The 144,179-nt window shown below is 43.2% G+C and overlaps 1 protein-coding gene across 1 annotated transcript; it reads left to right on the top strand.

The window, feature by feature from the left end:
• Nucleotides 1-57,481: 57,481 nt before the first annotated feature.
• KIT (KIT proto-oncogene, receptor tyrosine kinase) lies at nucleotides 57,482-119,001 on the top strand. The gene is made up of 21 exons (XM_075859770.1): nucleotides 57,482-57,668; nucleotides 88,779-89,063; nucleotides 89,713-89,994; nucleotides 96,124-96,257; nucleotides 99,923-100,082; nucleotides 101,026-101,221; nucleotides 101,519-101,634; nucleotides 101,734-101,848; nucleotides 105,641-105,828; nucleotides 105,961-106,067; nucleotides 106,162-106,288; nucleotides 107,420-107,524; nucleotides 107,611-107,721; nucleotides 111,029-111,179; nucleotides 112,447-112,526; nucleotides 112,824-112,951; nucleotides 113,681-113,803; nucleotides 115,832-115,943; nucleotides 116,470-116,569; nucleotides 116,655-116,760; nucleotides 117,283-119,001. Exons 1-21 carry the CDS (start codon nucleotides 57,587-57,589, stop codon nucleotides 117,403-117,405), a joined length of 2,931 nt encoding a protein of 976 aa, XP_075715885.1. The 5' UTR covers nucleotides 57,482-57,586; the 3' UTR covers nucleotides 117,406-119,001.
• The last annotated feature ends 25,178 nt before the right edge of the window (nucleotides 119,002-144,179 follow it).

Raw genomic sequence — 144,179 nt, forward strand, 5'->3', positions numbered from 1 at the left:
TGGCCTCCTAGTGTTCTCCTGTTCCAGTTCCTGTTCCTTGCATTCCATACTATCTTGGTCGAGCACTGTGCTGTGCCAAAGTCGTGTCGTGCTTTATCCCACGTCTGACCTGCTTCACCTCGCCTGACCTCTACCTGCTGCCTAGTCCCAGCCGAGCCTGCCCTGCTGCTGCCACAGGTACCTATACGAACTATAGACATTGACCTGCGCCCTGTTGGCCAGCTGCCTTACCGCCAAGGCGGTACGGCCCAGTGGGTCCACAGACCCTTCGTGACACTCATTCACATGCTTATAAATATCTTGCACATTCAATCACTTACACGCTCCTGTCACCTTGACCTCAAAACCATCTCCAGAATCCACCCTTTTCTTAGTGTGATTCACTCTCATCTTGACTACTGTAACTCATTACTAATCGGTCTTCCACTCATTAAACTCTCCCCTCCTCCAATCTATCCTGAATGCAGCAGACAGGTTCATCTTTATGACCAACCGCTACACCAATGTCTCTACCCTGTGCCAGTCACTGCACTGGTTGCCCATTCTCTTCAGAATTAAATTCAAATTTATTAATCTCATCCAAAAAGCTCTCCACAGTGCTGCACCTCTTTACATCTCCTCCCTCATCTCTGTCTACCAGCCTACCCATGCTCTACGTTGTGCCAAGGATTTTAGATTAACATCCACCATAATCCGAACCTACCACTACCGTCTCCAAGATTTTTATCGTGCTGCACCAGTAATGCGCTACCCCAGACAATCAGATTGATTCGCAACATCCACAGTTTTAAACGTGCCCTGAAAACACATCTTTTTAGACAGGCCTATAAAATGCCCTGATCTGACTCCTTTCCTTGGCCCCCTTTACATTAGTACTCAGAACCTGACCTCCTCATTCAGCAGTGTCTTGCCACACTCCCTGCACCCTAATGCATTTATATCTGTCATTCACAGATATTGGCTGGTGACGGCTCATGCAGCTTTATGTGCATTATCCCATATGTATGAGAGATGGCACAACTATTGTACTGAATAAGCACTTTTTTACATTTTGTGTCTTCCTTATTTCTTCATAGATTGTAAGCTCTTGTGAGCAGGGTCCTCACTCCACTTGTGCGAAATATTAATTAGTTTTGTCAGTATGTAATGTCTGATATTGTCTGTACATATTTCCGCTGAATTGTAAAGTGCTACGGAATATGTTGGCGCTATATAAATAAAGATTATTATTATTACATGTCAGTCTGCAGTTTACTAAAACATTGTCAGGAAAATCTCCACTTCCATTTGCAGTTTCCACTACATATTTTTTTTTTACATTCTTTTATTTTTACTTTCATCAGAATTTTTATACATCGAAAGAGAAAATATACGCATCCATCATACATATATAGCAATAGAAAGCAAGAAGAGAACAAAATAAAAATAAAATAAAGGTATTATGCATATAACGTTCCAAAACACAATGCACAGCAGTCTTCTGGTCCAGCAGAAGAGAAGATAATATTATAGGCATGATACATGGATATCAGGAATACATGTCAATACAAAATAAGCATTACTGACAGCACATTCAGTACAATGGGCACCATGGCGATCGGCATCAGAACCATTAGACATCAGAATGAACTTATAATTACACCCTGCATCAGAGAGAGGATAAAATATGTAAGCAGATCAATAGAACCCAAAGAACATCTAACGGATCAGACCAATCAAATCATCCTCCCTCTAGCCCAGCCACCTCCCCCTCAATACAGTGCATGTGCTCCCCCTGCTTTCAGCTAGTGGACTTCTCACTCAAGCTGCCGGGAAACCTATCCTACCCACCCCGTGGGACCTATTCATACAGCAAATAATCTTCTGACTCACAGAACTCCCTCTATGCCTGCCAGACCAACCCTGCAGTCCCTGAATTTGTGTGTTGGGCCTGTGTTGCTTCCTCCATTCTCTGCAGATGCAGTATCTCCTGGAACCAGTCAGTAATCGTTGGCACGCTACTGGTCTTCCATAAACGTGGGATAACAGTGCGCGCTGCGATCAGCAGGAAACTAATCAGGGTTTTTCGTGTATCTTTTGACCGCTCCGGGGAGCATGGAGAATAGCAACACCTCCGGGATATTGGGAAGCACCTGACCTGTGATCTTGTGTATAAGGTCCACTACTGTAGACCAGAATGCGTTGATTAACGGGCATCCCCACCAGATGTGTAGCATAGTTCCACCCGCTCTGCTACACTGCCAACATTCATCAGGTACCGCCGGATAAAAGGAGTGAAGCAATGCTGGAACCCTATACCACCTAGAAAATATCTTGTAATTAGTTTCCTGGGCTTTACAAGAGATAGAGAATCTATGGCACAAGGCAAATGATTTTGACCAGTCAGCCGGCGACGGGGGCGAAGTAAGCATCCTCTCCCGCCCCTCACAAAGGATGGAGGAACGTCATTACTTAAAGGAACAGTGTCATCACAAATAAATTTTTTATATGTTAAAGATGTTAGTGCTTTAATAAAAACGTTTATATTCATTTGTGTGTTTGTGTTTTACTGTTTCTTATTTTTACACTTTTTCTTCCCTATGGGGGCTGCCATTTTTTGTTCCATTTCTCTGTGTGTCGATTAACGACACACACAGACATGGAGTACGGCAGCCACAGTCCCATAGGGACTGTGAACGGCTCCCGTCCCATTCACGTCCGTGTACGGCGTCTGTGTGGGAACTGCGCATGCGCCGCTCCCACACAGTCCTATTCGAAATTGGCGCCGTCCGGCGCCATTTTCCTGAGGACCGGAAGTCGCGGCCGGACAGTAATATTACTACTTCCGGTCGCGGCTTCCGGACTTGTGCACATGGAACAGCGGCAGCAAAGGGAGCGGACGGGCCGGAGGGAGCCGCGGCGGCAGGAGCAGGTAAGAGATTTCAATGTATGTTAGTGTTTGTGTGTGTTTACTACTGTATGTAAACCTACTACACTGTGGGTTACCTCAAAAAATGGCGACACACAGTGTAGGAGGTTAAACCTTTCAAACCCCTCGTTTATCCCGGCACTAGCCAGGATAAAGGAGGGGGGGATGCTGAGAGCTCACTAGAGCGAGAGCTTTTAACCCAATGTTGCAATGCTGCAATTTTGGGAACTAGCTCCATCTAGTGACCAAAAATGGGTAGTATTATAAATTAGAAAAAAATTATAATATTTCCTGACTCGCGAAAAAAATAAAAAAAATTTGAACAATGTTTAATCACCCACACACTAAATGTTTAAATTTTAAAAAAAAAACATGTTTTTCGGGCAACACCATGCCTTTAAGTCCTGTAAAAAATTGTAAATGATGGAGATAGTTTTAATTGAGGGGGATGAAGCAACACATAACTGCTCCAGCGGTGTCAGGTCTCTATGCAAACACAGCCTCGTCTTATTATCAGTGTAGAAGTGCTGCATCTTCAAAAAATCCCACCGCCCAAACAGTGATCTCTCCAGTTCCGGGACCAGTGCCTCAAAAGACCTAAGACCCTGACTCACTAGCACATGGCGAAAAGTCAGAGGCGAAGGTCTGGATGCATTGGCTAAGAAATTGGGATGCATCCCAGGGGGAAAATCAACATTATGTGATATCGCCACCAGCCGGCCATCAGGAGGTATCACTATCGCTAAAGCCCGGAAATGTTTATACATGAGTACCACTTGTTCCGCCACCAGAGGGAGCAGAGCATTGCCTCTCACTGTATAGTACCTCAACCAAAGCCACGGGAGTGCAGTAAGGGGAAACCGGCGACAAAAAGTACCCCAACCTCACCCAAGAGCTTAGAGTTCGCATGGTGGAACCAGTCCAATACTCGAACACTCACAGCCGCAAAGTAATAGGCCAGACAGTCAGGCAATCCCAATCCCCCACACCGCTTTCCCTTGAAAAGAGTAGCTTTCGCAATCCTAGGTGGTCTACCTCGCCAAATAAACCTGTTCAGTGCTTTATTTAACTGAAGGAAAAAACCCCTAGGAAGTACACACAGAACCGTCTGAAAGAGATACATCAATCGAGGCAGGACATTCATTTTTACAGCACCTATTCTTCCCAGCCAAGAAAAATCCTTGGCTTCCCACTTGGCCAAATCAGCTCTAAGAGTTTGGAGTATAGGCAGGAAATTGAGAGAGTAGGAATCCGCAAGAGCAACAGGTATCTGCTTCCCTAGATACTTCAGAGAACCCGTCTTCCATGAGAAAGAATAATTACTACGCACCTGATGAGCTTCAGAAGCCGGCAATGAAATGTTCATGGCTTCGCTCTTAGAGATATAATTCTTATAATTACTAAAATAACTATATGTACGTATGGATTTCATCAGAGGCGGTAATGATAGGTGTTGGGTGTGTAATATAGAATAGTATAATGACAGGGATAGGGAAACAGACAAGTGAGCCCTAATCTACCCGCCACTCAGAACACAGAACAAAGGGAAGCGGGGCAGTTGCCCACAGCAACACCGTGAGCAACAAGAGTAGTAAACGAGCCGAGTCAAACCAGGAGAGTACGAGGTGTCAAACGCAGAGCAGGAGAGTAGTGAACAAGCCGAGTCAAACCAGGAGTGTACGAGGTACCAAACGCAGAGCAGAAGAGTAGTCAGTAAGCCAGGGTCAATACGAAGCAGGGACAAGTAGTTCAAGAAGCTGCAGCAGGGCCAGGAAGCAAACAGAGAAGAATCACAAGCAAAGGAGGAACAGGAAAGGCAGGTATAAATAGACAGAGGGCGGGAGCTAGCTCCGTCTGGCCAGGCTGTGATAGGCTCTCCCACTCCTAAGCCTGCCATCCTGAGTGGTGGAAGATGGAGTCAGTCTCACAGACATAGAAGCAGGTGCAGACTGATTACCTATGGGCGTGGATACAGAAGCTGTGCCTGGCAGATCCTTAACAGTACCCCCCCTATTATGAGGGGCCACCGGACTCTTTCTAGATGGACCTGGTTTATTGGGGAAACAAAGGTGGAACCTCCTGACCAATACCCCAGCGTGAACATCCCCGGCGGGTACCCAAGTCCTCTCCTCAGGCCTGTATCCTCTCCAATGGACCAGGTACTGGAGGGAGCCTTGGACCATCTTGCTGTCCACAATCTTGGCCACCTCGAATTCTACCCCCTCAGGGGTGAGAACGGGGACAGGAGGTTTCCTCGAGGGAGCCAAGGACGGGGAGCAGCATTTAAGGAGGGAGGCATGAAACACGTCGTGTACTCGAAAAGATGGGGGCAACTCCAGTCGGAAGGAGACAGGATTGAGGACTTCAATGACCTTGTACGGCCCTATAAACCAGTGAGCAAACTTCTTGGACGGGACTTTAAGGCGCAAGTTCTTAGACGATAGCAACACCAGATCCCCGACCATAAACAAGGGGTTAGCAAAACGTCTTCTATCTGCCTGAGTTTTTTGTATGCTCTGGGACGACTCTAGGTTCTTCTGAACCTGGGCCCAAACTGTGCACAGTTCCCGATGAACGACCTCTACCGCGGGATTGTTGGAACTACAAGGCAGGGCCGCCATCAGGGGGGTACTGGGGGTACTGCAGTGAGGGGCCCCGGCATAAATAAAAAAAAAAGGGGCCCGCACTCTGCCGCTGGAATTAATATACTCACGGCAGTGTGGCTCTTACGATTTCATTTCGGTGAAAGGAACAGGTCCAATCACGAAGCAGGGGCCCGTTCATTACATCAGAATAAAACCGTAAGGGCCCGCTGGAGAGTGAGATGTGCCCGCCCCTCCTCCTCCACAACAGCGTGACAGCGTGTGGGGAGGAGACAAGGGGTGGAGACATCACAGCAGTTATGAGCTCAGCCTCGGAGGATACGTCCAGCAGCAGCAGTCGTCGTCTTCTTCTTCAGACACAGTGAGTACTGAGTTATGTCTGTGTCCGGCTGCTGCTGCCCAGAGTCTCCTGAAAAAATCTCCTCCTGCCCCCATAGAAAGTAAATATCTTACCCACCTCTGTATTATGTTAACACCGCAGCATAGGATTGTATCAGCTCTACGGCTCTTATCTCCCGTCCTGTGTAACATGTGACAATAAACCAGTCTTCTTCCTCTTTTTACACAGGACAGGAGAAAAGAGCCGTTGTAGAGCTGAGTGATACAATCCTATGCTGCAGTGTAAACTAATACAGACGTGGGGAAGATTTTTGCTTTCTATGGGGAGGAGGTAGAGTTAGATGATAATGGGGGCAGGGAGATGATAATGGGGGCAGGGAGATGATAATGGGGCAGGGAGATGATAATGGGGGCAGGGACATGATAATGGGGCAGGGAGGTGATAATGGGGGCAGGGAGATTATAATGGGGGCAGGGAGATGATAATGGGGCAGGGAGATGATAATGGGGGCAGGGAGATGATAATGGGCAGGGAGATGATAATGGGGGTAGGGAGATGGCATTGGGTAGGGAGGGAAATGATGCTAGAGTGGGAAGGAGATAATAATGGAGGGAGGATGGCACTTGAGTAGGGATGCACGATGCATCAAAACTTCGATACGGTTTCGATACCGTGCACCCCCAAACGGTTCGATACCGTTATTTCATGTATTTCGATACTAAGCTGTGCGGCCTCACAGCTCAATATTGTAATACATGAATGTCCTGACATGTGCGCGCCGCCAGGATTATGTGATGCGGCCAGCGCTGCACTAATGAGCGGCGGCACTGAAAACAGAACATGGCGGGCGCACTACAAAACACCCCCACATGTTCTGTCTTCAGTGCCTGAACCGCCGCTCATTAGTGCAGCGCCGCCCGCATCACCTCGTGCTGACCGCGTGCGGGGCGGGGCAATGGTTGTATTACACAGCCGCAGTCCCACTCTATAAAGGCAGAGATCAAAGAAACCTCTCATCTCCGCCGCTATTCCCCTGAATGCTGCGATCAAAGCTGACTGCAGCATTCAGGGGAAAATGAGAAGGTGGGATGCCCCTTGGATCACTTCACAGGAATCCCTGTGACGCGATTGAGGGACATACCATATATGGGCAGACAGCCCAAGGTCCAATGAAGGATCCCAGGGCTGTCCTACCATATTTCCTGTTAGGGCATACTCAGGTCTGTCCTAACAACTGCCTGTGTACTATCCGTATATAGATATATACCAGTACATTAAAGTTTAAAAAATAAAGTAAAAACATAAAGTAATGTTAAATAAAAAAAATATACACATACACCTTTTTTACAAAACACATTAAAATAAGTCTCAATACATAAAATATACACACATTCAGTATTGGCGCGGCCGTAATAACCGGCACAACATTTTTTTTGCGTCATTTATGATGTGTACGCTGTAAAAAATAAAATAAAAACTTCTTTCACTTAATAATGTGGGGCACGAGGTGTGATGAATTTAACCTCCATGTGCCTCACATTAATAGTAATTTACCCCATCATGTACCTTACACATTAACCCATTATAATTGAGGAACATGATGGGGTTAATTACTATTAATGTGAGGCACATGGAGGTTAAATTTACCATCACACCTCGCGCCTCACATAAGAAATGGAAGAACTGTTTTGTTTTTTTATTACTGTTGGCAAAGTATCGCTTTGTTATCGAAATCGCAATACTACACAAAGCATCGGTACCGAAGTCCAAATTCTGGTATCGTTACATCCCTCCACTGGAGGAGGCATTATACAATGGGGGGGGGGGTAATAATTGGGTGAAAGTGATGATATCTGAAGGGAGGGGAGAAATTATACATGGGGAGGGGTAGAGGAAGGAGAGCGTATACCTGGGCAGGGGGAGAAAGCTTATACCGGAGGCATAGTTAGCAACAGTCCTGAATTTGCAGGGACTGTCCTGAATCTACAGAGGCAGTCCCGGCAAATTACTGTCCCAGACGTGTCTCAGCCATTGCCATATTCAATTGTATCTGTGTCCACAGCATGCATATACAATTGAATACTATGGCAGAGCAGGAAAGTATCAGCTTCCTGCTCTGCCATTCACCCATCCAGGAGCAGAATCCCCGGCCAGAGAGTTGCCGACACTCTGGCCGGGGATTCCTCTCCTAGAGGTAGCCCCTGAGGTCACTGTCCATATATGGACAGTGAGGTCAGGGTCTCCTCCTGGACTGGAATCCCCTGTAGAGAATGCCACACACTCCCCTGTAGTTAGCGCCGAACATACCCCCTGTAGATAGCGCCACACACACACTCCCCTGTAGCTAGTGCCACACACTGCCCCCTGTAGATAGCACCACACAATCCCATGTAGATAGCGCCACACAATCCCCTGTAGATAGCGCCACACACACCCCTGCAGACAGCGCCACACACAGCCCCCTTTAGATAGCGCTACACACAGCCCACTGTAGATAGCGCCACACACAGCCCCCTGTAGATAGCGCCACACACACCCGCCTGTACATAGCGCCACACACACCCCAGTACATAGCGCCACACACAACCCTGTAGATAGTGCCACACACCCCCCTGTAGATAGTGCCACACACCCCTGTAGATAGTGCCAAACACCTCCCCTGTAGATAGCGCCACACACAAACCCTGTAAATAGCGCTCCACACCCCCTGTAGATAGCGCCACACACACCCCCCTGTAGATAGTGCCACACACCCCCCCCTGTAGATAATGCCCCACACCCCCCTGTAGATAGTGCCACACACACCCCCCAGTAGATAGTGCCACACACACCCCCCTGTAGATAGTGCCACACACCCCCCCCCTGTAGATAGTGCCACACACTGCCCCCTGTAGATAGCTCCAGACACAGCCCCCTGTAGATAAAAGTCAAAATACTAAACTCTGGCCACAGGTATGGGTCTGGTGGAAAGGTGTCTGAATTACCTAACAGGTCTGGTCTAGGATCTGAATTTTTTTCTGGTTTGGTGTCTGTGTGGTTTTTACACAGATAACGTGTGTGCAGCGTGTGAAGAGAATGCAAAAGCATCATCCAGACATGCCCATGGCGGTGGGAGATCTTAGGGACTACATTTTGGTGAGTGACTCTCCTGTGTATAGGGCATCAGTGCAATGATTTTTGTTTATATTGCCCTCCTACACCCTGACAGATTCTATATACACACACACACACACACACACACACACACACACACACACTCTTGTCTCTTCCCTGTCACTCCACAGAGCCCCTGTGAGGTTGCGTCTCCCCCCTGGCTACCATGCTACCTTCAGTTCTCCCAGCCCTGGCACTTAGTCTCTCCCCTTTGCCCTCCGACACCCACCTTCTGTCTCTGCCCTGCTTCTCCAAAGAGTTTTCTTTTTAATGTGCCCTACCTCCCGCCCCTTTACATTTCACCCCCCCCCCCTAATAACGAGGGGGGCAGGGGCCCAGACTCATTGGCAGTATGGGGCCCAGAAAATCCTGATGGCAGCCCTGCTACCAGGTGAAACGGAGGAGAACCGTGGATTAAACCCAAAATTACAGAAAAAGGGGGAAACCCCTGACGAGTTACTGACCCAGTTATTAAGGGAAAATTCGGCGAGGGGAATGAATGAGACCCAATCATATTGACAGTCAGAGATAAAACACCTTAAATATTGTTCTAGAGACTGATTAGTCCTCTCGGTTTGGCCATTAGTTTCAGGATGGAAGGCAGAGGAGAAGGACAGATCAATCTCCAACTTTTTACAGAAGGCTCTCCAAAACAAAGAAACAAATTGTACCCCTCTGTCAGAAACAATATTGACAGGGACCCCATGGAGACGCAGGATGTGTTTGACAAACACGGTAGCTAACGTCTTAGCATTGGGTAGCTTTTTGAGGGGCACAAAGTGGCACATCTTACTGAAGCGGTCTACTACAACCCACACCACCGACTTGCCTTGAGATGGAGGCAAATCGGTGATAAAATCCATGGAGATATGGGTCTAAGGTCTCTGGGGAATGGGCAAAGAACGTAGTAAACCCGCTGGTCGGGACCTGGGAGTCTTGGACCTAGCACAAACCTCACAAGCGGCGACGTAGGCCTTAACATCTTTAGGCAACCCAGGCCACCAATAGTTTCTGCCAATGAGGTGCTTGGTACCCAGGATGCCTGGATGACCAGATAGTGCGGAGTCATGATTTTCCCTAAGTTCCCTTAGCCGGAATTGCAGGGGAACAAACAGCTTGTTCTCAGGAGGGTTCCCGGGGGCTGAACCTTGATCAGCCGCAATTTCGGAGACTAAATCAGAATCAATAGAGGAAATGATTATACCTGGAGGCAAAATACAAGCAGGATCTTCCTCCGAAGGAGGGCTGGCCATGAAGCTACGCGACAGTGCATCAGCCTTAATATTTTTAGACTCAGCCCTATAGGTAACCAAAAAATTTAATCTGGTAAAAAATAACGGCCATCGAGCTTGTCTCGGGTTTAGCCTCCGGGCAGATTCTAGGAAAACCAGATTGTTGTGGTCGGTAAGGACCGTTACCTGGTGCCTAGCCCCCTCCAGGAAGTGGCGCCACTCTTCAAATGCCCATTTAATAGCTAAGAGTTTGCGGTTGCCAATATCATAGTTACTCTCAGTAGACGAAAACTTCCTGGAGAAGTAGGCACAGGGACGGAGATGGGTGAGGGACCGGGTACCCTGGGACAAGACAGCCCCCACTCCCACCTCGGACGCGTCAACCTCCACGATAAATGGCTCCATTTGGTTGGGCTGAAACAACACCGGGGCCGAGATAAAGCACTTCTTAAGGACCTCAAAAGCCTGGACAGCCTCAGGAGGCAAGCGGAGGAGATCAGCACCCTTGCGAGTGAGGTCCGTAAGAGGCTTAGCGATGACCGAGAAGTTAGCAATAAATCTCCTGTAATAATTAGCGAACCCCAAGAAGCACTGTAACACCTTCAGGGAGGCAGGTTGGACCCATTCCGCCACAGCCTGGACCTTGGCGGGGTCCATGCGGAATTCATGAGGAGTGAGGATTTGACCCAAAAATGGTATCTCCTGCACCCCAAAGACACATTTTTCGGTCTTCGCAAACAGTTTGTTTTCCCGAAGGACCTGGAGCACCTTCCTGACATGCTCGATGTGGGAGGACCAGTCCTTGGAAAACACAAGTATATTATCAAGGTACGCTACAAGAAATACCCCCAGGTAATCTCTTAAAATCTCATTTATGAAATTCTGGAAGACCGCGGGAGCATTACACATCCCAAAGGGCATGACGAGGTATTCGAAATGACCTTCGGGCGTGTTAAACGCAGTCTTCCACTCATCCCCCTCTTTGATGCGGATAAGGTTATACGCCCCCCGTAGATCAAACTTAGAGAACCATTGGGCCCCCTGAACCTGATTAAAGAGATCAGGAATCAAAGGAAGGGGATACTGGTTCCTTACAGTGACCTTATTCAAGTTACGGTAGTCAATGCATGGCCTAAGACCACCATCCTTCTTCCCTACGAAGAAGAACCCAGCACCTACCGGAGAAGTAGAGGGGCGAATGTAACCCTTGGTCAGGCATTCCTGGATATACTCTCTCATGGCTTCACGTTCGGGTCAAGAGAGATTAAATATCCTACCCTTAAGGAGCTTAGCTCCTGGTACCAAATCGATAGCGCAATCGTATTCTCTATGAGGAGGTAACACTTCGGAGGCCTCCTTAGAGAAAACATCAGCGAAGTCCTGAACAAACTCAGGTAGCGTGTTCACCTCCTCAGGGGGAGAAATAGAATTAACAGAAAAACATGACGTCAAGCATTCATTACCCCATTTGGTAAGATCCCCAGTATTCCAGTCAAATGTGGGATTATGCAACTGCAACCAGGGAAGGCCTAAAACCAAATCGGACAATAATCCCTGCATCAACAGTACAGAGCACTGCTCCAAATGCATGGAGCCAACAAGGAGTTCAAAAACAGGGGTATGCTGTGTAAAATAACCATTAGCAAGAGGAGTGGAGTCGATACCCACTACCGGGACAGGTTTAGGCAAATCAATCAAAGGCATAGCTAGAGACATAGCAAATTCCACAGACATGATATTAGCAGACGACCCTGAATCCACGAAGGCACTGCCGGTAGCAGACCTACCACCAAAAGAGACCTGAAAGGGAAGCAAGATTTTATTACGTTTCATATTTACGGGAAATACCTGTGCGCCCAAGTGACCTCCCCGATGATCACTTAGGAGCGGAAGTTTTCCGGCTGCTTATTCTTACGCCTAGGACAGGTGTTCACTTGATGCTTGTCATCCCCACAATAGAAGCAGAGACCATTCTTCCTGCGGAACTCTCTACGTTGTTGGGGGGACACGGAGGCCCCGAGTTGCATAGGTACCTCCGAGTCTTCCGTGGAAGAACGAAGCAACGGAACCTCGGGAGGCATCGTGGGGGAGTCAGAGGAGAAAACACATAAACGTTCACGTTGTCGTTCCCTGAGATGTCGGTCAAGTCGTACCGCTAAAGCCATAACCTGGTCTAGGGAGTCAGAAGAGGGATAGCTAACTAGTAGGTCTTTCAGGGCGTTGGACAGACCCAACCTAAACTGGCACCTTAAGGCAGGGTCATTCCACCGCGAAGCTACGCACCACTTCCTAAAGTCAGAGCAATACTCCTCAACAGGTCTCTTACCCTGACGTAAGGTCACCAGCTGACTCTCGGCAAAGGCAGTCCTGTCAGTCTCGTCATAAATGAGTCCGAGAGCAGAAAAGAAAAATCAACGGAGGAAAGTTCAGGGGCGTCAGGAGCCAAGGAGGAGGCCCATTCTTGGGGCCCTTCCTGGAGCCGGGACATAATTATACCCACCCGGCTCACTTCTGTGGGGCAATTTGTGAACATAGAAGAGCGTAGGATGTTCTCCTTTACAGAGCTATGTTCTAAGTTTCCGGATCACCCGATTGAGCTCTTTAGCTATATGCAAGTCAAAAGCTACTTAACAAAGATACTACCACCGCTACCTGACCAAGAATGGAACCCATGCCTGCGACATCATTTTTCAAAACAAAACTACCTCAGGGGTCAAATCACTCGTAATTATCAATTTATCCACGTTCCCTTAGATTATTCTCAAACTCAAACCCCCCTAACCAAATGGCAAACAGATGACCACACGCTCACCTACACAACCATTTTAGCGGCTCTGACACAGGCACATAAATTTCTCCCTTCGGCGCGTTTCCTGGAGATGAGATTGAAAGTCTCCCATAGGTCATACCTAACACCGCATATAGGGCACAAAATAGGCGTCTATCCCACATCGCAGTGCTTCAAATGCCACACACTGGAGGCTAACCTCTATCACTGCCTATGGTCCTGCCCAAATATCCAAACTTTCTGGTCCAGAATACAATCATTCACCTCTGAACACCTCACAAACTTTGTTCCTAACACAGCGTTATGGGCAATCTTTGGGTACCTGGACCCTGATACACACCACTGTTCCCCCGGGGCGCATAGACTATTGCACTACGTGGCGGCAGCGGGGGTAAAGGCTATCCTACAAACCTGGCTTCATGATCAGGCCCCGCCGCTCAAAATGTTTCTTGACAAACTCTCCTATCTGATGAAGATGGATTGGATGGAGGCATCTCTCCACAAAGAGCAAAAGGTCAAGCAATTTTTCAATACTTGGGAATCCTTTATCTCACTCCTCCCGCGGAACGTGTAAATGAAAATAAAACACTGCTTTCACTCCACTATATGGTTTAACGAACAGCTACTTATGGGGGACGCACCTATAATGTAACGTGTGTTCACTGCGAGATGATGAGTTGTCGGGGATTCGGATTCTTATGATGCCTGCGGGGGTCACGCCTCTGATCTGCTTATTGGCGATCTCGCTTCTCGGAGAAAGCTTTTGGATAACATATCGGTGAGACTGGCACAGGGTATTTGGCTGGTTCCATGCCCATGCTATCGTCACACTGGGGTTGAAAACCCGACGAGAAGGGGAGACCCTGCATTTGCTTGATATGTAGATCCCCTCACCTGACTTATTGGAATTATGGATATAATGAGCTTAATAGTAACGGTTATGACTGTTATGTTTTTGTTCCCCCCCCCCCCTATTTTTGTTTACTTCTCTTTAATTTTATTTAATATATATATATTTTTTATTTTTTTATTTTGCTCCTTTTTTATTTATTGTTTTATCCCATTATTTGATATTTCTCAATGTCTTGTATATTTCTCAGCCCCCATCCTCCCCTTTCTACTTTTTGTACCCCTTATTGGAAAATGTTAATAAAAACTATTTTGAAAAAAAATTTATACCCACCCGCTGGCTCTCAGAACCTGAGGAGTGGGGCTTTAAACGAAAATAGAGCCTACAACTCTCCCGAAAGGAGAGAAAAGTCTTCCGGTCCCCTGAGAACCGGTCAGGCAACTTGAGGTGGGGTTCAAGAGGTGAGGTGAGGGGCACTACCATGGTAGCATCAGGCTGGTTGACCCTCTGAGCCAGGGCCTGGACCTGTAGGGAGAGACCCTGCATTTGCTGAACCAGGTTCTCAAGGGGGTCCATAGTGGTGTGAGGGACCAGGGTAGAGTAGGTATATGGGCTTGTGATTATGTAATGACAGGGATAGGGAAACAGACAAGTGAGCCCTAATCTACCCGCCACTCAGTCCCTGCCTACTTGCAACGACCCGCCCTAGGCGACGGGGTACAACTAGGCGATGGTCCCTACACTCAGTAAGTGCATGACAGACAACCAGACAAGGAAACACAGAACAAAGGGAAGCGGGGCAGTGAGCAACAAGAGTAGTAAACGAGCCGAGTCAAACCAGGAGAGTACGAGGTGCCAAACGCAGAGCAGGAGAGTAGTGAACAAGCTGAGTCAAACCAGGAGTGTACGAGGTACCAAACGCAGAGCAGAAGAGTAGTCAGTAAGCCAGGGTCAATACGAAGCAGGGACAAGTAGTTCAAGAAGCTGCAGCAGGGCCAGGAAACAAACAGAGAAGAATCACAAGCAAAGGAGGAAGAGGAAAGGCAGGTATAAATAGACAGAGGGCGGGAGCTAGCTCCGTCTGGCCAGGCTGTGATAGGCTCTCCCACTCCTAAGCCTGCCATCCTGAGTGGTGGAAGATGGAGTTAGTCTCACAGACATAGAAGCAGGTGCAGACTGATTACCTATGGGCGTGGATACAGAAGCTGTGCCTGGCAGATCCTTAACAATAGTAAGTCAATCAGCAAACGCAGATACCTTAAAGTGCATATCTCCTACCTGAACACCCCTTATGTCAGTATTGTTCCTCACCGCTACCAAGAGATGTTCCATAACCACCGCGAATAACAGGGGTGAAAGTGGGCAGCCCTGTCTAGTACCATTCCCAATCCTAAATGGAGCAGATAGAGAACCATTAATCCTAATTCTCGCCTGGGGATTATTATAGAGGGACAATATACGCGTCAGCATTAACTGACCCACTCCCATCTGACTTAAAGCCGCCTCCAGGAACCCCCAATCCACCCGATCAAAGGCCTTCTCCGCATCCAGCGACAAGAGCATACATGGAATGCTACTTTCCTTCACGTGATGAATCAGGGAGAAGGTCTTAAGCGTATTATCTCTGGCTTCGCGCCTTGGGACAAAACCCACTTGATCTGGGTGAATCAGCGATCCCAGGAACCCGGCCAGTCTATTTGCTATCAGCTTTGCATACATCTTAGCGTCCGTATTGATGAGGGAGATCGGCCTATAGCTCAGACAGTGTTGCGGATCCCTACCCTCTTTTGGAATGACCATGATATGTTCCTGCAAAAATGAATCAGGGAATTTAGTCTGGTCCGATATGGAATTAAACGACTCGTGCAACGACGGTACAAATTCCTCCGCCAATGACTTGTAGAAACCCGCCGTGTACCCATCTGGCCCCGGACTCTTCCCGGCTGGTAAAGCTTTAATAACCTGCATTATCTCTTCTTTAGTGAACGGCAAATCTAGACTCAGAGCCTCATCTCGGGACAACCGTGGCAACGCTGTTTCCCTAATATACTCTGATAGAGAGGGCAGAGGGTCGGGAGGAATATTACCCGAAGTTTGAGGGGGCAGATTATAAAGCGATGAGTAGTACGCACTAAAGGACGATGCTATATCCTCCGTCTTGTACACCAACTCCCCTGTTCTTATAGAGGGTATAAAAGAGGATGCCCCACGCTCACGCGTCGCTCTCGTCAATGCCCTCCCCGCCTTATTACCCCACTCATAATTATAGCGGGAGCAAACCTGGAGCCGAGCGCTATGAATGTCATGGCATGTCCTAGAAAGTTCCCGAAGTGTACGTTCTTGCAACGTCTGTTTATGCTGGGATTCTAGAGACTGCAACTGGACTAGAAGCGCGTTAAGCTTCGCACCCCGCTCCCCCTTAAGGCAAGAACCATGCTTGATAAGGACCCCCCTAAGCACACATTTGAGGGCTTCCCATTTCACCACCGGAGCAGTTGCATCCCGAGCATGATCCTCATGGAAATTCTCCACTGTCTATTTCAGCTCTAGCATACACAAGGAATCCTTCAGCAAAGACTCGTTGAGTCGCCAGGTAAATTCTCTGCGCCGCTGCGGTGAAAAGCGCAGTGCACAAGACACCGGTGCGTGGTCAGAGAGAAACACATTGCCTATGGAAGTATCCACCACAAAAGATAGTAAGCTATGGTGAACCAGGATATAGTCTATCCTGCTGTAGGACTTATGGGCAAAGGAATAAAAGGTGAAATCTCTATCATCCAGATGAGCTAAACGCTACGCATCACAAAGTTGCATATCTCTGAGCCTCTTCCTCAATTTATTCAACTTATTATTTGCCAGGAAAGTCCGCCCGGAGGACGTATCAATCAAAGGGTTAATGGCCAAATTAAAATCCCCACATAGTATAGGCGTGCCCGACAAGAAAGAGCCCAGATTATCTAACATTTTAAGGAAAAAAGGGACTTGGTTACTGTTAGGAGCATAAATATTGGCTACCGTGATGATGCGATCACCCAATTAACATTTCGGAAAAATAAACCGTGCCTCAGAGTCCAGATAGGAATCTACCAGTAAGTATCATCTTACTGCAATGATACCCTACCAGGTAATATTTATTTTTAATTATTGGAACATGATCCATCTGAAAATGGTTTTTTTGTACACAAAGTACCTGGGTCCTCCGTTTGTACGAGGAATACAAGATCTGCGACCTCTTCTCCAGAACATTAAATCCCTTCACTTTTATGGATGAGATGGTAAAATCAGCCATTATCCATGAACGCAAGGAGATTTATGATGCCACTAATCTCAAAATAAATTAGATTCACAGCCGACGCCGCCGTGCCCATCAACATTTCAATGACATAAATTGTACCCCAAACACTCCATGTGTACATTACATTTCTATAGAACAGCATAAATAGAATGAAAGAAAACAAGACAAAAAAGAAAAAGAAAACGAATGACAAGTAAAGCATCCTGTCAAGACAAATCTACTATGTCGTGCCGCTAAAAAGAACCGACCAAGTCTCAGCGATATTCCTATGTGGGGGACATGGAAGACTACCTTCAAACAATAAAACTCTACCTATAACAGGAAGTACGTGCCTACACTTCTCAGCCTATGTTATCACCTCCTTCTGGAAAAAAGGATATACAAACTTCTTTTAGGAACAGACCTACAGTATGCTGACTTCAACAAGTTACGGGGGAACAAAGGTGCCTAGCAAAAGCCCACGACAGGTCCTTACTGTCTACCATACAAAAAAAACCAGCATTGCACATAACAGTATCCATACACAATCCCAACATGGATCGACACGTTATTGTATTACAAACTCACGGGACTGGAAATCTAGAGAGTCCCCTTCTGGATGAATACCTGCATTAACATTACGGGGTTAATAGGAAAGCATACATAATCAACGCTCCCGATGCCCTGATGGGGAGGCTATTTGTCTCCACCGCGGTCTCTGGGCACCCCAAGGGGTGTAGCACTTGGCCCTGGCAAACTGTCCCCTTGGAAAGTCTCCCAGTCCGGCAAGGAAATGACAGGCAAACCTAAGGCCCTCAGAAATCCTGGGAGATCAGCGTGTGTAGACAGTGAGACAGTCCTGTCCTCCGCTCGCACATGTAGGGCAAAGGGAAATCCCCATCTATACGGTATCCCCCGTTGTTGTAAAACAGACAACAGAGGACGCATCAACTCACGCTGCCGCAGCGTACGTCTCGCTAAATCTGGAAACAGAAGTAACTTTGCCCCATCAAAGTCGATCTCGTTTTTCAGTCTCGCCTTCTGCATAATCTTCTCCTTTAAGCCATAATAATGGATACGACAGATGACATCGCGTGGTCTTGCCGAGTCAGCGCTCTTCGGCCGTAAAGCCCTGTGTGCTCTATCGATCCCAATATCAGTATCCACCGGGCGATTAAGCAAGGTGTTAAAGATACCTGTCAACGTTGGAATTAAATCAGCGGTTCTTGTCGCTTCAGGCAAACCTCTCAGGCATATGTTGTTCCGCCTGTTCCTGTTTTCCAGGTCACCCAGCTGCCCTTGAAGTTGGCGCTGCTGTGAGACAGAAACACTCTGCGCATCCTTAAGCTGTTGGATAGATGCAGACATAGAGTCCTTCAATGATTCCAGGTCTCCCACTTTAGATTGCAGGGTAGACACTTCTGATTGCACCACGTGTAGATCGCGGCGCCAAGCCACTTTCAGGTCGGCCGCCAACACATCCATGTCCCTTTTGGAAGGGAGAAGAGCCAGCAAGGCCTGCAGCTCCAGATGACCGCGGAGCGTCTGGTCCGCAAGTTCCGGCGGCGGCAAGTCCCCCATCAGGCTCCCTCTGCCAGGGGATAATGGGGAGGGCATCCCTCCTATAACCCCTCTAGATTTTTGCGGCCGACATGTCTCCGGAGGCATCCCCTCATCTTCTGAGGAGGACTCATCACCCTCCACATCACATGACTCCCCATGAGTCTGAGCGGCATCTGCCTGAACAGCATCCCCGACACTGTGACCGGATCATCTGCTCCCAGGCCCTCATCAGGATCCAGCCCAGGGGTATGGTCTGCCGCTTTGCGTCTCACCTCCATGGCTTCCTCCTCCACTCCCTCCGCAACACTCTGGTCCCGGCCGCCGCCATCTTGGGCCTGCCACGAGGTCCCGGCAGAAGAAGGTAAGTGTCCTCCCTGCCTCTCACGTCCACTGGTACTCGCCTGACCAGGAAGGTGTCGTGCTGCTGGCTCTCCGGTCCCCGGAGACATCAGCCTCTCCACTCGCCTGTCGAGCTGTTCAGGGCTGCGCCCTGCACACAGTGCAGGCGCTTCTATCAATGGCGTCGTCGTGGCCCCCTCCGACCCCGAATCGCCGGCACCAAGCGGTTGAAAAAAGTTGGATATCGGGGTATCCGAACCCCCTTGTGACTGGGTACCCCTCAGGGTCTTTTTAGAGTGGGTTTTCCCCATAATTCGCCGGTCTGTCCCTGTAGAGCTTAGGCCTATGGAGAGCACTCCTTAGTCACGTCTGCTCTCCAGCTCGTCCAGCCACGCCCCCTCAGTTTCCACTACATTTTGAGAATTTTCTTATCATAGCTATAAATATTTTCAAAAGCATTGAAAATGCAGGTCACTGCACAAATCCTTTGATGTCTGTACATGAATTAGATACACAAACAGTAGTAAGTTAGAACATTTGCGAGATTCCAAGTTTGACTACATGCTCTGTTCACAGTCAATCACATGTGCTGTGAGGTCTTAAAGGGGTTATCCACTACCGGACAACTGATGACCTATCCACCGGATAGGTCATCAGTATATCTGTGGGGGTCCGAAACCTGAACCCCACACCGTTAAGCGGCTCTGGCTGCCTCCGTGCCCTAACGTCTATGCCGGAAGCAGTTGTCTCCGGTCATGGAATAGCGGCCGAGATGCAGTACTGCAGCTCTGCTCCTATTCAAGTGACTAGGACCAGAGCTGAATTTCAGCAGGATGGCCGATATGCAATGTACGGAACCAACTGCTTCCGGCTCCGTGTACATTGTATAATGTGCCATAACATCCGCTCGGGTATCGGACCAGCACCGATGATATACTGATGACCTATCAGTTGTTTGGTAGTGGAAAACGCCTTTAAGGGTGGCTGTAAGGAGGTGGGGCAATCTGGGCAGCTTCCCAGGGCACTCATCTCCAAGGGGGCCCCCCAAAGACGGAACCCCACAGGAACAACCCATATTTAACATTGAATCCTTCACTGCCCTAGAATACCAGAAAACATAAATGTAACCCTTCACTTCATAAGGCCACCAGGGAATTTACAATTAACCATTTCACTACCCTAGAGCGAGGGCCCCATCTTTTATAAATCCATCTATGAGATGGCTCAATTGTTGACAATTTCTACCTCGCAGACTAATTTCTTGAAAAACGCCCTTATGGGAAATCATGAACAATTGGCAACAGTGTTTGTGATAAAGCAAGTTTATTTGTTGGCACCCATGTAATACAAACCACTGAAACATATACTTTTTTTTTTTCGTTACTCATAATTCATATTGCTAATAAGGCCTGATTTACACGAGCGTGTGCGTTTTGCGCGCGCAAAAAACGCTGCGTTTTGCCCGCGTTTGTACTGCGTATGCACTGCGTATACGCAGCGTTGGTGCGTTTTAAACGCGCGCACGACTAGCGTTTGCATCGCGCGTAAAAAACGCAGAGGGGATTAGTGGGACGCCCGCCTACAAATAGGCCAGCTGGCCCAACCCCTGCTTGCTGGTAGAAGTCTGTTTCGAACCTTATTTCCGCCTCTGCAGAAACCACAGTGTGTGTTTTTCCCTTCACGTTGGAATCGCCTTGACACTCAACTATTATGGCTTCGCCAGCGCAGGCGCGTGTGCTTCTTGTCTGGATGATCTCACGTCGGTTTAGCGAGCGGCGACACATGCTGCAGCACCAGACGCCTGGAAGAAGTCGCATTTGGGTTCATCCACTTGTGGCCCAACGTACAATAAAAGGCCATTTCCATACCCTGTATGAGGACTTACGCCGGCATCCAGACAAATTTCGAGCCTTCTGCCGCATGTCTGTGGCCACATTTGACCTTCTGCTTGAGCAAACTCGCTCTGGTCTCACCTACCAGAATAGCAACATGAGACGCTACATTTCGGCCGAGGAACGGCTGCTTGTGACCTTGAGGTATGTGTGAAGCTGTTAGAACTTAGTCCATGCCGCTGTCTGCTTCACTAGCCCCCCACTAACATGTGTTCTGCCTTTCTTTTTCTTTCTCGTTCTTTTCTAGATTTCTGGCCACAGGCAATAGTTATGATTCGTTGCATTTTGAATTTCTTTTGGGAGTCACCACCATTTCCTTAATTGTCATATCCACCTGTGTCGTGTTGTGGCAGAGGTTAAAGAGCACGGTCATGCCTCAGCCCACGACAGAACAGTGGCTAAGTATTTCAGAGGGATTTCTTAGAGCTACTGAATTTCCAAATTGCATTGGTGCCCTTGACGGCAAACACATTTGTGTGAGAAAGCCCCCACGCAGTGGCTCGCAATACTATAACTACAAGCAGTATTTTTCTATGGTATTGTTAGCCTTGGCGGACACTAATTATTGTTTCACTATTGTTGACATTGGCTCGTATGGAAGCTCGGAAGATGCACGCATATTCCGTACATCAAGAATGGGGAAGCGACTCGTGAATAGGCGACTGGCGGTGCCGGAACCCACCATCCTCCCGGGCTCCAGCGGGCCCCCAATCCCGTATGTAATCGTGGCGGATGAGGGGTTTGCACTCACAAGGCAAGTAATGCGTCCCTTTGCAAGAAGGGGCTTGGATGACCGTCGGCGCATGTTCAATCTCCGCCTGGGCCGAGCTCGGCGATGTGTGGAATGTGCCTTTGGCATTATGTCAAACAGGTGGCGTGTCTTTCTGTCAGCAATGCAATTGTCCATGCAGAATGTCACACGTGTTATACAAGCGGGTGTAGTTCTGCATAACTTCTGCCGCATTAATGATGCTAACTTTGATGCAGAATATATCCTAACACATGCAGGCACCACTGACAATGTCCCGGTGATTCCTCTCGGCCGATCTTTCTCCTCCGGCCTTCGAGTGCGTGATACTTTGGCGGCATATTTTTAGTGCCCATCTGGACCAGCACCGTGGGGGGCTGATGACCTTTGAAGGGGTGTATGTTGTTTGGCGGCTTCACTACCCACGTCACATGTGACCATTTTTTAATTTTGTGTTTTTTTGGGGTTGGTGTTGGGTTAGGGACTCGCAAAACATGAGGACCCTTGACGCGGGTTGCGAGCTTACATCTCTCGGGGTTTGAGCAGGACTTTAGACAGTTGCCGACTTACTTTCCCCAGATATCCTGTTGTGCCGACTACAGTTAGGAAAGTCTAATTGCAAGTGTACTTAGTTTGCTTCGGGGCCCATGGCAGGACCTAAACTTTGCCATCGCTTGCAAGCCATGTCAAACCCCGAGAGATTAACTAAAACCTCATATCACATGGGCATGCATTGGCCCAAAAGGCCAGAAGTGTGTGAGAGTGTAGGCAAAGGAAATGTGTTGCAAACCTTGTGTTGTGTGGTATAAATGAATAACAACACGAATTCAAACCATTAACCATGAAACATTTTATTTATGTCTTAGGACCAAACACAAACTTTTAGTAGCAAAGCATAGACACCAACATGGTGTAAAGTAATCCAAATCAAAAACATGATCCCACAACAAACGTGGCCAGGCCTGCACCACACACAACTGTGGCGTCCAAATCTATTGGCACCAACACACTCAGGGGTGTTGGTATTGTTGTCCTGGGGAGGCATACGCCTGCATTTCAGCACCACTATGCTGGACCTGGAGCTGGGTAGGTTGTTCCTCGCCAGCATAGTGGTGCTGATGTTGTGGGTGGAATGTTGGCCCTGCGAAGTGGGGAGCCATAGGGCGCATGTACGGATGCGGCCGGCCCATCTGGCGGACAGGGTGGAATTGGGCAGGCACCTGGGGCGTGGATGGCGGCATGTATGCACTGCGCCATTGCTCTATCGCCGTGAAACAGATGTTTGGATTGTGGGGCGGTCTGCAAGCGTCGATCAATGTGACTATCGACGCCTGCAGACGGCCCATACGGTCCATGGGCACCAGGCGTAGGAGGGGGACTATGCTGCGGCCGAAGGCATCATTCCCGTCCTCTTCTGCGGCTCGCCTAAGATAGTCGAGGACCCGAGTATCGACCTGGGCAGCTGTGGAGGGCTGTGGTGCACGAACACGGCGACTGCGGGCACGCACGGGGCGCTCCAGTGCTGGAGAGGCGACGGGCCCTGCAGACTGGCCAGGTGCGGGCTCCTGGGGTGTCGGCTCGGGGCTGGGCGGCAGGACATTGGGAGCAGGAGGTTCTCGCAGAGACTCCCCCACGTCAGTCTCCTCTGCGGTGTCCTCCAAATTGTCGGTGGTTCTACAAGGAGAAAAAAACGCAAGAATACAATATAGAACATTGCCTACACCAACACATTGGCAAACAGGACATTGCCAAACACACATTAGACACATGCAAAGGCATAAACTCTTACGTGCGCATATCCATGATGTCCTTCAAGAACATGAGCTGCTTGGTGTAAATGTATGGGCGTTTGCGAGATGCCCCATCTCCGCTGCGACCCTTGTCACCCATCTCTCGCCTAAATTGATCACGGCAGCTCCGCCACCGTGTCTTGATATCTTGGACTGTTGGATGTAACTAAAACATAACACGCCATCAGAACTATCACCTCTCACTTCTAAATGAAGGGCCCTGCAGTGCCAATGACGTGGGACACGGGGATGCACCTGCTCCACCTAAGTTTCTCGTGCTAATGAGCGGACTACACATACAGGGCCCCAGATCTTCTATAGGGATGACAGGCATTGACAGAAAATGCGTGGTACTCACCCAACCGAGTGCGGTCCCGGGTTCGGCCAGTCTCCCAACTCTTGCTCAAACAGGTTCTGGGCGACCAACTCCCATGCGTCCTCCTTTACCGTCCTGTTGTGGTACTCCTCTGATCGGGTGTCCCATATTGCAGGATGGTCCTGGACAAACAGGATGAGGCGCTCGACATCCATCCCGCGCGGCATGGCAGTAGAATAGATGACATGCTGAAAGCAACCTTGAGAGAGTCTCCAGGCACTGGCTAGGCTTGCCCCCTCGCACTGGAAACGCAGGCACTTCCTGGTTTGGGTTTGCTTTGTCTAGCTTTATAGACTCTTTTGCATGGACATAACAGCTCTTGCGTGATTTTCGCGCATGCAACGCAGGAGCGTCCGTGTGTCATGCGTTGTTTTCACGCACCCATTGACTTCAATGGGTGCGTGTTGCGTGAAAAACGCACGATTATAGAACATGTCGTGAGTTTTACGCAACGCACTCACGCTGCGCAAAATTCACGCATCGTCTAAACTGCCCCATAGAGTAATATAGGTGCGTACGACACACGTGAAAAGCACGCGCGTCGCATGCGCGTATATTACGCTCGTGTAAATGAGGCCTAACATTGAGTTTTTTTGCTGTAGTGATGTGCGTAATCTCTTCTGGAAATGATAGTGTTAAAAGTTCAGAATGCTGCAGACTTGATAGCAGTTGTTCAGGGTGGAGCGTTTATTAGAATATCATTAAAATTCATTTCCAGGTTACGAATTTACCAGGAACAATAAAGTGTAATTTACTTGAGGAGTGACGTGTTGGTTCATAGTTGTGTCCTGAAATAACTACTACTATATGAAGAGTCGAATAGGCTGCCATAGACATACAGTTAGTTTTCACAATATAATTTAGGACTCATGAACATGACCGTATTACGGATCTGCATTGTAACTATATACAGTGAAGGAAATAAGTATTTGATCCCTTGCTGATTTTGTAAGTTTGCCCACTGTCAAAGACATGAACAGTCTAGAATTTTCTGTATTTTTTTTAATATAATCTATCTCTCACTGGTAAAATTAACCTAGCCTAAAAATTCTAGACTGTTCATGTCTTTGACAGTGGGCAAACTTACAAAATCAGCAAGGGATCAAATACTTATCTCCTTCACTGTATATATATATATATATATATATATATATATATATATATATATATATATATATATATATATACACACACATATATATTTACAGTATATATACACTCCTCAACATTGAAATTGCAACACCAAGATGGAATTGTGGAAATCACAGGATCAATAGACATGTTAATGATATGCAAATGATAAAAAGTAGAAACAAAATATTCCACAAATCCTGATTTATTCTGTATCGAGTAAGAGCACCATGTGCAGAAATACACGCACTTACACACCTTGACATGCTATTAATGAGGTTATTAACAGGTTCCCGACCGCTGGCTGTATATATACGGCCAGCGGTCAGGGTCTCTGAAGTCCGCCGTATAGACTAATTACGGCGGCACTTCAGAGACTGTGCACGCGCAATCGCGAGCACACAGCTCTGTGCCCTGGCTGTTGCTAACAGCCATGGGCACTGGGCAGAATGTCAGGGGCCAATCTTTTGGCCCCCGAACATGTGATCGCTGTGACAACCAATCACAGCGATCACATTTGTTTTATTTTTACTTTTCTGGCAGTAAATCTCCTGCCTCTTTTCTTCTCCTCAAACATTGTTTCAGTTTGAGGAGAAGAGACTCGAGAGAATTGCTGCCAGAAGAATACAGTGGAAAAAAAAATACAGTTACACTATAAAACATTCTCTGTATAGATAGATTTCTATCTATCTATACAATCTATCTATCCATCTATCTTTTTTTCTATCTATCTACCTTTCTTTCTTTTATTCTATTAGAATAGGCAGGTAGGGAGTATATAATTATATATATATATCCACATATATATAATATATATAGCAATAGCGGTTTATTTTTTTGTTAGCGGTAGTGTAGATATATATACCAGTTAGTTTGTGTGTTTTATAAAAAAAAAAAAAAAAAAAAAAAATAATTGGTTTAGTTAGTGTTAGTGTTAGTTACGTTATGGCGAGGAAGTTGTTTAGCGCCGAGGAGGCATACACCATGCTGTGGTCTGAGTCGGAGACCGCATCAGAGATGGCGTCAGAGATGGAACCTGTTTTGGGCAGTAACGATGACAGCGTCACTTCAGGTTCATCTTCAGGGGACGTTGTCCCTGATGCAGTTGAAACTGCAGAACATGAAAGCGCAGGGCCAAGTAGCGCTGTAGCACGGGACAGCCTGGTCCCTCCAGTCCAGGCTCTTGTATGGGCACCTGTCCCATCTTTTGGGCCTAGAATCCACGGATTTACTGCCACTCCTGGCATAACCGTGGACAATACAAATTTTGTCCAAATGGATTACTTCCATTTATTTATAACGGACGACATCCTAAATCAGATTGTCCACGAAACAAATTTATATGCCACTCAATATATAAGGCAGAAACCTTCATCCACCCATGCCAGAGATTGGACGCCCACCAATTTGCAGGAATGAAAAATTTTTTTGAGGCTCACCCTAAATACGGGTATTGTCAAAAAGCCCTCCATTAGGTCTTACTGGTCAACAAGACCCGCCCAAGCCACCCCAGTATATTCTGCAGTAATGCCCAGGTCTCGTTATGTGACAATAATGAGGTTCCTCCACTTCAACGACAACGCACAGGCCCCCCCAAGTACCGATGCAAACCGGGATCGGTTGTTCAAAATAAGACCGCTAATAAATTCCCTGAATAATTTATTTCTGCAACTCTACACCCCTGAGCAGAATGTAAGTGTGGACGAATCCCTCCTCAATTTCCATGGCAGACTTAGCTTTCGCCAATATCTACATTCCAAAAGGGCAAGATATGGTGTTAAGCTTTACAAATTGTGTGTCAGGATATACCACCGCCTTCAGGATTTATGAAGGGTGGGACCGCTCAATAAATGTTCCTGGATGCCCCCCTGATCTTTCCACCAGCAATAAGATGGTGTGGGAGATAATGCAGCCTCTGCTTCACAAGGGGTACCACCTGTACTGCGACAATTTTTATTCCAGTGTGCCCCTGTTTAGGCATTTGCATGCTGCAAGGACTGGGGCATGTGGTACCATGCGCAAAAACCGAATTGGTTTTCCACAGCAATTAGTGGCGGTCAAGTTCAGGGATCGCAAAGACGTGTATGTGCTAAGCACGATTCATACCGCAGGAACAGTGGCAGTGAGGGAAAGAGGGGCAACTTCGGACAAGCACAAACCAGTGAGCGTGTCCGAATATAACAAATACATGGGGGGGGTGGATTTAAGCGACCAGGTTTTACAGCCCTATTTAGTAAAGCGAAAAACAAAAACCTGGTACAAAAAAGTGGTCATTTATTTGTTACAGGTGGCAATCCACAATTCATTTGTGCTCTACAAAAAAAACAGAGGCAGAGACACATACCTGGATTTCCAGGAGAAAATTATTGAAGGCCTCATTTTTGATGTTCAGGACACCCGAGAATGCCCCCAGTCTGAGGATGTCACGCGACTGACTGAAAGACACTTCATCAGTCAGATTCCCCCAACACCAACCAGAAGCAACCCCCAGAAAAAGTGCCGCGTCTGCAGAAAAGACGGGCACCGCAAAGATTCCCGATATTTCTGTCCCTCATGTCCCTCGCAACCAGGCCTGTGCATTGAGCCATGTTTTAAAAAAATACCACACTGTTCTGAATTATTAGATTTTAGTTAATTCGTTGAAAATATATTTGCCCTACATTACTTTTTTATTTTTCCCCTGATTTTACTCCAAGGGTGAGGGAGGGAATGGGTGGGGGGTGGATGTCATGTTTGCATGTTTTCTAAAGTTCATCTGCTGGATAGCTCCATTTGCATAAACCTGCAATTTCTTATTTTAGAAAACCCAAAAAAATAAATTCCCATTATACCCCTAGATGAATATTTTGGGATTTCTGCTTCAAGAGCAGATATTTTGGAAGTGTTATAGAAACTGTTGAGTTTTGTAAAACCAGCTTTGAAAAAAAGTGATTTGTGAAATAAGCTTCTTCTATCGTCCGCCCTCCTACATCTCTATGTGATAATAAGGCCCACATATTTGGTATCGCCGTGCACCGGAGAAGTGGCAGAATGTGAAAGGAGATGAATTTTGTCCGTGGTCCATACTGTGTGTGAAAAATGCTGGTATAAACTGACGCATTTGCTAAAAAATTGCTAATTTTATTTTGATCCATCTTATTCAAGAAACTTTCAGAAGAAAACTGGACTGTTTAAAATATGATAAACCCCTTGAAAAAAACCTTGTGGGGTCTACTTGTGTGAATGAAGTCATTCATGGGGTGTTTCTAATGTTTCAGCAGCATTAGGCCCCCAGAAAACAGTATGCGGCTCTAAAATCAAGTGCAGAATTCCTGGACCGAAAAGGCCAAAAAGCCTCCTTTTATGCCAAGCCCTGGCACATGCCCGCACAGTCAATAAAGCACACATATTTGGTATCCCCATGCACAGGAGAAGTGGCAGAAGGTGAAAGGAGATGAATTTTGTCCGTGGTTCATTCTGTGTGTGAAAAATACTAGCCTAAACTGACGCATTTGTTAAAAAAAAGCTAATTTTATTTTGTTCCATCTTATTCAAGAAACTTTCAGAAGAAAACTGGACTGTCTAAAAATATGATAAACCCCTTGAAGGAAACCTTGTGGGGTCTACTTGTGTGAATGAAGTCATTTATGGGGTGATTCTAATGTTTCAGCAGCATTAGGCCCCCCAGAAAACAGTATGCTGCTATAAAATCAAATGCAGAATTCCTGGACCAAAAAGCCTCCTTTTATGCCAAGCCCTGGCATATGCCCGCACAGTGAATAAGGCACACATATTTGGTATCCCCATGCACGGGAGAAGTGGAACAATTTGAAAGCAGATGAATTTTGTCCGTGGTCTATACCGTGTGTGAAAAAAGCTAGTATAAACCGACGCATTTGCTAAAAAAAAGCTAATTTTATTTTGTTCCATCTTATTCAAGAAACTTTCAGAAGAAAACTGGACTTGCTAAAAATATGATAAACCCCTTGAAGGAAACCTTGTGGTGTCTACTTGTGTGAATGAAGTAATTTATGGGGTGTTTCTAATGTTTCAGCAGCATTAGGCCCCCCAGAAAACAGTATGCGGCTATAAAATCAAATGCAAAATTCCTGGACCGAAAAGGCCAAAAAGCCTCCTTTTATGCCAAGCCCTGGCACATGCCCGCACAGTGAATAAGGCACACATATTTGGTATCCCCATTCACGGGAGAAGTGGAAGAATGTGAAAGGAGATGAATTTTGTCCGTGGTCTATACAGTGTGTGAAAAATGCTAGCTTAAACTGACGCATTTGCTAAAAAAGCGCTGATTTTATTTTGTTCCATCTTATTCAAGAAACTTTCAGAAGAAAACTGGACTGTCTAAAAATATGATAAACCCCTTGAAGAAAACCTTGTGGGGTCTACTTGTGTGAATGAAGTCATTTATGGGGTGTTTCTAATGTTTCAGCAGCATTACACCCCCCAGAAAACAGTATGCGGCTATAAAATCAAATGCAAAATTCCTGGACCGAAAAGGCCAAAAAGCATCCTTTTATGCCAAGCCCTGGCACATGCCCGCACAGTGAATAAGGCACACATATTTGGTATCCCCATGCACGGGAGAAGTGGAAGAATGTGAAAGGAGATTAATTTTGTCCGTGGTCCATACTGTGTGTGAAAAATGCTAGCATAAACTGACGCAATTGCTAAATTCTTGCATTTTTTTCAAATTTTACCCACTTTAGAGAAAAAAATAAAAATGATATATACTGACAAATGCTACTAAAACAAAGCCCTATCTGTCCTTTAAAAAGAGTGTAAAATTCAAAGATGAACTTTATTCACATGCAGAGTTATAGTCATCTAAAGAAGCGCATAGCAAAATTGTAAACTTTGCTCTGGTCATTTAGCTGTAAAACAGCCTAGTCCTTAACCGGTTAAAGATTGTCTGAGGAATGTTATGCCATGTTGAATGCACTTTTGCAAGCAAATCATGATTGGCTGCCGGTAGCTCCCTTTGCACTTAACGTCCCAGATGTGCTCGATGAGAGACAAGTCTGGAGATGCTGCAGGCCATATGGTAGCACGTTTAGGCCACACAGGCTGCTCACATTCGCAGGAGCAACATGCGGCCTGACGTTGTCCTGTTGAAAAACGGCTTCTGGGGCACTTTGGGGAAATGGCTGTACGACTAGTTCCAATGTTTGCTGCCATAGGCTTGGGAAGTGATGTCTAATTTCACTTGCAGTACAGAATAGATCACTACACGCCATTCTTCTAATCAGACAATCCGTCCGTTCAGAGGTTTGCCTCCGCGCACCTCTTCCTGTCATTCCCGTTCGTTGTTGTTCTCCCAACCTCCGGGACATACAACATTGAACAATGCCCGAAGTCTCAGCCTAGGTGCGTAGCGATCTGCTGGAGTGATATACCAAGGTCTCTTATTTCAAGGATTCTGTCCCTCTCAGTTTGCGACAAGTGGCGATAACTGGCACATTGACGAACAGGAGGCATCACACAATCATCCCACTCCACTGGATCCGATTTTTGAAGTTTCATGTGGATAAAAAAACTTTGCTTTCTATCTGGCTTTTATGCCTCACAAATGTCACAGATTGGAGCTAGTTACTTCAAAATGTGATCATTTTCAGATCTTAGTGACACCTGCTACTTCCCCGATTGTAATAATCTTACAGCTTGCCCTTCTTGGTGTTGCAATTTTAGTGTTGAAGATTGTATATATACATTATAAAACTCATAGTACTGTACATCTGTTTACCTCTGATCTTCTATGTGGCATGCTTTATTGCTTGTTATAGTGCTTCTTGGAGAGAATACAGTTGTTCACTGTGGCACCATACGGCGGCAAGGATCCTGTAATGTGGAACATGAAGAGCCTATGTGCATTCATTTGGTGTCTACATATGGCATCATATTCAATACAATGCTTCTAAGGAGAAATACCTCTGCATTGATCATTTTGTGTATTTACATAGAGCAGTTACCATTACGATTGCTCAAAAGTGTGCAAATAATGCGGTGTAAACATGCCTTTTTAAAACTGACTATGAAGGTAGGTAATCTCGTATAAGTTGAGCAGTCATTGCAGGTATGCTTAAAGAGGCTCTGTCACCACATTATAAGTGGAGATCGGCGCTATAATGTAGGTGACAGCAGTGCTTTTTATTTAAAAAAAACTATCTATTTTCACCACTCTATTAGCGATTTTAGCTTTATGCTAATGAGTTTCTCAATAGAGAACTGGGCATGTTTTACTATTGACCAATCAGCGTCATACACTACTCTCCATTCATTTCCTCAGCACAGAGGGATCCTTTTAGATCAGTATGTGCTGTCTTATACTTACACATTAACAATACTGAAGTGTTTAGACAGTGAATAGACATTCCACGGGATGTCTATTCACAATCCCTGCACTTCGTTAATGTTTCTGTGGTAGTTACAGCAGAGCAAGCGTAATCTCGCGAGATTACGCTGTAAATGACAGGTTACAATGAGATTACACTTGCTCTGCTGTAACTACCACAGAAACATTAACGAAGTGCAGGTATTGTGAATAGACATCCCGTGGAATGTCTATTCACTGTCTAAACACTTCAGTATCGTTAATGTGTTAGTATAAGACAGCACATACTGATCTAAAAGGATCCCTATGCGCTGACTAAATGAATGGAGAGAAGTGTATGACGCTGATTGGTCACCGTCATACACTCCTCTGTACAACGCCCACTTGGTCAATATTAAAACACGCCCAGTTGTCCATTGAGAAACTCATTAGCATAAAGCTAAAATCGCTAATAAAGTGGTGAAATTAGATTGTTTTTTTTAAATAAAAAGCACTGCTGTCACCTACATTATAGCGCCGATCTCCTTATGTAGGAGATAGGGTACTTATAATGTGGTGACAGAGCCTCTTTAAACCCTTCCCGACATTTGTCGTATGGATACGTCATGAAAACCTAGTGCTTCCCGCATTTTGCCGTATTCATACGACAAATGGTGGACACCGGCTCAAAAGCTGAGTCTGTACCACCATGCCCGGGTGTCGGCTGCATGTTATAGCTGACACCCTGGGGTATCTTAGCGGTTGGCAGCAGATAGTCAGCTCTGCCCTGCAATCGCAAGACTGCCTACTGCTACTATGGCAACAGGAGGCCTAACAATGGCATCCTGTTTTGACATTACAGAAGCCGAATATGCCCCGCCGGGAGGTGAATAACTGACAGATCTAGGGGTATGTTCACACTGCTTATTTTCGGCCGTTTAAGCAGAACGACTTCAAACATCTGCCCATTGATTTCAATGGGAAAAATTGCGTTCTGTTCCGACAGGGCGTTTTTTTACGTGGCCGTTTTGAAAAATATAAAAAATGGTCGCGAAAAAGAAGTGCATGTCACTTCTTGAGCCGTTTTAGAGCCGTTTTTCATTGACTCTATAGGCAAAAAGCTCCAAAAACGGCAGTAAGAAACGCAGCGAAAAACGCGAGTTTGCATAAAAAACGACTGAAAAATACGAGCTGTTTTCCCTTGAAAACAGCTCCGTATTTTCAGGAGTTTTTGATTTTGTGTGTGCAAATACCCTAATACATAGCACTACATAGGTAGTGCACTGTATTAGAAAAATAATCTGACAGTTGGACCTTCAAGTCCCCTAGTGGGACTAAAGAAAAGTGAAAAAGAAAGTGTAAACAAAGTAAAAATAAAAGTTGTTAAAAGTAAAATAAAAGTTTCAAGTAATAAAATAAAACACAATTGCCCTTTTTCCCTTATTAAGTCCTTTATTATTGAAAAAAGAAATAAACCATTCATATTTCGGATCGTCGTATCCGTAACCATCTGAACTATAAAAATAATGTTATTTATTCCACGCGGTGAACGGCGTAAAAAAACAACGTAAAAAATAATGGCAGAATTTTTTGGTCACTTTGCCCTACAGAAATTGGAATAAAAAGTGATCAAAAAGTTGCATGTATCCAAAAATGGTACCAATACTAACTACAGCTTGTCCCGCAAAAAAACAGCCCTCATACAGCTCCGTCGACTAAAAAATTTAAAAGTTATGGTTCTCAGAACATGGCGACAGAAAAAATTCATTCTTTTTACAAAAGTAATTTTATTGTGCAAAAAGTTGGAAAACATAAAAAAGTGCTATAAATTAGGTATCGCCGGAATTGTTTCTGACCCGCAGAATAAAGTTAATATGTAATTTATGACGCGTGATGAACGCTGTATAAAAAAAACTAAAAAACGATGCCAGAATTGCAGTTTTTTGGTCACCTTGCCTCCCAAAAAACTAGGATAAAAAGTGATCAAAATGTCGCATGTACCCCAAAATGATACCAATAATAACTATAGCTCATCCCACAAAAAACAGCCCTCATACCACTACGTCTATGAAAAAATAAATGAGTTAAGGCTCCAATAAGTCAGGAAATAAGAAATATGCAGTTGTCCCGGCCCGAGGGGAACATTTCTTGTTTCAATTTATCAAGGCCCTAAAATTAGGGAACCCGGAAGGGTAGGGCCCAAACACATCTGCTGGAAGCAAGGGCGCCCATATTATACCAAGCACTTTCCCAGCAAAATTCCCCAAACTGCAAATGTGCAGAGTGTGGACGAAAAGAGGTTAAGAAAGGACACCATTTATCAATGCGACACTGGCCTGTGAAGAAAGGATTGCTTCACAGCATAACACACATCTATGGATTATTTTATTGTTTTTTTTTACCCCCCTGATGTACTCTGCCCAGCTTACATGTACCCCCACATTATAAACTAAAATACCAGTAAAACTCAAAACAAAACTACTACCAAGCAAAATCCACGCTCCAGAAGCCAAAAGGCGCTACCTCTCTTCTGAACCCTACAGCGTGCCCAAACAGCTGTTTACTTCCACATATATGGCATCGCCATACCTGGGAGAACCCTTTTAACAATTTTTTGGGTGTGTGTCTACAGTGGCACATGCTGGACATGGCATATTTGCCACTGAAATGTCACTTCTAGGGAAAAATTTACATTTTTACTTTGCACCATCCACAGCGCAATAATTTATGGAAAAGACATGTGGGGTGAAAATGCTCATTACACACCTTAATAAATGCTTTGAGGGGTGTAGTTTCTAAAATGGGGTCACTTTTCAAGGGTTTCTTTTATTATTTGAAATCAGAGCCTCTGCAATTGGGAACCAATAAACCAATACTTTGTAAGTCGCCAAATTAAGGCCTCAACTTCGCATGGTACCCTTTCAATCCTGAGCCTGATCGAATGTCCAGGCAAAAGATTAGGGCCACATGTAAGGTGTTTCTAAAACCGGGAAACACAGCATAATAATTAGAGAGCTGTGTGTCCAAACATCAGTTTATGACCACAAATGGGGTATTGCCGTACTCTAAAGAAGTTGCTTTACAATGTTTCCTTTATTTGTTGAAAAATTAACAATTTTAAACGAATCTACGTCTTATTGAAGAAAAACTATTTTTTTTTTTCTTTTCACTGCCCAACTCTGGCGCTCCTTCCGTTCTAAACTCTGCTGTGTGTCCAAACAGCTGTTCATGACCACATATGGGGTATTGTTTTACTTGGGAGAAATTGCTTTACAAATTTTGTTGTGCTTTTTCTTCTTAAGTCCTTGTGGAAATGATAAAAAATTTGCTAAACCTACATTTTCTTTGAAAAAATGTCGATTTTCATTTTCACGGCCTACTTACAATAATTTCTGCAAAAAATCTGTGGGGTCAAAATGCTCATAATACACCTAAATAATTTCCTCAAGGGATGTAGTTTCCAAAATGTGGTCACTTGTGGAGGTTTTCCACTGTTTTGTCGCCTCAGGGGCTTTGCAATTGCGACATGGCCTCCGCAAACCATTTCTGGTAAATTTGAGCTCCAAAAGCCAAATGGCGCTATTTCCCTTCTAAGCCCTGCCATGGGTCCAAGCAGCCGTTTATGACCACATATGGGGTATTGTTTTACTTGGGAGAAATTGCTTTACAAATGTTGCGGTGCTTTTTCTCCTTTAGTCCTTGTGAAAATCAGAAATATTAGCTAAACCTACATTTTCTTTGACAAAAATGTAGATTTTCATTTTCACGGCATACTTCCAATAATTTCTGCAAAATACCTGTGGGGTCAAAATGCTCACTATACCCCTAGATAATTTTCACAAGGGGTGTAGTTTCCAAAATGGGGTCACTTGTTGGGGGTTTTCACTGTTTTGGCACCGCAAGAGCTCTTCAAACCTGACATGGTGCCTAAAATATATCCTAATAAAAAGGAGGCCCCAAAATCCACTAGGTGCTCCTTTGCTTCTGAGGCCTGTGCTGCAGGCCATAAGCGGTCTAGGACCACATGTGGGGTATTTCTAAAGACTGCAGGATCTGGGCAATAAATATTGAGTTGCGTTTCTCTGGTAAAACCTTCTGTGTTACAAAAAAAGTTGATTAAAAATACATTTCTGCAAAAAAAAAATGACATTTGTACATTTCACCTCTACTTTGCTCTAATTCCTGTGAAACATCTAAAGGGTTAAGACACTTTCTTAATGCTTGTTTAAATACTTTGGGGGTGATGTTTTTAAAATGTGGTGACTTATTGGGGGTTTCTAATATATAAGGCCCTCAAAGCCACTTCACAACTGAACTGGCCCCTGCAAAAATAGCCTTTTGAAATTTTCTTGAAAATGTGAGAAATTGTTGCTAAAGTTCTAAGCCTTGTAACGATCTAGAATAATAAAAGAATGTTTAAAAAAACTATGCTAATCTAAAGTAGATATATGGGGATGTTAATTAGCAACAATTTTGTGTGGTATAACTGCCTGGCTTACAAGCAGATACATCGAAACTTAGAAAAATTATAATTTTTGCAATTTTTCTCTAAATTTTGGTGTTTTTCACAAATAAATACTGAATGTATCGAGGTAAATTTTGCCTTTAACATAAAGTCCAATGTGTCACGAGAAAACAATCTCAGAATCGCTTGGATAGGTAAAAGAATTCCGAAGTTATTGCAACATAAAGTGAATCATGTAAGATTTAAAAAATGAGGCTCTGTCAGGAAGGTCAAAAGTGGCCAAAGCGGGAAGGGTTAAACGTCAAACCTTTGAAATGTTTAGTGAAAAGCCTGATTAGGAACAAACAAATCCCTTGGGAAAAAAATGTCTGATCTGTTGGACAATCTCCTTCCATTTTCTATATAGTGCATAAAGAAACTATGTGTAATACTGACCCTGATGTAATGTAACCCTATATTATCTGACATGATAATGGTTACAGGCCAACTGCAGGGAGTATATATGGGAACAAAATGGCGCAGAGCTATGATCTGTGACTACAACTTAGCTACAGTGCCTACAGAGAGTGTGAAGAAGTCTGAAACCCACCCCCTGTCCTGTCAGGCAGCTGGTACCCCCCACTGCAGATCTGGCTCTTCTGTTTTGTCGCTGCTCTCAGGAAGTCAGAGAATGGAGAGTTGATTTCCATTACAGACTACTAAACCACCAGGAAAGAATAGGTAATTGTCTCACATATATTGACGCAAATGAGCATTAGTAAGGCCCCCTTCACACCACGTTTATTCACTACGTTTAGCGGGCACGTCGGGATAGCTGCCAGCATACAACATGCTAAACGTGTACATAGGGCACCAGGAGCCTTGGGCTGATTAGTCGGTATACCTTTTTTTTATGCATGGCATAATATAGTAGATTAAACTATTTCTTCCCTTGGGATCCTGCAAAAAAGTAAACCATGAGATATACTTCTTTTTAATATGGTAGCATATAGGTAATGTATGGCATAGATCACAGGCATATGTTAAATATATACATCATGTGCTTTTAATAGCTATTCATGACGTATACGTTAAACGGATTTCTAATAGTGGCATTCCTCACCCGTATACTATAATGATATCTGTTTAAAGGAAACGTCAAGAACTCTTATGACCCCAGTTCATGAGGTATCTGTCTGTTTAACGGATGCCACTATAGTTCACTGTTAGGGCATCCATTACAGCCTACGTTTAACGTATGCATTGGAATCTTTACCCGGTGCATATGTCAAACGTAGTGCAATAACGTGCTGTTTGAACAGGGACGGCCTTGGGATAGCTGGAGCCCTGCGCCAAAAAAAATGTTGGCGCCCCACCCTCCATAAAACAAAAATGCCCCATAAAATAGTATAATGCCCACGCACAGTATATTGCCCCACAACGTATAATGCCCCTTTAATGCCCACAACACAGCATAATGTCCCCCAAGTGTCCCCACAAAGTATAAATAATTCCCTGGAGGCCTGGGGAGTGAGTGTTGGTTGGTTTTCACTCACCACTGGCTGCTTCTTCTCTGCTTCAGCACCGGAGCAGAGAAGAACGGCCTGTGGTGGAAGGCAGCTCCAGAGTCGCCGGGCCGGTTTTAGACAAAGTGGGGCTGTGGGCAAAGATAAAAGTGGGGCCCCAAATGCTGAATTATTGTATCAATAATATAATTAATTCAGGAGTTGATGTGCAAAGAACTGCATTACTGATTTTTACCGCGTCTAGGAGTGTTGCAAGCCTCAAAGCATATGTCCCCCCCTCTCACACAAAAAAATATATATACTGTTACTAAATAATACCACCACAGCATAACCACATAGTGACTGAATAATACCCCCATACGGTTACTGAATAATACCCCCATACTATTACTGAATAATACCGCCACACCATAACCACATAGTGACTGAATAAAACCACCAAACTGTTACTGAATAATACCGCCACACCATCACCACAAAGTGACTGAATAATACACCCATACTGTTACTGAATAATACCGCCACACCATCACCACAAAGTGACTGAATAATACACCTATACTGTTACTGAATAATACCGCCACACCATGACCACATAGACTGAATAATACCACCATACTGTTACTGAATAAAAAACACTAAACAAAAACCAATATTACCATCATGTAGTGACCATATATGCCAGTTATACACAGGATCTCTGCAGACGATATAAGTGATTGCAACACTATAACGGTTCTCACCGGTTTGTTTGTGGATCCTCTGTGTCGTCTGGGAGATGGTGCTTGGAACCCAGGGCAACGCTTGGTACAGCGGGTTTAGAGGCGGCCAGATGGTGAAGCCTGAAGTCAGGACAGGCAGCAGACGTCGTAACGGGTATGGATAGCAATAGGTCAAGGCAGGCAGCAGGCAAGGATAGTCAAGTTCAGGCAGAGGTCATAACGGGAAATCCAGACAAAGGCAGAAGGGACGGAAACAGAGAATAAGGGTACAGGGAAGTTCACGGGAACCCTGGTTGAACAAGCAAGGATTAGAGGAAGGAGGATCCTTAAATAGGAAGTCTTTGAATTAAGGCGCGCGCTGGCCCTTTAAGAAAGGACGAGTCAGTGTGCGCGCCCTCTAGTGACTGCAGCCGCACATCGAGGATGACGGCCGCGGAGGGAGGTAAGGGATGCACTTACCTGACGCCACCCAGGGCCAGCAGAGAATCCGGATCTGGTAAGTGGAGCTCGGGATGAGCATGAGGGAATGAAGGGCGCAGGAACAGGTGCAGAGGCCGTGGGGAAGGCGGGGAACGGCGCGGCAGCCGTTGCACTACCCCCCCTTTACGCCCCCTATTTTTTGGCTTGCTTGGGAATCTTCATTCAAAGTCCTTGATGAGACCTGGGGCGTTGACATTCTCCACAGGCTCCCATGATCTCTCCTCAGGACCATAATCTTTCCAGTCAACTAGGTACCATAATCTCCCCCGTGTTCTTTTGACATCTAGGATCTCTTTAATCTCAAACTCGGCATCAGCCGCAGGAGCAGGATGGACAGGAATTTTTGGGGAAAATCGGTTGAGTATAGTGGGTTTCGCAGAGAAATGTGGAAGGAATTAGAGATTTTCAGAGACTGAGGAAGGCGAAGTCTGAAAGTTACTGGATTGATTTGTTTTGTTATCTCATAAGGACCCAGAAACCAAGGAGCTAGCTTGTAACAAGGGGTCTTCAGATGTATGTACCCGGTGGACAGCAAGACTTTATCCCCAGGAAAGAGCTGCGGTGGTATCCTGCGTTTTTTTATCCGAGTCTTTCTTAAACCTGGCTACGGCTTTGTGGATTGAGTCCTTGGCCTTCTGCCATATCCGTACAAAGTCACGGTGGACCATGTTAGCAGCTGGAACCTCAGAAGGCACAGAGACTGGTAGGGGAATTCCTGGGTGCTGGCCATACACCAAGAAGAAAGGAGAAGAGCGGGTGGATTCCCCCGTATGGTTGTTGTAGGCAAATTCGGCCCATGGAAGTAGACTTGCCCAGTCATCTTGTCGTGGAGACATGAAATTCCTGAAGAAACTTTCAAGTATTTGGTTTATCCGCTCTACTTGACCATTGTATTGAGGATGGTAAGCGGAAGAGAAGTCTAGTTTGACCTCCAGCAGTTTGCACAAGGCTCTCCAGAACTTGGATATGAACTGTACTTCTCTGTCAGAAACAATATGCTTAGGAAGACCATGAAGGCAAAAGATGTGCTTGATAAACAGCGTTGCCAGTAGGGAAGATGATGGAAGGCCTGAGAGGGGTACAAAATGCGCCATCTTGGAAAAGCGATCCACTACTACCCAGATCACGGTACACCAAGCAGAACTAGGCAGATCAGTGATGAAGTCCATGGCAATGTGCGACCAGGGTAAGTCAGGCACGGGTAGAGGATGCAAAAGGCCGGCAGGTCTTAAATGGGAGACTTTATTCTGGGAGCAGGTGGAACAGGCTGAAACAAAGTCTTTAGTGTCTTGGGACATGGAAGGCCACCAGTACTGACGGCCAATCAAATTAAGAGTCTTTTTGATACCAGGGTGCCCAGAAACCCTGGAGGCATGACCCCAGCGAAGAACACAATCCCTTTGTTTAGGGGGTACGTAGGTCTTTCCTCTGGGAATGTGTACCACTTCAGCAGGAGCAACGATCATAATACGTTTTGGATCTATAATAAACTGAGGACTGGGCTTTTGGTCTGTGGGGTCAAAACAGCGGGATAAGGCGTCAGACTTGGTATTCTTTCCAGCGGGTCTGTAGTGAAGCTGAAAATCAAATCTGGAGAAGAATAATGCCCACCGTGCTTGGCGAGAATTTAGGCGTTGAGCAGTATGCAAGTATAGGAGGTTCTTATGACCTGTGTAGATGATGATAGGATGCCGTGCACCCTCAAGCAAATGTCTCCATTCCTCCAGGGCCAATTTAATAGCCAAAAGGTCTTTATCTCCAATACCATAATTTTTCTCTGCGAATGTGAATGATTTGGAGAAAAAACCACAGGCCACCAGTCTCCCTCTACAAGTCTTTTGTGAAAGAATAGCTCCGACTCCCACAGATGAAGCATTGACCTCCAGAACAAAGGGTTTAGTGGAATCCGGTCTATGAAGGACTGAAGCAGAAGAGAAGGCAATTTTAAAAGCTTGGAATGCGGCTTCAGCCTTCGTGGTCCAGTCTTTGGCATTAACCCCCTTTTTGGTCAGTGCAGATTAAGGAGCTGTCATAGAGGAGAAATGAGGAATAAACTGGTGGTAATAATTAGCGAATCCCAGCAGGCGTTGGACAGCTTTGAGTCCTTGCGGACGAGGCCAGTTGAGAATTGAGGATAGCTTGGCTGGAAGTCCCTGTTCGGAAATTACATACCCCAGGAAAGGCAGGCTGGTTTTCTCGAAGAGGCATTTCTCTAGTTTGGAAAACAGTGTCCTCTCGCAGACGCTGTAACACTTGGCGCACATGTACATAATGAGTTTGAATATTGGGAGAAAATATTAAAATGTCATCTAGGTATACCACCACACAGCTGTACAACAGATCCCGAAAAATGTCGTTAACAAAAGCCTGGAAAACCTCAGGAGCATTACAAAGTCCAAAGGGCATAATGAGGTATTCAAAATACTCATCACGAGTGTTGAATGGGGTTTTCCATTCGTCTCCCTCACTGATACGGATGAGGTTATAAGCTCCACGAAGGTCTAGTTTGGTGAAAATTCTCGCCTCCTGTAGGCGGTCAAAGAGTTCAGGGATCAATGGTAATGGGTACTTGTTCTTTAGCGTGATATTATTCAACCCACAGTAATCAATACAAGGACGCAGGGAGCCGTCCTTTTTCCCCACAAAGAAAAACCCTGCGCCAGCAGGAGAAGAGGACTTACGGATGAATCCTCTCTCCAGATTCTCTAGGATATACCGAGACATGGCCTCCGTCTCGGGCAAAGACAGCGGGTAGACTCTACCTCTGGGAGGCATAGCGTTGGGTACCAGGTCCATGGCACAGTCGTATGTCCTGTGAGGAGGCAGCGATTCAGCTTGCTGTTTACAGAAAACATCAGAGAAGCTTTTGTATGGAGTAGGACTGAGTTAGGTTCTGTAGGCTGAGGCATAGGTGGGTGAATTACTTGTAGACACTGTTGGTGAAAGAAGTCACTCCAGCGGGTAATTTGACCTCCAGTCCAGTCAATAACAGGAGAGTGCTTCTGCAACCACGGTAGACCCAGTAGCAAAGGGTTCAGAGAGTTCTTTAAAACATAGGAGATCCGTTCCTGGTGCAGCACCCCTGTTAACAAGAGAATGAACTCGGTGACAAGATAGATAGTCTCCTGTAGAAGCCTCCCAAACACAGAAGCAATGGACAAAGGTTTGGTTAATTTTTTCACTGGGATTTGGTAGCGATTTACCAAGGACTGGCACAGAAAGTTCCCAGCGGATCCGGATTCAAGAAAGGCTTGGATACAGAAAGTGGTTCCTGCAAAGGACAGTTTTGCTGGTATGGTCATCTTTTGAGAGAAAGTTATTCCACCTAGGGTAGCCTCTCCTACTTGCCCTAGGCGTTGGAGTTTTCCGGCCTCACTGGATAGTCTCTGAGGAAGTGCGTTTTTCCACCACAATATAAACAAAAGTTCAACTTGGGTGTATTCTGGCGCTCCTCAGGTGTGAGTCTTTTTCTCTCCACCTGCATGGGTTCATCCGACCAAGAGGAAGATGAGGCAAGAAGAGGCCTTTGGAAGGTTGGTGCCAACCGTGATGTCCGATTGCCCCGAGCAGATTCTTGTTGTCTCTCACGGAAATGTATATCAATCCGATTAGCAAGAGTAATCAAGTCATCCAAGGATGGTGGAAGGTCTCGGCCAGCAAGTTCATCCCTGATTCGGCCCGCCAGACCCTCCCAGAAGGTAGATACCAAAGCCTCATTATTCCACTGGAGTTCAGTAGCCAGGGTGCGGAATTGAATGGCGTATTGGCCTACAGTGAAGGTTCCTTGCCGGAGCTTGTGAAGAGAGGAAGCTGCTGAAGAGGCTTGACCCGGTTCTTCAAATACCCTTTTAAAAGTGGAAAGAAAGTTCTGAATATTATACATGATGGGGTCGTTTCTCTCCCACAAGGGCGATGCCCAAGCCAGCCCTTCGCCAGACAGCAGGGACAGGATGTAGGCCACCTTAGCCCGGTCAGAGGAAAAATGATGCGCCATGACTTCGAAATGGATGGTGCATTGATTAACAAATCCCCTGCAGGTCTTGGGGTCTCCCTTGTAGCGGGCAGGTGTAGGTAAATGTAGTCCTGTATTGTAGACAGGAGCTTGCAGTGGTGGTGGTGGTATCGGAGGCGCTGGAGGCGCTAGTTCATTCAAACGAGTAGACACATTTTGCAGCAGCTGAAAAAGCTGATCTTGGCAGACTCGTTGTCTAGAAATCCATATCAGCCTTGTCAGGCAGGGCTGTGTCAAGGGAATCCATGGCTTGTTCAAGCTATAACGGTTCTCACCGGTTTGTTTGTGGATCCTCTGTGTCATCTGGGAGATGGTGCTTGGAACCCAGGGCAACGCTTGGCACAGCGGGTTTGGAGGCGGTCAGATGGTGAAGCCAGAAGTCAGAACAGGCAGCAGACGTCGTAACGGGTATTGATAGCAATAGGTCAAGGCAGGCGGCAGGCGGTGCAACGGGTATGGATAGCAATAGGTCAAGGCAGGTGGCAGGCAAGGATAGTCAAGTTCAGGCAGAGGTCACAACGGGAAATCCAGACAAAGGCAGATGGGACGGAACAAGCGAGGAAATCAGTCCTACAAACTGTGCTGTTCCCTTTTAAAAGGATGTGAAATTGGTTCCTTGGTGCCTTATGGCAAGGAAGCAAACAATATAATAACTTGAAAGTTCTTTAATAATATGGATGGATACTAGCGACGCGTTTCGGAGCTGGACCGGCTCCTTCCTCAGGCAGTAGCACAGAGATGAAGGAACCAATTTCACATCCTTTTAAAAGGGAACAGCGCCGTTTGTAGGGCTGATTTTTGGGACTTCCCACCACACTGCTACCATCTCTTGTAGATAGTGCCAGACAGTCCTTCCCCTGTATATCACCACACAGCCCCCCCTTGTAGATACTGCCACACAGCAATCCCCCGTTTTAGATACACAGCCCCCCTTGTAGATAGTACCACACAGCAATTCCCCCACCCACGTTTTAGATACACAGCCCCCCTTGTAGATAGTGCCACACAGCAATCCCCCATTTTAGGAACACAGCCCCCCCCCAACACAAAACATTTACTTACCATGCCCCGTTCCAGAGCAGCATCCCCTTCCTCTTGATGGCGTGATGCGCCCTGTGCGATCGCACAGGTCACCCCCCCCCCCCCCCAAAGGCTAGCCCTGGCTGTGAAGGGGCCTAAGAAGGAGCCTGAAGAATTGCTTTAAAGGGTTTTTTTTGGGACTTCTATTATCTATTTTAAGAATAGGTCATCAATATCGGATCACTGTGGTACGACTTCCGGCAACCCCACTGATTGACTGCTTAAAGGTCTGTGGTTATCAATATCAAAATCCAGGAAAACCCCTCTAAAGCAATTCTCCAGGCTTAAATGTATAATTTATATTTCTGATTTCAATTTCTACTAAATAATGATTTGTAGGAGAGTATGGAGACAGATGAGGAAAGATAAATTTGAATAAGAAAGAAGATGACAATTTAAATTCTGACGAAAACGAAAAATTAATAATTTGCCATTGTCAGTTGTTTTATGCCCTCTGCATAAATTATCTTGTGTGACATAAAGTTTAAGTCAATAAAAGTAATAGAGTTATAATGAACTCACCATTTTATAAAAGGGAAAAATTTAATTCAATATGTATTTCTCGGATGGTATTTTAATGCCCCTGAAGCAATGTAAAGGTTACCTTCTCCAATTTGCCATATGACCTACCCACTAAAAGAAATGTGTTGTTTAATTACTTATGGCTTTACTTCATTGGTGGCTGTAAATATATATTATTCTTTTCGTTTGTATTTGTACACACCAATCATAAAATACAAGAATATAGAATTTTCCTGCTTTAGGAAATATAAAGCAATTACAAACATGTTATGTTTGTAAATCTTTATGTTAAAGGAACATTTCACCTAAAAACTTATAGGGATTTTCCCATCAGGAAAATCGCTTTCCTATTGCTCTTGAAGGGCATTATAGAACATTATAGAATTAGGTCCTCTGCTCAAGATTCCCCTTTATTAATGCTCATGCACAAGACTGTATTATGAGTTTCAAGTTGTAGAGCCGTAATATGACACCTATGTAAATCTATAGGCCCGTACTACACCTCCACATGTCTCCACCAACTTCCATCAGATGCTCTATTAGGGAGATATTCTACCCTAGAGGTATTGCCTTTAGTATAGAATAAGTTAATAATATGGTGCTGTACAGAGGCACCATATGGTGGCAAATAGAGATGATATGACTCCATGATAAAGGACAGTAGGGATTCTGTGTGTTTTTATACAGTCTCCACCATGCGCTTGAGGCCTAAGCTAGAGTAGAGAGCAGCTTCAAAGAGTGCCCCACACTTTAGAGCATTTGGCACAACCAGAGCCACTTTAAGCATAGAGCAAATAATGCACCTGCATCAGGCCCCCTGGCAGCGGTGCCATTTTAAACTGTGTTTACATATTCTGGACACGAACACAGTTGAAAAGTATGGTGGAGCTGGGAGTCTCCTGTACTCCAAGAACAAAAGTGATGCAGGAGAAATCCCAGCTGGCCCGGCCACCTGGCAATCCTCGAGAGGAGAGGGCAGCCAGAGAGGAAAGTGGTTGGTGAGCAAAAACTTCGGCCCTCCAAGAGCAGTTGGAGGAAAGCAAAGAGAAACGAGGGGTAGAGCTAGAGGAAGGTATGGAGATGAATTGCCTGGCGCAGCGAGAGGACGGAGTGAGAAGTGGGTAGAACGGGAACAGGACTGGACAAGAAGGGGCAAGGTGAGTGGGGCAGACAATCAGACTGTGTGGTGGGGCCAGTGTAGTGAGGCTGCTGGGAATAGAATAGACTGGGGTGCAGTGTAGTAGAGAGGCATCAACCCCCCATCGGAAACAACAAGTACCATAATGGTTACTATTTATGTGTGGAGCCTAAAGGAAGCAATATTACTGTGTGGAGCACCATTTAGACGCTATTATTATGTGGAGCACTACTTTTGTCTGGGGGAACAATTTGGGGTAATTTATAGCCTTATTATTTTTGGGGACACTATCTATCTGCCAGTATCATTTTCGGGTCATAATCTGTGTGGCACTATTATTTATTTTAATAGTACAGCAGGTACTTTAATAGTTCAGCAACAGGCATAGTATTGTGTGTAACAGTGGGATGGGAAGTTTGTTTAGAGGGTAGGAAATAGGTGGGGAGGCTGCTGGAAAAGCGAGGAGTCAGAGATATTTGTGCAGCAAACAATAGAGAGACGAGTCATGGCTGGAGGAGGTCTTCATGGCAGTCTGGGCCGGATGGAGAAGAAAATGGAAAGTGAACAACTCCAATCAGAGGAGACTTCACCTGTGAGTCAAAACTTTCCTATTAATAGTGTGTCTAAAAAAATTATCCCTAAATAGATATAAGTATTTTTAGGACATTAAAAGGGAGTCTGTCACCAGAATGACCGAGTTAAACTAGAACCAGGGTATTGTAGAGGAGACTGACCTGTTTCTAGCGTTTATTTTCATTTTCTGCTTACTGCCTCCTTTGTAGAGAAATACGTTTTATTACGTTTATGCTAATGAGTATTTAGGTGCTATGAGGGCGTTACCATTGCACCTAAATGCTCTTACGTTGCTCCCCAGTTCAACCACCCCTCCCTCCATTCTTACATTGATTGACATGGGCCATGCAGCGTAATCGGCGCGTTTATGCCTGGCCCCATACTATCTGTAACACGCGCACGTCCTTGCAATTCACTCGGCGCATGCGCAGTACGATCTTTCTGCTCTATATTTATAGAGCTGTCTTTTCATGGTGGCACAAGCTGGGCACTACATATTTGCCAATGAAATGGCACAACAGGGGACAAATGTAAATTTTTACATTATCCACAGCGCAATCATTTATGGAAAAGAACTGTGGGGTCAAAATGCTCACTACACCCCTTAATAAGTGCCTTGATGGGTGTAGTTTCCAAAATGGGGTCACTTCTCAAGGGGTTTATTTTATGATTTCACATCAGAGCCTCTGCAATTGTGAACCAACACTTTGTAAATCGCCAAATTAGGCCTCAATTTCGCATGGTACTCTTTCAATCTTGAGCCCTGTCGAATGTCCAGGCAAAAGATTAGGCCCACGTGTAGGGTGTTTCTAAAACCGGAAAACAGAGCATAATAATTATAGCGCTGTATTTTCATGGTGGCACAAGCCGGGCACCACATATTGGCATATCTATGGAAAAATTGCCATTTTTACTCCGCAACATCGAGTGCACACTAATTTCTTGAAAACACATTCGGGGTTAACATGTTAACCTTCAAAGCCCTGCCATGCGCCCAAACGGCAGTTTATGACCACATATGAGGCATTTACGTATGCTTTACAGATATTTGGGGGCTTTATCTTCTTTATTCCTTGTGGAAATTGTTTTTTGTTTTGTTTTTTAGCTTAAACAACATCTTGTTGGGAAAAATTCACATTTTTATAAATTCTAATAATTTCTAATAAAATCTAATAAGTTCTAATAAAATCTATGACACACCTGTGGGGTCAAAATGCTCACTACACCCCTAGATTAATTCCTTGTGGGGTGGTTTCCAAAATTGGTTCTTTTTTGGGGTGTTTGTTTTGGCATCACAAGACTTCTTCAGACCTGACATAATGCCTAAAATATAATCTAATAAAAAGAAGGCCCCAAAATAGACTAGGTGCTCCTTTGCTTCTGAGGCCTATGTTTCAGTCCATTACCACACTAGGGCCACATGTGGAATATTTCGAAAAACTTCAGAATCTGGGCAATAAATATTGAGTTGCGTTTCTCTGGTAAAACCTTTTTTGTTACAGAAAAAAATGTATTAAATATGAATTTCTGCAAAAAAAATTAATTTGTAAATTTCACCTTGCTTTAATTCTTGTGAAACTCCTAAAGGGTTAAGAAACTTTCTAAATGCTGTTTTGAATACTTTGTGGGGTGCAGTTCTTAAAATGGGGTGATTTATGGAGACTTTCTAATATATAAGGCTCTCAAAGCCACTTCACAACTGAACTGGTCCGCGTAAAAATAGCTTTTTGAAATTTTCTTGAAAATGTGAGCAAATGCCCTAGAAAAAGGATGTTCAAAAAACGATGCCAATGTAAAGTAGACATATGGGGGGTGTTAATTAGCAACTATTTTGTGTGGTATAACTGCTTGTCTTACAAGAAGCTATATTTAAATTGATAAAAATGCACATTTTTTTAATTTTTCACTACATTTTGGTGTTTTTCACAATTAAATACTGAATATATCAATCAAAATTTACCAGTAACATAAAGTCCAATGTGTCACGAGAACACTATCTCAAAATCGCTTGGATAGGTGAAAGTATTCTGAAGTTATTACCACATAAAGTGAAACATGTCAGATTTGAAAAATGAGGCTCTGTCAGGAAGATCAAACATGGCTGCTGCAGGAAGGGGTTAATAATGAATGTGCATGACACTGGATATATCAGGCCCTGTACAAATGCCTCTGTGCTTGATCTCCCCAAGCAAAACGGCTGTACTAGAATGGGGAGGGTTGAGGGGAGCACATATATCTCTGGCAAAGTTTAAGGGTATGTGCACACACAAAATAAAAAAACTTCTCAAAATACGGAGCTGCTTTCAAGGGAAAACAGCTCCTGATTTTCAGATGTTTTTTTAAGCCACTCACGTTTTTCACAGCCGTTTTTGGTGCTGTTTTTCTATAGTCTATGAAAAAGGCTCCAAAAATGGCTGAAGAAGTGACATGCACTTCTTTTTCACGGCCGTTTTTTTACGTGGTCGTTTTTCAAAAAAACATCCCGTCAATAGGCAGATGTTTGTAGGCGTTCTGCTTCTGATTTTTCAGCCATTTTTCTGGACGTTTATGGCCCGAAAGACAGCTGAAAACACAGCGTGTGAACATACCGAGGGTATGTTCACAAGCAGTGGTTTCAGACTTAAATCGTCTGTTTTACGCCTCGAATTACGCCTGAAAAAACGCCCCTAATTACGATGTTCTGTTCCCATGTGCCTTTATTTTACGTGTCGCTGTCAAAATACGGCGCGTAAAATGACGGCTCATCAAAAGAAGTGCAGGACACTTCTTGGGACGTTTTTGGAGGCGTTCTTCATTGACTCCATTGAAAAACAGCTCCAAAAACGGCCGTGAAAAACGCAAGTTGTTAAAAAAAACGTCTGAAAATCAGGAGCTGTTTTCGCCTGAAAACAGCTTTGTATTTTCAGACGTTTCTGGTCACTGCGTGTGAACGTGCCCTTATACTTCGGTTTTGTCCATTTTTTCTATTCTATTCAGCTTCCATGAACATGCACCCATGAACTAATGTCAGTCAGACACCATAGTTCTTCCATCCTTCCCTCAGACAGTCTTGAGGAGGGGGGTTACTACATTGTTGACACAATAAACTTCACAAGACAAGGGGGTTGTGCAGTGCAACGAGCCAGCATGTGTTTGTATTGGGAGGAGGGAGGACACACAATGGGAAGATCCCTCCACAAAGGTGCGTCTGCACTCCTCGGTCCGAAGTTTCTTCAGACAAGCAGCACAGAGCAGCCCGCAGAGCGCCCCCTGCTGGACCTGCTGCTGCCTCTCTTCATCACTCCGCGCCAACTCCAGGGCCAGCGCCGCCCCCCTCAGGGTCCTAACATGAGGTCAGAGATAGGATCAGAGACAGCAGTACAAAGCCTCTGTACACACAGACAGCAGAGGAGGGAGATCAGGCAGATGAGAGGGAAAACTTCACATCGCATTATTAGCCAGCGCTGTATATACCAGGAGTAGGTTTACAGCAAGATCTCTATAGAGATGAGACAATAATCCATAATAAATTAGAAATAAAAGAACTATCGGACATGTTTATACAATAACCAGGCTAGTGATGTGGAATTGCTGGATTATTCTATCACAATGGATACCAGATATAAGCAGACATAGACTAGACGTAGTCCGCAAATAGTTATTTCATTGTTTTTCTTTATAAAACCTACTGGACAAAATATTTTGCTACTATAATTAGGAAAAATCTGTTTTTTTTTTCTGTTTTAACCCTTTCCCGCCGCAGCCCTTTTTCAGATTTTCATTTTAATTTTTTCCTCCCCACCTTCCAAAATCCATAACTTTTTTATTTTTATAGTCCTATGAGGGCTTGATTTTTGCGGGACGAGTTGTAGTTTTTCGTAGCACCATTTATTGTGCCGTATAATGTACTAGGAAATGGGAAAAAAATGATTTGTAGGGTAAAAAATGAAAAAAAAAAACATTCCTCCATTATTTTTTGCGCGCAGTTTTTACGGAATTCACTGTGCAATTAAAACAACATGTTAACTTTATTCTGCGGGTCAATACGATTACGGCGATACCAAATATATATCGTTTTTTCTATATTTTACTACTTCTACAAGGAAAAATCTAAGTGTAAAAAATATAACAAAATAAAATTTATTTTGTGTCGCCAAATTCTGAGAGCCATAACTTTTTTATTTTTTCCGTCGATTAAGTGTTATGAGGGCTTATTTTTTGCGGGATAAGCTGTAGTTTTTAATAATACCATTTTGGGGTACGTGTGACGTTTTGATCACTTTTTAATTCATTTTTTGTAGGAGATGAGGTGACCAAAAAATAGAGATTCTGGTGTTTACAATTTGTTTATTTTTTTACGGCGTTCACCGTGCGGGTTAAATAATGATATATTGTCATAGTTCAGACTTTTACGGACGCGGCGATACCAATTATGTTTATTTATCTATTTTTTTTACTATGCTCTAGTGGGAAAATGGGCGTTTTTTGAACTTACATACAAGAAAACCTTTATTTAACTATTTTTATTAGTCCCCCTAGGGGACTTCAACCAGCGATCGTTAGATCACTTGCACGATATACTGCAATACTAATGTATTGCAGTATATCGTGACTCTGACAGGCATCTATTAAGCCCTTCATTAGGCCCCCAGGCAGCCATAGCAACCATCGCCCCCCCCCCCCAGGAGGTGCGATGAGCTGTTAGAAGGGGTCGCCCCCCTCTTTCTAAAGATTTAAATGCTGCGGTCGCTATTGACCACAGCATTTAACGAGTTAAACGAGCGGGATCGCAGCTTGTTACTATGAAGTGTCGGCTGTAACAAACAGCCGACACCCGCATCGTATGGAGCGCGTTCCATACTTCCTCTACCCAACTTTGGTGTATGGATATGTCAAATGTCGGGAAGGGGTTAAAGAAACAGTAATAAAGATAGGAACACACACAGAGTAAACACTGGATTTTCCGCAACAGATTAATTGCGGAAAATCCACAGTGTATTACAGTAGCAGCAGTGTGGGTGAGGTTTCAACAAATGTCGTCCACACATAAATTGACCTGCGGTGCGGTTTCCTCAACCGCAGCATGTCAATTAATGCTGCGGAATCGCAGCACTTCTGTTGCGGGTTTCCCTCATTGAATTCAATGGGGTGCTTAAACTGCAAATTCCGCCGCAAAAATCGCAAGTAAGAAAAAACAATTATACTTACCCAAAATTATACTTATCCAATGCGGCCTCCTAGGATGACGTTTCATCCCATGTGACCGCTGCAGCCAATCACAGGCAGCAGCGGTCACATGGCCTGCAACGTCATCTCAGAAGGCCGGAACACGTGCAGGGAAGAGGGAGTAAGTATGGGGGTAAGTATGAATGTTTTTTTTCAATTTTCCGGCGCTGCTTTACACAGTGGAAATTCCACCGGAAAAAAGCACCATAATGTGCGATTTTTCAGACGGCATGCCTTGCGGTGTTCAGGGCGGATAGGCTGCGCAGCTTGATGCGATGCAGCGTGTCCGACCTGAACACGCTGTGTGTGCTCGTTCCCTAAAAGTGCACAATAAGGAAATATAGTTTGTTGACACAATGTTGCCATTAGATACACCAATGATGTCATCAACTGTCCAAAATGCTGGTGCAGTGGATGTAAGTGATGTCAGAGGTGGTCAGACGTACGGGTTAGGGTATGTTCACACGGCGGGGGTCCGTAACGGCTGAAATTACGGGGATGTTTCAGCCTGAAAACATCCCCGTAATTTCAGCCGTACCGGCATGTGCAGGCGCTTGAACGCCGCGTCAATTACGGCCGTAATTAGCGCTGCTATTCATTGGAGTCAATGAATAGCGGCTCCAATTACGGCCAAAGAAGTGACAGGTCACTTCTTCTACGCGGGCGTCTATTTACGCGCCGTCATTTGACAGCGGCGCGTAAATATACGCCTCGTGTGAACAGACAAACGTCTGCCCATTGCTTTCAATGGGCAGATGTTTGTCAGCGCTATTGAGGCGCTATTTTCGGGCGTAATTCGGGGCAAAAACGCCCGATTTACGTCCGTAAATAGGCCGTGTGAACATACCCTTATTGTCCTGACTGCCTGTTAGCTATGAGATTGGCCAAATTATCAGCATTGTCGATTGACACTTTATATCACATTCACAATTTGTGTGTTTGTTGTAGTTTTTCTAGTGCATTTTTTCAGCTCAAAAAAATCGCTATGTTCAAATTTTACATCAATGAGAGTTTTAAAAATATAATTCATTTTTTGCATTTCAAAACTGAGCACTTTTTAGTGACTGTTGCATTTTCTCCCCATTAACAGCAGGTCTTATTTTTTATTTTTATCATAAAATTATATGCAAAACTGCCGCAAAAAAGGAAAAGCAGGCAGTAATAACGTGACTTGGAAAAAAAAATGCAATCGGGCAGAACAACATATTTCTGGGAAAAAAAAGTTTTTCAGAAAGAAATGCACATAAATACCACACATTCTTTACATCTGCTGCTTGTTAAAGGGGGGTCCTGTCTCCAGGGGTTTGTACCCTCAGTCCCAGCCATTACGTACCGCAGAGGTAGGAATCTACGTGACTACCTGGTGCATTGTCATCATACTGGACCTTCTACTATCTCCAAAAATTGGCTGAGGACGTCTGTCATAGGCTCTCATTCATGTGGCCGCTGTTCCTTTTGCCATTTAATGCCCACCACTAAACAATTTACCAACCCAGTTGATAATAGAACATACCAGGTCAGACAATTCATGAACTGTCAGAGTAAAGGGGTGGTCTATATCGCTAGGTGTCCCTGTCCCAAACTGTACGTGGGGAAGACCGTACAGGAGCTGAGGAGGAGAATATCCAAACATCTTAGCACTATTAACAACAGAGAAGATACACCCTTATCTAGGCATATACGTTGTTCTCATGATGGTGATACTTGCTCGCTACAATTTTGGGGTGTCACGCAGGTCAAACTCGGTCCAAGAGCAGGGAATCTGGACCGAAAATTATTACAGGAAGAGGCACGCTGGATCCATCGTCTGGGCTCCCTTAGCCCAGGTGGTCTGAATGAGGGCTTTACGTATGCTGCGTTCCTGTGAACATATGCGCTTATCAAGTTATTAACTTAAAAATAGCCATTAGAATGGCACTTGCTATTGAATTGACCGTTCTATATTAATTATGGGTCATGTGATCATACACTGACCCTTATTGAACCTAACTTTATCCTTATGTCTTCGAAATTATCTCTACTAATCAATCTATTCACCATAGTTTGTAGGCAATACTTGCTTTTACATCCTTTTAGAACTATACTCAGGAAATGACACAGTGACGTTATGTCATCTTATTGGACTCTACCTTATAGACTAAATACAGTCGTTTCATTTGCTCCCATAGTTATCCTTATCCATAACCACATCACTATCATATGCAGCCGCTTTAACGTATGGGGATTTTTTCTATTACCATTTTTGCTGCTACTGCGCATGCGCGACGAGGGCATGTATTTATGGTCAGCAGTATCTTATCTGCTTTCACCCTAATGCGCCTGCGTGCCTTATCTTATCCCCATTGGCTGTCCCAACTAGTCGGCAACTGGTAGCGCGGGACGCCCATCACTTACTAGAGGGCTCGTCTCATACCCTCTCTCTGATTGGCCACTACCAAGCAGGGGAACACGTGGAATGACGTCAATACACATATAAGCATGGACATCTCGAAGTCAATGGGTCCGTCAAAAAAACGGACAGCACACGGAATGGTTCCGTGTGCCGTCAGTTTTTGACAGATCCGTTGCCCTAGCAACGGCAGGTCGTGCCAAAGTTCACAGACTGGGACATGTGACAAGTGCAATACCTTCTGTTTTCTTAACGGAAACACGGAAGCGAAACAGAAGCACAACGTCCGTTTAAAATGGAAACGGAACGGACACTGAGTACACACGGAAACCACACGGATACCAAAACGGACACACGGATCCGTCAAAAATGGCAGAGAAAACGGTGATGGAAGTGTGCATGAGGCCTAAATCTTAGGATGTTTATTATTCCAAATATAATGAAAAGTTAACGACCGTTAGCGCGTGAAGAAGGTATTAGTAACGGAGATTGGTAACATTTGGAATAAATAGTTACGTTTGGGTAGTACTAAACCTTTTACTAGATTCTTTCGGCCCATCCAAGATATAAATGGAGCAATCCAAGACTCCATAGTGGATTTTGCTGTTTGTATAAGTGGGGTAAAATTAAGAGAAAAATGGTCTGACCATTGTTTGCATAGTTTTATTCCCAGGTATGTGATGTATTTTGAGCGCCATTTGATATGGTATTGTGCCTCTAGTTATACAGTCAGGAATATTTATCGCCAAGGCTTCTGATTTTTCTGTATTTATCTTGAAGTTCGATAAAGTTCCACATTTTTCAAAGATATCTATCACCGCTGGCATTTCTGTCAAAGGGTTTGACCTAATGATGAGAAGGTCCTCGGCAAACGCCGTTGTTTTGTGTTGTGTATTCTGTACTTTTATGCCTTGGATATCAGGGTGGTGTCTTATGCTCTGTGTTAGTGTCTCCATTACTAACACGAAGAGAAGCGGTGATAGAGGGCAACCTTGTCTAGTCCCGTTCAGTATGTGAAAAGAAGAAAACAACGTGCCGTTAATCCAAAGCTGTGCTGTCGGATGGTTGTACATCTGTAGTATAGCAAGGATATACGCTATGGGGAGGTTGAAGCAGGCTAGTGTCTCCTCCATAAATATCCAGTCTACCATGTCGAAAGCCTTCTCCACGTCCATACCCAATAGGACCAGAGGCAAACATTTCATTTTAGCAAGTTGCATTAAATGTAAAAGACGTAGAGAATTGTCTTTCCCTTCTCTTCCCTGTACAAATCCCACCTGCTTAGGTGTAATCAGTTTCGGTAGAAGAGGACTAAGGCGTTGTGCCAAAAGTTTTGCAAAAATTTTAACGTCGGTACTGAGTAGAGACGTAGGTCTATAATTACTGCAGACCTCTGTATCTTTGCCCTCCTTGTGAATGAGAGTTATGTGGGCTTCCAGTGACTGCGTAGGTAGCGTGGATCCCTTAAGAATTCTCTATGCATTCCTATAGTATGCTCAATTTGGCTCTTATAGGAATGCATAAAGAAGCTGATTACAGAATTATGAGAGTATCAACGCGGTCATGTGGGACAACTTAAAAACAGGAACAGAGCGGATAACTTACAAATTAGGCGCTCGGGAGGAAAACTAACTACACTACTGTTTACCTCATCTACATTACTATCAAAGTTTTTATTGTGGTTTTGTTATTTCAAAGTTGTGGCGAATCGAATGGGCCACTGTCATGACAAATTGGGACATTAAATAAAGGTATCCATAAGGGTGGATTCACATGCGGCAAATTTGTTGCCGAAATTTCTGTGACTGTAAATTAGTTTTATTCATCTGAATGGAACTTGCAGAAATCCATGCACCTGCTGCAGAAACAACGCCATTCAGATTCATGGAACTGATTTTTATTAGCAGAAAATGTATGCAGTAAAATGTGCCGCGTGTGAATCCACCCGAGGATGCCCATGAAGGGCTCGTTGTTCCGTGCTTGAGGAGCCCAATTGTTGAACAGCCCAATTGTTCTAGTGGTTTATATCAGCTTTATTGTGCTACCTCCTGTAAATACTGTATGTTCAACATGCGGTTGTGATGTTGAGGGTCAATGTGGAAACCCAACCAAAAAAAAGCAGTATGTCCTTAAGTCTATGTTAACATGTTGTGATAATGTGGTGCGCGGCCAAAAACTACACAGCAAAACTGCATGTGTTTTAATATAAATTGCTTTGGTTTTTGTCGTGTGGTTTTTGCAGGTGAATCACATTTTTTAACATGTTTCACCTGTAAAACCTGTGAGGCCAATTACCCCTTTACAAAACCGCATTGCGATTTTTTGTTTTCACTTATTTTTTAACACGGTTTAGATGCGGTGCTTAACCGCACCACAACTGCAACGTCAGATCGTAGCCGTCCATACTACAGTATCATACTAAGCTCATTAGTTCTATTTCTATATACTGGTAGCCTGTAATAAGTATACAGCTCTCCACACTACAGTATTATACACAGCTCATCCATCCTATATATACTGGTGGCCTGTAATAAATATACCGCACTCCACGCTACAGTATCATACACAGATCATCAGTTCTATATACTGGTAGCCTATAATAAGTATACAGCTCTCCACACTACGGTATCATATAGAGCTCATCAGAACTATCTCTATATACTAGCAGCCAGTAATAAGTATACAGCTCTCCACACTTCAGTATTATACACAGCTCATCAGTCCTATATATACTGGTAGCCTGTAAGAAGTATACAGCACTCCACACTACAGTATCAAACACAGATCATCAGTACTATATCTATATAATGGTAGCCTGTAATAAGTATATAGCACTCTACACTACAATATCATACACAGATCATCACGCCTATATACACTGGTAGTCTGTAATAAGTATACAACACTCCACACTACAGTAGTATACACAGATCATCAGTACTATCTCTAAATACTGGTAGCCTGTAATAAATATACAGCACTCTACACTACAATATCATACACAGATCATCAGTACTATATATACGGGTAACCTGTAATAAGTATAAAGCACTCTGCACTACAGTATCATACACAGCTCATCAGTCCTATATATACTGCTAGCCTGTAATAAGTATACAGCACTCTACACTACAATATCATACACAGATCATCAGCCCTATATATACTGGTAACCTGTAATAAGTATACAGCACTCTACACTACAGTATCATACACAGCTCATCAGTCTTATATATACTGGTAGCCCGTAATAAGTATACAGCACTCTACACTACAGTATCATACACAGCTCATCAGTCCTATATATACTGCTAGCCTGTAATAAGTATACAGCACTCTACACTACAATATCATACACAGATCATCAGCACTATATATACTGGTAACCTGTAATAAGTATACAACACTCTACACTACAATATCATACACAGATAATCAGCCCTATATATACTGGTAGCCTGTAATAAGTAAACAGCACTCCACAATACAGTATCATACACAGATCATCAGTCCTATATACAACACTCCACACTACAGTATCATACACAGATCATCAGTCCTATATACAGCACTTCATACTATCGTATCATACACAGATCATTAGTCCTATATACAGCACTCCACACTACAGTATCATACACAGATCATCAGTCCTATATACATCACTCCACACTACAGTATCATACACAGCTCATCAGTCCTATATACAGCGCTCCACACTACAGTATCATACACAGCTCATCAGTCCTATATACAGGACTCCACACCACAGTATCATACACAGATCATCAGTCCTATATACAGCACTCCACACTACAGTATCATACACAGATCATCAGTCCTATATACAGCACTCCACACTACAGTATCATACACAGATCATCAGTCCTATATACAGCACTCCACACTACAGTATCATACACAGCTCATCAGTCCTATATACAGCACTCCACACTACAGTATCATACACAGCTCATCAGTCCTATACACAGCGCGCCACACTACAGTATCATACACAGCTCATCAGTGTTGTGCTCTCAGCGGAGCAGCATGGTCAGTGGGCGGGGCGTGGGAGGAGTCAGGGCGTGGCTGGGAGATCCGCACTAACTACCTTGCTTGTGCTCCTGGTGAGGAGGTCACTTGTTACAACTGCTGCTTGAGGATAATCCTAGAAGACGACAGAGGGGTAGTGAGTGCTGGAGATATGAGGCAGCCTCCCTCCTGGGCACTCATCATGGGCTGGGATGTCATCTGCTTGCTGCTGCTGCTGGGCACCTATCACACAGGTCAGCCCGGGATCCGCTTCATATTGAGCATTTTGCTACTGTTTGGATGTCCTATTTGTTGCAGCATCCCGGAGCGCATGTTCTGTGGTGTCCCGTGTAAGGGACTTCACAACTGTTACTGATGCTGTGTAGGGATTGTCATGTTTTCATTCTTTGGTCTTGCAACTCTTTGCAAACTTTTTAACCCTTGGAACAGAGAGAAAGCCAGAAAAAGTCTGTTACCTTTTGAGTTGTTTGCTGGACAGAGCCGCGCAGAGGAAGTGGCTCATCTCCTGGCAGGCAGAGGGTTAAACTCCTGTATTGATCACCTTATCTGGGCTGTTTGTGCCGCTTGTAATTATTAACCTTCTTCTGCTACTAGACTGACTGGTGCGTCTTGTAGGGTTATAGTGGTGTGTGTGTGGCACTACTAGTTCCAGAATGGCCTTCATTGATAAATCTGGCATTTGTTGTTCCACAGCGGCTGATCTAGATCTGAAGTTGAAACCCTTGTTGAATTTTATACAAATATTTTTAGTGGCATCGTGAATTTGAGTGTCTTTTTTAATATGGCAATTACTACTGATGTGGGTGACTTATTGCGGGACCATAGATATAATGATTTTACATGAATGATGATCGGTTTTCCTTTAAAACGAAAAACAATCAATTTCGTCCAATAGGAATCCGCTTCATCAGTCGGGACACTTTTTTCGATCATGCTTTGTTATTTTGCCTCAGTCTTTCGTGGTAAACAATATCCACGCATTTTGCATTCTTGAGTTTCCGTCCACCTTTTCTAGTATTTTTGACGGCAAGAATAGCGCAGTTTGCAGCGCTATTCTTGCCCTGAAAAATACTGGACTCTAATAAACGGATCCACCGTATCTGTCTTGGCTCCGTTTTATAAAGAGATGCCATGATGTTAGTGTGAACAGAGCCGTCCCTTACTACTGTGGGCGAAAAGTGCTTTTAGAAAATGCAAACGCATAATATTTCCCAAAAAATGCATTTTTATCCGTGAGGAAAACCATTCAATTCATGGTGCAAAACATCTTTCAGCATATGCCCCTTTCCTGCTGAGTTGTGCAAAAAAAAATCTGAACTTATTTTGGAAAAGCTTTTAAGTCTATAGGGTCAAAGGTGTTGCAGATAATGACCTCTGTCACTTTAACCCCTAAATCAAAATGCGCAAAACGATCAGCTAAAATGTACACAAAAATGACGGCCGCCTTTTCTGCTGACCGTAGTTGTTACAATCAAACTGTGAACTACAAAATTAGACCCCGTTATTGACCATGCCTACTCATGCCATCTCTAACGTGAAGATCGTAGTCAAATCTTTGAATTCTAGGTATACAGTTATGGTTGTGTGTAAACCTTATGGTACCAGGGGACAGATTGCTTTTTGAGTACACATTGTAAGTGCCATCGTTAACCATATCCTGGTAAAGACTTATAAACCTTGCCAGTCGTTTGCATCTAACGACCTTCCGTGGTGTGGCAGCAAAATCATGTATTTCACTACCGCAGGATTAGGACGTCGAAATGCACGTCGCCCATTCTAAACTCAATAAATTAGCAATATTCTGGCATTTATTATTTATTGATCAGCTCAGAGGAGTTCATGTCACTTGACATAGTGACACCAGGTCATCCATAGAGCGCAGCTGCGGCTTGATCGTTCAGGTAACTCAGGTATAAGTTTGCCCTGCACGTGAAGAATCGGAGAATACATTATTATGCAAGTCCTGGAATGCATTCACAACTGGTCCATTGGTCGTTTTGTGTCTGTTTTTGTATTCCTAATGGTTGCCTTGGAAGTGAATGAAACCTTAGACATGTACACGGTGTTAGAAAATGACTACCTTTCTCATGTTGTTACGGTGACCAGACTGGAGATAAGAGACAACACAAAGTGCCCCTTCCCTGATCAGTAGATGATCTTATACAATAGACCTTCTTTGAGTGTGTACTGCTCCTTTAATAAGATGGTGACATAGCGATACAACCTTTGCATAGGCTACTGTAATGACAACATTAATGGTAAATTTTTTTTGATCATTCATTATTAGCGATCACTCGAGATTTCCTAAATTAGTGGCCTGTAAAGAATACATGGAGCTAATTTAGGAAGCAGCAAGTAACAGTAGCACCGGGATTACGCTATTTACCCCATGTTGTGAGTTTATTGGCTTTCTGCTTTTCTTTGGAACAACGGTTTCTGTAAGGTTTGCATTTTCAACTTGATGTAGGAACATACTGGGATGTATCTATTAATAATGTACATAGTAGGGGTTTGCAGTCTCATCCAGGCATACGTTGCAAATACCAAATTACATTTGTATGTCGTAGTAGGATGTACATAATAGAAAATAGAGAGATTTGAGTTTACAAAGTTACGTATCCTCCATAGAGATCCAAAGGATTTAGCTTTTTTTTTACTGAATGGTTTGTGGGGAGGCCAGCTGTAGTACCCACCAAAATCGCCTACCGGCAATTAGCTATGATGATAATTCAAGGTGTAAGTCCCCTTTAAAGAATTATGCTCAACTTAAAAAAAAAAAAAGAAAAAAGTAATATATCACTAGGATATGCCATCGCCTGTATGATTAGGGGGGAACTGACCTCTGGGACCTCCACCGATCCTGAAAATGAAGGGTTCACAGTGCTGACTTAGAGCTACATCCCCTTCACTGTATTTCCATACACCGTGGCGACCAGGGAACTGCAGAAAGTGAATGGGGCCGTGCCGCAGTTTGTTGTATAGCCGGGAGCACTGATGTGCAGGGAAGACTTTGAAGTGGACCCTTCCTTCTCTGATCATTGGAGGTCCCAGAAGTCGGACCCCTAACGATCATAAATTGATGGCATATCCTAGCAATACACCGTCACTTTATAAAATGGGATTAACGCTTTAAAGTATTCAATACTTTAGTAGGACGCTATACGCTATGACTATACTGTAATACCAGTCATAATGGTTCGAGAATTCACTAAACATTTGTTCTTTTATTGACTGGTATGTTCAGATGTGGCTGGACCAGGGGTGGACAATGTACTGCAAACTTTGAGAGTCAGGTTTTTGTTTTTTTACTGCCATTCAGACCTCTCAAAGCCATCAAAAGAAAATAACTCCCAATGTTTTGTGCCGGCAGCAAATATCTCGGCGTATTGGCTACCTGGCTCCTGGAATTTGTGCAGCCTTGGTTTAATGACTAGTTAAAAACTACACATGAGTTCCAGTCTGACTGTATTTCTACGTTCTCCCCGTGCTTGCGTAGGTTTCCTCCCACACTCCAAATACATACTGATAGGGAATTTAGCCTGTGAGCCACCCAGGGGGCCGTGAGTGATGACAACTTCTCTACAGCGCTGCAGAATATGTTGGTGCTATATAAGCAACATGAATAAACTTTTGTAATGTCCTAAGTGTTTTCTGAAATATGGACATCGAGGGGTTAAATTGCCCCGTTTGTGTGACCTGTAAATTCCGTAACAATGCAGAGATGGTCCCCACCGTACACGTGAGTAGGTTTAATTAAAGTCCTTATTTTAACAGTACCCATTTTTATTATAGGGCCCAGGTTAATAAAGGCATAAAATGTAGGTTAAAACCTTCACAGGGGGTCAGCTCATGGAAACTTCAAAGGGGAAAGCATGTTTGTATGTTACAACCGTCTAAAAAGCAAATATGGATAGGAATTTACAAGCAACCGGTGATCATTGTCAGTCTAGACCTAAAATCTGCGTACCTTGTAGTCATCCAGGTAGTGTGACACATGAAAATTAATATTATTTACACCCCAATGAGATTTCTTGTGTGGGTAAGAAGTTAGCAGATGTAAACAGGAACCACATGACCTGTAATGACTCAACTACGATAAATTGATGCAGTGACCTGTAACCTACAGGTCTCTATTTGTTGTGTAACTACAACTTCCAGCATGCCTGTCTTCACTGCAGCTGGAGGGCCACATATTGCAGATCACTGGTCCAGTAGTTGGATACGGCTCTTCATACACATTGCATATCAGATTGTGGTTCTCTAATTCAACGGTAGCCACACGACCGGGTCTGAGTGTCGGCCGATAAAATCTGCCATTTTTCCCGCCCGTTTTACATCCGTTCCGATTCCTTTCCGGGGCCGTGTTGCTGATTTTGACCCGTTTTTTTTCTTTCCCTGTCCGTTTTAAAATCTGATTAATTTAATTTGTAAATTTTTGCTGCACACAGCCCCCCTGTAGGTGGTGGCACACAGCACCCCCCCCTACTTGTCTGTAGATAACGCCACTGTTCCAGGAGAAGTCCCTGACTTCAATGTCCCGGAGACACCGGCCACAGGGTCGGGGGTCCGCTTCAGAAGTGCCTGACGTCACTGTGTCCATATATGGACCGTGATGCCAGAGACTTCTCCTGGAGCGGAATCCCCGGCCACATCGCCGGGGATTCTGCTTCAGAAGTCCCCGACTTCACTGTGTCCATATATGGACACAGTGAAGTCAGGGACTTCTGCTGGAGCGGAATCCCTGGCCACAGCGTTCCCGAAGCTGTGGCCGGGGATTGGGGATTCCACTCGTACAGGGAGCAAAAAAAAATACCCTCCTCCTCCTCACATGCACTTTGCACAGTGGGGAGGAGAAGGAGAGAGCGTGAGCGATGGAAGACACGGCCGTCACTTGGAGCACATTCAAGTGATGGCCGTGTATTACCCGGCCCCATAGACTTCTATGAGGGCCGGGAGTACGGCCGAAAATGGGGCATGTCAATGACGGCCATGAAAATGGGGCAGGTTTTGCCGGGCCGTCAAAAAATCGATTGTGTGAATAGCCCCAATGGGTTCTATTGTTCCTACTGCAGCCGTGTGACGGACGTTTTTTGAACGGCCGTCACATGGCCGGGAAACCCTGTCGTGTGAATGAGGGCTTAGAGGGCAGAAGTGAAGATTATTGCTCCGCATCCAAACCATTTTACTAAAGAAAAAGAAAAAAGTTTCTTTTGTAAAAAAGACCTTATATGACATGTCTTTATTTTCAGTCCTTAACATCTTGTGTAATGACTTCTACAGAGTATCACAATTGCAAAAAAGTAAACAGAGTAGTGTGTGCACAATTTGTTTGTTTAGGAGTAGAAAATATTTTAGTTGAAATATTTGCTCTTGTGGAAAACTTCAGAATTTAGCAAATCTTTCTTCACAATATCCTGGGAGTCGGGTTAAATATTATCTGTTAACAAGGAGTTTTGTAAACCAGGCAACTCTTTTATCTGCCCTTAGGTTGCAGTCACATGCTGCAGATTTTGTTCACACGTAGTTTCCCATGGAAAATACGTAGCAAAATACAGTAGCAGCAAAGTGCGTGAGATCTAACAAATCTCACCCACACGCTGCGTAGAAATTCAGAGCAGAAATTGTCCTGCGGTTTTTCAGAGGAGATCTCACCATCTCCTAACCTTTAGAAAACCGCATTCTCTGCAGTAAAAGATGCAGGAAATGGTGCGGTTTTTCCCCAGCAGAATGTCTGCTACTTTCAACGGAATTGCTGCAGAAATTCCGTTACGTGTAGACAAGCCCTTAAAATCTGTTCCATTCATCTGAATGGTACCTGCAGTATTCCATGCACCTGCTGCAGAAACAATCCTGTGACTGCACCCTAAGGCCAGGAACACACACACACACACACACACACACACACACACACACACACACACACACACACACACACACTGCGCATTCAGAGTACAGCAAGGTGTACTGTCCTCTGCTTCATGCGCAATGCACATTAGACTTTTTCTGGACTCCACTTAGTAAAGTAAATGACAACTTACTAAGTATTCCTGAAACATCAGTTCTTGCCGTGAACAGGTTTTGAACACTAAACCCCAGCTGCATAACGGCATGCTGGTTGTTTACTGACTCCTACTGGCAGGTTCCCTTTAAGTATAGCCGGCATAACAGCTTTGGTACAATTTAGCCTCCCCACCATATTCTCGGCCTCAGAGCCCAGTGTATGACCATATTGAACTGACCATTTTTTTTTTTTTTTTAGACTCTAAGTACAATAAGTTTAGATGCAGCAGAATTCTAGCAGAAATTTCCGTGACTGAAAATGAGTTCCATACGTCTGAATGGGATTGTTTCTGCAGCTGCTGCATGGATTTTTGTCAATCCCATTCGGATAAAAATCTGCAGTGTGTGAATATAACCTTATAGCTGCCTTCAACATCCCTTGTTTGCAAGACCGTCTCAAAAATAAACCTATGCCGTTTAATCATTCAATCTGCTTACTAGAATATAATTTTCTGTTCTTCCTATTATTCTAGCATTTTTCACTCTTCTACATCTCCACTATTTGTTTTATTGTAAGCGTTCTCTTATGGATTTCACTGCCTATGGGTCAGGTGTGCCAGGGACTCGTTATGAGTGGCATTGTCCTCCTGGCTTTTACCTTACATGCCCACCTGCAGCAGGAAATGGTTATTTACGTATCCCTATAGTTTCTGTATAGTCCTTGATTTCATGTCTTCTGCTGAAGACAACAGGTATATATTTCTGGCAGTGTTTTGACAGCGTGTGAGACAAGAGGCTTGATTTCCAACTTACTCGTAATCACATGCAGTGTAAATGGCTGCTTTTACTTTGCCGGTATTTCTGGAATCACGACCCTCTTTAAGTGTAGGAATGATTACCTTTTGGTCATAAATGTGATGCAATTTTGTTTTTATGCCACCAGCTACACGCTGCCACTTGGATGCCATTATGGGTAGTAATTGAGCACTGGTTTAATGATATAATTTGACTTTAGGGGAGCTGGCCTCGGCCTGAAACCACTAAGCATCTTTATTTGCGATGAAGAGACAGTTAAGTGGACAGTAAATGTTAATTGGTCCTTGAAATCCTCTCGTTATCAGTAATGTCTACACTGACCGTATCTATTTACATGTCAGTGCTCCCGAATTGTGAACTGAGAAATGCCGGCATTTAGGCCCAAGAAGGCAGTTTTGCTTCATAAAGAGATGAAAACCCAATTTAATATTTCAGGGCGTCCGGGAATATGTTGCATTCTACAAATATGTTGTGTTCTACAAACTAAACTAAATAACATTTTAGTAGACTATGGCCCTGTTCACATCTGTCTGGTCATTCCGTTGCTTTTGGTATGGCATTGTTCTACTCCTCTGACGGAGCAGAGCAACCGTTCAGTTGCAGCACGGACACCACTTGCGGCTGATGGAACCCATTGACTTTAATGGGCTTTGTCGGGATGTCCATGGTGCAACGGAACCGTTGCTTCTGGTATGCCCTTGTTCTGCAGCATGCTGCGCTATTTCCGGTAAACTATGCTGGATCTGCGACGGAGGCCCCTAACGCAGATGTGAACAAGGCCTAACTTGAAATATATATATTTTTTTTTTTTTCCCAGCTGTCGCAGAAAGGAAATTTATAGCTCTCGCTCTACTATAGAAGTTGGCCGTCAGGCTTAGACTTGAATCTTGGCAAAACTAAAATTTGCTAGAAGGGTTGGCATGCATTAGAGTGTTTATAGGCTAGACTGCACTAAACATTTCCAAAAACTTTGTGGCCTCCAGTCAACCTCCTAGCTCTGCTTGCTTCACTTGTGAGTTGAAACCATATAGTAATCTGTTCCGGAATCTGTTATGGTTATGGTCATTTTATAATAGGCAATATCCATTTCAGTGACCATTTTTGAACATCTTAAAATATTGAGAGTAATTCATGACACCTCTAAAATATGAAGATTCAAATGTGGTCTGGTAGATAGAGGCACACTATAGGGTACAAGGTGCAACCGCATGATAGATTTCAGTCCTCTAACATCTTAGGGTATGTGCACACACACTAATTACGTCCGTAATTGACGGACGTATTTCGGCTGCAAGTAGTGGACCGAACTCAGTGCAGGGAGCCGGGCTCCTAGCATCATAGTTATGTACGATGCTAGGAGTCCCTGCCTCTCCGTGGAACTACTGTCCCGTACTGAAAACACGATTACAGTACGGGACAGTTGTCCTGCAGAGAGGCAGGGACTCCTAGCATCGTACATAAGTATGATGCTAGGAGCCCGGCTCCCTGCACTGTGTTCGGTCCGGGACTTGCGGCCGAAATACGTCCGTCAATTACGGACGTAATTAGTGTGTGTGCACATACCCTAAGAATGATAAAAGTTGCAATGCTAAAACCACTGCAATGGATTTCTAATCCTTTTTATTTTATAATAAAAGATGGTAAAACTTTCAAAGAAAGCTTCTTGTAAAAGGTAGTGTGAGAGACAATGGTTACTTTTACTGTAAGCATTAGAGATGTCTACAGAAACCCAATCAAGCCCACAAACCACCGCTGGCACGTTTCATGTCATTATCTTTACACCTTGCATTTTTCCATTTGCCCACATGGCACATTTCAGGAATTTGAGTAATTTCCCCCAACTTTATTTTATAGAAAAGACAACAGGAACCAATGTACGAATAACATCCTTGATGAGCGGCCCTCCCCTCACTCCTAAAGTACAACTTCTCCACATTAGCCGGGAAATGTCTTTCAGTTTGTTTAATCATAAGGAACTTTGCCATATACGATCCTTATTTACAATTGTTTTCGGAAAAATAAGTTATTTCAATTGTTGCCCTTTCTTTGGAAATATTTAGCCTAATGATATCCGTAAGTGGTCATGTCTTTACATTAAGATAAAGAAACATTTATTTATGGAACTTTGTGTGCCGCTCACTAATAACATTTCCTGTGTAACTCAGAATTAGTGGTGTCTATATAAATTAGCTGATTTTCAGAAATAATACTCCTAGCTCCAGTGGCCATCATCCCCTGTACAATTGAGCAGGCCGTGCCAAAAACCCATCTGCAGTGACCCATCGTGGGTGACTACACTAGTCTCCAAAAGATCATGAAGAGCTAACGTAGTCACCGGCTGTCTGCAGTGTTGTTGCTAGGCAACTGACCAGATAACTGTGCCTAATTGAATTGCTCATTAGGGAATCAATGACTCCCTGATGAATAATTAAAATTGAAGACTTTGTGGAGTTTCCTCATAATAAAACATCCCAAAATATATATCTGGTTTTTTTTTACACAGAATATATACCCAATATTTGTTTTTGTCATTTCCTTGCTTATTGTAAGTATTATTGTGCATCTTTGTCTGTTGTGAATTGTCTGAAATAAACCAATTACAAAAAAATAAGTGCGGAATAGGTGTGGCATAGCGTTAACCGTCAGGGTTTGTCGGTGTGAAAGAGCTGTAAAACATAATACATTTTTGAGGTGTGGTAAAACCTAACAAAGCTCATTCTGCCTTTATGGATCAGCCACCTTGGAAATGTGCGTTAACCTTAAAATGAAAAACCTGAAGCCTGGTTTGTGTGCTACTTATAGTAAAGCCAGTATATAAATTGACATTTGGCTAAGAATAGATGAAATATGTCTCGTCCCAGCTTTCAGTCCCATGCAGTTTTTTTTGTTTTTTTTTTACCTCCATCCCATGACACATACTTATCGAGCTGGTAGATTATCACGCACAGTGGTTGACAGAACAGAGCTTGTTTTACATGGTCATGATACAAGGAGTTTTCTGCACGTCATATAAATTGATTGAAATGGGATTCTTCATGAAGGCTTATGAAAGAGGCACTCACAGAAGAACAAAAGACATGTTCACTGGGCCCGATTACCATTAACATTTGATTATATGCGGGAAGAAAACTTGTGATTCTGTGTCAGTTTTAAGTAAACAGTTATGCTATTATTTGATATGTAATGCTATGTAAAAATATATAGAACTTATTCAAGTGATCCTTTATGACCTATAGAATTCCATGAAGTATATTTAAAGGGGAGGTACACCTTTGCACCCATTTTTATTATTGCTCCGATGCATCACAATTAAAAAAAAAAAAGGAAGCAACTTTGCCAATAGACTTGATTAAAAATATCCTGTTTTGTGTATACAGCTCCTATATAGTCAGGAATATCGATCTTCAAAACGACTCTGTTGCCTGATCCAGCAGTTCTACTCCCTTCCATGTGTCCTATTTTACAATGTGAATGGTTACATTTGTAAAGTGTAATTCCTACCTGCGTTCGAAGTTCTCCAAATAAACATGACAAAGTCCTAGAAACCTACTGTTTGCTCATTAACAATGCGTCGTTTTCACATGATTGCTTACAAACGTGTTGCTTATGTATACTAACTCAATAGTACAGGGTCACAAGATTATGACTAGATTAGTATATAAGCATTTTATTAAAATAAGAAATGTATTCCTTATTAAATAAAGCTAAAGGGGCACAGGGTAATGATCGGGCGAACGAGCCATTAATACCAATTCTTGTTCATCGGCTGATCAAATATTTTATGCTGCCATAAAAATTATCGTTTGTCGCCGCTCATCTCCCCGATGTACTGCCGACAGTATGTAAACTATATGGGGACGAACGATCATATTAACAATTGTTCGTCCCCGTACAGCCACGGTCATTTCTCCATGTTTATGAAGCAAACGAGCACCGATCGACGTGTCCTTATCGTCTGGGCCCTAATCCATATAATCATCCGTAATAAAAAAAAAAACCCTGAGGTAGGGCTGGGCAATTATGGCCTAAATCAAAATCACGATTAATTGAACATGTAACCTCGATTTACGATTATTTAGACCACACCCCTTTTTACATACCACGCCCATAATTTTATGCTACGCAATTCCACTGAGTTTTCTGTATACTACTGTATATAATATACTCCCTAAGCCTGCTGTATACCACTAGTATACAGAAGGTTTAAAGCCAGGGGGTGTACATACAGCATATAGATTAGTGTACAGCAGGCAGGCTCAGGGGGTATATATTATATACAGTAGTATACCACTCCACTAACACCTTGGCTGAGGCATCTCAAAGTCAGGCGCTTCCAGGCTAGTATGTTTCTATTCTTCGAGGACCTTCTAACCAGCTTCTTTTCAGCATCAAGAAAAGTATAGTAACATTGAAGAGTAGCAGAATTTAGAAGAGAGGAATCACAGGCCTGTTTCACATACAGCGCCTGTCGCAGGAGGTGGTCAGGCTGTGCGCGGTGCGCAATGTCAGCTGCGCCTCTGCTGCTGACGCCGCTCATCTCCCCTCCCCAGAGGGTCCCCATGCTTTCTGCTTTGTTTTGTAAACAAAGCAAAAAGCATGGGGACCGTCCATGGGGGGGGGGGGGGGGGCGTGAGCGGCGACCGCTGACCAAGAAAAGGGTCAGTGGACTGGCTTTAAATAGTGCAGCGGTGGCACTTTGCCGTGCGCTGCTCCTGTGGGGGGTGGGGGATCACTCTTGGCTCAGGCAGGGCCCACCAGGTGATTTGGTGGGTCTGCTTGAGCCTGTATATGTGCCTCCTCAGCCAGCCTGCAGCTTCTGTAACTGACTAACCTAAAATGATCATCCCTGCATGCCTTCGGCGTTCTGGAGGATTTGCGCAGATGTTGTGACATTAAGCCTGCTCTGCCATTGACTATCCCAAACGTCCGTAACTGTATGCTATCCAATCAGAATCGCTGATGTGTTAATCACATATCAGCGATTCTGATTGGATAGCATACAGTTACAGATATATTCACATAAGAAAAAACAAGGAGCCCTATACTATTGCTGGTATTAAATAAGTAGAAAAGTCTAAATTTTATTAGTTCACAACAAATATTAAAACTGTACTCCGAGAATTCAAATCAGTGCAACTGTACATGGGCTACGTATAGAATCCTCCACATCAAATGGCAAAAACATCTCACATGTAAAACGTTAAATAACCATATCCAGAGAGAATATCAAACATAATGTGTATAGATGACCTATTCTGGGACAGTAAATCACAAATCTATTGTTTGCCAGTAATTATATTTACCAAAGAAATGCCGTGATAAATATATCCACATGTGATGGTAAGGGTATGTTCACACGCACTGTTTTCAGATGTAATTCGGGCATTTTATGCCTCACATTACACCTAAAAAAACGGCTCCATTACGCCTACAAACATCTGCCCATTGCTAGCAATGCGAATTACGATGTTCTGTTCCCACGAGCCTTTATTTTACGCGTCGCTGTCAAAATACGGCACGTAAAATGACGGCTCGTCTAAAAAAGTGTAGGACACTTCTTGGGACGTTTTTGGAGGCGTTTTTCATTGACTCCATTGAAAAACTGCTCCAAAAACGCGAGTTGCTACAAAAACGTCTGAAAATCAGGAGCTGTTTTCGCCTGAAAACCGCTCCGTATTTTCAGACGTTTTTGGTCACTGCGTGTGAACATTCCCTGGCAAGTAAATTCTAAATGAATCCACAAGAGTAGGTATAAATCCTGTGTGTTTGTTAGCAGGTGATATAGTGAAGGAACACCACGTGGACTGGTGATGTGGACTATCATATAAAGGGAAAAAACTTCTACCATCAATCAGGAAAGATATCGTCCCAGAGGTCTTACCCATAGTGCTGGTATATCTGGTATGCCCTGATGCGCGTTTTTTGTGGTTGGCTTTGGCAATCTTTATTAAATATGACAATCAGGGTATGTTCACACGGCTTATTTATGGACGTAATTCGGACATTTTCCGCCTCAATTTACGTCCGAAAATGTGGCTCGATAGCGTCGGCAAACATCTGCCCATTCATTTGAATGGGTCTTACGATGTTCTGTTCCGACAGTCAGTTTTTTTTTTACGCCCCGCTGTCAAAAGGCTGGCCGTAAATAGACGCCTGCGTCAAAGAAGTGCCTGTCACTTCTTCAGACGTAAATTGAGCCGTTTTCCATTGACTCCATGGAAAACCAGCTCCATTTACGTCTGTAATTGACGCAGCGAAAAAGCGCCTCAACATGCCATTACGGCTGAAATTACGGAGCTGTTTTCTCCTGAAAACAGCCCCGTAATTTCAGCCATAACGGACGCTGCCGTGTGAACATACCCTCAGAGTGGATTTCTGGGTCTATAATGCCCTGTTATCGGCCATTTCAGTCGGGGGAGAAGCTGACTAAAATATCTTTAAATTAAGTTACTAACCGGAAGTCCTGAAAAATATCTGTCCCACACTCGCTGTAATTCTCACATATCTCCAGTTCTGAGCCTCTAGAAATCTTTATATACAGATGTGTGAACGACCGTGACCACTTTTTATTGATGCTGCACCTTTTACAACTATTCTACTTTTAGATTAAGTGTTTCTTTTAAGGAAGTCCATTTAAAACAGTCATTTCTGCGGAGCAACTTTCGCTCGCGTGTAAGAAAATGTGGTGATTCTTAACCTGACCATATCCAGGATGGTCTGCTGGCCTGCCCACCAGCCGTTGCATGTTTGTATATTTAATATGTGAACTTGTCACGTAGCTTTATCTTTTCATCATCCGTTGTCACAGTATACATTTCACTTTTCTCTTGATGTTCCTGGGAATTTCAGCCTTCAGCAATAGCGGAGGTGGTTAGTATGACACTCTTGTGAAATGGGGATACGTTCCATCACATTTCTGTTCATTACAATTCTAGCGGGACGTTGCACATTCAGACGGGAATACAAATGGACTGCACTCCAGTTTACATTGAAAGGGTCATCCAACATTAATATAAGGGTCCTTGTAGATTTGGATGTGACATCTCGTCTTCTAAAGTATAGACTTCATTCAGAATAAATTGAAATGTATATACTCAAGACCTGCATTGTTCTTAGACATAGTGGTAATGGTGAAATCAATTATAAGGTACTTGTCCACAGATCCCTTTCTATTTTTTCTTTTGGTTTGTGTACAGGGCAATCGAATACACACAATTTTTTTTTGTTGAAACCCAAACTAGTATGGCATGATTCGGCTGCTCCGCCAAGTCCATGAAGTGCTGCTTGATCCAAGGCTTCAGCTTCGACATGTTTGCATTGTAAGCAGTTATCCGGTTTGGAGAACAGTATGTTCTGTACATATTGCTTCCTCCTGGGTGTATAGAGTAAAATATCTGACCCCCGCCAAATTTGGGAACAAGCTGGTGTCACTAAAGTGGCTGCTTGTAGTCGTTCTCCCAAAAAATTGGTTGTTGGGAACTATGGGCGTAATAGTAATGCCCAGGAGCGTAAATCTCGTCCGTGTGCTGTGCGTTTAAACCACGCACCGCATATTTCAATGGGGCTGTTCACACATGCGTGAGTCTTCATGCAGTGTGTCCCCTTGCGTGACACACACTGCATATACTATATTGGTGCATTTTCACGCATCTAGCCACCCATTGAAGTCGATAGTTGCGTGAAAACCACGCACAGCACTCGGATGCACATCCGTGGGCTGTCTGTCTTGCGCATCAATTACATAGAAAAAATAAATACTTGCGAAGGCGTGAAAAACATGCTACTTGCAAAGCACACGGATGCAAAACGCCGCGCACACGGACAGATTTTACGTGCGTTTTTACGTGCGTAAATCTGTCACGCTCGTGTTAATGTAGCCTTAGTATATGTTCACACAGCCTATTTTCAGCCGTTTTTCTGGCCGTAAACGCCCTTAAAAACCGGCTGAAAATGTGGGGGCTGAACGCCTCCAAATATCTGCCCATTGATTTCAATGGGAAAAACCTGTGTTTTGTTCCCACAGGGCGTTTTTTTACGCGGTTGTTTGAAAAAACGGCCCGTGAAAAAACGCCTCGTAAAAAGAAGTGCTGGTCACTTCTTGAGCCGTTTTTGAAGCTGTTTTTCATTGATTCAATAGAAAAACTGCTCCAAAAACGGCCGCAAAAAAACGCAAGTTTTTTAAAAAGCCGCTGACAATCGGGCTGTTTTTGCTTGAAAACTGCTCCGTATTTCCAGCTGTTTTTTTGTTAAGCGTGTGAACATAGCCTTAGGGTTGATTCACACACAGCGTTTTTAAGAAAAAACACCTTTTTTTTTCGTTTTCCAAAATCGCAACAAGCCTGGCTTTAGTGTTTTTGTTTTTTTTTTTGCATTATTTATAGGTGTTTTGTCTCAGGCCTCCATAGGTTTGTTTTTTTTCCTGTTTAAAATAATGCAAGTGTCGATGTGTGTTGTGTGTGTTTTTTTGTTTTTTTTGGTGGCTTTTTATTAAAATAAAACGAATGTGTTGTAAAGAGAAATTTTTGCATCACATGATCTTCGAATCACATCATTTACAATGTGAAAAAAATGCAGGTATAAAACACACTGCGGGAATATTTTAAAAAATATATATAAAAAAGTTTAATTCTAGTAATTTAAAAAGGCACCTCGTTGCACTAAAATTTGCAACTATTCTCGACACTTTATGAAAGTAGTGGGAAGAGGCGCTGAGTTTAGCCAAAGGGGTTTGACCTTAACAGGCTTGGCATAATTTGTCAGAAACTGGCGTAAATTATAGCGCAAATCTACACCTGTTCATAGCAGTTGTAGACTTGCATTTCTGAGACACGGACAGCCAAAGATGCACCAAATTTATTAAGAAATGTGCACCTCTTAATAAATTTGGTGCATTTCCCGCTGCTGTATATCAGAAGTCTTAACATATACCCCCCACCATTTTGAAAAAAGCTCCAATGAAATCGCCATAAAAAACACATACCATTTTACTAAAAGGCTTGGCCAAAAGAAGGCCACGCAAAAAGTGTGGGTGTGTGAAGGAGGCCTTAGAGCTCTACTACAGCATTTTATTGGACTAGTCAGACCTTTAGTACAGGTCTAAGGTCAAAAGTCAGTCATTTTTGGACTACTCCTATAACTTGAGTATAAATGTGAAGTTACATAAATCTCCCAAAAGGGACTTAATTTTAAAGAGGCTCTGTCACCAGATTTTGCAACCCCTATCTCCTATTGCAGCAGATCGGCGCTGCAATGTAGATTACAGTAACGTTTTTATTTTTTTAAAAACAAGCATTTTTGGCCAAGTTATGACCATTTTTGTATTTATGCAAATGAGGCTTGCAAAAGTCCAACTGGGCGTGTTTACAGTAAAAGTACAACTGGGCGTGTATTATGTGCGTACATCGGGGCGTTTTTACTTCTTTTACTAGCTGGGCGTTCTGACGAATCCGCATCATCCACTTCTGTTCGTTAACACCCAGCTTCTGGCAGTGCAGACACAGAGCGTGTTCTCGAGAGATCACGCTGTGACGTCACTCACTTCCTGCCCCAGGTCCTGCATCGTGTCGGCCACATCGGCACCAGAGGCTACAGTTGATTCTGCAGCAGCATCCGCGTTTGCAGGTAAGTAGCTACATCGACTTACCTGCAAACGCTGATGCTGCTGCAGAATCAACTGTAGCCTCTGGTGCCGATGTGTCCTCGCTCGTCTGACACGATGCAGGACCTGGGGCAGGAAGTGAGTGACGAGACAGCGTGATCTCTCGAGAACACGCTGTGTCTGCACTGCCAGAAGCTGGGCGTTGTGAAGAGAAGTGGATGATACTTCTCGTCAGAACGCCCAGCTAGTAAAAGTAGTAAACACGCCCCGATGTACGCACATAATACACGCCCAGTTGGACTTTTGCACGCCTCATTTACATAAATACAAAAATGGTCATAACTTGGCCAAAAATGCTTGTTTTTTAAAAATAAAAACGTTACTGTAATCTACATTGCAGCGCCGATCTGCTGCAATAGCAGATAGGGGTTGCAAAATCTGGTGACAGAGCCTCTTTAACTGCATTAGAGAATCTGGGAGAACATAGGACATAATCTGACCTCCCACCTTGAATTACAAAAAATAAAAATAGCAGCACTAGAAGTAGTTTCTCACATGTGTGGGCAGTTTCGTTCTATTTGAGAACTCCTTTTCGATGTGAAATTGAAGGGCTTTTCGCTTGGGATAGAATTACATAATATTAAATAGCAAGAGGTAGACTGTGCAGGGCTGGAAGTTTATTGCTGGATTAAAGCACCTGTCGAGTGTGTGACTTTTTCAATTGTGGCAAATTTTACAGTTCGTAAAGGTCTTTTATTTCTTCTGCATTCTTGTTTGTGTGTGTTTTTTTTTAAATTATTAGTCATGGTCCATTAGGATATATTTTTGAAAGATTATTATTTATTGGAAATGTATTATTTTGGAAATGGCAATGTTCACTACAATGTAAACAATAAAGACATAGATTTATACTCCTGAATCTACTGCTCTTTGAGGAAATACAACTTCCAGCTTGCCGTAACATCCATAGTCTCCGAGGGTATCATGGGAGGTGTGATTTTCCAAATAGAGATGTTAATTATTTTTGTACAGTTCAGAAGCATGTGGGACAGATTAACTAATGCTGTCTAAGGCCTTGTTCACATCTGCATTGTGCCAGTCCATCGTTCTGCTCTGTCAGAGGAGCAGAACGAGGTAATAACGGAACCAACGGTTGCTGATGGAACCCACTTTAATATGTTTCGTCGGCTTTCTGCTGCTCTATTGTCTCCGGTAAACCCTGCTGGATCTGCGACGGAGGCCCCTAATAGAGCTTCCGATTCAGATGTGAACATGGCATAATAGTTACACAGCATAAACTTAGACCAGGCAGTCAAAAGATTTGCAAAATGTATCAAAGTGGTGCATTCTGTATGGTACATTTGAATAAGTCTCGATAGACATGTTAGACACTTTTTCCCTTTTTTTTTTTTTATACAACCACCTGTTTTTCTTAGTTTACGTCCGTATTTTGTGGCAGTTTTTGGGTGCATGTTAAGCCACACCCATTCTGCTAAGCCACACCCTATCTACCCTTCTAAGCCACATTCCCTTCACAAGCGTGGCACAAAAAGTGCTAATGAATGTGGCGCACAATGTGTGCACCAGAATTCTCACTCTGAATAGTAAATCTAACCCAATGTATCAGTTGTCTGGAGTGTTCTTTTATGTTTTTAGATGAATGGTTGCTTGTGTTTACATACTGCTTGGGACATGCCTGCCACATGGAAGTATTCGTTACATGTTGTATGTTCATTTATTTAACTACTTTGCTTTGACGGTTATAATTGAGCCGCGCCTGAGATCATTATAAATGTCCTGGAACTGAACGTATATTACCTTAAAATGGCAAATGTGTGTCCTGTTTAGTAATAAACCTACTCGCTGGCTGCCACCTCCTCATACTATTGTTTATCTGTTTGAGCAGTGGGCAATGGGCCAGACCAACAGATTGGGTTTTTTCAGGTCTTTCCAGGTTTTCTAAGTGCATTGTGAATGCAGTGTAGAAATCCTGAATGAGTATAATCATTGTAAAGTTAACAAGTGACCGGCAGAGATGTTTTTTTGTATTGTGTACAACTTACATCTACATTAAGTAAAAAATAAACAAGAAAAATAACGCCCAGCTTCTGGCAGTGCAGACACACAGCGTGTTCTCGAGAGATCACGCTGTGACGTCACTCACTTCCTGCCCCAGGTCCTGCATCGTGTCGGCCACATCGGCACCAGAGGCTACAGTTCTGCAGCAGCATCATCGTTTGCAGGTAAGTAGCTACATCGACTTACCTGCAAACGCCGATGCTGCTGCAGAATCAACTGGTGCCGATGTGTCCTCGCTCGTCCGACACGATGCAGGACCTGGGGAAGTGACGTCACAGTGTGATCTCTCGAGAACACGCTCTGTGTCTGCACTGCCAGAAGCTGGGCGTTCTGAAGAGAAGTGGATGATACTTCTCGTCAGAACGCCCAGCTAGTAAAAGTAGTAAAAACGCCCCGATGTACGCACATAATACACACCCACTTGGACTTTTGCAAGCCTCATTTACATAAATACAAAAATGGTCATAACTTGGCCAAAAATGCTCGTTTTTTAAAAAGAAAAACGTTACTCTTATCTACATTGCAGCGCCTATCTGCTGCAATAGCAGATAGGGGTTGCAAAATCTGGTGACAGAGCCTCTTTAAGTCAAAATTTAAAACCAGAAATGAAAAAAAGCCCGGGGGAGAGCGACTCGTTTCGAACTTTTCAGTTCTTAATCAGATAAAGAACTGAAAACTTCGAAACGCGTATGCGTTCTCTCCAGGGATTTTTTTCATGTTTTAATTTTGACTTAAACAGTTTTTTGTGTTTTTTTTTTTTTTTTCACATAATGTCGTGTGCTGGACCTCCTAACTTTTTTTTTTTTTTTTCCTTACATCTACGTTGTCTCCTGCACGGTTATACATTGCATGAGTTATTCTTTATTCCTCTCTACAGATTTAGAGTTCTGAAACCTGTTAAGGAATGTGACAGCAGAATATTTAGGCTCGATTCACATCTGCATCGCAGACTTTGTTGTATTTGACACACAGAATAGCGCAGCATGCATCGCTATTCTTCCCACTAAAGCAACGGACATCACGATGGAACCTATTATAAATCAAAAGGATTCATCGAGCCCCCTGACCCCTGTCTTTGCTTTAATTCGCTGGTCCCCAACCACTGAGTTACAAGGTGGCCAGGGGTACGAAAACAGCCGAGCTTGCTGAGCTACACTGTTTCCGGGACGTGCATAAAAGTGAACGGGTGTTACAGAAACAGCCTAGCACAGCAAGCTAAGCTCTTTCTGGAACACTGGAGCTCCAGAATCAGTGTAGCTTGTGCTATGCTGTTTCCATTGACTTCTATGGGAGTTAAAGAAACCGTGCAGCTCAGCTGTTTCCGTACTTCTGGCCACCTCAGGGACCAGCAACAGTGGGAGAATGAATAAAGGGGGTCAGGGGGCCCTGTTTTAGAGATAGGTGGGACTAGCATCAATCCGACATAGCATACTCTGTGAATATACCATAAATGTCTGAGATGGGATTACCACTATAAAGGTAATCTCCTTGCTACACAAGGTATTTTAATAATCCTCCTGTGCAACTCCGAAAAAGCAGGCAACTCCCAATTTTTTTCTTGTTCCTGCACATTTTCCCCTTATTTAGTATGGTTGTTTTTTTTTCTCCTAAAGCGCCTGTTGCTTCAATGGGAGGGATCTAACTCAGCCCTGTGTAACGTAGATCTTTGATGTATTGTTCTAGCAGATAGGACTTCCTGTAATCCCTTTAAAGGGGTTGTCAGAGTATTAAATGTTATTTCAATATAATTCAGTATTAAAAAATAAAAGGTAAATTACTAGACAAATTATGTTACAACAACTCTCCAGTTGCGAGATTTTCCCTTTTACTTTGTTATAATGGTACCCCCTGGTGTTCTATCAGTATAGTAATGTGCACGTCCTTCTACTGAGCTGAATGAGGGAATACGCACACGCTCAGTTCCACACTCCAACTGCCACCTGCCAATAGAAAATGCCTTCTCTGCTTGTCAGTAGAGAAGTTTTTTTTTTTTCAGAAACACAACTTGTATTGTGAATCGAGACTCACACCGTAAGTGCTTATTCAGACTAGGGATGCACGATGCATCAAAACGTCGATACTTTGCATCCCCAAACGGTTCTATACCGTTTCATGTATTTCGATCCGAAGCTGTGCCGCCGCACAGCTCAGTATAGTAATGAATGAATGAGAGCGCAGCTGCAGCTGTGTGATAGTCATTGCCCTGCTCCTGAGTCCTGACAAGTGCGCGCCGTCAGGATGAGGCAATGCTGCCGCCGCTGCACTACTGATTGTCGGCACTGAAGACAGAACATGGTGGCCGCACTGCAAAACACCCCCATGTTCTGTCTTCAGTGCCTGTGCCGCCGCTCAGTAGTTTAGCGCCAGCCGCATCACCTCATGTTGACCGCGCACTTCCTGTCGGGAGCGGGGCAATGTCTGTATTACACAGCCGCAGCCCTGGTCTATAACGGCGGAGATCAGAGGAATCTCTCATCGCCGCCGCTATTCCCCTGAATGCTGCGATCACAGCGGACTGCAGCATTCAGGGGAAAGTGAGAAGGGGGGATGCCGTTGGATCGCGTCACAGGGAATTCCACACCATATATGGGCAGACAGCCCAGGGTCTATTGAAGGACCCCAGGGCTGTCTTACCATATTTCCTTTTGTTTGGGCATATTTAGGTACGTCCTAACAACTGCCTGTGTACTATCCATACACAGGCTAATGTACTGTAATATAGATATAGGCCAGTATATTAAAGTTAAAACATAAAGTAATATTAAATTTAAAAAAAATACACATGCCTTTTTTTTACAATCAACCTTAAAATAATTCTCAATACATAAAACATACACATATTCTGTATTGGCGCGGCCGTAATAACCTGCACAACAATTTGTTTGCGTCATTTATGATGTGTACGCTGTAAAAAAACGGAAAAAAAAACGTTTCACTTATTAATGTAAGGCACGAGTTGTGATGCATTTAACCTCCACGTGCCTCACATTAATAGTAATTAACCCCATCATGTACCTCACACATTAACCCATTATGACTGAGAAACATGACTGGGTTAATTACAATTAGGCCTGATTCAGACGAACGTGGCGTTTTTGCGCACGCAAAACACGCGGCGTTTTGCCTGCGCAAAAGCCACTTACCTGCTCCGTGAGGCAGCATCATATGATGCGCGGCTGCGTGCTTTTCGCGCAGCCGCCATCATTATGACACGCCATTCGGATGTTTGTGAACAGAAAAGCACGTGGTGCTTTTCTGTTTACATTCATCCTTTTGACAGCTGTTGCGCGAAAAAGGCAGTTCGCACGGAAGTGCTTCCGTGCGACCTGCAGGGTTTTCACGCACCCATTGACTTCAATAGGTGCATGATGCGCGAAATACGCCGAGATATTGAACGTGTCGCGCTTTTTACGCAGCGGACAAACGCTGCGCAAAGAGCACGGACTGTCTGTACTGCCCCATAGACATCTATTGGTCCATGCGTGCCACGTGAAAACCACGCGGCCTGCACGGACGCAATTCACGTTCGTGAGAATCCGCCCTTAATGTGAGGCAAATGGAGGTTAAATTCATCATCCCACCACGCGCCTCACATCAGAAAATGGAAGAACTTCTTTTTTTTTATTTTTATTACTGTTGACAAAGTATCGAATTGGTATCGCAATACTAAACGAAGTATCGGTATCGAAGTCCAAATTCTGGCATCGCGACATCCCTAATTCAGACCAACGTATAATGCGTCCGTGCAACGCGCGTGATTTTCACGCGCCTCGCACGGACCTATGTTAGTCAATGGGACCGTTCAGACTGATCGTGATTTTCACGCAGCGTATGTCCACTGCGTAAAACTCACGACATGTCCTATATTTGCCCGTTTTTCGCGCATCACGCACCCATTGAAGTCAATGGGTGCGTGAAAACCATGCTCGGCACAGGGTGTGCGCTACAGTAGTCAAAACTATGAATGAAAACCGAAAACCACCACGTGCTTTTCTGTTTACAAACAGAGTGTCATACTGATTGTGGCTGCGCGAAAATCATGCAGCCGCGCATCATATGCTGCTGACACACAGAGCTGTTATGGACCTTTTGCGCGTGCAAAACACAGCGTTTTTTGCGCGCGCAAACGCACACTCGTGTGAATCCGGCCTAGGAAACACAGGACAGCCAGCAACTTGCCAAGATGAAGAGAGAGCCTGCATACACCACTGCTTATATACAGCATTGAGCTCTCCCCTCTCCTGCTCAGTTCCTCACGGTTTGTAAGCTGCAGGCTCTCCCTCTTCTTGAGTTATATAGGGCTGGGCTCTCCTTCTAAAACTGACATGTAATAGGGACATTTGTAATTCCTAGAGAGGAGACAGAGGCAGTGAGCTGCTGCAGAATGGACATGCAGCCTGAAGAAAATCTATCAGATCAATTGGAGCAATGAATGGGGAGATCTCTGGATCCATGTAAGAAACAGGTCTGGTTCTAGCTTTGTTAGAAAGGGATTGGCAGGCACTATATCATATCTGTTTTTGTTTTTTCCATAATTCTGGGACAATCCCTTTAAAAGAGTTTTCGAACGTCAAAAATGTGTAAAAGCTAATGGCAGCTTCTTGGCACCTATTCCACTTTTAAATCCTCCATTGCCAATGGTTTTGTTGTACTCGGTCAATCTCCTGAATTGCAAGCAGATTTAAACAAACTAAATGTTCGGGCATCCACTTGGCAGATGAAGTTTAATGTAGATAAATGTAAAGTTATGCACCAGGGTACCAACAACCTGCATGCATCATATGTCCTAGGGGGAGCTACACTGGCGGATTCACTTGTTGAGAAGGATCTGCGTGTACTTGTAAATCATAAACGAAATAACAGCATGCAATGTCAATCGGCTGCTTCAAAGGCCAGCAGGATATTGTCGTGTATTAAAAGAGGCATGGACTCGCGGGACAGGGATGTAATATTACCACTTTACAAAGCATTAGTGAGGCCTCATCTAGAATATGCAGTTCAGTTCTTGGCTCCAGTTCATAGAAAGGATGCCCTGGAGTTGGAAAAAATACAAAGAAGAGCAACGAAGCTAATTAGGGGCATGGAGAATCTAAGTTATGAGGAAAGATTAAAAGAACTAAACCTATTTAGCCTTGAAAAAAGACGACTAAGGGGGGACATGATTAACTTATATAAATATATTAATGGCACATACAAAAAATATGGTGAAATCCTGTTCCATGTAAAACCCCCTCAAAAAACAAGGGGGCACTCCCTCCGTCTGGAAAAAGAAAGGTTCAACCTGCAGAGGCGACAAGTCTTCTTTACTGTGAGAACTGTGAATCTATGGAATAGTCTACCGCAGGAGCTGGTCGCAGCAGGGACAGTAGATGGCTTTAAAAAAAGGCTTAGATAATTTCCTAGAACAAAAAAATATTAGCTTCTATGTGTAGAAATTTTTTCCTTCCCTTTTCCCTTCCCTTGGTTGAACTTGATGGACATGTGTCTTTTTTCAGCCGTACAAACGATGTAACTTGCTGCAGCGTTCACATGCCATGCATACAGACATTGTTGCTGCGGCCAGTATATCCATATATATCTTATATCCAGGTGTTCTGATTTTGATAATCCATAAAGCTTAGTTTTTCGGTGCTTTTAGTATAAGTATTTACAATGCAACATAATATGGGGTGTTACTCTGTAGGGCTAATAAATCACTGAGAGCTGGCTCGTGGGAACAGCGTTTTATTGATAAGAGATGATTATTCAACCATCGAGGTGATCCAGACAGAGCAACTGTTTAGGGCAGTAAAAAATAAGAACTAATCTTTATTGCTACTGTATTTCAACATATGTTACTGCTGTTTTTTATTTCATATTATTTAGGTGGTATTTTGCTGAATTTCATGGAAGCTAAAAGAGGAAGTCCTTTTTAAATTGGTTAATTTTTAAGCGCAGGGAATATAATAAAAAAAAATGTATTCATGCACACTGTGAAAATAAGTGGTTTTTTTTGCCCAAATACATAAGTAATATCTTATGCAGAACAAATGTCATAGCATGCTAACACCGCTAAACTTGATTTTCCAAGGCCAATGATCTTCTTCTTTTTTTTTTTTTCTTCTTTTTTTGGACCAATGTCCCAGAAAAGATGTAAAGTAATAAATCAATATTATATGTAAACTAGTCGGATTGCTTCAGCAACATTGGTAGCGGAGCAACTGGACAATTGAGAGGTCAGTTAGACCTGGAGGAGACCCTCCCCCCCCCCCCCCCCACCAGTGTTATTTCCTAGAAAATCGGAAAACTGAAGAGTTCCTTATTAAGACAAAGCAATTTTTCGAGCATCGCAGGAATAAGATTTGTATGCACCAATATAATTGCAACTTGCCAAGTAATTGTCCATATTCTGAGATCTGTGAAACTTAGTTTGTGAGATTCTCATAACTTTAGTGTAGACAAGTGCCTGTTTGTTTCAACATCACAGGAATGGTCTTGAGATCTGAAGGCCAAGTATACGTAAAGAAGCACATTCTGCCATTACCGATGTGTGAACTGATATCAGTGAAACTTTTTTCTTTTTGAGTTTGAAGTATTATTTGTGAAAAGTGTCAATCTTGCTACTTCAGCTGACACTGAGAAGTCCTCATAGAAAACAGATGATGTGATGACTGTCTTAGGTGTTGAAATGATCTGATGACGCTTTACCTTGGTTGAAGTCATCATTTAAAGCTTAATACATATTGAGTTGAAGACTTTTTTTTAAATTTTAGCTTGTTAAAATGTATATTTGAAAACATTTTTAGCGGAAATGAAGGCATCAGTATATTATTTAATTAGAAGGTCAATAAATGAGAAATTCAGCACATTTTTATTTAAGAAGTTTTTCCCGCGCATCCATTATAAAATAAAACTTTTTATTGGCAACTCAACAAAAGTGAACAGAGTGCAGGTAGGTTGCGTTATACTTAAAGAGGCTCTGTCACCAGATTCTCAAATCCCTATCTCCTATTGCATGTGATCGGCGCTGCAAAACAGGAACGTTTTTATTTTTTTTTAAACGTTCATTTTTGGCCAAGTTATGAGCTATTTTATATATATATATATATATATATATATATATATATATATATATATGCAAATGAGGTTTGAAATGGACAGCTGGGTGTTTTTGTTTTTTTTTCGTTATGTCCAACTGGGCGTGTATTGTGTTTTTAACTGGGCGTGTTTACGTGTATGACGCTGACCAATCAGTGACCAGTCAGCATCATACACTCATCTCCATTGATTTACACAGCAGCGATGTGCAGCCACATACACAGAGATTAACGTTAATCAAGTGTCCTGATAATGAATACACATGAAATCCAGCCTGGACGTCATGTGTATTCAGAATCCTGACACTTCTGACTCTTTTCTGTGAGATTTCCAGCAAGTGAAACAAAATCTCGTTTACCTCCGTAATCTCGCGAGATTACCCGTGGCTTGCTGGAATCTCACAGAAAAGATTCCATCAACATCAGTGCAGAAAAAATGGTGAAAAGATTCCACCAAAAATCAGTAGAAATCGATTTGACTCCCTTTGACTTCATTATTCGCCCCCAAAGTCAACACAAGGAACTCTTGCTCTGTGGTTCCCCAGATGATGGAGTGGATCCACTGCTTCCATCATGAGTTTGTTCCCAGGGGACCAGCAGTCCAAGCATGGCTTGTCCAAACCTATATACAGAAATCCCAGGTAGAGATCGCACCCAGCTATTCTGGACATACTGATCTTTTTATCCAATCAAGTTGCCAGTTAACTTCTTGTATCTAGTGGATCCTGAACTCTGCTCCACCTGGGACTCTTACATGCCTTGCTTGAAGAACTTACCCTCAGAACCCACTACTAAATGTAACCCTTTCTTCTAAGTGGAGAAGAACCATTCCAGGGCCTTTAGGAATACTAGTATTTTAAAGCTGAGATTTTGTGCATAATCTCTAAAATTCTTTATCCTATCTAATGTGACAAACGTATGTATCATTTTATGTAATTCCTAGATGGAGATGTAAACCATCTGAAAGAACATTTTAAAAGGGCAATGTTGATACATTGTATTTTTTTTTTTGTCTTAACTGTGGGTTTGTTCATAGAACCAACCACTCCACTTCAGCACTGGAGCTTGGCATGTGCCCTACAGGAAAATAGTCATCCAGATGCTAGACGCCAGTTTCCTGGTTGTTGAAGTTCGAGCACTATAAATCTCTCTCCAGCCGCAGTTTTTGTGGTGTTCATTACAAATATTCACCAGATCTGTGTATGGATGTGAACATACGAGAGATGAGTAAACCTATAGCAATGGACTGTAAAAATGTTATATTAGTCAAAGTTGAATATTTCCTTTCTTTTGAACGTACATGCCATTAAAGAGTAAGGCTAAGTTCACACTACCGTTACTATCCGTTTACCTCTCTTCCGTCAGAGGAAGAGAGGATTGATGAATTAAACAGAAAGCAACGGCTCCGTTAGAATTACCTTTGATTTCAATGGTAATTCTTTTGTTTCAGTTGCTTTTAGTTCATCTCCGTTCACTGGGTTTCCGTTTTTTTTTTTGAACGGAAACAAAAGTGCCGTCTGCAGAAGTTTTGTTTTAGACAAACGGAAAGCAACTGAAAAAATTTCCATTAAAATCAATGGTAATTCTAACGGAACCGCTGCTTTCCGTTTAATGTATCGAGTTGTATCCAAACTCCTAAATTGCAAATCTGACTAGGTGTGCTGCACGAAGTCGACTGCGCTATTGGTTCCATTAAGAACAACGGAACCCTGTCACAACGGTGACAAACGGAAACCATTAGCTAGGTTTCCGTCACCATTGAGTTCAATGGTGACGGAAGCTAAGGTTTCCGTTTGCGTTGAGGGATTAGCACGACGGAAACCTCCAACGGAACCCCTGAGCGGAAAGGAACGGTGATGTGAACAGGTGGCATGCAGTTAAATCTGTTCATACTATCTTCTGGTCTAGCTTTGATGACCAAATGCTGGTCAAATTAATTCATCAGTATTATCATCTGTGTAAAATGGTAGCCAATCAGAAACATTGTGAAAACTGAATATTTTTCATTATAATAACCATGCTGGCTATTCTGACTATTTTTCAGTTCTTGCGCAATTCCTCTAAGTGGCCACTTCATAGTGTTGTTGCGTAAATTCTTTACCTAGGCCTTATATTAGCATGCATTTCGAAAACCATGTCAATGTGGGGGTTAATTTTAGCAAATAAAACCTTATTGGACAGAATTCTCTACTATAAAGAATATTATGGAAGAATGTGGCTGGTAAAGTTATTCCCATTCTAGCAAAATATCCCTGTTTGTAAATGACTGGCTAAGATTATCATTTTAGAGATAATTTTGACAAAATATGAAGGTGTAAACTGAGCCTTATTAATTCAGTGTGGTTTTATAATCTGGTGACAGAGCCTCTTTAAGTGCCCTGTCTCCGACATAATCTGATCAGTACTGCAATATAGATGACAGCAGTGGTTTTTATTTTGAAAAACGATAATTTTTGACCAAGTTATGAATTTATTTTAGATTTATGCTAATTAGTTTCTTAATAGACAACTGGGCGTGTTTATACTTTTGACCAACTGGGCGTTGTACAGATGAGTGTATGACCCTGACTAATCAGTGACCAATCAGCGTCATACACTTCTCATTGTTCCAGTATGATTGTGCAGTGAAAGAAGCTGGGCTGGAACAATGAGAAGTGTATGATGCTGATTGGTCACTGATTGGTCAGCCTCATACACTCCTCTGTACAACACCCAGTTGGTAAAAAGTAAAAACACTCCCAGTTGTCCATTAAGAAACTAATGAGCATAAATCTAAAATTGTTTAACTTGGTCAAAAATTATCGTGTTTCAAAATAAAAACCACTGCTGTTACATTACATTACAGCGCCGATCAGATTATGTAGGAGATAGGGTACTTATAATCTGGTGACAGAGCCCCTTTAAAGAGAGACTGTCACCACATTATAAGTGCCCTGTCTCCTACATAAGGAGATGGGCGCTGTAATGTAGGTGACAGTAATGCTTTTTATTTAAAAAAAACGATCTTTTTTCACGTTAGGAGCGATTTTGGTTTCTGCTAATGAGCTTTCTTAATGCCCAAGTGGGCGTACTTTTACTTTCGACCAAGTGGGCGTTGTACATAGGAGTGCATGACGCTGACTAATCGGCATCATGCACTCCTCTCCATTCATTTTCACTGCACTAGCGATATAGATATATCGCTATGTGCAGCCTCATACACAAGCCCTAACATTACTAGTGTCCTGATAATGAATACACATGACCATCCAGCCTGGACGTCATGTGTACTCAGAATCCTGACACTTCTGAATATTTTTTTGTGAGATTCCGGCAAGTGAAACCAAACCTCGTTTAGCTCCGAGATCTCGCGAGATTTCGTATCCGTTGCTGGAATCTCACAGAAAAGATTCAGAAGTGTCAGGATTCTGAGTACACATGACGTCCAGGCTGGATGATCATGTGTATTCATTATCAGGACACTAGTAATGTTAGGGCTTGTGTATGAGGCTGCACATAGTGATATAACTATATCGCTAGTGCAGTGTAAATGAATGGAGAGGAGTGCATGATGCTGATTGGTCACTGATTGGTCAGCGTCATGCACTCCTCTGTACAACACCCACTTGGTCGAAAGTAAAAGTACGCCCACTTGGGCATTAAGAAAGCTCATTAGCATAAACCAAAATCGCTCCTAACGTTGTGAAAAAAGATCGTTTTTTTTAAATAAAAAGCATTACTGTCACCTACATTACAGCGCCCATCTCCTTATGTAGGAGACAGGGCACTTATAATGTGGTGACAGTCTCTCTTTAAAGTCCTCTACTTTTAGGGTATTTGCAGACAGTTTTTTGGCAAGCTGAAAAATCTGTGTCAAAATTCCTTCAGGATTTTTGCGTCAGATTTTGAAAGTTTCTTTTTGACGCTTCTTGTGCCATGTTTTTTGAGGCTTTTTTGTTTTAGGCGTTTTTATGTAGTAAACAAATGCAAAAAACAGTGGGGAGAAACGAGCATCGCATTGTTTGTTTTTTTTTCTTCTCAATTTCAATTGAGTTTTAGAAACAAAGGATGCTTCAAGATAGGGCATGTTGTTTTTGTTTTTTTCTCTTTCCCGAAAACAGTCAAACCCCCACCCCCAATAAAAATCCTCTTTCCCATTAAAATCAATAGAGAGCGAGATTTGGGTGTTTTTGGAGCTGTATCTGCGACGGTTTCCACATCAAAATCCGGTGCTAAAAAATGCTGCATGGACTTGGCCTTAAAGAGGATCTGTCACTAGTTTATTAATATCCTATCTCCTAACTGATCTAGTAGGCGCTATGATGCTGATAACTACACATTTTTTAAAAAATCATTTATTATTCGCAAAGTTCTGTGCATTTTTCTAAATATTCTAATTTGGTCATACTTGCCAAATAGGAGGTTACTCTTTCTTTTCACTCTGGGCGGTGTAATGTTTTCTGTGTGATTTCTGTCCAATCAGCATCATACAGTTCTCCTCTTCCCAGCCCAGCAACACAGCGTGATCATATGGTATACAGCTTCCATTCCCAACTGTGTATTGTGTATTCAACTAGTGATGCCTCCGGTTGTTTCACAGCTTCAACTGCGATCCTGGTGCCATATGAAAGATTAGAATCTCTTCTTTCATATGCCACTGGAACTACAGCCCAAGATATATTTTAAGTGATCCCCCCCCCCCTCCAGCCTCAGTCTCTCACACTGTGTGAAGCAGCTTCATGCTGATAGGACAGCGTCACAGGCTGCTCCACCTCAGGAGAATCGCTGGTGTTGACACCCACTTGTCAAGTATGACCTCATTTGCATATTTAGAAAAAAACTCATAACTTTTAAAATAATAAACTTTTTGGGACAGAATTCTCACTAGCATTATTAGTGTGACAGCGCCTATTAGATTAGCTAGGAGATTGGACATTACTAAACTAGTGACAGATCCTCCTTGAGGCCCTTTTACACAGGCCAATGATTGGGCAACGAGCATTCATATGAACGCTCGTTCCCGATCATTGCCCTGCATAAACAGAGCAACGATCACCCATCGACTGATCGTATCGTTTATGCAGTAGTAAATATTATCGTTATCGGCAGCACATGTCCCTGTGCTGCCGACATGCTGCAAATGTATGGGGAAGAGCGATCGTAGTTCCCCATACAGCGCTACTTGTGAAAGGAACAAACAAGCACCGATCAATGAGCTGTCTCGTTGATTGTCGCTCGTTGATGCGGCCAAAATTGGCCGGTGTAAAAGGACCCTTAAAGTGTTGAAGAAATAGCACCGGGCCGTTGTTCAGGCAAATTGTAGGGTGAGAAGATCACTTCTAGTTTTCATGAAGAATACTACCCATACCCTTTAAAGCAAGTAAAACCAAACCATAAAAGTGGAACGCTAAATAAGTAGTTGTGCCTCATTATAGTCCCGACATTTTACTAGTCACCAGTTAGTTTATTTATGTATGGGACTCCTTATCTATGACCACAATATGAGGTTATGCATTTTTAAGGACATAGTACAAATAGTTGTTATGGAAAAACAGTGTTTGCAATTATTCCATTTATCACTTTTTGAAACATTTGCTTGGTGCTGGTTATTTGGGATGAATGAAGAGCACATTGTTATTGTTAATGCCCTTTTAGCAGTTTTCTAGAGTATGTTAATTCTTCTCTAATATCTGCCTGTTCTATAAATTATTCATCATGCCATTTATAAAATCCAGATTTCTGTCCTTCGCAACATTTGGTGATCAGAATATTTATTTATTTTTTATTTTTTGCAGCCGATTCATCTCCCACGATTTCTCTTTCTGAAAGGCGGCAACTTGTAACTGCCGGAGAAAAATTCACGGTGTCTTGCACGGATTCAGCCCCAGTAGAATGGTTTCATCAAAAGTTGGGACATAATAAGAAGCCGAGGATTGTTGGTCGTTCACAACTGCTTTCCATCAATGGTGGGGTCAACCTTTCCATCTCCAGCGCACAACGCAAACATACCGGGAAATATATCTGCGTCAATAAAGGGGTCACTCCTACAGATAACTACGCCGTCTATCTATTTGTGAAAGGTGGGTCCATTGTGTTCTTCATAATACTGTGGTTTCTCCAACCTTCGAGAAAAACAATTAAAATAAATGTATTTTTATTAAATTCGTACGAGCATGTGTGTATGTACAGCTGAGGTAGAGATGTTAAATAGTGATCTCCACTGGGCACTAGGGTTGTACGTTTGAACGTGACCAGGGCCACATCGGCTTGCACTGCCTGTGCTTGTGTCGTTCCCCCCCCCCCCCCCCCCCAGTCCTCCAGTTTTTTCTTCAGCTCCAAAGATTTGCTGGTTGGTCAATTGACTTATCATGAAATTGGCCCTAGATTGTGTTTTGTCCATGATAGAGAAATTATATTGTCAGATTTATGCGAGTACACCGGTATATGGCGCTACTGAACATATTGCTTTTATATTGATAACAAAACATCAATATGGAAAATATAATAGTAGTACAAAAATATTATGCTCCAATTATTTGTACTGACCGTTATGTTGGGTGTTTCTATGCACACAATTCATATAGTTTGGAATTCCACTTCAATATAATGTAGCTACTCTACTGCTCTGTTCTTCATTATCAAAATATCCAAAAACAAGATTTACAATTAAAAAAACTAAAATTGGTCTTACTAAAATTCGTCAAGTCATGGTGTCTGTTTTAATTTCAGATTTAAGCAACCCATTTCTTGAGATTCCAGGATACTATGATGTGAAAGAAGGGGGAGACATATCTGGAATCTGTTTTGTCTCTGACTCGGAAGTTACAGAGTATTCTATTAGAAGATGTGATGAATCTCCCCTGCCTAAAGGATTCACATATGAAAGTGATATCGACAACGGCATTACCATACACAACGTACAGACCGGTTTCGCAGAATGCTATATGTGCTCTGTAAATCAAGATGGTTCTGTTAAGACATCCCAGAGGTTCAGAATGGTGGTAACTCCAGGTGAGTTGGATTGATACATTGTTTTTTGCCGTCTTTGTGACTAGATTATAATTTAAGGTCTTTACTTAAAGGGGTTGTCCGAGATATATTTTTATTTAAAAGTTAAACACACAATACACACATTAACTATTCCCTAATATACTTACCTGTGCAATCTTGCTTCTGTTCTCCGTTCTGGCAGCTCTTTTCTTCAGATCACCTGTCTTCTGACGTCACGTTTTCTTCCTCCTCCACTGTCGTGTCGTGTCCCGATCACATGGTCTCGCCCCAGCGAGACCTCGGATGGGACACGACACGTCACTGGAGATGTGTCGTTTCTGCGGGTGCCCGCCCAACCTATGCAGCTTTTTTTCACTGTGAGCGCGCCTATGCGTGTTCACAGTGAAAAAAGTGAAGAGGGACGGCACCCGCGGACTAGAGAGGTACAGTGACCTCTGTACTTTTAGTTCTTCCCCTATCAAAGCCTACACATAGTAGGCTTTGATAGGGGATCAGACAACTCGATGCAGCACACGGGTCGCATGCAGCCCTTGAGGCTGTTATCTGCGGCCCGCGGGACACCGTTGCGCCGTATCACCGAGCAGGCCCAAGGAGGAGCCGCACTACGCTATTATAGGATCTGCTACGATGTCAGGAGTCCCGGAGCAGAGCGTATAATATTAAACTGTAAAAGATCTTCTGGGGTCCTGTATCTAAGCCTACATTGTTAGGCTTAGATACAGTGGCTAAAAAAAATTGTCACACATGGAGCCTGTATCTAAGCCTAACACAATGTATGCTTAGATACAGGACCCCAGATGACATTCTTTTTATTCCTGTATAAGATTTGTGTTTTGGGGCCCTGTATCTAAGCCTAACATGTATTCTTAGATACATGGCCCATGTGTGACACTATATATGACCGAGAAGAGAACAAATGCCAATACACAAGAACATTTAGAAAAATGAGCAAAATATTTTATTCAAAATAACATATACATACAAAAATGATAAAAAGAATCCATGAACCAACAGGTTAAAAAGACCAAACCGCCATACAATGTATAAGGAAGGTAACGTCTGAAATTGACGTGTAATAATAACAACCAAGAGATATGATCTAATAATCAGGGTACATACATGCATGAGTATGAAATGAAACATTAATGAAAAAATGCAAAAATGCAAGAAAATATGTGAACATCAAGCACATACCCATAGATCAACCGGATGGAAGCACGGCGATGTGTCTGTGTGACACTGTCTGCTTGGGTAATGTATCTAAGGCTACCTTGTGGTAGGCTTAGATACATGGTCAAACATACAGTATCACACATGAGCAGTGTATCTAAGCATCACTTTTTTTTCTTAGTTATGTGTTTTTTACAGGTTGGGTCCTTGGTACTACATCAAGTTCAAGGACTACTTCAATGACACCCTTTTTTATTTTTAATAAAATCGTTAACCAGTGTTATGTGTGTTATTTCATTACAATATTTTTTCTATGTCCTCATTTATTTTAAAATGTATTACTAGTTCATTACGGTCTAACAGCGTCCATTAGTAAGGCTTCATGCACACGAGCGTGTGTATTTTACACGCGTGAAAAACTTGCGTCAATCATGTCTGTGTGTGTGCGTTACGGCGGATTTACACGAACGTGCTATACGTCCGTGCAACCCGCGTTGTTTTCACGCGGGTCGCACGGACCTATGCAAGTCTATGGGGGCATGCAGACTGTCCGTGAGTTTTACCCAGCGTAAGTACGCTGCGTAAAACTCGCGACATGTTCTATATTTCTGCGTTTTTCGAGCATCACGCACCCATTGAAGTCAATGGGTGCGTAAAAATCACGCGCACCACACAGAAGCACTTCCGTGGGACGTGCGTGATTCGCGCAACAGCAGTAAAAAGTATGAATGTAAACAGGAAAGCACCACATGCTTTTCTGTTTACAAACATCCAAACGTAGTGTCATAATGATGGTGGCTGCGCGAAAAGCACGCAGCTGCGCACCATATGAACATGACACGGAGCTGTCAAGTGCATTTTGTGCACGCAAAACGCCACTGTATTTGCGTGCGCAAAACGCACACGCTCGTGTAAATCCGCCCTTATGCATCAGTGTGCTTTTCGATTGTCATGTGTTATTCACGCACTCACAAAGCCAGCACATTTTTTCCATCTAACAAATTGTGTAAATCACGCACCAAACACGTGTGTGCGGTGCGTGGTTTTCACGCATGCATTGACTTCAATGTGAGTGTAGGTGCAGGATAACGCACCAATAGAGGACATGCAGTATGTTTCACGCAGCGGACTCTCGCTGCGTGAAAAGTCACGCATGTGTCAACGGCCCCATTGAAATAAATGGGTCGCGTGTGTTGTGCGTTTTTTCAAAGCACAGCACACGGACGTGATTCACGCTTGTGTAAATCGTGCCTAAGGCCCCATTCTCAACAGGGTGAATCTCGCCCGTGTGCTGATCGTGAAAACCACGCACAGCACACGCGACCCATTATTTTAAATTGGCCTGTTTTCATATGCGTTTCTCACGGGCGTCAATCTTACACGCAAGTGTGCATGAGGCATAAGACGGGGCTGGACGAACGCAAAAAAAGCCGCAAACAACGCCGCAAAAAACAATAAAAAAACAACGCCAAAAAGGCTACGATAAACGCAGGGAAAAACATTTAAAAAAAAACGTGAAAAAAACAGCAAACAAAGAGGCAAAGAACGCCACGAAAAACGACAGGGAAAACGCCACGAAAGACGCAACGAAAAACGCAGAAAAAAAAAACCCCAAAAAAGTACACGAAAAGCGTAGAAAAAAAGGCTATGATAAACGACACGCAAAACGACGAAAAAAATATCGTGGAAAATGACGCGAAAAAAGCCGCAAACAAAGAGGCAAAGAAGGCTGCGAAAAAAAAACGGGGAAAACCACACGAAAGACGCAACGAAAAACGCATAAAAAATTTCCGAGAACGACGCAAAAAAAGAAACGATAAACGACGCGAAAAAAAGGATACGATAAACGAAACGGAAAACACATTCAAAAACATCGCAAAAAAAGACGCAAACAAACAAGCAAAAAACGCCCCGAAAAAAATCGGCAAAGAAAAACGCAAACAGCGCACAAAAAACGCCGGGAAAAACGACGCAAAAAACAACGTGCAGGGAGAGGTAAATCTGCCGCAAACTTCAAGACGGAATTTTGAGGCAGATATTGTTCCTGCCAAAAAACTCTGTGTGAACATGGCCTTAGTGGAGAGAGACATGAGATAGAGGAGGGCGGACAAGGGTTAGGGTATGTTCACACGAGGGCGTCCGTAACGGCTGAAATTACGGGGATGTTTCAGCCTGAAAAGATCACCGTAATTTCAGCCGTACCGGCATGTGCAGGCGCTTGAACGCCGCGTCCATTACGGCCGTAATTAGCGCTGCTATTCATTGGAGTCAATGATAACGGCTCCAATTATGGCCAAAGAAGTGACAGGTCACTTCTTTGACGCGGGCGTCTATTTACGCGCCGTCATTTGACAGCGGCGCATAAATATACGCCTCGTGTGAACAGACAAACGTCTGCCCATTGCTTTCAATGGGCAGATGTTTGTCAACGCTATTGAGGCGCTATTTTCAGACGTAATTCGGGGCAAAAACGCCCGAATTATGTCCGTAATTAGTGCGTGTGAACATACCCTTAGGGTAGACACGAAGAGGTTTATAGACCTGAAAAGAGAAATAAAACATAAATGTGAAAAACATAATGGGGGGAGAACATTTGCTCATCATCCTTCAAGAATGTCATCAAGGAGACAAGTCCAGTGAAGGAGGTCAGCGGGGAGGAGCAAGGACAGCTCACGTGAACTCTTGGAAGGTACGTGCACGCTCATTGCAGCCTGCAATGAGCGTGCACGTGAAAAAAGTTTCATCACAAGGAAAGATCAACAAACCAGAGCTGAACTGCATGTAAACAAACCGTGCTAAATTCAAAGAAGAAATGTGTTAAGTAGAATTTTTTTTAAAAATAATGCTTTATTTAGGTTGTCTGTATAAGGGGTAATGTATGACAGAGTTTTTGAAAAAATGTTGGGATCTCGGACAACCCCTTTAAGCTTGTTTTCCAGTGCATTTTGGGTTTTATTTTCAATCCAATCATTGCTGACATGTATTACATATGGATTGGATTTAGCTGCAGTGTATTCAGCAGTGTTGGTTTTGTTTGGCTCTGCAAACTTTAAAAGTGTTTAAAGGTGTTTTCCACATTCTGACAACTGATGATCGATGCGTGTCTGACACCTAGACCCCGCACCAATCCGCCACTTTGTGCTGCCTCCGGGCACCTGTCGATATTGCCGGAAGCAGATGGCTCCGGTCAAAGAATAGCGGCCGAGCTGCAGTTCTGCCAAACGGCCATCTTGTTCCAGCTCCAACTACTGCATACGGTTCCAAATATCCGGTGCACGGAGGAGACCGGTCTGGGTGTCGGACACGCACTGATCCTATACTGATGACCTATTTGTATCTGTGTAGGGAATAATCAACCGTTTGTAGGTTCTAATCATGATAGCTACTATCAGCAAAGTTACCCAACTGCATTTTGCATGTACACTTGCTTTATTAGATATATAAAAAACAAAAAGTACGTTAAGATTTCTGTTTTTTTTTTATAAATTTTTCTCAATCTATTTTAAAAGGTCACTAATCCTTTCAATAAACTTTGCCTAAATCATTAGTTCAAGCGAATATAAGAGACTTTGTAATAAATCTTATCAGAGAAAAACACCTCTTTCTCCACTTATCCGGCTTCCCCCTCCCTACTAACTGTTAACTCCCTATCAATTTTCTGCTAAATCCGTCAAGACCCGATGGAATATCTTCTCACTAAGAGATCAGGTTACAGCTGCCCGTAGAAGTCTATGGAGAGGGGGAGGAGTGAGAGAGGCATAGAGACACAAATGCTGCTTGGCTTTATAGTAAGTGTTGGGGTATGTGCACACACACTAATTACGTCCGTAATTGACGGACGTATTTCGGCCGCAAGTAGTGGACCGAACACAGTGCAGGGAGCCGGGCTCCTAGCATCATACTTATGTACGATGCTAGGAGTCCCTGCCTCTCCGTGGAACTACTGTCCCGTACTGAAAGCATGATTACAGTACGGGACAGTTGTCCTGCAGCGAGGCAGGGACTCCTAGCATCGTACATAAGTATGATGCTAGGAGCCCGGCTCCCTTCACTGTGTTCGGTCCACTACTTGCGGCCGAAATACGTCCGTCAACCACGAACGTAATTAGTGTGTGTGCACATACCCTTATATGTCACGCCAGAGCTTGATTCACAGCTACACTGATCATTACTCCTATGTAATCTTCTCTGTGTTGCTGCTGTTTCTGGGGGTGTGCTACATAGAGAGAGGGGAGCAGGATGTTCTTTTCTATGTGTGCCCTGTATGAGCATTAGAGAGAGAGCCTGCAGAGGGTAAAACTGCATAATACAAGTCACATAATGAAAAGAAACTGGGTTATTCCTCATCCACACACATGATGGCTTATTCTGAAAGGTTAGGTAGGCTTTAAGTAAATTTGTAGTTTCCTACAATTAACATTTTCCTATTTACTGCCTTTCAACATTACGCTAATTTCTATATCATGCAGTCTTGTATGTTTGTCACAGTGAAACACCACTTAGTAGTTCAAAGCATGAAATGACATTTGTATAGTAACGTTCTCCTAAAGTATCTCCCAAGCTGCCTGCAAAATGACTTTTCTTATAATTCATAAAATGAAGTCATGATGCTGCAGCGCTGTCTTATCCATTAACACGTGACCCCAGCTACTAATGATCTTACATTCTTCCCTGGAGTATAGCGCACTCTCCCCCATCCCATAATAAACATATGAAGATAAAGTTATTTTTCTAGGCACAGATACCTCTATGTGAACTTTAAACACGTAAATTGAAGCGTATATGGACACATAAGGAGTTTATTTAGATTTCACAATGACTAAAAATATCCTAAAAGAATATAAAAAAATATACAAATTAAAATTTTTGTGTTTTTATATATTCGATAACCAAATGGAACTTTCATTTGTTCAGCTCTAATATTTTGTATCTTTTTATGTATATATTTTTTTTCTTTAGTTCAGAAAAAATTACCAGTAGTTTCCCTAACAAAATCCAGACTGGTTGTGAAGGCAGGGGAAGCGTTTGAGGTGACCTGTGTGGTCAAGGATGTTAACACTGTGGAGGTCAACTGGATAGATGCACCAAACATGGTAAGCAGAGGCTTCGCTTCCGAAGGTGTCGGGTGCATCATACGAGTAAACGTGACATTTCCCACAAGATATCATTCACTTTGTCTTTCAACAACATCCCATGCTGTATTTGCAAAATGAAAACACGTCTCCGAATAATGGCCTGCAAACAATGCTGAATTATTAAAACGTGGTTGTGCCGCTTACGTATTAATTTGCTGTTTTGGCCACATAAAAGCTTTTGTGATTTGAAAGGCTCCTTTAATGAAGGGAAGGATTGCTCTGTGATGACAGCTGGTGGGTGTCTTGAATTCTCAGTGCACTATAAACAGAAGTCTGTAGATCTAGCGGCAGGCGCCCTGGAGTGTATTTCTGAAAAGTTCATTTCGAGACAGCCAATCTTCGCAAATATGCTAGTGCAAAATATGGGATTGTCCACAAATGAATGTGTCTGTTATCTTTTTACTGGAAGTAAGTGGGATGTGCACCGTAACCTATATGCCCTTCTGGTCAAGGATTTTTCACGTTTTCTCAAATGAGATGTTTTTTTTTTTTGTTTTTTTTCCGTGAGAACGTTGGTTGTAAAAAGTAATGTCACTGCAGAAATTTTCTGCTGGGAGCTAAACTATTTTGTCCATTCTAATCACTAAAGCTGGCTATTCATGAGGTTTATAGGTTGGTGAGAACGCTTGTTCGGCTGCTAACTATTATTTCTGGCTCCTCCATAATATTTTTAATTGGGGAGAGGGAAATTAACGGGTGCAAAATTGAATACACATTAGATCATCGGCTAATTTTGCTGAAATTGGTGGGTTTGACCAACTTTTGTGTATGACTAGCTTTAGATAGAAACCATTAAATTACAAATATAAAGTGGCTTGAATTAACAGGTGCCAGTTTATTGGTATTTTTTGGCTCTATGGCAATGATTACATAGGATTTAATAGTGTAATATAATTGTATAATCAGTCCCTTTTTAAAACAACGGTTTCAAGTCTAAATTGGCCAACTGTATAAAAATGGATAGGACAGTTCACGGTAATAAGCATGCCCACTTCTTGGTGAGATTCGTCGGTCCGTACCTTTTTAAGCAATAGTGTTGGTAACTGACGTGACAATGAGGTTGTTGACTGGTCAACTGAGTGACTGGACATCCATGTGGCACTAACTGGACACTATGCCAAGTTAAATGGTTCGTTTGTATGTGATGAGTAGTAGTGATAAATCTTTAATTAAGGAAAAATCTTAGATTTAAATCAAAATTTTGAAGAAGTAGGGTATGTTCACACGCTTCGTAAAAAAACGTCTGAAAATACGGCGCTGTTTTCAAGGGAAAACCGCTCCTGATTTTCAGCCTTTTTTTTTTTATTTTTTATATATATATATATATACACAACTCACGTTTTTTACGCCCGTTTTTGGAGCTGTTTTTCTATAGAGCCAATGAAAAATGGCTCAAGAAGTGACATGCACTTTTTCGTGGGCGTTTTTTAACGAGGCCGGTTTTCAAAACGGCCGCGTAAAAAAACCGCCCCGTCGGAACAGAACGACGTTTTTCCCATTGAAATCAATGGGCAGATGTTTGGAGGCGTTCTGCTGCCGATCTTTGCGGCTGAAAATAAGCCGTGTGACCATACCCTAACAATGCCATAAATGTTAATCTACTGTTTTAAAGGCTATGTACACCTTCTAAAATAGTTTTTTTTGTTATTTTTTCTCGGACTTAGACATAACTTAGATGTGATCGATAACAGATCGATTCTGCGTGTCCGAGACACGCAAAACCCACGGTCACTGAACCAGTCAGTGCTGCTGACCTGACGGATTCATGTCTCAGCGCTATATACAGCTGCTCTGTATACAGAATACAATGAAGCTGTATCTCAAAAAGTAAAAATAATTTGTATTTAGATAGTTGCACCAAACACACTGATAGACGTTTTTATAAAAAATAAACTATTTCAAAGGTGTGTGTGTATATAGCCTTTAAATGTAATACAGTAAGTAAACATACAGGCAACCGCTTCTTGCCCCCGGGGACCCTGAACATGTTCATCCTAAAACTATTCCCTTCACTGTATTTATCCAGTTTGCTTGAGAACTTTCTATAGCTGTTTAGCCCTGGACTTTTCAAGAAAAACAAGTAAGCATGCCACCCATATACGTGTTACTATGGACATCTCCGTTTACAGCATCATGGTAACGGTGCTCTTGAAAGGTTGTACACTAGAATATTCTGTGAGATCTTCCTTCCATTGTCCTGGCAGTCTGTCGCTCGCTCCTAATTTATGCTGCCCAGAGGTCAACAAGGCATTGTGTGCAAATCCAGTGCCGTGTCCGTATGCTTCAATGTTCCAGCATCGCGTTAGATGTTTAGAGCTCGGGTTACTGTCTAACAATGACACATTATGACCATTAACCTATCCTTGTGTATTCACAGCGTTCAAAACATTATAAAATACTTCAAGAACATTTGCCCCTAAAATGCAACAAATATACCTGTAAATATTGATTATTGACTTCTTCGTCCTAGTTTAATTTAATTTCCTTTTACTTTACATCTACCTTTACTTTAGTGAAACTTCCCCACTCACATATTGTTTAGACCGCTATACAGATTTTAGATTTTCTGTTCAGGCCTCGGGGAAAGCTGGGTGCCAACTAATATATCTGGTATTACAGCTCTCACACGGGCTGTCACCCAGCTTTCCAAGACACCTAAAAGCAAATTTGCCTGGTTATGTATGAGCAATGTGTTCGCCATATTGATTGTCCTAAGGCTTTTTCCAAAGCTGATAAAACTAGGGAAAAGCTGAATAACATTTTTAATAGGTTGAGATGGAGACACCTCAAAGACTTTATTGGGGATTTTTTTTTGAAAGGCGTATGCTTTTTTAAGATAAAAATAAGATTTTATATATATTTATTCTGGCAATACTCCTCCAGTTTATCTTATAAATACAGGTGATTGGATTTGTTTTAGAAACCGGATGAACTATACGGGAAGGTGTCTTCTAGTTTGTGATGTCCATGTATTGTTTGGTTAGAACGTGGTGGTTGTTTAAAAACTTCCCTTGGAAAAGGAAGAAGTAAATCCTCTGTGTCATGATGGTAGAGTAAAATATCTAATATATAAAGAGACATAATTTGACATAATTCTCTATATTTTACATGACCTCCAGCATCACCTTCCAGTTTTCTTTCCCAATCGATAGCGTTTCTTCCTTTTGACTTCACGAGGAAAAAAAAATGAAGCTGTATCTGTGGAATCTTGAAGCCCCCCTCTTCCTTCCTTCCTCTCTTCTCGTAGTCGCTGCTCATCATCCACTATTTCCTATCTATCATTTCATTATGTTCCTTTTGTCTCCACACACAGATACAGCCGGCCGCTATTCTGTCATTAGCATATTTTAATGAAGCTGGAAAGGTGAATTTCCAATCATAGACATTACAATAATAAACTGTCCCAGCATTCAGGATCTGCTTTGTTATTCTTATCCATTAATCTGTCATTACCAAACCTTAAAATATTGGTTTCTAGACCGTTTGACAGGTGGTTACTTTTGAATGTTGTTTTTTTAAATTTATTTTATTTATTTTTTTTGGAACTTGTTAATTTGACATGAGGAATGGTAATTAGGAGAAATCCGGCTGAGGTCTCATTAATTTTAGTAATTTCTTTACAGAAGAGTACTACAAACAGCAAACACCTATCCGATACGGCTTTTCAACGGAATAACACTCTAAGCAGCCGTGCAGTTCAGCTCAATGAGTCTGGAATATACACTTGTCAAGCCAAGAACAGTATTGGTGTTGTGAATGCCGTGTTCACATTAGATGTCCTTGGTAAGTCCCTGCTTGGCATCACCCCTAAATTTTCACTTTCAACATATTCTCCATGTAAATGTATTGTTAGAAACATTTGATCAACAACACAGGCTAAAACTGGGACTAATATGTCCCCCCCCCCCCTTCATTCATAGCCATAAATCCATCACTAGATCGATGTGTTTGGTTTGCTGATCTACAGTACATTTGAGTAGGACTTATACTCTGCTTTGTTATTTCTTGTCATTGTTTCTTTAAAGAGTAGTATATTCACTGTACACCGAGGAGCCGGGACAACATCAGTCATTTTAAAGTGTAGGCTCACTATTGAACGCTGTACATCTAGATATAGCCTACACACTATTGTAATAGTAATGAGTTATGTTCTAAAGACCATTCTTGGCTCTAAACTCTCATCTCTTATACCCTCCTGCTTGTTCAGTGTCTTTACTGAGCACGCTTTGCTGATTTGCATTAAGGTGTTTTCATTAGTCACTATATTGTAAGCACTAACGCTCCAAGCATACAGTGCAGCCGACAGCGTTCTATTATTGGTGCTCCTTCGAGGGGGCATCTGTCAGGACAATCTCCACTAATTCAAGTACTAGCCACCAAAATTCTTAATGTAGCTCTGAGCAGTAAGGAGTTGTAGTTGTGTAAAACGGCCACAGTTAATCTAGTTTTTCCCATTTGCACGCCTCTTGTAACGGTCTTCTGTCCACTCATCCGTTTTCCTTTGTTCCCGGTCTCATCAACAATTTGGAAATAATTTAATACTTCACAGTTTTAGTTTGTTGAACGTGTAGCTTATTCACTCCCAACAAATAAGAGGGCTACCCGTGTTCCCCTGTCACATAGACTTGCCCTTAGTGGCCATCTTTTCACTTTTTTTTTCTTTTTTTTTCACGATTTATATTTATTTTATATTTGATTCTATTAAAGTTGTTATATTTGTGCACAGAAACTGGATATATAAATCTGACTGTCGTGGAGAACAGCACACTTGATGTGTGTGTGAATGCTGGCGAGAACATTGTGCTACAGGTCTACATTGATGCGTATCCTCGACCGGATGAAGAGTTCTGGACGTTCTTGAACGAGACTGTTCTTAACACCTCTGACCATTTTGTACAGCCGCGAGACGAAGGAAACAACCGGTATGACAATCAATTTATTTTTTTTAGTAAGTGTATTCGTTCAATAAGAACAGTTTTTAATACTGCAGGGAAATAACACTTAGGCCAGGTGTTTTTGGGACCATTTTATATACACTCAGAAACTGAATCACCGTGGAATGCTTTATGTTCGTGCTAGAATAAAATGTTGACTGTAATAATAATACAATATTATTAGTATTGCAAATTTGCTGCATACGTTTTTTGTTTTAAATCTAAATGTATAGATCTCATATTAACTATGGCCCATACCTGAATGTGCTGCTTTACTCCTGATAGGTACGCTAGTGAGCTACATCTGATCCGTCTCAAAGGGGATGAAAAGGGAATCTATACATTTTATGCCTCGAATTCCGATGCCAACTCATCTGTCAGTTTTAATATATCAGTGAAGAGTAAGTTGAAAATGTTACTTCGTTGTATTTTTTTGCATTTTTGTAGAACTTCTATTAAAAACCTGTTTTTTTTTTTTGTTTTTTTTTGTGCTTCTTCAGCAAAACCGGAAATCCTAATAGCTGAGAGACTTGGTAATGACCTGCTACAGTGTGTGGCAACGGGGTTCCCTGTGCCTTCCATTGACTGGTACTTCTGTCCAGGATCCGAATCCAGGTAACCGACACAACCCAATGCTCATTACAATAGATAATAAACTTTTTGAATTTTTATGGAAATATTCTGTCGTTTGGCAAATAAAAATCCCATTGGTTTAATATGAACCAAAAACCTTCTCCAACCCAATTTTAATACAGAAACAAGTCGCATTTCTAAAATCTCAGACAGACTGGTGTTGTGGGTGTACTTTGACAGCCAGACATCAACCCAGACTATGTTTGCATTCTTTATTGGCAAAGAATCTTTTTAAGCACTGTATGATGATATTAGCACAATTACGAATGTGTCCTCCAACTTTTATGGGAGTGACACTATAATCTTCTTTGCAAGCACCACAGTTCATGTAACACAGTTCGCTTTATTTAACTCTTTCATTTTTGCATTTATACTTAAAGGGTTGCCTGGCCACGGGACTGTCTTTCATACTGATGACCTATCCACAGGATGGTATATGAGAGGTGGGGCTCTGACACCCGCACCTCGCACTGATCAGCCGGTCTGGCTGCCTCCAGGCACGGGGATGTCTGTGCCGGAAGCAGGTGGCTCCGGTCACCGTATAGTGGCCGAGCTGCAGTACTGCAGCTCTCCTATTAGAGTGAATATGAGCAGAGCTGCAGTTCTGAAGCACGGCCGCTACGCAGTGTGCAGAGCCAACTGTTTCCAGCACCAAAAACTGCATACCGTGCAGAACATCTGGTGCTGGGGGCAGCCGATTTGGTGCGGGTGTCAGACTTACACCGATCGTGCATACATTCATGCATTCATTCATACATACACTGATCATATACATACACCGATCAGTGGCAGATTAAGTAGACTATAGGCCCTGGGCTGTTACCCAAACTTGGACCCCCCCCTTCCGCACCGCCGCCCTGCCACGCCGTAACTATTTTTAACGCTACCTTTTTGGGCAAGCATTAACAAATGGGTGTTACGATTCCCCTTGTCACAGCGCTGTGTACCTACATACTGACAGTATCACACTGTGCTGGGACACATCCTCCTGACAAGGGGAATTGTCTATCAGTCCTGGACTGAAGACTTTTTGTGAAATACAAGGATTTCCTATAATAAACATGTCAGGAGACGTGACCGATTCTCTATAAATCTAGTGACTCACAGGTGACGACATCTCTGATTCTAGTAGTTTTTTTTCCTCTTTTTCTTCTCCATCCGGTCCAGAGCTCATGATGACTTCTCCCGGCCATGACCCATTTCTGTAGAATGTCAGATGTCTTTGGCTCCTCACTTTTCCAACATTTCCACACCTATAAACGAAAATAAAATTATCATGGCGCCACATACTGTGCCCCTAAATGTAATTGCACCAAGCACTGCGCGCCTGAATATAATAATACCATACACTGTAAAACACCACATACACACAGGCCCCTGTACATAGTGCCACACACAGCACCTGTATATATCACACATCCTCCCTATAGCTAGCACCACACCCCCCCCCCCCCCGTAGAGAGCGTTACACACAGCCCCTATAGATAGCGCCATACAGCCTTCCCCCTCCTGTAAATAGCGCCACAGAGCCACCATGTAAAGAGTGCAACACACATACCACTGTGGATAGCGCCACACAGCTCTTCCACTTTGTACATAGTGTCACACAGCGCTCCCCTTGTATATAGTGTCACACAGCGCTCCCCTTGTATATAGTGTCACACAGCGCTCCCCCTTGTATATAGTGTCAAACAGCGCTCCCCCTTGTATATAGTGTCACACAGCGCTCCCCCTTGTATATAGTGCCACACAGCGCTCCCCCTTGTATATAGTGCACACAGCGCTCCCCCTTGTATATAGTGCACACAGCGCTCCCCCTTGTATATAGTGCACACAGCGCTCCCCCTTGTATATAGTGCACACAGCGCTCCCCCTTGTATATAGTGCACACAGCGCTCCCCCTTGTATATAGTGCACACAGCGCTCCCCCTTGTATATAGTGCACACAGCGCTCCCCCTTGTATATAGTGCACACAGCGCTCCCCCTTGTATATAGTGCACACAGCGCTCCCCCTTGTATATAGTGCACACAGCGCTCCCCCTTGTATATAGTTCACACAGCGCTCCCCCCTTGTATATAGTGCACACAGCGCTCCCCCCTTGTATATAGTGCACACAGCGCTCTCCCCTTGTATATAGTGCACACAGCGCTCTCCCCTTGTATATAGTGCACACAGCGCTCTCCCCTTGTATATATTGCACACAGCGCTCCCCCCTTGTATATAGTGTCACACAGCGCTCTCCCCTTGTATATAGTGTCACACAGCGCTCCCCCCTTGTATATAGTGTCACACAGCGCTCCCCCCTTGTATATAGTGTCACAGAGCGCTCCCCCCTTGTATATAGTGCACACAGCGCTCTCCCCTTGTATATAGTGCACACAGCGCTCCCCCCTTGTATATAGTGCACACAGCGCTCTCCCCTTGTATATAGTGCACACAGCGCTCCCCCCTTGTATATAGTGTCACACAGCGCTCCCCCCTTGTATATAGTGTCACACAGCGCTCCCCCCTTGTATATAGTGTCACAGAGCGCTCCCCCCTTGTATATAGTGTCACACAGCGCTCCCCCCTTGTATATAGTGTCACAGAGATAAGAAATATAATGACAAGAAATCTATGCAAGTTACATGGGCTGATCCTAGGGTATTCACCCAAAAAAGCATCATAATTGGATATATAAAACCTAGAAAAAAGATGCTAAGAAACAGAAGATTATTGAAAAATACTTTTATTACCATACATGATACAGGACAATAGACCATGCATAAAAGCGGAAAAATCCACAGACCAACAGTTAAAAAGGAAAACTAAGCTGTGTATCAACCGAATAATTATAAATGGCAGATTTGTATCCATGATTAGCCTTCAGAAAAAGTATAAAAAGAAACCGTATGTGAATATATCGGTATGTTACGTAAACACAAAAAGATGTATATGAAAGGTACTGGTAGGTCATATATGGGTCATATAAATTTGCATGCAAATATAGCTCATAACATAGTGAAAAATTTGTCTAATGACCGCATATAAAGGTGGCACTATGCTGCATTCGAACAACCCATTTATGCAAAGTGCTAGTAAACCACATGAGCACAGGGCAATGTAAATAAACCATATATATGGTCAATATCTCATGGATTAATAAATATAATGGTATATATCACAAATACAATGAACATACAGGTGGTCAAGTATACAATGAAGGAGGAGGCAATCATATAAAGAATGAAGATAGCATGTTTAGATGGGACATACCATACCCATAGTCAAAATGCCAGGAGAGAGACAGCCAGAGTCCACCCCAGTCCTCCCCCTTGTATATAGGGCCACCCAGCACTCCCCCTTGTATATAGTCTAACGGAGCACTCCCCCCTCCCCTCCTTGAATATATACACAGCACTACCCCCACCTAAAAATAAATACAAATATATTGCTTACCATGCCCCGTGGCGGCCGCTCCAGCTAGACGCATGTGAATCCTCCGGACTAGACTCATTTGTATCTGAGTCCTGAGGTCTCTGATACAAAATTAATGTGGCTACCACTAGCTCCGGGGCCCACTCTAGTGCTAGCGACGCCACCGGGCATGTGGAGTTCAGGCTGCCGCCCAAACCGCCCGAATGATGATCCGCCACTGACACCGATCATATACTGATGGATAGGTCATCAGTATGAAAAATGGTCCTGTGGCTGGACATCTCCTTTAATTTTTGGTGTCCTTGTTGCTTTTAAATTTTTCGTAAAATGTATGACGTGACTTTTGTTATTGCAGGTGTGCAGATTCCCCAGCAATAAAGCCAGTTGATACCAAGCACAGCAAGGAAAACTCCTCTCTTGGTCGTATGGTGGTAGAAAGTATTATTGATGTGAGTTCTATTAAGAAAAAAAACGGCACCGTACACTGCATCGCATACAATGATTTGGAGAGAATTACGTCCGTGTTCAGTTTTGCTGTTGAAGGTAAAGAAAAATGCCAATTTTTTTTTTTTTCTCCTTTTAACAAAACAAACTTAAAGTAATGTAAAAAAAATCAAATGAATATTGCCTTTCTATTGTAAGAGCCTTTAAATGTTCTGATTTTATTTCTCCTAGGAGAAATGAGTTCCCACACACTGTTTACGCCCTTGCTGATCGGATTTATAGTAGCTGCAGCTGTGTTGTGTGTCGCCATGGTGGTCCTCACGTACAAATATTTGCAGGTATGGCAGACACGTGTGTTGTGCTCCTACCAATGTTTTATGTTGATTTGTTTTTTCCCCTAACTTAGTTTATGTTCTTCTTTTCTTAACACAGAAACCAAAGTATGAAATTCAGTGGAAAGTAGTAGAAGAAATCAATGGAAATAATTATGTTTATATTGATCCGACACAACTTCCTTATGACAACAAGTGGGAGTTCCCTAGGGACAGGCTGTGCTTTGGTTAGTGTATTGGACTATTTCACTACTATACTTTACAATTCTTTATTTACATTTTTTTTTTTTTTTCATTTAATCCATGCCCCCTTTCTGCAATAAAACCTATTTTTCCCACTAAGCTACGCCCCATTGTTTAAAACTGTTAATAAATGTGGCGCACAGCATGCATGTTATAATTCTGGCTTAATTTGAAGACTAAGGCCACGTGTACTCGACCGTAGTGGTGTGCACGGTCGTGATTTTTGGCTCGGACTGCCGTGGAATGTCACCCGCGGGCCACCCGCAAATCGCGGGCCATGCACATGGCCGCGTACGTTCATTTCTATGAGCCTGGATCGCAAAACACGGGCATAATAAGACCTGTTCCATCTTTTTCCGCTCCAGGCTCCTGCGCAATGCACGGACCGTGGAAACCACGTTCGTGTGCATGGGCCCGTTGAAATGAATTTGGCCGCAATTCACCGGCAGATTTGCGGGTGAATTGCAGCCGCAAAAACACGTTTATGTGCATGTGGCCTAAATATACCCCATTGGAGGGTATAAGCCCGTAATATGCCACTGCTCAAAGCACCATATGGCGGCACACATGATGACTACGGCTCACCAGTACTGAGCCGCTGTACAGCATCCTGAGATATAACTCTGTATAAATTGTCATTAGCTTTGCAAACAGACTGGACTACAGATAGAGGTCACTGTAACTATGTCACTTGACAAAGGTCTCAACTATGCAACTTCTTTGAGACTTAAGTCACATGTATTTTTTATTTTTTTTGCAGAATAACTGATATTTTGATGACTTTGTTACTTGTGTGACTTCCATATTACTCTATAGAAAAAATAATCTTGTGGTGCGGCTAGAAAAGTATGTTTCTGTGAATATAATCTTTCCGTACCATTATACCACGTTCAGAAATATCTCCGCTTGTGCAAATACAATTTAGTGTTGCCTATAGTAACCATAAGACGTAGCCTTCAATCTTCTTCGCAATGTCATAATGACGTCTTGAACGTAGACTAGTTGTCGTCCCTATTATTCCATGACATAATTATTTACACATTTTGTGTTTTCATTCTATCCTGAACTAGTATACTGTATAATTTTATTAATAGTTGTCTTTTATTCCATAATAGGTAAGATTCTGGGTGCCGGTGCCTTTGGTAAAGTTGTTGAAGCCAAGGCATATGGCCTATTAAAGGAGGACAACACACTAACCGTAGCCGTTAAAATGCTGAAACGTAAGTATTCATTTATTTTTTTCGTTCATTTTCAGGAATTAATGACACGGTATACCTGACACTGAACAAAATTTCTCTACTTACAGCAAGTGCCCATTCCACAGAGAGGGAAGCGCTTATGTCTGAGCTGAAGGTCTTGAGCTATCTCGGCCATCACAAAAACATCGTAAATCTTCTGGGAGCCTGCACCGTGGGAGGTAAATTAATACTTGCTTAAAGTAGCTAACAAATACTTGTAAAAACAAACCCATTTCATGGAGGACACACATCAAGCCTATATGCCAGGATCTAGGAATAAGACATGTGCAAACAGTGGGAAAAGCAGATTGATCAATTGGTTGGAGTAAATTGTGCAACATGTGATTCCCTCTCCCCAGTCATCTATTTCGGCCAATTAGCAGTGCCCAGAGGGATCATGTGACACAATACTATACTCTATATAGTAACATTCCCTATGCCCATTGCTGTACTGTGATATTATCATAGATATCCTTTTGAGATTTGCTTCCACATTTTACAATAAAAAATGCCAGTTTCACTAACTAGTATTCAGCGCTTGGCTTCCTGTATGAGGAAATACATTGTATCATGTAAGTGTTTATTACATCAACCGTAAACCTAGCCCCTGACTTGGTAACAACTGAGGAAGTTGGAGACACAAACAATGTGTTATGCTCTTTGTGAAATAGTTTGTATGGACTAAATCCTTGTAGGGGATTAGCTCAGGAAAATATTATAAATTATTCTGTTGTATTTTGTTTTTGGCATAATTTTTTAAGGATTACAACCTACTGACTCCAACATACTTCTAATACATAGGCCACCTGGTTGCCTAAGGGCTTAATGATAATCGCTTAATTGCGAGTACAGATTAAGACTCTGTGTGACTAAGCCTTTATGGAGCCGGGGACAACTGAAGAGCTGTTAATGTGGACTTGTGCCGTCGTATGTTGAGCATAGTAAATGTATCATCCATCTTTCTTCATCAGACACACACATCATCTATTCAGTAGAGTTTAAGCAGCGATGCGCTTTAATTTGCGGTCTCTCCCTGGCAGATTCTGCGATAAGCCATCATGTGCATGGGTACAAAACGGGAGATTGACACATGGAGTGTTTTTCTGCGGTGGATTTGGCCGCAACAATTCTGTCGCAAAATCTGCATGTGTTACATGCAGATTTGCTGCATACTTGCGGTGCTCTTCACCTTTCGCATTGCAAAGGGTGAAATACACAACAAGTTCGGTGCAAATCCTCACTTAAATCGTCATTTAACACGTGCGTATTTGCTTTGGCCAAATCTCCGGAGCAAAAATACGCCAAGTGTGCATCTCCCCTAAAGGGAACGCTCCACCATCCCACTCTCTGAAAATAGAGAGAGCTCATTACAAAAAAAGAAAGCAAATTTCCCAAGTATAACTTGTGATCATGTTTGACATTTTACTTTGGTTCTACGGAAAAATATCACTGTTCTCCTTTGCAACCACACGTCTCTGATCTTAGTACGCAGTGGGGTTCGTTCAGACTATCAGTGAAGTGGCAGGTAGCAGCACCACAAAAAAATTCCAAATACAGCACGTGAATTGTATAGTGTGAATGGTATGCATATGTGGACATACCATTATTTACCAACTGGCCTGACATATATTCCAGGAAAATTAACATTCTTATTTGCTATAAGTGATATTATAGGGCCCCCCCCCCCCTAATCAAATTTCATGCCGTGTCATTTAGATGTGAGAGGTCAGGTTAGTTTTCTTAATTCCTACTGATTTCTGGCCCTGGGCAGCCACCTCTCCTCTGAAACCAGGGACGGACCTACTCGTTTTCAAGAAAGGTGGGGTCGCAGGTATATGATTAACTTGTAATAAAATTTAATTGCAGGAAAATCCCCTTTTAAGCAAAAAAAAATAATTATTTTAATAAGATTTCTGTAAGTATTTACATGACATTTTTATTGACCCAGTTTGCAGACAATATGGCAGATTTATTAATTTTTTTGCGGCGGTTTTCTGGCATAAATACGTGTTTGGGCTGAACGCCATATTTATGAAGCTCCCGAATCAATTTTTTTTCAAATCTTCCTATATGTATAAAAACTGCTTAAGGTAAATTTGGCATTTGGTTTAAGCAGAGGAATAGAACATTAGATGGCATTATATAATCTAGTGCAGTGACCTGGCAGGTTGTTTTTAGAAGGTTGCCAGCCTGTTTAAGTGGATCACTTCTGCAAATAGCAACATAGTATGTGGCGCTCCAGCCAGCACACGTTATCATTTGCATACATTAGAAATAAGTAAATGCTCAAGTAGTTACTGAAATCCATTGCTGAGCTTGTAATTATTGGTTCAACAGAAAACTTCCCCGGTGCATCTACAGTACAACATGGCCTTATTGTGTTTTTACCTTTTGCAAAACCTTCTTTTTTTTGGGGGGGGGGGGGGGGGGGGGTCTGGTGTTAGAATTGACTTTTAAGAAGTATCTGTTATCTTCATTCCTCTTCTGTTTAGGACAGAGTCCAGCTCTCCTCTCTATGATTTTCTACATATTCGTGCTTCAATTAGAAAATGAGTAGGAGAGAAAAACCTCCAGATGCAATTCATTCTTCATTAGAGGAGAACACATGCAGAAAATCAGTGTTAAATGACCCAAACATTTTCAAAATAAAATAGTTTTTATTGAGACATAATAAAAATACAGATAATAGCATCAAAAATGGATTAAAATAGAAGTCCTCACAGTAAAGAAAGTACTGAGTGGGCTACTGGCCATAACCTCTAGACCGTACAGAAGTACATTGTAAATAAACAGCCATGGTAAGTCACATAACAAAAATAAACAACTGTGAAATAGACCATCAGAATCGATAGACCGAACTGGCAAGGTAGGCAAAAAATTATTAAAACACAGGATCGTGTCGTGCATATATGAATTGAGAACTTAGTCTGTTCATATATGTGTTGGAGGCTGTATTCAAAGTCTCTACTGCAAAGAACAAGGAAAAACCCGAAAGCACCAGATCTGTTGCACCACAGGGGGCCGGTGGAACCCATTGTCTTTAATGGGTTCTGTTGGTTTACCTTCGGGGTGTCCGTGGTGTTGCCAAAAACAATAGCGCAGCATGCGGCACTATTGTTTCCTGAGCCTCCAATGCAGATGTGAACTAGGCCTGAGTCTGAGATTCATTTGGCACCGTTGGCATCTATCATACAACGGATCTGGCAAAGTGTTGTGGCTTCTGTTACAAACGAAAGCCACAACACAAGTGTGAACAGATTTGCTCTTGGAGCCATTTGAGACTTGTGGCTCACTTCCATAGAAAAGAATGAGAAACAACTGCATATCACAACGTGATGCTATACTGTCGGTAGGCACATCTATTCAGGGTTCTGATCTGATGTCATTATTTTATCATAAGTTTTTTCTAATTTATAGTATTTGTTTTTCCCATTTCTCTGAAATGTTGTCCATGGTCTTTATTCAGACTTTAAATGTATTCCTTAGGTCCAACTCTTGTCATCACTGAATATTGTTGCTATGGAGATCTTCTGAATTATCTAAGAAGAAAACGTGATGCCTTCATCTGCCAAAAATTTGAAGACCATTCAGAAAGTGCCCTTTACAAGAACCTTCTTAACTCAAGAGAGCATGTTTGGTAAGCATTATTACACCATCTTTTTTTCTTTTTAGTGTATTAACATTAAAACTAATTCAATTTTTTTTAATTGATTTTTACAAGGACATCTCAAGGTGCTTTGTCCCAATAGATAGGTAAAAATTTATAAATCCATTTTAGTGGAGAAAAAAAATCTAATTTTATTTTAGAAGATTATTATGGTACTATGTCACTTCTAAAGTGCCATCTAGAAAAAGCCCCTTTCTCATTTTGTCCTATTCAGTATATTGTGTTACTTGAAGGGAGATCACCCCGTCCACCAGCATCACCCTCTTATATTGACAGGGAGTGTGGAATCCAGCCCAGATCTTGGCTTTGGGGGGGACCATTGCAGTAATGATACAAGGAAAACAAACATTAACATTGCATCTGCTCCGGTGCTAATTGTGGGGGCTCTTGGTAGTGAGACTGCTACCAGGGGGCATGTAGTCTGACATGGTATTTTCTAAGCTGAAATACCCCTAGCGCTATATCTTAGGCAGTAGATATATTGGTTCTATGTTTAAACATTAACATTAAGGAACTTTTAAGTAAGAATCTTGTTACATGACTCATTCTACCACGTTGATTAATTGTGCTCATTTGGACAAGGAAATTGGGCTTAAATAATAGCGTAGGATTACTGTTTCTACAAACCATCATCCGTCCTTTGCAATGTTCTGTGCAAATAAAAAGGAATATCATCCGTCCTGTGCAATGTTCAGACACATCACCCCCTATGAGGGTAGAAGTCTTGATCAGTGCTCTCCTTGACCTCTGAACAGCATTTGTGGAAGGTCTTGTTTCATGTAAACCACAGTGCTTTAAAATTTCCCTGGAGACTGATCTATTGTTCATCACTCATGATACAAGGTAATGGGTATAACTTCTGCTGCTAATCGTCTTAAGAAATGGTGGTGGAACTGATGTTTCTGTTTTGTGTAAATAAATCGGCATTTGGCTTGTAAGGAGATTTTGTAGAATACGCAGATGGGATTTAAGGACAAAATTTCACGTATGGAATAATAAGTATTTCCGTCTTTAGTGTATCCAACAAGATTTGTTTTTGCCACCAATGGCCGTATCTTCAGTAATTATACGTACATCCTGAGCTGCAATTGCTACAGAACGTGGATGTCAGGAGTTGTTATGCTTGTTCTCCTGCCAAGTAAAACATTGATATCCTTGTCTTTGTTCTTGGATTCTTCATTCGAGGAGCTGTAAATAGTGGTGATTTTCAAAAGTAATCCTTCCTCTCTTTTTACAGTGACGGATTGAGTGAATACGTGGATATGAAGCCAGGAGTATCTTACGTGGTGCCAACCAAGGCCGACAAAAGAAAATCCGGTGAGTTGAATTCATTTTCTAAAATTTTCATTTTCCATTTGATGGAACCATCAGCCATTTACATATTTGTCAGTTGCAATGAATACAATTTATATCATAATGAAAACTCACATAATGAAATTGACTGAAATACTTTGTTTCTTTAAACCAAGCTTTTTGTTTAAGCTTCGCATAGTTTTATTGCTCTAGTAAGGCTTTTGTTTGCTTGTGAGGAAGAATAAAGTGGTAATTGCTCAGACCCGTAATATGGTTGTTTGAAATTTCCGTCTCACTGTTTAAACGGTTTATCTTGAATAGGTTCCTATGTTGATCAGGATGTCACCATCGCAATGCCTGAAGAGGATGATTTAGCCCTAGATACAGAAGATCTGATTAGCTTTTCATATCAAGTTGCACAGGGCATGAACTTCCTGGCGTCTAAAAATGTGAGTTAATACACAGATGCTTACACACATTTGTACTTGACAGACATGCAAGCCAAAGATACAGCTACTGATCTACTTACATGGGCAAGTTTCACTTCAACAATGGCAAAGCTACAGCAGTCATGTTAAAATAAGTCATCAGTCCTTCCAACCATTCATGGACATAGATGTTCTATTGTATCTAGTATTCAAAAGACTACAGTTTTTTTTGTTTTTTTTTTTGTTTTGTTATATTTTTTAATTGACATATAAAACTCGGTTTTGTATTTTAAAATGGTCTCCAACCAAGATCTAGGGGCCCCTCATTTCTAGGATCAGGAGTGGGGATGTGTCCATAAAGAAAACTATGCACATTAGATTTCAACAGGATCCCCGAAAGTCTTATGTGTATTGGCAAAGCCCAACGGACCTCCAATGTCTCTTGTCCGGAGAAAGACGTTGGACAGGTTGAATTTTAAAAGGTTTTCCTATCACTTTTATTTATGATGATTGATGACTTCCACCAAGCACCTCCTTCAGCTCTGCCCCATGCTAAATAAAACATGCACCACCACCACTCCTGGTCTTGGGATTTTAATATTAATTTTAAAAATGTCATGGAATTTAGTTTTGCATAAAATATAATTGGTTCATGCTGCCCACTGAATGGATTGCATATTATATTATACTGTACATGTTGTGCCTTTTAAGTAATATATGGATATTTGTGTTTCTATATTTTCTCAATAGTGCATTCACCGAGACCTTGCAGCAAGAAATATTCTTCTCACTAATGGTCGAATAACAAAAATCTGTGACTTTGGCCTTGCTAGAGATATCAAGAATGACTCAAATTATGTGGTTAAAGGAAATGTAAGTCTGAGCAGGTGTAATTCAGTTAGCGCTACTCAGTGTTCTCAAATTCCCTTAGAAAACCCTGAGAAGATGGCAAATCACATCAGGACACGCTCTCTTGGAGAGAACATAATGATTTGGTGATATAATGTAAAATTTCATGTAAAAATGACACTTCAGTAGACCTATTAGGCACATTTTTACTGTACATAATGGACTCACTCTACATAATGCGCTTTTTGGAGAAAAAAAATAAATAAAATGTATTGATCCTTTTTAAACTGGTTAGCAATTGACGGAAAAGGTAATCTAGTTTAGCCATGCGATATTAATATATCAGAAGATACTGTGTTAAGGTGTATAGCTTCTTAACACATGCAGACATGACCATGGTAAAACTAGGCTCCTCTGATATTTCTCCCTTTTTTATTCTTGTACCATTGTTGCATATCGGGTGCAGATATTGCATGGGTTGAAGCATCTGTATTCAAAGGTAATAACTTGAATACCCCCTCATGGGACAGGGGTTGGATTTCACTTTAAGAAGGGATTATCTGTATATGGAGGGATATCTCAAAATTGGCCAGTGGTACTAGGGAGTGTCTGACAACCTCTTATTTTTGTGGATGAAAAGTTGTACTTGTGGGAGCATAATCAATCTTCTAAACCCCTCATCAAAACTGCAAACCGCTACTTGGGCACCTTTAGGGGACTAACTTTAGGAGATGACCGGTTTGGACAACATTATCTAAATTTGTCGGTCCTCTGAGTGTTTCACTGTTTTTGGAGCCCTTCTGATCAGTTAATAAAGCCGTTCTAGGTGCCCATTGAAATCAGCGACCATCCATTATGTACGGTGGATGCCAATTGGGTTCTCCTTCCGTTGTTATGGCTACATGCCATAATAGGACATATAACGATGGGATTTCTACACCAGACATTTAAGCATTTTAACAATAATTTCATCTTAGATGCATGATAAGATGCCAACCATAGGAGAGATATGACCTGTCGTGAAATTACGGCCTTCTTAAACAGAGATGTAACAGATGAAGTTTCATCTTTTACTAGTCACAAAAGCAGTAGTTTATGTCTAAGAAACAAAGTCATTTAATTTGTCAGGTAACATAAGCAAATGGGGAACTGCAATTCCTCACACCATGTGAAGGAACTTCAGAAAATAGAAAGCTTCAGAGAACCGGAACACGGGACGTATGCATGTGTGATGTGGCCTCTCCTGCATCTGGGTCACTGTAGTCGTAAAAGATTTTAGAAAGAGATTAATATGAATAGTACATTTTATAGGTCAGATTAGGTCTTTTAATGACCTGTTACTTCGGTCTGTATCCTCATTGTTAATGGCAGTTCATGCAAACGAGTCACAAATATAGAAGATTAGGTGGCCGTACAGCTCTGCGTACTGTGCTCGTACACGGCTGCGTACTGTGGCCGTACAACTCTGCGTACTGTGGCCATACAGCTCTGCGCACTGTGGTCGTACAGCTCTGCGCACTGTGGCCGTACAGCTCTGCGCACTGTGGCCGTACAGCTCTGCGCACTGTGGCCGTACAGTTCTGCGCACCGTGGCCGTACAGCTCAGCGCACCGTGGCCGTACAGCTCAGCGCACCGTGGCCGTACAGCTCAGCGCACAGTGGCCGTACAGCTCAGCGCACCGTGGCCGTACAGCTCAGCGCACCGTGGCCGTACAGCTCAGCGCACCGTGGCCGTACAGCTCAGCGCACCGTGGCCGTACAGCTCAGCGCACCGTGGCCGTACAGCTCAGCGCACCGTGGCCGTACAGCTCTGCGCACCGTGGCCGTACAGCTCTGCGCACCGTGGCCGTACAGCTCTGCGCACCGTGGCCGTACAGCTCTGCGCACCGTGGCCGTACAGCTCTGCGCACCGTGGCCGTACAGCTCTGCGCACCGTGGCCGTACAGCTCTGCGCACCGTGGCCGTACAGCTCTGCGCAATGTATTTTTTTAACTAATTGGTGGCAGTAACCATTCTTTTCTAACTAGAACTTTAAAAATTGTGTTTTTATAGGCTCGGCTCCCAGTGAAGTGGATGGCACCTGAAAGTATATTTCATTGCGTGTACACATTTGAAAGTGACGTCTGGTCCTATGGAATCTTGCTTTGGGAGATCTTTTCTCTTGGTACGTTTTCATTATTTATGTAATAGTTTAAATTGTTTGATTGTTAATCTTAGATGTACATTAAGAATATGAAAAACAGCTCTTCTCCTCCTTTCCCCCCATGACAACACTTACTTTCCTGTGCTCTGGAAGCTATGCGTTTTCAGAAGGTATTGTGATCAAAATCACCATCCACATCAATGTCCAGGTCATAAATACTTCTAATTTAGGACATGGTCTTTAATGAGGATGATCATTTGGATCCACACAATATGACCTAGATAAGGCTGAACTGCCAGAGCAGAGGATATGGGTCACCAGCAAAGAAGTTTTAGGTGTAAGGTCTATAACTATAAATTATCTTGCACTAAAGTGGCGACAAAAAGGGAATGTGCAGAAATGCGGCAAGTTTAAAGGAAGTTCTTCTTTAAAAAAAAAATTGTGATTATTGTCAGCACCGCGTACAGCATACGAACGTTTTCTTCTACTTTTTAGTTTGTTATTCTTTTCTGGTTTTTAACATTTGCTTTGTTTGATTAATGAACAGGAAGCAGCCCATACCCTCGAATGCCGGTGGACTCCAAGTTCTACAAAATGATAAAGGATGGTTACCGCATGCTGAGCCCCGAATGTGCGCCAGCTGAGCTGTGAGTAAAAATACATTTATTACTGTTTTTAATCCCCTTAATCTTAAAAATGTACAAATATTCCTCAATGTTTTTTCACTTTCAGCTATGATATAATGAAGAGTTGTTGGAACGCTGACCCGGTGAAGCGACCTACCTTCAAACAGATTGTACAGATGGTAGACCAACAGCTTTCAGACAACAAGGGGCATGTGAGTGTAATTTTTCCTTCTCACTAAATGCTCTCAAATGTTATTATCTATAGTTGAAGTTCTGCTGAAAAGCTTTGAATTGTATAATAGATCATGAGGTCTGACAGGTCTTGATGCAATGTAAATGCTGAGTGTTAGGTGTTCAGGTTCACGCCTCTCATATCTTCTCATAGACATTATATTCCCACATAAGTAGCCAGTATGGAAGCATTCATGGTCCCTGCTACCCTATACTGCAGAGCTGTAGGTAATCTCCATGTGCTGCCTCTGTATGACACCGTATTAAGGAGATATTCTCCACTAGAAGCAATTATTCTAGGAGAAAATTCTTCCGTAAAATGGCATCTGATGAAACGTATATTGCCCCATAGACTTCTATAGGTGCCGTGTTACAGCTCCGTACAACACGTATCTTGTGCATGAGCCCTAACGCAAATCTGCTGGGCTGGTCATAGCATTTGGCTAGGTACAGTTTGGCTGTAATTTTAACATTAATATTTTTCATTGTTTTCACAAAAATAGAAAATGACAAACGCTTCTCCTGTATATCCGACCCATACTCCTGTGGATCACTCTGTGAGGATCAATTCGGTGGGGAGCAGCACGTCCTCTACTCAGCCCTTACTGGCAAACCGGGAACGCTGACCTCCCCTTCATGTCGCCTTTCACTGCTTGTGGATCGTTTTTTTTCATACACATTTCCAAATGTTACAACATTACCACTGAGCTGCTGAATTTCAAGACAGTGTTCTCCGACAGTGGTGATCCAAACATCTGCCGGGTCCCCCGTGTGATACCTGAAGACATGTTGACTTCTATCTATATTCAAACATATTGTCATATATGTTTCTATCTGAAGATCATATAGAAACAACCGAAAGCTGGACATAATGCTCAGCGGTTGGTGACGGACTATGGATGAAGGCTTGAGATCCCAGATTGAAGCCGGCTGAGACCACAGCTCTGGGAACTTTTGAAGAGACTTAAAAACGTTATTCAATTGTAGCATTAGAAAAACACACAGGTTGAAATGTCTTGCAGTTGCAAACCAGAATCCTGCTGAACTGCTTCTGCTGTGTGACTCGACACGCATATGTCTCCAGTGTCTTGCTACTGATTCCCTTCTCCAATACAGTAATATTTCATTCAAATATTTATTGACCATTCTCATGCACTTATTCACAACGATAGATACAGCAAATATAGTTATTAGAGTTAAATTATTTGGTTATATAAATTTCATCTTTAGTACCAGAGGAATGCCTTGCCTTGCGTAGACATTGAGTGGGTCCAAGCACAAATTACTGATTGGCAAATTGTAGAACTACAACTGCCATCCTCCTTGGATGATTCATGACGGTTGTATCTTAGGAACAGGTCGGATCAATAGTATAGCCCTGTCTTGATATCCCTTTCTTTGAAAGCTTGCTGGTTCTCTACAGAAAGGTGTTCTGAGGCATTAACATGTATTTGCACTGCATTTGTCTGTTTTTTGCACCTTTTTAAAATGATAAATATTTTCAAAAAGAAAAAATTCTTTGGCCTTTTTGCTCCTGGCTGTTCAGGGAGAGGTTAAAGAGGCTCTGTCACCACATTATAAGTGCCCTATCTTCTACATAATGTGATTAGCGCTGTAATGTAGTTATGTTATGACCTATTTTAGCTTTATGCTAATGACTTTCTTAATAGACAACAGGGCGTGTTTTTACTTCTGACCAAGTGGGTATTGTGGAGAGAAGTGCATGACGCTGACCAATCCGTGTCATACACTTCTCTCCATTCATTTACTCCGCATATAGTGATCCTGCGTTGTTCACTATGTGCAGCCACATACTCTCTCACTAACGTTACTGAAGTGTCTTGACAGTAAATAGACATCACCTCCAGCCAGGACAGGATGTCTCTTCACAATCCCGACACTTCGGTAACGTTTGTGTGTGACTTACTCACACAGCACATCGAGATCACGCTGTGTTGTCATTTATAGCGAGATCTCGTGAGATTACACTTGCTGTGCTGTAAGTCCCACATAGTTACCGAAGTGTCGGGATTGTGAATAGACATCCCGTCCTGGCTGGAGGTGATGTCTATTTACTGTCAAGACACTTCAGTAAAGTTAATGTGGATGTATGTGGCTGCACATAGTGAACTTGCATTGTTCACTATCTGCTGATTACATGAATGGAGAGAAGTGTATGACGCTGATTGGTCAGAGTCATACACTTCTCTCCACAACGTCCACTTGGTCAAAAAGTAAAAACGCGCCCAGTTGTCTATTAAGAAAGTAATTAGCATAAATCTAAAATAGGTCATAACTTGGTGAAAATAGATCGTTTTTCTAAATAAAATACACTTCTGTAATCTACATTACAGCGCCAATCACATTATGTACAAGATAGGCCACTTATAATGTGGTGACGGAGCCTCTAAGTAAAATTCCACTTTATGATCTTGGACAAATTGCTTTAAAATCTGCTTGTTCACCAAACCATTAAGGGCCTGTTCACATCACCGTTCACTTTCCGTTCCGGGGTTCAAGTCGGAGGATTCCGTCGGGTGAACCCCGCAACGGAAAGTGAAAGTGAAACCACAGCTTCCATTTCAGTCACCATTGATATCAATGGTGACGGAAACATCGCTAATGGTTTCCGTTCGTCACGATTCCGGCAGGTTTCCGGTTTTCCGACAGAATCAATAGCGCAGTCGACTCCGCTATTCATTCCGTCGTTAAAACGAAAACCTGCCGGAATGGTGACGAACGGAAACCATTAGCGATGTTTCCGTCACCATTGATATCAGTGGTGACTGAAACGGAAGCTGTGGTTTCACTTTCCGTTGCGGGGTTCACCCGACGGAAACTTCCAACGGAACCCCGGATTGGAAAGCGAACGGTGATGTGAACAGGCCCTATTACGAAAGGTACTTTTGGGGGCACTTAGTCTGACACTTTTATTTGAATGGTTTAAGATGTTTTATATTTTTGTACATTTTTAAGGCAACTGTTCCTTTCAATGTGACTGGATGTTAACATTTATTTTTTTTTTTTTATTTTTTTTTTTGTTCTGTTCCTGTAAATATGAAAAATGTAGCAATATGTTCTGTTTAACCCCCTCCCTCTACTCAAAGTATTTTTGTATGTATGTACATAGGTGTAATTAGTGTTGCAAGTTTCCAAACATTTGGGGTATGTTGCCTGATTGTTAAGAAGAATTGTTAATAATAAACAGTTTTGTCATGTTACATTTTTTGCATGGAAATATGTGGTGCTAATCCAAATTCTCGCTATTTACCAAATCACATGCCAGAAATATGCTAGGATTGCGTTCATTTAGAGTGCATTCTTGTTGCTATCTTTCTGTTGACAGCCTTTATTTTCACATGGCTGATAACCGAAAACCGTATTGTGCACGGTCATTTTAAAAGTAGACTAAGGGTCGCTCGCCCCCATACATTTCCATCATGTCGGTAGCACGTCTCCCTGTTAACACAGAGGGATGTGCTGCCGACAAGGATAACATTTCTTGCTGCATAAACGATCGGATCAGCCGATCAACAAGCGTTTGCTCGTTCATCGGCTGATTGTTGCCCTGTGAACGCACGTTTTCCTGATAATTGGCCTTTGTAAAGGGGCCTTAAGTGTCAAACATGTAACGGAAACCTGCTACCAGGACATACTATCTTTAAATAAGGGCATCTTTCTTACAGATGCCTTTCTGAATGGCAAACATACCTAGCTATGCAGCATTGTGCTATTCAGGAGTCACGATCCTTATAGTACCCCGCTGCTGACTACAGCCCAATATGAGTAAGCTCCATTTATAACAACTCTTTGGTTAAGGGACAATAAACAATGCTTTACCCACTTGCATACACGTTCCCCCAGTCCCTGTGTCTGTAGCTTCAGAACAAGACCGTTGTGTGGAACGGTATCAAGAGCTTTTGCAAAATCCAAATCACATCAGTCGCATTACCAACTTTCAGATTTGCACTTACCTCCTCATAGAAACCGAGCAGGTTAGTTAGGCACGACCTGTTTTTCATGAATCCATGCTGGTTATCAGTAATTAGACTTTTCTCCGCTATATACTTTTGTAGTTCATCTCTTAGAATACCCTCAAATACTTTACATACCACAGATGTCAAACTTACTAGACGGCAGTTACTTTGTTCCACCCTTTTACCCTTCTTAAATATTGGTACTACATCAGCCATCCCCCAATCCTGTGGCACAGATTCTGTTACAAGAAGGTCTAAGAAGATGACATACAATGGCCTTTCCATTACTGAGCTAAATTCCCTTAATACCGGTGGATGAAAGCCGTCTGGCCAGGGGTTTTATCAATATTTAATTTTCTCAGATGTAGCTGTACCTCCTCCTGTGTTAAGCAGGTAATATTGGGGGGTGGGGGACCGTTATTACTGTCCCCCTGAATATCTGGTACTGGCAGAGCATCAGTAAACACAGAGGAAAAGTACGTGTTTAATATCTCAGCCCTCTCATTGTCCTCTACAATTGTATTCCCATGCTCATCTTTAAGCGGGCCAATAATATCAGATTTGTTCTTTTTGGCATTAATATATTTTATACATTTTTTTTGGGGGATTTATTTTAATGTCATTAGCGATTTTGTTTTTCTGTAGATAAGGCCGGATTTACACGAGCGTGTGCGTTTTGCGCGCGCAAAAGGCACTTAACAGCTGCGTGTGTCATCACCATATGATGCGTAGCTGTGTAAGTTTCGCGCAGCCGCCATCATTCTGACACTCAGTATGTTTGTAAACAAAAGCACGTGGTGCTTTTCTGTTTTCATTCATAGTTTTTACTACTGTTGCGCGAGTCACGCGCGTCACACGGAAGTGCTTCCGTGTGCTGCGTGTGATTTTCACGCACCCATTGACTTCAATGGGTGCGTGATGCGCGAACAACGCACAAATATAGGTCATGTCGTGAGTTTTTTACGCAGCTGGGACACGCTGCGTAAAAATCGCTGTCTGCACGGCCCCATAGACTAACATAGGTCCGTGCGAGGCTCGTGAAAACCACGCGTAAATCACGTTCATCGAAATAAGCCCTACCTTTGCTAACTTGTTTTAATTTCTATATTTTGTATTGAGATCTTTGTATGTCTGGAAAGTTTCTGCTGAGCCCTCAGCCTTCAATGTTATGAATGCCTTTTTTTTTTGTCTTATTATATTCGGTAATTCCCTATTCAACCATATTGGTCTCCTCCTTTTATTCACAGACGTTTTGTTACCATTGCCTATAAACTTACTACCCGATTCATGTAATATATCTTTAAAAGCTCCCCATTTATCTTTATTGTATCTAGTGATTATTATTGCTTGGAAGTCTGTCTTGTCATAATTACCACTAGTCATTGAAATAACAGTCCAAAGAGCATGATGGACTACATCCACTAAATTCTCACTTAAGCCTCCTCAATACAATAGACATTTTGGTCATGTGTTTATCTAAAAGAGAAATTCCTTTTTTTTTTTTTTTTAAGCTAAATGTTATCAAGTTTCTTTCTTGAATCCCACTATATTCCAAAACGGCCCTGTATGGCAATGTGTTTACCGGTCAATGAACATTAGAGTCTGTAATTTTCCATGAGGTTCCCATATATTGATAATCCTCAGTAAACCATGAATGCAGGCATATCCATTAGCCTGTTGATGGCATATGAAGAACGTGCATGGCTCTAACAATTGGTGGTTGTCCATAAAAATGTCTCATGGTTTAGGAAAAGAACAGAAATATTTTGAAATATCAACATGTATTCTATTTTCTGTGTATCTACAGTTGCAAGTCATGCCAGGTTACAATGAAAGTTGTTAAAACATTTGGAAAAAGATTTCACACCCCATAACAATCAGTCTAAATATGTAAAAACTGAAGAGCCAATGTATTCCTTCCCCCGTTCATTTACGATTGTGCCCTGCATTATATCAATGGCTTCCACAGGACTGAATACTGTGCAGTCAGTCCAATACCGGTAAAAAAAAAAAAGTCAAAGATTAAAAAAAAGTTTGACCTTTCATAGCATGGAAATTTATCACGTTTTGAGTAATTCAGTTTTCTGTGCAAACCTTAAAAAAGAAAAAAAGATTTCAGAGCAGAAGTTCAATGAAGTATTTGTGACGCATGAAATAATCTTGAGAAAATAGTGCTAATAACATTTCAGCTGAGTTCAAAGATTTAACCATTTTTTTTTAAGTATCTCAAGTTGCTATATTTCCCAAGTAGTTTGCATTGCTAGCTACAAGGATGAGTATAAGTTGTGAAGTGTACATTCTTATCTCGGTGTAGGAGTGCCTTCCCCTTGTGTAGTAATCCAAGACACAAGTACAGATGTGTCCTCCCTTAACTTATCTCTAAACCGGAATATCCCGAGATGTGGGGTGTTCCATGTGTTTTTGTTTTTTTTTAAAGTTTACGGTTAACGTATAATTTTTTTTATTGAATTGTTATTATGACAAATTGTAGAACTTAACACTATTCAAGAAAAGCTAAGGGTGGACACATCTCTAACACACAAAAGAATCAGACGGGCTTCATACATGTTCCATCTTATGACTGTTGTATAGAGCGGTTATAGGGCACCTGTAGAGTTGCATGAATTTCTACTATACCTCCAGTTTCCAATGTCAAATTCAATACAAATCGGGCAAAAAAATGTAGCATGTAACGCATGGCATATTATGGAGGTGTTCTTTCCTAGAAGCATTGATTCAAGGGGAGAATACCTCCATCAAAAATATGGCACCTGACCGCAGCATACATCGCACAGCCTCCTGTGCGCGAGGCCATAGGGAATTATGAGATAAGCTTATATTTAGTGATATACCATAGCCTATTATGATCCTGGGGGGGGGGGGGTTAACTGATGGAACCCCTGCCAATCCATAAACAAAGGGAGCAAGTTCAATTAAATTTTTTGGCCCACACACACACAGTGCTCCCTGTGCAGTGAATGGGGCTGTGTTGCAGTTCAATGCAGAGTGAGCGGGCAAAATGGCCCCTATGCAGGAAAAAAGGTGAAGGAGCTAGAGAGCTGCACCCCTTTTGTTCTGAGAATTGGTGTGGTCTCAGAAGTTGGAAAACCCATTGATCAGGAAGTCATGGCATATACTAGTCCTAAGCCATAACTTCTAACGTTGGGAAAACCTTTTTAAGAACGAGGATGTCTGACTAGATTACTCACATGCATAGCTCGAAAATAAATTACAATAGTAACAACTCTAGTAACAATTTTTGCTCAGGAGCACAAACTAAATGAAATACTGTGCAGTCTAAGATAATTTGTTAACAATGTTATCGTTCCTGTCCTTAGAAGTCTGCATTGTGACGTTATTCCTACTAAAAATGTTCATTTTGCAACTGGTAGTTACCATTTCCCTTGTCAAAATGTGTCCTAACAAACACTGACCGTGTCGGACTGAAGGGGAATGGTAACGCCCAGTTGTCGTTTTATTTTTAAATTTCCAGGAGTAGAAACAGAGGAATGGAACAATGCGGAGTTTCTATGAGAAGGTACCCCAGCGTTGTTTTTCTAAAGGAAAAACAAGTATTTACTAATACAGATGTCAGGAGAACTAACAGGTTCTCTTAAAAGTCTATTTCATTTTTTCAGGACACACACAATGGCATACTTGCCATAGAGACGAGCCATATCATTGCTATGGGATATAAGGGTGAAGGTAACCTCATTGTTCTAGGTCCAATTCCTTAACTCATGCCCAGGGGTATAACAAGTGACTGTGTGGCTTGATCACGAAATATGAACTGGGGCCCTCACAGCCTTTAGCAGCTTGTGAGTTCAGGACATGAAAAGCTTATGATTTTTATGGTCTCCCAAACTCCATTTCTTGGTCTATGGTAATCGCATACATACAAGACAATGAATGGCCACAATGTAGCCAATCATCTAGGGGATCGTTCTTGGGCACAATCTCATCAGTAACAATAGAGACTACACTGGCGTTCAGGGGCTGGTGCAAAGTTTCACATGATCAGCCGAATTCGGACGATCACTCCATACATATGTCGTTTCAGCCGACCACGGACAAAGTTTTCCAACATGGGCTGACTGACTCCTATTTAAAGGAAATTTGTCCACTATGGCAGGCTTCCTGTACTTCACCACTTAGTGGAGGTGGGCACACTCAGCTGCCAGGCCCACTGTTGCCCTGGTAGTTATGTCCTTGCTCAGGAATGATGCTTGGCGTCTCTTACCACCTCTTCTTCATTCTGCTCTACAAAAGCTCTTTGTTCAGGTCCTAAGACCCATAACCAACCAGCATCGTTCCTGTCCTTTCCTGCTGCTCTCACAAGAGAAACCTATGGTGGAGTGTATCCCGATAATTCTTCATCCTGACATTTAAAAACATCACTTTACGGTGAGGCTTTGCTACATGTATAATATAATATGTTCTCATATTTAGAAATCTATCATTCTGAATTCTAAATTATACTTGGCGTCGTGTCTTTTAAATGCCTCTATCTGAACTGTTACATAGCATCACTTCTGCTGGGAATGCAGGGCTAATCCATTTCTACCCTGAGGTTAGCACTATTGTGAAGATCACAGACCTCCTATACGTTCAAACTGTCTGATCACGTTTGGAACATAATAAAATAACGTATTCAAACACCATATTTTATAAAATTTGGTTTTGGAATGTATGCTTTTACCGTTGCTTATATAGCGCCAACATATCGTCCAGCGCTGTATACATATTGTAATTACTCACATCAGTGCTTGTCCCCAGTAAGGCCTCATTCGCATGAATGTGTTTTTGCGTCCGCAATTCACCCGCAAAAATGCTTACTTTCTATGGGCCCATGCACACGACCGTGGTTTACACGGTCCGTGCATTGGCCGGGAGCCCGGACTGCAAAAAAAAAAATAGGACAAGTCATTATACGGGCCAAATTTGCGGTCTGGGCTCATTGAAATCAATGTGTGCACGGTCTGTGATTTATGGACATCCCGCGGATGACACTCCTTAGACTCCCTCTCCATCTGGCTCAGATACCAAACCAGTTTGGTTTTAGTGGAAAGCTAACCAAATTATGCAGTCCACAAGACATTCAAACACCATTTTACAGTGTATTGTAGAATTGATCTTCAAAAAAATGTAGAAACGTTGTAAATATATTGTATTGTTTCTCTTGCACTGATCCTGAGTTGCAGCATTCACAGTTCTGCCGGTTGCCTTTAGAATTTGCTGTGTTTTTTCGGTCAGAATTGCAGATGGAAAAACCGCATAAGAATACAGTAGCAGCAAAGTGGATGAGATTGAAAAAATCTCATCCACACGCTGCCTAAATACTGAGCAGAAAAAAACGCTTACAAATGGACCTGTGATGTGGATTTTTATTCCGCAGCATGTCAATTGTATTTGCATAATTGCTGCGGGTTTTCCCCATTGAATTCAATGGGAAGGTAAAATCTGCAATAGCAGTTGTTGCGTTTTTTTGGCGGCGGGATTGCTGCGATTCCACCCAAAAAAAATGCAACTCGGAATAAAACAAAAACAACTAGACTTACCTAGGAGTCTGTGTTTTTTCCTTCTGGCCGGCCTCCTGGGAAGACCTTTCATCCCATGGGACTGCTGCAGCCAATCACAGGCTGTAGTGGCAGTCACATGGGATGAAATGTCATCCCAAGAGGCCGGCCTGGATGACGCTTCAACCCATGTATATTATCAAATATGTAAGGATGCACACCTTCAATGAACGTTGTATTGGTGCTATGAAGGTTCGGGCTGGACAACCCACAATAATGATCAGAAAAACCTACAAGCACTGCAATGATTTTTTAGAATATTTTCCAAAATAATTTTATTATGAATAATTCATAAGCGATATTTCCTGTTCAAGCAGTATAGAGGTAGTGGTAGATTGATCGTATGCAAACGTTTCCGACGTCATCTGGATATGGATTTGGGTGCACCTTATCAAGGCCAAGCGATGAATATTATCAAATATGTAAGGATGCACACCTTCAATGAACGTTGTATTGGTGCTATGAAGGTTCGGGCTGGACAACGATGGAAACGTTTGCATACGATCAATCTACCACTACCTCTACACTGCTTGAACAGGAAATATCGCTTATGAATTATTCATAATAAAATTATTTTGGAAAATATTCTAAAAAATCATTGGAGTGCTTCTAGGTTTTTCTGATCATTATTGTGGGTTGTCCAGCCCGAACCTTCATAGCACCAATACAACGTTCATTGAAGGTGTGCATCCTTACATATTTGATAATATTCATCGCTTGGCCTTGATAAGGTGCACCCAAATCCATATCCAGATGACGTCGGAAACGTTTGCATATGATCAATCTACCACTACCTCTATACTGCTTGAACAGGAAATATCGCTTATGAATGCTTCAACCCATGTGACTGCCACTGCAGCAAATCACAGGATGCAGCGGTCTCCCGGGATGAAACACCATCCCAGGAGGCGGCCTGCTAGCAGGCCGGTTAATGCAGCAGTGTTCCGCAGCAGACATTTCGGGCGAAAAGCTGCATCACAATTACAGTGAAGGAAATAAGTATTTGATCCCTTGCTGATTTTGTAAGTTTGCCCACTGTTAAAGTCATGAACAGTCTAGAATTTTTAGGCTAGGTTAATTTTACCAGTGAGAGATAGATTATATAAAAATAAAAAAAACAGAAAATGACATAGTCAAAATTATATATATTTATTTGCATTGTGCACAGAGAAATAAGTATTTGATCCCCTACCAACCATTAAGAGTTCAGCCTCCTCCAGACCAGTTAGGGTATGTGCACACACACTAATTACGTCCGTAACTGACGGACGTATTTCGGCCGGAAGACCCAGACCGAACACACTGCAGGGGGCCGGGCTCCTAGCATCATACTTATGTACGATGCTAGGAGTCCCTGCCTCTCTGCTGGACGACTGTCCCGTACTGAAAACATGATTACAGTACGGGACAGTTGTCCTGCAGCGAGGCAGGGACTCCTAGCATCGTACATAAGTATGATGCTAGGAGCCCGGCTCCCTGCACTGTGTTCGGTCCGGTACTTGCGGCCGAAATACGTCCGTCAATTACGGACGTAATTAGTGTGTGTGCACATACCCTTACACGCTCCAAATCAACTTGGTGCCTGCATTAAAGACAGCTGTCTTACATGGTCACCTGTATAAAAGACTCCTGTCCACAGACTCAATGAATCAGTCTGACTCTAACCTCTACAACATGGGCAAGACCAAAGAGCTTTCTAAGGATGTCAGGGACAAGATCATAGACCTGCACAAGGCTGGAATGGGCTACAAAATCATAAGTGAGACGCTGGGTGAGAAGGAGACAACTGTTGGTGCAATAGTAAGAAAATGGAAGACATACAAAATGACTGTCAATCGACATCGATCTGGGGCTCCATGCAAAATCTCACCTCGTGGGGTATCCTTGATCCTGGGGAAGGTGAGAGCTCAGCCGAAAACTACACGAGGGAACTTGTTAATGATCTCAAGGCAGCTGGAACCACAGTCACCAAGAAAACCATTGGTAACTCATTACGCCGTAATAGATTAAAATCCTGCAGTGCCCGCAATGTCCCCCTGCACAAGAAGGCACATGTACAGGCCCGTCTGAAGTTTGCAAATGAACATCTGGATGATTCTGAGAGTGATTGGGAGAAGGTGCTGTGGTCAGATGAGACTAAAATTGAGCTCTTTGGCATTAACTCAACTCGCCGTGTTTGGAGTCAGAGAAATGCTGCCTATGACCCAAAGAACACCGTCCCCACTGTCAAGCATGAAGGTGGAAACATTATGTTTTGGGGGTGTTTCTCTGCTAAGGGCACAGGACTACTTCACCACATCAATGGGAGAATGGATGGAGCCATGTACCGTCAAATCGTGAGTGACAACCTCCTTCCCTCCACCAGGACATTAAAAATGGCTCGTGGCTGGGTCTTCCAGCACGACAATAACCCGAAACATACAGCCAAGGCAACAAAGGAGTGGCTGAAAAAGAAGCACATTAAGGTCATGGAGTGGCCTAGCCAGTCTCCAGACCTTAATCCCATCGAAAACTTATGGAGGGAACTGAAGATCCGAGTTGCCAAGCGACAGCCTCGAAATCGTAATGATTTACAGATGATCTGCAAAGAGGAGTGGGCCAAAATTCCATCGTATTCACCAAGTATTAAGTCTTATTTGCCAAAGGGATCAAATACTTATTTCTCTGTGCACAATGCAAATAAATATATATAATTTTGACTATGTGATTTTCTGTTTTTTTTTTAGATAATCTATCTCTCACTGGTAAAATTAACCTAGCCCAAAAATTCTAGACTGTTCATGACTTTGACAGTGGGCAAACTTACAAAATCAGCAAGGGATCAAATACTTATTTCCTTCACTGTAGGTGTGGTTTTTCGCCCGGAATTCCCTGCGATGTGCTTTTACGCAGCATATCCACCCCGTGTGAACCCTGCCTAAGAAAAGATGCTCCAGGATTGTTATTTCAATGGGAATACTATCATGTACTAAACCAGGCATGTCAGGAGAGATGACATATCCTCTTTAAGGCAAAGCCTACATGGCTGTGAGGGACAGAGGAGAATCCCTATACTCCAATGTCAAAAGGGACATTTAAATGTGCACACTTTATTACATTCATTAAAAATATTTAAAACCTGAAGTTTACGCTTTAGGGCCTAGTCAACCAGTTCTGGCCTCAGAGAAGGGTGCGAGCATCAACACGTGTCATGATCTGTGATAATATCAACGTTATATCCACCTGATTGCTCTTTAATGTTGATATGTGAAGTCATTCATGATCATATAGAACAATTCTCTGTGTGGTTTTTTTTTTCCAAATGTTTGAGCGCTTGACATAACCATCAGCTTTTGTGCTTGGCCTGTCAGTCAGCATAAAGGTATGACGTAGGATAAGTGTGAAGAATGGAGGGCTGATTCAGACGAGCGTTGCGTTTTTTGCGCGCGCAAAAAACGCAGCGTTTTGCGCGCGTGTCAGCAGCGTGTGGCATGCGTATTTGGACCATGTGTGCGTGTATTACGCGCGTAAGACATGCGTTTTTCCTGCGTGTGTAAAAAACGCACGCAGGTGTTCTGTTTACGCCAGCCTACAAAAAGGCCAAGAATGCAACACCCCTGCTTGATGTGTGCACCTGTGTTTCTGAATTTGTGTGCTTTTGGTGCAACACAGTGTTCAAACGAGTATTTGCGGTTACTTTGTATGCCACACTGCATTGATGCCACCTAGCTCTCTGGCCCGTGTCCTATTAGCATGGATGGTATCCCGGAGGTTTGGCCAACGTTGTAGCATGCTACTGCCACACCGGCGGAGATCAGGTAGGATGTGGGTTCACCCAATAGTGGCCCAACGCACCTCTAAAGGGCATTTTCATACCCTCTATGCTGACCTCCGTCGTCACCCAGATAAATTTCGCTCCTTTTGCCGCCTGTCTGTGCCTGCCTTTGATATGCTGCTGGAGCTGGTTCGGCCTGGAATAGCCTATCAGGACACCAACATGTGGCGCTGTATTTCCCCAGAGGAGCGTCTCCTTGTCACCTTACGGTATGTGCTGTTTCTTAATCCAGGTTACACATTGTTTTAGGTGCTTCATGTCCTACCTAACATGTTGGCTTTGTGGTTTGTGTTCCTGATTTCCTGTAGATTTTTGGCGACCGGCAATAGCTACCATTCCCTTCATTTCTAATTCCTTCTTGGAGTGTCCACTATTTCCGGTATTGTCCCAGCAACCTGTGTGGTCCTGTGGCTGAGATTGAAGAGCAGCATGATCCCTCAGCCTACGGCCCAACACTGGCTTAGAATAGCCCAGCAGTTTGAAACCAACACTCAATTTCCCCACTGTATTGGTGCACTGGATTGGAAGCACATCCGTGTCCAAAAACCCCCCCACTCTGGGTCTTGATACTTCAACTACAAGCAGTTTTTTTTCCATAGTCTTGCTGGCCTTGTCGGACTGTAATTTGTGCTTTACCATCGTGGACGTCGGGTCCTATGGAAGCTCTGCGGATGCCCGCATTTTTCGCTCGTCCAGAATGGGCCAGCGTCTAATGTCTAACCAACTTGATGTTCCCGAGCCTATCATCCTCCCTGGCACCAGCGGTCCACCCGTTCCTTATGTTATGGTTGCAGATGAGGGTTTTGCCCTCAGCAGACAAGTCATGCGTCCATATGCGCGGAGGGGCATGGATAACCGTAGGCGCATTTTCAATAACCGGCTAGGCAGAGCACGGAAAGTGGTGGAATGCGCCTTTGGCATCATGACCAGCAAGTGGAGGGTGCTGATGACAGCAATGCAAATGTCGCCGTCAAATGTGACATGTGTGATCAAAGCCTGTGTTGTGCTGCACAACTTTACCCGCATCCATGATGCCGCTCATGATGGGGAATATATGTTAACAACTGCACCCACCACCAGCCTCGCCCAGGCTGCTCGGCCACGGCAGCCACCGACATCTGGCCTGCGAGTGCGCCATCAATTTGCTGAGTATTTTGACAGCCAGGCTGGAGATGTACCCTGGCAGAACGTAGCCATTTGAGGTGTGGTGAAGTTAGTATTCTTTTGTAGAACGTCTGTTTATCCCTCTAGTCCTTTTTTGGTTTGGGGGGGGAGGGTTAGGGACTCGCAAAACTTGAGGCCCCTTGACGTGGGTTGCGAGCTTAAAGGTCGGGAGGGGTTTGGAATACCCTTTTTTTAAGCCAACAATTCCCGGACCTAACATCCTCTTGTGTAGACAAAGGATTTCCTGCCCTATATGTCAGCGCCCCTTTCTGCGTGAGTAAAGGTAGGTATGGGCAAACAATAACTATACTAATAACACCTCAGTTCCTGGTATTCCAAACTCCTTCCGATCAACGAAGACCTCAACGATGTGGTGGAGAAATGTCATACCGTCCAAACCTCTTACGCCAAGGCACCTCATAGCGGTAGAGGCTGTAGAAATCGGTGAGCTATGTAACAGAAGGATTGTCCACACGGGAGTGAAATATATAAAACTTTGGCGTTTATGTTATTTGCACATACACTCCATAACACAAAAAAACAGACGCGGGAGAACATACCCCAACAAAAATTGGCACCAACATGATGCATTGCATAAAGTAACCTGGAAGGATTCCTAGGCTGTCATGGCTTTTTTACATTTGGCCTTAGAACACACGCGCCCCTACAGATTGTGATAGGCATGGGGCGGCGAGGTGTAAGCAGACATATCAGCACCACTATGCGGTCCCCGGGCCTGATGAGGATGTTCCTGTACAGCATAGTGGGGATGATACTGGGTCTGGTAGCCGTGAGGCTGCATGGGAGCCTGTAAACTTGGGGCAGGTAGGGAGTATGGAGGGAAGTGACGGACAGGGCCAGCCATTGGGCCAGGAGAGAGGTATCTTGGCCCTGGAGGATATTGCGGCATCTGCGATATGCCAGGGGCAGGTTGTGAGGGCCCTGGCAAATGGACCCCCGCGGAGGGCATAAAGACACTACGCCACTGCTCGATAGCTGTGAAGCACCGCCCTGGACTAAGCGGGGGTGTAGCACTGTCGAGTAGCGACAGCATGTTAGATTGCAGCCGCGCCAGCCTGTGCACTGGTACCCGGCGCATTAAAGGTGCCATGCTGTGACAAAAAAAGTCGTAGTTGTCCTCATCAGCTGCACGCCGCAGGTACTCCAGAACACGCGCGTCCACCTGTGCACCTGCGGGTGGGTTGACAGGGCATCTGCGGCGGGGTGCTGCATGGCTAGGTGCCACTTGGTCCGGTGGCCCAGCTTCAGGCGCTGAGGCGACTGGGACAGGATCCTCTCTGGTGTGGTCCGGGGTTAGGGTGACCAGGGGAGCGGCGGCTTCGGACGCCTGGCTAGACTCGGCCCGTGCCTCCTCTTCTGACGCGTCAAGAGTGTCGCTAGTTCTAAAATATAGGGGAGACGTCAGTTGAGGAACACTATTTACTGTGCAAACACAAAGCAGCTTTGGCGTATCTGACATTTTTGGGAGGTCACCTTTGCAAAAAGGGACAACAACAAGTACTTACGGTCGCATGTCCATTATTTCCCACAGGAACAACAGCTGCTCATAATAAATATAGCGGCGCTTCCTGGTGCCACCTTCTCCGCTGCGGCCGCCGGAACCATATTCTCTCCGGAACTGGTCCCTTGAACTTCGCCACCGTCTCTTTACATCGTCCACTGTATAAATAATAAAGAACACATCATTCAAGAAACACACCAGATGTTACTGCGCACACAGACAGTGCATATAAACTACTGTACCACACGTCCACACAAGAACACACCTTACTTTCTGATACTATAAAGATGCCACTGAACGGAAACGTTGCCAATGACAGGCATTGATTCAACAGGGACGCAATAGGCAATATGGATGGCATTATACACATATATGTCGACACACATATATACACTCACCAATGCGTTGGCGGTCACGGGTGCGGCTGTCGGCCCACTCCTGCTCGGACAGCGCCTCGGCAATATGCTCCCATGCTGCCTCCTTGACTGTGCGGTCATGGTATGACTCCGCATGGGTGTTCCATACCTCCGGACGCTCCTGAACTAAAGCGATGAGCTTAGCAACATCCATCTGGCGAGGCATGGCTGCAAGCTGCTTGTGGTGCTGTAGTAAACGGTTTGGCCTCTTTTTGAAAACCTGCTCTCTAAGCTACTTCCTGCTTTTCTGCTGGTTTCAACTAGTTAGTTCAAACTCCTTAGCATAGAGACAACGTGTCCTGCGTGAAAAACGCGCGTTCGGCGCAGGTGCCACCGTATGACATGCGTGATTTTCACGCACCCATTGACTTCAATGGGTGCGTGATGCGCGAAATACGCAGAGATATTGAACTTGTCGCGTTTTGTACGCAGCGAACCAACGCTGCGCAAAAATCACGCACTGTTTGAACTGCCCCATTGACTTCTATTGGGCTGTGCGTAGCGCGCGGAAAAAACGCACCCTGCACGCACGCAAATCACGCTCGTGTGAATCCCCCCTAAGACTTAGGATTTTGTGTATAAAGGAACCAGCATAGTACAAGAAAATGGAGTAGCTTTAGGCAACAAACGTATATTACCGATTTCTCTTTTTTTTCTTTTTCTTTTTGGAGAACTGTACAAGATCTCTATCTGAACAAATGTGTGGGACATCCTGAGAAGGGCTTTTCTGCTTTCACAACAGGAACATGATCATGTTTTATGAGCTTGACATCTTTCAGTGGTTTGCAGACTGCAAGTTTTTAGTACACTTGAGATGAACTAGGATAAACCACAGAAATCTTTTTTTCTCTTAACGGTCTCACATTTCAGTCAATGCTCTCAGATGGACTTCTTGTATTTTGCAATAAACGAAAACCCAAGACATTACTAATATTAAATAAAAACAAGACTATTATTTTAACACCTAACCGCCCATACTTATAATGCACATCATGGACGACTGTCGGTTTTCACACCATGACATGTATTTTCCTTATGATGATCTTGCGAGTACTGTCAGTGTAACCGCAAGATCAGTAGGTGGACCCTTTAGGGTATGTGCACACGATAACTGGCTTTTACGTCTGAAATTACAGACTGTTTTCAGGAGAAAACAGCTCAGTCGTTTCAGACGTAAATGCTCCTCCTCGCGCATTTTGCGAGGCGTCATTGACGCCCGTAATCTTGAGCTGTTCTTCATTGAATTCAATGAAAAACGTCTCAAATTACGTTTCAAAGAAGTGTCCTGCACTTCTTTGACGAGGTAGTCATTTTACGCGTAAATGACAGGTCGTCGGCACAGTACGTCGGCAAACCCATTCAAATGAATGGGCAGATGTTTGCCGACGTATTGTAGCCGTATTTTCAAGCGTAAATCGAGGCATAATACGCCTCGTTTACACCTGAAAATAGGTAGTGTGAACCCAGCCTTATAATGGCATACCAAGAAATACACAGGGTCAGACCACAGGAGTTGCGACCACATTGCAGTTCTGTCCACCTTCAAGCTGTTCTCCTCAGTGGGATCTCTAACCTATCAAATACGTAAGAGGTCTGCTATCCTTTGCTTTATTGGCTTTTATTTTGTAACTGTTGTTTTTATTACACAATTTTTGTAACCTTTAGGGTATGTGCACACAACCTATTTTCAAACGTAATGGAGGCATTTTACGCCTCGAATTATGCCTGAAAAGACGGCTCCAATACGTCTGCAAATGCGTCGCTGTCAAAAGACAGGGCGTAAAATTACGCCCGCGTCAAAGAAGTGCAGGACACTTCTTGGGACATTTTTGGAGCCGTTTTTCATTGATGCCAATGAAAAACTGCTCCAATTACGTCCGTAAAAGATGCCGCGAAGAACTCGAGTACATGCAAAAACGTCTGAAATTCAGGAGCTGTTTTCGCCTGAAAACAGCTCCGTAATTTCAGACGTATTTTGCGTTGCCGTGTGAACATACCCTTATTGTACAGCCCTACTTCTATCACAACTGCCATGATTGGAGAAAACTGTAATTCTGGCAGTCCACCCCTGCTGTCTCAATTGAACATAAGCAGCCTGTGTAAAGGAAGGAGCCCCCTTGTAAGTATGCCAGCATATTGTTAAAAGAAAAATGAAAGTGGACTGTGATAAACCAGTCTTTGGGGGAATCAATCTCCCATGCCATCTATAAAAGGGAGAGGTGTTATGAGTTATGTTTTAAAACCCAGGCATCGGGTAAATCTTCCTTACTGTGGGGGATAATCAGAATGTCCTTTTCCAGAGACCTAATCAAATTAGTTTGCATGTCAACACAAGGACCAAATTTGTCTTTATGAGGCTCCCAGCACACCTGGGTGCTAATAAAGTCAATGACCAGACAGCCCGACTCCAGTACCCACATGTCCACAGAAATGGCTGTATGGGACAAAAGAAATATAATCCTTCAAAGCCCCCCCTGTCATAATTCATATTGTATATAACCCAGCTAAGTGTATATGATCCAGGAACTCAGATGCTCCTTGGGTCTCAAGCGCAGGGATTCCCGGCCATGAGAAACCCCAGAACTGAATGTTGGTTACAATTATTAATATTTTATAGTCATGTTTGGTATGCCAAGGTTGGTAAATATATGCTCGGGAACTTGTCGGACATAATATCTCGCTACGAGATTCATATAAGGAGTCATGACCGATTAGAATCGTGTCCGGCAACTTTCCCTGTTTTGCATTTAATTAGCCATCCTCCGTCCACCTGGCCAGGAGGAGTGGTGAGGGGTTTTGTCTGGACGCTTTATAATGGCATACCAAGGAATACACAGGGTCAGACCACAGGAGATGCGACCACATTGCAGTTCTGTCCACCTTCAAGCTGTTCTCCCCAGCAGGATCTCTAACCTATCAAATATGTAAGAGCTCTGTTATTCTTTGCTTTATTCCCATTTATTTTGTAACTGTTTTGCTTATATGCATGTCGTTTTTATTACATCATTTTTGTAACCTTTTTTGTAAGCACTGTACTTTCGTATATTAAACCTTAAAATTAATACGTTTGTTCCTTGCAGCTCTAAACCTACCCACAACTTCGAAGATGAAAAGCGTAACCTGTTGAATGCTATTTAGATTCAGTGTGTGCCTGTGTGAACGTGTGCGTTACCAGGAGGAGGCTCTTGTCGGCATAATACGGCAGGTGGTGGCAGCGTTTTGTGTGGATGTGTGAACTGGTTTTGGGGTGTGCTTAATTCATTGTTAGTCTGTTGTGATAGGCGTGTGTAAGAATGAGAGTGGAAAAGCGGAGTTCCACTTTACAGTAGCATCCAAGTCACGTGTGCCAGAAGTGGTGTTCGTGACATGGACTAAAAAAAAAGGACATATTACTGATAACGCCGCTCGTTCAACTTATTTCTTGTATTGTAATGGTTTCATGAAAGAATAGCTAAAATATAACATTTAGGCCCTGTTCACACAGAGTATTTTGACAAGTTTTTGGGCGCGGAAACCGCTCCACAAAACTCATCAAAAACCTGCCCGAAAATGCCTCCCATTGATTTCAATGGGAGGCGGAGTCGGTTTCACCGCTCGCGGGAGAAAGAAGGGACCTGCCCTATCTTCGTGCGGTTACGCCTCTGACCTCCCATTGACATCAATGGGAGGCAGAGAAAGCGTATTTAGCTGAGTTTTTTGCTCGTAGCACTCAATGAGCGCGAGCAAAAATTTACACGAAAATTGCGGCAAACGGCGTGCAGGAAGGTCAAAATCTACCATGTAAAACAAAGACAAACTCTGACATATGGACAGTGACGCTCTGGCTGGGGCTTCCTCTACTAGAGGGAGCCCCTGACCTCCCTGTCCATATATGGACTGGGACATCAGGGACTCCTCGAGGGAATCCCCAGGCAGAGCGTTGCCGACGCTCTGACCGGGGATTTCGCTCCTAGAGGGAGCCCCTGATGTCCCTGGCCATATATGGATATTGACATCAGGGGCTCCTCCAGGTGGGGCGGTGGGTGGCACTATCTACAGGGGAGGCATGAGTGGCACTATCTACGATGGGCATAGGTGGCACTTTCAACAGGGGGCATGAGTGGCACTATCTACAGGGGGCGTGGGTGTCACTATCTACAGGGGGTGTAGGTGGCACTATCAAAAGGGGACGTGGGTGGCACTATCTACAGGGAGCATGGGGGCACTATCTATATGGGGCGTGGGTGGTGCTATCTATAGGGGGTGTGGGTGGCACTATCTATAGGGGGTGGGTGTGCTATCTACAGGGGGCGGCGTGGGTGGCACTATCTATAGGTGGCGCTATCTACCGGGGGCATGGGTGCCACTATCAACAGGGGGCATGGATGGAACTATCTATAGGGGCATGGGTGGTGCTATCTACACAGGGCTGTGTGACGCTATCTACAGGGGACTGTGTGGCGCTATCTACACAGCACTGTGGCATTATTTACAGAGGGCACTGTGGGATTATCTACAGAGGGAAATGGTATTATCTACAGAGGGCACTGTGGCTTTATCTACAGACGGCATTGCAGAATTATATACAGAGGGCACTACGGCATTATCTACAGGGGGTGTGTGGCACTATATACACAGAGCAGTCTGGCATTATATAGAGAGGGCACTGTGGCATTATCTACAGAGGGTGCTGTGACATTATCTACAGGCGGCACTGCGGCACTATCTAAAGGGTGTGTGTAGCACTATATACAGAGGGAACTGTGGCATTATCTACAGAGGGCACTATGGCATTATCTAGACATGAAATTCATCCAGTTTTAAAACGTCCAGTGCAAAACGGGTCACAATTGGCCATCAAAAACGGAAACACAGAAACGGAACAGATGCAAAACGGCCATCAAAAATGGACAAGACGAACGTTTTTAACGGCCAATACCAGGATCCTGTCATGTGAATAGGAACAACAGCAATCCCGGCGTGTTGTAGGGTGGGTAGGAGATGCGAAGTGGGATTGAGCAGCTGTAAGGGCTTATTCAGATGAACGTGATATACGTCCGTGCAACGCGCATGATCTTCACGCGCCTCGCACGGACCTATATTAGCCTATGGGGCCTTGCAGACAGTTGCGTGATTTTTACGCAGCGTGAGTCCGCTGTGAAAAACTCACGACATGTCCGTTCTTTGTGCGTATTTCGCCCATCACGCACCCGTTGAAGTCAATGGGTGCGTGAAAATCACACGCACCACACGGAAGCACTTCCGTGGGACGCGCGTGATTCGCGCAACAGCAGTGAAAACTATGAATGAAAACAGAAAAGCACCACGTGGTTTTTGTTTACAAACATACAAACAGAGTGTCATAATGATGGCGGCTGCGCGAAACTCACGCAGCCACGCATCATACGGGGATGACACACGAAGCTAAGTGCCTTTTGCGCGCGCAAAACGCACATGCTCGTGTGAATCCGGCCTAAGGGAAACAGAAATGCAGGACTCCAGTGGGCAAAAGAGAGCAAAAATTGGATCACAGTGGTAAAACATCGGCTGGTCAGAGGAAACCAGATATCTGTTGCACAATGCTGATGGAAGGGTCAGAATTTAATGCAAGCAGCAGGAATCTATGAACCCTTCCTGTCAGGTGTCAACCATTCAGGCTGGTGGAGGTAGAGTAAGGGTATGTGCACACACAGAATCAAAAACGCCTAAAAATACGGAGCTGTTTTGAAGGGAAAACAGCTCCTGATTTTCAGTAGTTTTTTAAGCCAATTGTGTCTTTCGCGGCGTTTTTTACGGCCGTTTATTTTTTAGCTGTTTTTCTATAGCGTCAATGAAAAACGTCTCAAGAAGTGACAAGGCCCGTCGGAACAGAATGCCGTTTTTCTGATTGAAATCAATGGGCAGATGTTTGGAGGCATTCTGCTCCCGATTTTTCGTCCGACTACGTCCCAAAAAACGGCCGAAAATGAGCAGTCTGAACATACCCTCATAGTGTGGAGAATGTTTTTTTGGCACACCCTGGGTTCACTAATACCTGTGGATGAACGTTTTGTACAGTAGCACTTAAGAATTGTGGCCGACCAAGTTCATTCCGACATGGCAGCTGTTTACCCTACGGCAGAAGGACACCTTAGCGGCAACTGTATGAAGCTATCCTGTCTGCTTGAGCCAATATTCCTTCAGAACAATTTCAACACGTAGTGGAATCTATGCCACGACAAGTTGCTACGGTTCTGAAGGCCAAAAGAGGTCCAACGCGCTACTAGATGGGTGTCTCTAATAAAGTGGCCCTTCAGCATATGTTAGTAAGAAGTAGGAGACAAGACAGAATGAATTATGACTGCAGGATAAGACTACATGGGGTTTCTTTTCAGACTGTTACCATGGACGCATATAAAGGTCTTCATAGGAGCTGTAGACACAAATCTATAGTTATAAACTTTTAATTCAGACTATTTGAATAGTTGCTTCATTTTAGACAGATTGCAAATTGTATTCTTAGATGAACCTTCTCTTTAAGTGCATTTGTTTAGTTTGGACAATACCTTTCATATTAAGGGTATGTTCACACGGCCTATTTTCAGACGTAATTCGGGCGTTTTACGGCTCAAATTATGCCTGAAAAAACTGCTCCATTACGCCTGCAAACATCTGCCCATTGCTTGCAATGGGTTTTACGATGTTTTGTTCAGACGAGGTGTAATTTTACGTGTCGTTGTCAAAAGACGGCGCGTAAAAAGACACCCATGTCAAAGAAGTGCATGTCACTTCTTTGGACGTTTTTGGAGCCATTTTTCATTGACTCCATTGTAAAACAGCTCCAATAACGTCCGTAATGGACGCCACGAAAAACGCGACTACTTGCAAAAACATCTGAAATTCAGGAGCTGTTTTCGCCTGAAAACAGCTCCGTATTTTCAGACGTTTTTGACTCTGCGTGTGAACATACCCTAAACGTTGACAGCCTTGTATGGGGTTTAATGAGTGCAGTGCTGCTTCAGTGTGAGCAGCTCTGCACTCTCATGTCTGCCGGGACTTTAAGGCTATGTTCACACAGAGTTTTTTGCAGGCGTAATTTCTGCCTCAAAATTCCGTTTGGAAGTTTGAGGCAGATATTCCTCCCCCTCACGCCGATTTTCGCGGTGTTTTTCGCCGCATTTTTCGCCCGTGGCCATTGAGCGCCGCGGCATAAAACGCAGCGAAATACACTTTCTCTGCTTTCCATTGAAGTCAATGGGAGGTCAGAGGCGTAAACGCCCAAAAGATAGGGCATGTCGCTTCTTTTTCCCGCGAGGCAGTTTTACCGCTTGCAGGTAAAAGACGCCTCCGCCTCCAATTGAAATCATTGGGAAGCATTTTCGGGCCGTTTTTGACGAGTTTCCGCATCAAAAAACTTGTAAAAAAAACTCAGTGTGAACATAGCCCTAAGAGCCCTACATTTTGCGTTTGCCTGTGAACATACCCTAAAGGTCTAATAGAGACAACTGATCAGGGAGGTCATGCTGCTTTTGGTTCTTCATAGCAGAGCTCTGTGACCCCACAGATGATTCATACACTGGGCAGTAAAAAAAATATATATTTATTTTTTTCAAAGAAAATGTTGCTTTAGCCCCAAATTCATCATTTTCACAAGGGATTAAAGGAGAAAAAGCACCCACAGTTTGTTATGCAATCTCTCCTGAATACGGCAATACCCCATTTGTGGAGATAAACGGCTGTTTGAGCACATGGCAGGGCTCAGAAGGTAAAGCGCACCATGCAACATCTGAGGCCTACTATGATGGCATTTACTGCCCTGTGTCATGAAAACAGAGGCTCTGGGGTGTCAAAACATTAGAAACCTAGAAAAGTGACCCCATTTAGGAAACTAAACCCCTCAAAGAATTAATCTAGCGGTATAGTGAGAAGATTTAGATTGTAATGTAACAACTTTCAAGGTATTCATCTAGGGGTATAGTGAGAATTTTTAATTTGTGAAGTGACAACCCTCTAGGTATTCAACTAGGGGTATAATAAGAAACAATTTAATTTTAGTAACTAAGGCGGGCAACCTAGAAAACCTGCAATGGAGGGAGAGGGAATGGCAGGTCCCACTACCAACCTACCCACCATTCCATAAAATCCAGCCCAAAAAATAAATCAAAGGCCTCAGCAAAAAAAAGATTTGCTGAGACAACCAAAATCTGGATTTATTCCTCTGAGATTTGCAACCTAGGTGAGAAAGACACTCCCTCGGGTCCTTGGTATGGTGAGAATTTCTAGTTTTGTTTTAGGTGTTTTTAAAAAAAAATTAAAATAATAAAATTTTTAATGCGGCTGGTCAGTAAATAAATTAATAATTGGTCATGGCCAATATGGGAGACAGAAAAGGTGAATGAAGAATAAATAAATTAAAAATCCAAGGAGGTATGGTATATTTTTAAACATTGTTTCATGCACAGGCCGGGCTTTGTGGGACACGTCTCACATTGGTATGTGGTGTCCTTACGAATGCCTCGCTTGGCGCACACACTGCATTTTTTTGGGGGCTTCTGTTTTTTTTCAGTGGGGGGGATTTCTGTGGGGAAATGCTGGCCGGCAATTATCCTGCTGATGGAAGAACCAGATGAACTGCCCTCTCCTACCTGGTCATCAAATATCAGGGACTTGATGACCTTTTCCTGAAATTGCAGGAACGTATCCCCACTGCCGGCATATCTGCTGAGGACAAAGGCGTTGTATAAAGCCATCTGTGTAAGATGCACAGACAGCTTTTTATACCATACCTTGGTCTTGCGCATGGCGCTGTATAGTTTTATGACCTGGTCAGACAGGTCAACGCCATCCATATATTTGTTGTACTCCTGTAAACAATATGGTTTGGGAACTTGGGAGGTGGATCCGCATACAGGGACAAGGCTGCATCTGCTGTCGTGAATGCTGGTCAGTATAAGTACGTCCCTTTTATCCTTATATTTCAGGAGGAGCAGATCGTCGCTGAGACAGACAGGGAAGCCCTAATCTACCCGCCACTCAGTCCCTGCCTACTTGCACGGCCCGTCCTAGGCGACGGCGTACAACTGGACGACGGTCCCTACGCTCAATTAGTGAACGACAGACAAACAGACAAGGGTACACAGAAGCTAAGGGAAATGGGACAGTTGCCCACGGCAACACCGTGAGCAACAAGAGTAGTGAACGAGCCGAGTCAAACCAGGAGTGTACGAGGTACCAAACGCCGAGCAGGTGAGTAGTCAGTAAAGCCAGGGTCAATTTGAAGCAGAGGTCAATAGTACTAGCAGGAGCAGCAGAGCCAGGAAACCAGACAGAATCACAGGCAAAGGAAGAGCAGGAAATGAAGATATAAATAGACCGAGGGCGGGAGCTAGATCCGTCTGGCCAGGCTGTGATAGGTTCTCCCACTCCTCAGCCTACCAGCCTGAGTGGTAGCAGATCCAGTCACTCTATCAGACCTAGGAGCAGATGCAGACTCATTAACCACGGGCGTCGACACAAAAGCTGTGTCTGACAGATCCTTTACAGTACCCCCCCTGTTATGAGGGGCCACTGGGCCCTTCCTAGGTGGACTTGGCTTATTGGGGAACCGAAGATGGAACCTCCTGAGCAATACCCCAGCGTGAACATCCCGGGCGGGTACCCAAGTCCTCTCCTCAGGCCCGTATCCTCTCCAATGTACCAAGTACTGGAAGGAGCCTTGGACCATCCTGCTATCCACCATCTTGGCCACCTCGAATTCTACCCCTTCAGGGGTGAGAACAGGGACCGGAGGTTTCCTCGAAGTAGCCAAGGACGGGGAGCAGCGTTTCAGGAGGGAGGCATGAAACACGTCGTGTATTTGAAAAGACAGGGGTAACTCCAGCCGGAAGGAGACAGGGTTAAGGACCTCAATGACCTTGTATGAACTTGTATGAACTTTAAGATGCACATTTTTTGAAGATAGCCACACCAGATCCCCGACCACAAACAAGGGGTTAGCTGAACGTCTTCTATCTGCCTGAGTCTTTTGTATGCTCTGGGACGCCTCTAGGTTCTTCTGAATCTGGGCCCAGACTGTGCACAATTCCCGATGAACTACATCTACCTCAGGAGAAAAGGAACAAAAATCACGGCGCCACATGGTGCAGGTTACCCAGGTAAATTGTAGTAGACATTGTCAAAATACTACTAACCTGGTAAAGGATAAGGCAAGCTCTGAATCATTTGTGTGCTGCTGCCGAGACTCGATGCCGGTAACCCTTCAGGAAATCGCAAGTAATGATACTATAGATGCAGGAAAAATTGGAGTCTTCAAAAGGTGCTGCTACACTCGGGATAACATACAGACCCGTGAACAGTAGTAAGTCACGTATGCAGTTGAAGTAAGTACCAAGGTTTATTGTGAATAACAAAAGGCAACGCGTTTCAATGCTGGAACAGCATCTTCATCAGGCCATAAGACCTTCGATATGTAAGGTCTTAAATACTAATCTGAAGCAAAGAAAACCGCCAAAGTAACGGAGTTCAAAGGGCAATGAGGACGTCATTACCGGGATCAAACAGACACGGGTTTCATGAAACATAGTGTTTCCCGTCATTTTGCCTCCCATGTAGTAACATTGTCATTACCCCTATAGAACACATTTTACATAATGTTTCTAACAGATTCTGTAAGCTGAAACAACGTGAAAATTATTGGATCTTCCAATTTTTCCTGCATCTATAGTATCACTACATCTACCTCGGGATTGTTGCAACCACCAGGAGGAGAACCGTGGATTAAACCCAAAATTACAGAAAAAGGGGGAGACCCCTGACGAGTTACTGACCCGGTTATTAAGGGAAAATTCGGCAAGGGGAATGAAGGAGAGCCAATCATATTGACAGTCAGAGATAAAACACCTTAAATATTGTTCTAGGGACTGATTAGTCCTCTCAGTTTGGCCATTAGTTTCAGGATGGAAGGCCGAGGAGAA

Source organism: Rhinoderma darwinii, chromosome 1 (genome assembly GCF_050947455.1).
Source record: "Rhinoderma darwinii isolate aRhiDar2 chromosome 1, aRhiDar2.hap1, whole genome shotgun sequence".
Lineage (NCBI taxonomy): Eukaryota > Metazoa > Chordata > Amphibia > Anura > Rhinodermatidae > Rhinoderma > Rhinoderma darwinii.

What these genes read in the sequence shown, in the direction of transcription:
- KIT (XM_075859770.1), top strand. Translation starts at nt 57,587, where the DNA reads ATGAGGCAGCCTCCCTCCTGGGCACTCATCATGGGCTGGGATGTCATC. An exon ending in GTTCACATTAGATGTCCTTG is followed by an intron (nt 100,083 to 101,025) that starts GTAAGTCCCTGC and finishes ATTTGTGCACAG; the next exon opens with AAACTGGATATATAAATCTG. An exon ending in GAATGTGCGCCAGCTGAGCT is followed by an intron (nt 116,570 to 116,654) that starts GTGAGTAAAAAT and finishes TTTCACTTTCAG; the next exon opens with CTATGATATAATGAAGAGTT.